Genomic DNA, 144,179 nt, shown 5'->3' on the forward strand with positions numbered 1-144,179 from the left:
CAAGAATAGGACCTACCATTGAAGTCCTGTGATTACATTACACAATAAAGCGCACTCGGAAGTCTGTGCTTTGTTCATAACTGAGCGTGCCAAGCAGATGGAGGCGACGTGGCTGCCTTAGCTCACTATGGAACTCACCCATATGCCATTCACAGTACCTGAAATTTTATTGCCACCAGGGTTATCACTGGAGCTCAGTGCCCGTACAACAAACCCACCATTTCCAGTATCGTTTTTCCGTTCTTTCACTTAATAGTACAGAGTAACAGAGAAGGGAGGGGTGGAGAGGAGACCCCTGCAACAATGCTTCGTCCCCACTTACAGGTAAGGACTGTGTGCTTGCTGTGGACCCTTGCACAGGGCAATATGTACGCTACCAGGTGCACCACAGCCCAGCCCCCAGCACTGACAGCAGTTGGGGAAGAAGCTCAACTGGCAGAGCATCAGACTTGCCTACCTGAGGTTCCCGACTTGATTCCATGGGATCCATATACCAAAGTGGTGCTCTCACGTGAAACTCTTCTATGCGATAAGCCTTTCATAAAAACCATGTCCTGCATTCCACTGTGGTTCCTGTTGAACACCACAGTGGTAACAGGTGAAATACCAGCTGAAATTTATCGGGCTCCTATATATCCAGAATTTACATCGATAATAATAGCACTACAGAAAAACACAGGTCATGAAGCAAAGACAGATTTCAAATTCAGATGTGACTATTTTTACCCTACCACAGGTTAGACATTAGAATCATTTTAAGTTCTTCAGTGATGCTAATGTGTGGACACTTTTGGGAACCCAAACCACATGGGTTTATATACATACCAGGAACAAGGACACTACTGCACTGAATATACAAGAATGCCTTGGCAGACCCATTGACCTGACACACTATGAATGACAATCATTGTGCCAGATTACTTTTCTTAAAAAAAAAAAAGAAGAAGAAGAAGAAGAAGAAGAAGAAGAAGAAAGAATTTACAAGGTGGACTAAATTTATGGAAAGGAAAATCACAAGAACTTTACAGTTAGGTTCCCAAATTTTTTACTAAAGCTTTCAGATCCATGAATCCCACCGTGCACATATTATATACTAAAACAAGTTCTTTGGTATCCCATCATTTTGAGATGGTAGCATTCAACCTTGTGTAAGGCAAAGAAATAGCATTAAGTAACAAGCAGAAAAACCAAAGCTTCTCTGAAGCACCTGAAGTCTTTAAATGTTTTACTCTTGCTTGAGATGACTTGTACAGACCCTCACAAACAGCCAAACAGCCATCATAATCTTCAACTAAACATTGTAATCAATCAAAACATATCTGTTCAAAAGAATTTGTATCCTATATTCTATATTTAATGCTTTAATGGTGTATGACCATGTTTATATCATGTAAGTCAAAATGAACACTGAAAACTTGTCTTAAGGAATTTCCACAACTGTGTGCCTTTTCTAATCTAACAGAACAACTTTCACAAATTTGAGTACATTAGGACACATCCAAGTAGAATCTGGTGCCGGATTGTTTTCGCCCAAAAGCATGTTCTTTGTGAAATAGCCAAATGTACTTCCTTACATAACAATATTATAACAGCAACGTACGTAGACAAACACAAAGCAGATCAGAAATACTTCAAGTGCCAGGTACTTCAACATATAAACTCTTAATGTAAATCTAATGGTCCTTAATTCAGTCTGATTATTTTTAGCACACCTATGTTTCAACTTCAATAAAAACATTGAAATAAAATTATCATCCATACCTTAATATAAAACAAAAATACTATTTTGTAATACTATTTTGATCATCAATAACATTTCATATAAAAAAGAAGCTGGAAAGAATGCTTACAAAGGAGTACCACAAAATCTTAGAGGTTGATATAGTTACACTCACTAACATGTTTGCAGCAATGGTTTCACGAGTTAAAACTTAATCACATTATTTAAGTGTGTATTTTAAGTCTAAACCCCAACAAAGCAGCTTTTTGGAAAAAATTGGAGGCTGTCAAAATTCACTGAGATCTCCATGACCTATCTTGATTTTGGCAATTACACACTAGATGTAGTTTAGTTTCTCTACCTGTAGGCTCCTTTTCAAACAATATGGCCCAAACTCTCAACCAGCTGCCCATTATCTAAACAGCAAGTTAAAGCCTATGCTTTAGCATATTTGAATGAAGCGTTCCACTTCTTCAGTAACCAAACTTGTCGATGCTGACGTTCAATACACAACCACACATCTTGCCATGGAAAAAAACTACCACATTCCAGACAGCATTCATAAATAAGAAAAAAAAAAAAAAAAGCAAAGGATATGTGTGTGTGTGTGTGTGTATATATATAAAATATAGTAGGGTTTCAAATGTAAACCACATTTCTCTGGTCCCATCTAGCTTGTACTAGCAGAACAGTTTGCATCTCAAAGTTTTCATTAATTAACCAATGAAATCTAGGTCCCAAAGACATTTCACTATGTGATACAAAGCTTTGCCAAGCTTATTTTAGATTCTCTTCCAGCTAAAACAATATATATTGACTGAATTGACTTGTGATTTTTTAATACAATATTATAATAGCTTTTCTTACCATGCCAACTCACCCACAGTTTTGCAGGAGTAAAACAGTCTTGCTTTTAATTTCCCCATTACTATGTCACAATGTGAAAAAATGCAGTGTGGGGGCCGGGTGGTGGCACACCTGTTACCATGTGCAAGGACCAGGGTTCGAGTCCCCAGACCCTATCTGCAGGGGGAAAGCTTCATGAGTGGTGAAGCAGTGTGGCAGGTGTCTCTCTCTTCCTTTCTATCCCCCCCCCCCTTCCCTCTTGATTTCTGGCTGTCTCTATCCAATAAATATAATTTAAAAAAATTAAAAAAGAAAAAAAATGCAGTGTATATTTATTTGCTTCTAGTGAAAGTTGGGGCAACTGGGCAGGACATATTGATAGTAACAGAAAAAGGACTGGAGTATTTTGAGAATATATAATTTGTAAAAGGAAGAATTCTGAAGAGTGATCCGGGAGGTGGCGCAATGGACTCTCAAACATAAGGTCCCGAGTTCAATCCCTGGCAGCACATGTACCAGAGTGATATCCGGTTCTTTCTCTCTATTCCTATCTTTCTCATTAATAAATAAAAACTTAAAAAAAAATAAATTCTGAAGATTAGTTTACTCTGAATAAAATCTAAACCATCTTTGCAATTAATATTATGCTCTTTACAATTATAGTAGTTAAACATGGGACGGTAGGGAAATTCAAAGGCAAATGAGGGTAACATAAGATAAAATGTAAATATACAGTCAAATTCTTCTAGACAGCAGCAAAATATGCAAATTAAGTATAGTGGTTGCTTAGTGTTCATTCAATAAGTTTGTTAGGCAACTGATAAGGCTTTTTCATAGTTCTCTTTACCTAAAATCAAAAACCCTCTTAATGAAGCACATCTTTGTTTTAGTAAGTGACTAGGGTAAAGCACATTGTGTTTTAGAGACCAATACCTTCAACACTACAGAGAACAACAGTATTCTGAAAATCCAGTTTATTTTCCATGTTGCGGACAGATCCAGTTAAATGTGATCATTTTTCTGCATGTGTAATAATTTACCAAAATAAATTTTCCCACAAGACTCTTTTTCCATCAGCTCAGAGAATCTTGGTCTGACACCCAAATAAAGCTCGTAGAAGTTACCTCTTAAAATTTGGAAGAAAGTGTGGTCAGGGGCTCCAGCGGCGCAATCGGTCAGCACGTGGTACTTAGACAGAAAAGTGTGGCCAGTCCTTCCTGTTAACATTTACCAAACTACAAATGGCTAAGAGCAATTTATGTTTTAAGAGGTGACTAGTAAAACAGTTGGATTCAGGAAATTAATGTTTTAGTGCACTTTGCTCCAGTTTTAGCCAACATGCTACATTGTCCTTTAGGGGGAGAGTTGGGGATGCACAAAGTGGTCTTGAGGATTTCCACTGTACGAAAAAGATGACTCTGCAAGCAAACAGTGTAAGCTGCCTTTTTTCTTAAGACCTGGAAATTTTAAGACAGAAGCTTTGCAAAACATTACACAATTTTTTATTATTAAATGAGAAAATCTCATTTGTTACATCGTCACATTGCTAGTCAGAGAAATGCTGCAGTGATGAAGAAAGTCAATGTTGGATCAACCAAAGTCCTCATTTCTACAACATTCGTTTACAAAGAAATAATGTTCAACACAGCCCAAAACAACATTCTTGGTTTTCTTCATATTGAAGTCCCCCCAAAAATCATCTTCTAATGGGGCATTTTACTACATAAATTATAGTTCTTCATTTTTACAATTCACCCCAAACTGTATGAGAGATGTATCACACTACAATTTCTAAGCTGTTGGGAAATCCTTCACACATCATCGTCATCTGATGTGTCACTGCTGCTTGTTTCTGTGTCATCATTCTCAATAGTGGGTTTGAAAGTGCTGTTTTTCCAGGGTCCAAACTTGAAGTCACAGATTTGGCCATTTTTCAAAATACCATTTTTCCTCAGGCCATTCTTCTGTAACTAAAATGACAAAAATAAACATAGTTAATAAACTCCCCTCCAAGAGTCATTTACAGCCTAGTAATTAAATATAGCCATGCATAAAAGTTAATAAAAATCTGGAAAAAATAGCTTGGACTAGGTAACTGATAGAACTGATCTAGTGAGATCTCCAAATAACTACTAACTATACTTAAGTTTACCAAAACACTAAACAAAACTAAATTAAATATTATACATACAAACACACACATACACACATTTATGTATCTCTCTTCCAGGATATTTTTCTATGTTATTCTATGCAAAAATGCACCACGACTCTTCCAACAACCCAATACTGTGAGTGGAGGGGAAAAGAGCGCAGAATTCCAGTTCCAAACAGGATTTATGTGAATTTAACACTGCCAATAAGTATCATGCTTTAACAAATTTTCATTCCCTTTGGTGAAAACTTAATACTTTCAGGTGCTGGCTAGAAATAATCAGGAAATATTAAATTACAGGCTGTTCTTTTTACTGTTTTGAACCGAGTTTAAATAAAACACTTCCTTGTGTAGAAATAAGGATCACTTTACATACTTGAAAAATATAAGTTGCCAACCATAGAACACAATCTACACTCCTGAGAAGATATACAATGCTCTTTAGGATATGCCCAGTAGCTTGCCAGTCCTGAGTGATATTAAAGGCACTGGTTACAATGTTAGCCAAATTTGAACTCCGCCAGATTAGCTGTATGACTCAAAGACAAGCAGCACAACTTGTATGAGCCTTAGTTCTCACTACCTGTCTCAGGACTAACAGTAGATGCCTAGATGCCTCTATGCTGCTAGAGTGCTCTCAGCACAAAGTACAAAAGACAGAAGAGCCTGCATTGTTACTTAACTATCAGGGGAGTCACGCAACTATCATATAAAGGACTATTTTTTTTTTATTTTGTTTTATTATCTTTATTTTTGGGATAGAAAAAGCCAGAAACCCAGAAGGAAGGGGGAGATAGAGAGACACCTGCAGCACTGTTCCACCACTTGTGAAGCTCTCCCCCTGCAGGTGGGGACCGAGGGCTTGAACCTGGGTCCTTGAGCATTGTAACATGTGCACTCAACCAGGTGCGCCACCACTCAGCCCATAAATGACACTTTTAAAAATGAAATCACCATACTTCCAGAGGGGGAGAAATCGTGGGGGAAGATGATTAGAGGGCTCTGAAACCCAACTGCATCAGGACCCAGAGAGAGAAGAGAGGAAAAAAGTTATGCATTAGAAAGTATAATAGGCGTAGCTGTGACTTAAAATGGAGAAGCAAGGACCACAGGGAAAAAATGGGAGATACAGTTATAGAAAGATATATAATAGTCATTATCTGTGACCATGAGAGAATCACTGCAGTTTCTAATGGAGGAAATGGGGGCCAAGAACTCTGGTGGTGGGAAGCAAGAATTCTGGTGTGGAATTTTTCAAGTCATTTAAAACACTATCAACAGTTTTTTTTTTAATCATATGCTGATTTATTGTTTTTAAGAAAGGGCTTTAACCTGTTTTCTTTTTTACATAAGGAGTACAATTTTGCATTCCTGTCACTGATGTTCAAGCATTCCTTTCTAAAGTAAGAATGTATAGATGGTGTACCGCACCAAAGTCAGACTGGAGTGGGGGGGCCCAGGTTTTGGACGCGATGGCAGAGGACCTAGTGGGGGTTGTATTGTTGTATGGAAAACTGGGAAATGCCATGCATGTATAGACTACCGTTATTTACTGTCGACTGTAAAACATTAATCCCCCAATAAAGATTTAAAAAAAAAAAAAAGAATACTAAGCGAGTATGTTCCCTGTCCGTGTCCCGGCAGAGCTGAGTTCCTGATCACGCAATATCAGAAACTGAACCTGATACCTTACACTCTTATCTGTGTATTTCCTTTTCTATGCTCTCTTTTCAAATTTTTCCTGATTTAACATGGGTTTATAGAATTAAACGGTTTTAGGATTAAGTGTCTACAACTCACTGAGCCCACCATCAAAGTTATTGTACATTTATACAAGAATAAATGCCCTACACGTACTCTCCCATCCTTTGTTCTATTACCATCGTAATTTTCAGTTTAAATCAGTTTACTGATTTTTTTTTATTTTTGCAGACATCTTAATTACCTATATATGAGCTAAACCAATCCATTGTTGTTATTCAGTTCTTTACTTATTACATTCAATCACCTCCAATTCCATCCATTTGTCCTTAACAATCATATGATCTGTTGGGTCTCCCCCCCACCCACGTGCATATTCAATATAATTTTCATTTAAAAAGGAATTCTTGAGCATCAATGTCAGGAATGCAAAACTGCATTGCTACTATTAAAAAAAAAAAGAAGGCCCTTACTCAAGAACTTAAAAACAAATTACAGGGAGTCAGGCGGTAGTGCAGCGGGTTAAACACACGTGGCGCAAAGCGCAAGGACCAGAGGAAGGATCCAAGTTTGAGCCCCCGGCTCCCCACCTGTAAGGGAGTTATTTCACAGGCAGTGAAGCAGATCTGCAGGTGTCTTTCTCTCCCCCTGTCTTCTCCTCCTCTCTCCATTTCTCTCTGTCCTGTCCAACAACACGGACATCAATAACAACAACAATGAAAAACAACAAGGGCAACAAAAGGGAAAAATAAGTAAATATTTTTTTTAAAAAATTACAAAGGACCCAGCACTTCTCAGTAGCACAGGGAAGGAAAAGAGGAACTCCCAACAGACATTTGTACAACCATCCTTACAGCACCACTAATCGTAATAGCCAAAAAAGTAGAAATGACTACGTGTTCATGACTGAAGAATGCAAGATGTACATAAAATGGAATATAATTCGTCCATAAAAAGGAAACTAATACGTTACATGGCTGAACCTTGAGAATATTAAGCTAAATCTAAAAAAAACCAAACCGCTAATAATTTCACTGTGAGCAAAAGTAATTTGGTGATTTCCAAGGACTCAGGAAAGCAAGGACTGAAGAATGACAGGGTTTAACGCACAGTTTGTTTCATAAAATAAAAAGAACTCTGAAGGAGACAGTGGGATGGCTAAACACCAGTGTGAACACATGTGATGCCACTGAGCTGTGCACTAAGAGTTTGTTACGGTGGTAGATTTTACTTTGCGTATTTTACCAGAAGTAAAAATGCCATGAAAAATATATATTGAATTCGGTTTTTTTTTTAAATATTTATTTATTTTCCCCTTTGTTGCCCTTGTTGTTTTTCATTGTTGTTGTAGTTATTATTGTTGTTATTGATGTCTGATGTCGTCGTTGTTGGATAGGACAGAGAGAAATGGAGAGAGGAGGGGAAGACAGAGAGGGGGAGAGAAAGACAGACACCTGCAGACCTGCTTCACCGCCTGTGAAGCGACTCCCCTGCAGGTGGGGAGCTGGGGGCTCGAACCGGGATCCTTACAAAGGTCCTTGCGCTTTGCGCCACCTGCGCTTAACCCACTGCGCTACCACCCGACTCCCTTGAATTCGTTTTTTAAAAAAATTGAATTAGAGTAAGTAGCAAAGTATGTTTAAGTACCAACTTGCAGGCCTGAGGCCTGGGAAGCCTATTCAATCATTACTTAGCACTATATACTCACAGATTTAAAGAAATCTTGTCTGAAGTTTTTTTATAATTTTTATTCATAAAATGGAAACACTGACAAAACCATAGGATAAGATTTTTATAAAACAAATGTAAACATGACCTAGTGTTGTGTTTAATAAATTTCTAAATAAATAAAACTATAAACATAACTCAAAAGGCATCTCACCTGTTCACTTATAACTTGGAATTCTCTCATTTCATCCTCAGTTAAGGGAGCACATGTCTCATCATTTTCACTGTCTTCTTGCCAGCCCATCTCCTTTAACAATCTGAAACAGGAGAAAAATGGACAAGTTCACTACTTTTTAAACTATGTACAAGAAAACATAGTCTGATCCATTATGCAAAGTCCCCAAGATACACTAAGATTTTTTAGACCATGAATATCTTTCTGAAAATGAACACATAAAAAGATCAACTGTCTGTCCTATCCAACAATGATGACATCAATAATAACTACAACAATAAAACAACAAGGACAACAAAAGGGAATAAATAAATATTAAAAAATAAATAAATAAATAAATAAAATTTAAAAAAAGATCAACTGTCTTTTGTTGATCCAGTTGTCTTCAATAATTACATCAAAACTTCTCTAGGGCCAGGGTGATGGTGATCACTGGTAGGGTGTGTCCCCTGCTGTTTGAGGTCCAGGTTCAAGTCCTGAATTTACTGAAGTAAATGCTAGTGCTGTGTGTGATATTTTATCCTACTCTCTACTGAGGGGAAGTGGGGTTCAACTATAAATAGCAAAAGCAAACAAGGGAGGGGAAAAAAAAGTATTCAAACTGTCTTAAGACTCTATAAGAGATATCATGGTCTTGGGGGGGTGGATAGAGAAAAGGAAGGCACAGGACCTCTGGTGTTGGGCGAGGTGCACCTTACACGCACATGTGGGTGTGAAACTATTCCCCTGAACTCTAATGATCTGGTGAAACATGATTAAATCAATGACAATAAAAATTGCAAACAGTGTTATCTGGGTTAGGAACAGTTGCCAATTGTCTCTGTATGCTAGAAACCAGAAAACCCGATGAATTCTTACTCGCAAATTAAAAAGCAGCACCCGTCCCCATTTCCTTCACTACCACCAAATACAGCACGATCTCAGCAAGCCATTAGATTTTCTACTTTGCAACAGTCGGGCCATCCCATATTTATAATTATGGATGTTTTCAAAATGAATAGCACTACACCATTTAATAAACCTTCTTCCATATGGTCCCAACCAGCCAGTCTCTCATTCTCCCCTCCACCATCACCATGTCTTTCTTTCTCAGATCTTTTTTTTTTTGCTTACGTTTGGCCTTCAAGATAACAGGCTGTTGCTTTAAAAGCCTTCCCTTCCTTCCCCCACAATTGTGTCCCAACTGTCACCTTATCAACAACTGAAATAGCACCAGTGTTATTTTTAGCTATTCACTGACAAAGCTATTCACTTATCAAAGCCAACAACAGGGCAGAAGCACCAAATTCCTCACACCACCTTTCCCAAAGTTATCAGTGTGATATCTGTTGAAGCTAGCCCAGTGGTTAATTCCTGCCACCAGCATTACCTTGGTCTCCTGAGCTGAGCACTTTACCAATAAGCATTAGGCTCACATAGCCCCAAAGTTTCTAAATCTGGACATGCTGATGGCCATGGTAAGACAGAAAGGGGGGGCAGAGGAGACAGTGTGTGTGGGGGGTGGGGAGGAAGCTGGCTTGTGACAACACTGTAAAGCTACAAGGCACCAAACCCTATTTATTATTCAATACAAGCTCTTCCGCGCATGCCAGGAATCATCTCCAATACATAATTAGGTATGAAAAAATCATTATCTCCTACAGTAACAAGATGATGCTTTTAAATGATCTTAACCAAAATCTAAGTATGTAAAAGGATTAATATGATCTTTTTTCCTTCCAATTTTTAAAGAGAATACATTCAACTCCAGCAAACAACCCCCCCCCCAAAAAAAAAAAAATTCCAGTTACTTTTTGGGCAAACATCACCTATTATACTCATTTTCCAGCCTGACCTTTTAAAAATTATCTCAGAGACCAAATTAAAATGATAATCACATTTTAGATGAAGACTCAAGATCACTTAAGTAAAATAAATTGCCTGCTTGGCAGCAAAAAAGGAAATTAAGAGTTGTCTACCTCCCAAGTTAGTATATATAATCACTAATCCTCTGTCTCTGGATCAAAAGGTCAAAGTAAATTTTTTTCTCTTTCCTTTTAATCAATTAACATTACTTTTCTAATGTTCTGTCTTCACTCTTTAAGTTGATCTTATAAAAATGACATTCACATTCCTAATACCACCTAGTCCAGTCTAAAAATCTAAATTAGTAAAACAATCTGAAATATCCATTAAGTCATCTTACTTGTTTTACAATAATGTAGATGATATAATTATACGAAATACTATGATTACCCCAAGTGCATTCTCTTCTCTATCCCCTTCCCTCTGGAGGCTATAGCTAAGCTATTAACTGTTCCTCTAATGGCTTTCAAAACAATTTATAACTACACTGTAACAATGACCCAACTCAAGTTTTTTTTTGAATATTTCTTCCCTTCTCTTTCAAACTCAGTCCCTGCCATTTCAAAATCATCTATAAATGAGATCTTCCACTGGTTGGTCAGAAAACGCATTATGTACTCAGCTCTACATTTTTTATTCTCCAGCTCCACATACTGTTCACACCTCTTATTACAAAATGACTGCTGAGTACCCTACCCCTTATTAATCTTACCCATCAAGATTTAGTTTAGGTTCTAATCAGCACATTCTGCCCACTGATCAAATCACAATGATAGTAACTCAGCAAAACCTGCTGTATTTTTCTCTGGGGCTCGTTTCTACTAATTAATTTGTTACTTAAAGTGGTTAACAATTACCCCTTTTGATGCTATAGCTATCCTTAATAACACCTCCACAGTAAACACATTAAAATTTGAAGGGAGACTAACATTTCCTCTCCACTATTCCAAGCTTGGGATCCATGATTGCTCAACAATTTGTTTGGCTTTGTATGTTAACTCTCTTTTCAATCACCAGGTTCCAGATGCCACCAGGATGCTGGCCAGGCTTCCCTGGATTGAAGACCCCACCAATATGTCCTGGAGCTCAGCTTCCCCAGAGACACACCTTACTAGGGAAAGAGAGAGGCAGACTGGGAGTATGGACTGACCAGTCAACGCCCATGTTCAGCGGGGAAGCAATTACAGAAGCCAGACCTTCTACCTTCTGCAACCCTCAATGACCCTGGGTCCATGCTCCCAGAGGGCTAGAGAATGGGAAAGCTATCATGGGAGGGGGTGGGTTAAGGAGATTGGGTGATGGGAATTGTGTGGAGTTGTACCCCTCCTACCTTATGGTTTTGTTCGTTAATCCTTTCTTAAATAAAAAATTTAAAAGAAAAAATTTTTGAAGGAAGATAGTGTAATGGTTATGCAAAAGGACTTTTATGTCCCAGGTTTAATCCCCAGCACCAAAGCTGGAGCTGAACAGTGCTCTTTACCAGAATAACTTATAATGAAGATAATGCATATACCTGTTTATATTTTATACTCTATACATTTTAAACAAACAAAAACAATTATCTTGAGATAATTGCATCAATGACACCTGATTTATTCAAGCATTTATTGTGTATATAACTTAAGAATCAGAATTTATGGCGGACCTGGTTGAGCACACATCATGATGCTCAAGGACCTGGGTTCCAGTCCCATCCCCGCCTACGGGGAGCTTTGTGAGTAATGAAGGTCTGCAGGTGTCTATCTACCCTATCATCCCCTTCCCTCTTGTATTCAAACAGTAAATAAAGATAATAAAAAAATTTAAAGGATTTATAAAAAAATAGTAATAATTTGACTAGAGCCAGAAAGACAGAAACTTAAAGCACTCCTTAACACTAAAGTATTATGAATAGAAGAACTGTAGGCTAGAAATTGAGTTTGAAAACAAATAAATACTCCCTTTATCCAGTAGGAAGAAGAACAATGAAATTAATGGTACATTCTTTTAATAAATTTAAACACGTTAATTAACTGATAAAAAGTAAAATACACACAATTTCTATCCTCATGAAGCTTTGATTCTAAAAGGAAAAACTAAAATTATAAATTATTAAAATGTAGATATAACCCACTTCTCTCTCTCAAAATTAAATGGAAGCTCTAAAAAAACTGGCATGAATAATCAGAATGTTAGGTCAATAATTGGCATAAAGCTGGATAAATTGAAAATGCAGACAAGATCACAAAGTGAGAATTTTTGGAAATTAATTTGGCAGCTTCACAAAATCTTTCAGGTCACTACCCTAAATAAAAACACATCCACACAAAAATGGATACTGACCAATTCTACTACAGTAGAATCATACAGAATATTCAACTAGCATAAATAACCCGATATCCATTCATTAAACTATTTAAACGTGGTGCAAAGCACAATGACTAACGTAGAGATCCCGGTTTGAGTCCCCGGCTCCCCACCTGCAGGAGAGTCGCTTCACAGGCGGGGAAGCGGGTCTGCAGGTGTCTATCTTTCTCTCCTCCTCTCTATCTTTCCCTCCTCTTCCCATTTCTTCCTGTCCTATCCAACAACAATAATTACAACAATAAAACAAGGGCAACAAAAGGGAATAAATATTTTAAAAAACTATTTAGTAATAAAAAGGAGAAAGTTATTTTGCTAGATGAACAAAGTTACTTTCTTTTTTTTCTACCAGTGTACTGGCTCAGTGCTATCTTATGGTGGGTCAGGGCATTGAACCTGGGACTTAGGAGCCTTAGATATCAGTCTCTTTGCATAATTATTATGCTATCTCCGCTGCCCCTACGAAGTCTTTCCCACATGCTACCGAGGTGAATCTTAAAAAACATATTGCTGGGGGCCTGGTGGTGGTAAGCACAAGAAGCTGGGTCCAAGCCCCAGCTCTCCATCTACAGCAGTGAAGCAGGTTAGAAAACAAAACAAAACAAATGGGAAAAACATCTGCTGAGAGCAATGGACTTGTAGTTCTGGCAGCCAGCCCCAGCGACAACACTGGTGGATAAAGAAAAGGGTGGGGGAGGTAGGGTGTGTGTGTGTGTGTGTGTGTGTGTGTGTGTGTGTGTGTGTCCGCACACATGTACACGTATATACTGCTAAGTGAAAGAAATCAGATATAAGATCAAGTATTTTTATGATCTTACATGTATGGGTTGAGGAGATAGCATAATGGTAGTCTCTTATGCCTGAGGATTCTAAGTCCCGTGTTTAGTTCTCCATCCCAACATAAACCAGTGCTCAGTATTGCTCTGGTAAAAAAAAAAAATTCTATATGTATATAAAATATTTATGGTAGGCAAATCTATAGACTAGGTAGAACTGTATAGATTTTATGTCTATAGCAAATCTACAAAAAGTATAGTTGGGGCTGCTTAGGATAGAGTAAAAAACAAGGTGATTATACTCGAGTCAGTTTCGTCTGGAGATGCTGGGAATATCTGAAAGTTTGATTGTGATGGCAGTTGCACAAATATGAATAGCATAAAACTCACTGAATTCTAATCTTTTATGTACAAAACTATTGTTCAACCATCCAAATTAAGGCATACTATCATCATTTCAACAAAGCTGTTAAAAATGGAGAGTAATAAAAAATCTTAGATGTGGAAAATGACAGAAAAGCTTACCTGTGTTCTGCCTCAAGTGAACTTGAAAGAACATCAGTCTGTGGGAAGGTTGAAGATCGAATGATCTGTTGGGAGATCACTGAAGCATTGCCATTCTCTTGTGGAATTTCATTTTCATCGAAGTTTCGATTTATATCCCTTTCTTGGTGAGTACTATTGCTGTTATGCATATTAAATGAGTCCTCATCCTGGTTTTTAGGAAGTTAAAGAATGAGTTATAGAGCATAACAATTAAAAAAAAACTTTCATAGACTGTGGCTAGAATTTTGTAATACGTAAATGTAGTATTTAAACAATAACTGCCCAAGTATTTCAAAGATATGTGGATATTTAGCCAAGACTTAAGTTCAATTACCTTCTCAGAGCCAGCATGGCTTTCATTTTCATGCTCTTCCTCAACTCTATCCCTTTTCAAGGCTTTCAAAAATTCACTCTTCTTATCAGTGCGCATACGAGTCAGTTTGGTTAGACGAGGCTGCTGATTAAGTTTGTCAACAGGTGAAGAGGAATTTGAGCGATTACACTAAGAAAAAAAAAAAATCAGGTAGAAAGAAAACTAGTCAATAAAGTTCACAATTACCACAACTTCCTATCTTACCATATGCTCAAAGCAAAACTGGCTTGGAAGTTTATCTCTATCCCTATGTCATATTCCCCTGAACGAGCAGATTTTTCTTACTCCAGATACCACTATGCCAACTAATGCTAGTAACTACTATTCTAAAGTAAGATTTTAAACACAGCTTTACAAAATGGATCCTAAAGTTGTTTAAATATTTCTATGAGAACATTTTTTTTTCAAACTGTGTTTCACAGAATTCTAGGTTAGAAAAACAGAACCAGAAAGATCTATTTTATAATTATTTACACACAGATACAGGGTTTTTTCAGGTAGCACTGTGCAGAGAGGAAAAGCAACAGAGAAACAGCATGAACTGGAGTTCTTGCTGTCTGTGTGTTTCTGCTTTGCTGTTACTGGGGGGTGGGGGGTTTCCACAGAGGAACTCTCCACAGCACCAAAGCTTCCTCCAGTGAAGTAGGGGCTGAACTCAAGCCAGGGTTGTACACATGGAAAGCAGTGCATTATCCCAGTGAGCTGTTTGTTTCCCTCTTTTTCTGGGCCATAGTAGCAAGTCATACTTATGTTGATAATTATGTGTGCATACTAAAATTAAAGTCACAGTTGGGGCTGGGTGGTGGTGCACCTGGTTAAGTGCATGTATTATATGCGCAACGACCCAGGTTCGAGCCTCTGGTCCCCACCTGCAGGGGGAAAGCTTTATGAGTGGTAAAGCAGGGCTTCAAGTGTCTGTCTCTCTCCCTCTCTATCACCCCCTTCCCTCTTGATTTCTGGTTGTCTCTATCCAATAAATAGATAATACAAAAAAAAAAATTTTTAATAAATAAAGTCAGTTAACCAACAGAAAAATGCAGTTCCTTCTATGACAGCAAGCAAAGCAAATTAGAAGGAAATCTGTCTGAATCAAAATCAGAAGTAATCCATACTTTCTGTTCACTATTAATTACCACAATCAGGACATACTAGCTTCTTTGGAAATAATTTGAAGTGGCATACCTCTTTCACTGAAGTTGTCGATGGACTAAAATTCTTGGCAGGTGATTTAAAAGCATTAAAGTTACCAACACCATAAGTAGACTCATGAGGGAAAGAAGTCCCAACTTTATTTTCTTTAGTTTGGCTTTTCCACTGTGTAGGCTAAAGAAGAAAAGGTGAACATTGTAAAATAAAAATGACTGCATACAACACATCGATATTATCTTTATTTATTGGATAGAGACAGCCAGAAATCAAGAGGGAAGGGGGTGATAGAGAGGGAGAGAGACACCTGCAGCCCTGCTTCACCACTCGCAAAGCTTTCCCCCTGCAGGTGGGGACCGGGGGCTCGAACCTCAGTCCTTGTACCTGGTAATACGTGTGCTCAATTAGGTGTGCCACCACCCAGCCCCCCTGTCTTTTTCTACAAATATATATACATATATATCAAAGCATAGTATTCAGTTAAAGTCACCTAAAGGCATTGTTATTCTTCAAAATTTTATAAAACAATATGCTTTGTCTAATATCAAGAAAACAAAGGGAGCTATTTCAAAAACCAAAAACTGAGTACCAGGAAATAGCATCATATATTAAGTAAATATATTACAGATGCACCTAGCAAAACAAAACCCTTATAGATTTCATTCACCATTATTGAAAGAAGAAAATACATATATGTCCACACACTCACACAACATAACTGAAACTGATGACACCAAAGGGCCACAACTGTTTCAGCTCAGAAAGCAACAGACTACCGATGCTTTAACATTCTTTGCCATAGTAACTAATTTGACATCAACTCGAAATTTACATTCTTGAAGACTCAGAACTTACTTTTGTAGGTGGAGCCGCAGGCTTAGGGACCAAGCCTTTATAAACACTTGGACCAGTCCCATTCTTAACTGGTTGTGACTGCAGATTTCCTACTACTGGGAATCCTGAGAGCTGTAAGTCTTTTGTGTTACCTTTCTTTATAACAAGCATCCTTGGAGCTCTAGATTTAGGGTTCGGAGGATATTCTGCATAAATAAAGCACAAATAAGAGTTACAAACGGTGTTACAATACCCACAGGTTTTAGCCACCAAAAGAATATATATTCCGCCCCTGGATTACATAAAAAACTAACTTACTCTTGTGTAAAATAAGCTAAGTACAAACTATATGCCTACTTAAGAAATAAAACAAAAACATAGTTCCACAGATCATAGCAAAAATTCAGTAAAGTCAACGATTAATTTAGCTTGATAGTGGCCTAGAAAGAAAACCATCATCAAACCCAAATTAACTGTGTTCTAAACATACTTTTTCACTAATTATAAATTTCAAACCTATCATGCTGGCTCTCAGCACTTAGAAAATGAAATTTATCTTTTCTTCCCTCTACTCTGAAAAGAACTGCTAGTTCCTCTTCATTCTTTTAGCCAAAATTACAGTAGTATTACCAATAAGCAAGACACTACAGTTCCTATATCTTTAAATTTTTTCTAAGTTATGACTAAAGAAAGTATATACCATTGTATATACCAATTCATTCAAGTTGTGCAAGTTACCAGGCAATAACTCAACTCTTGTTTCTAAAGACAGCACTAGCTGCAAACTGGAAGTTTTTCTGAGAACCACCGAAGCTGCTAGGGCACATGGCACACACACTCAGTAAAGCGTAGGTTCCACAACAATGCTCAAGGAACTGGATTCAAGCCCCAGTCCTCACCTACAGGAGGAAAGCTTCACGTGTGGTGAAGTAGTGCTACTACAGATGTATGCCTCTCTCCTTCCTTTCCCTCTCAGTTTCTCTGCTTCTATCCAATAAATAAAGTATTCAAGCATTAAAAAGGGGCGGGTTAAGCGCATATGGCGCAAAGCACAAGGACCGGCGTAAGGATCCTGGTTCGAACTCCCGGCTCCCCACCTGCAGGGGAGTCACTTCACAGGCGGTGAAGCAGATCTGTAGGTGTCTATCTTTCTCTCCTCCTCTCTGTCTTCCTCTCCCCTCTCTATTTCTCTCTGTCCTCTCTAATAACAATAATTATAACAATAATGAAAAATAACAAGGGCAACAAAAGGGAAAAATTAATAAAAACATTTTTTAAAAAAACCTGTTCCCAGAACTTAATCAATGTGTGTGTATTCAAACAAGTTTATCAGGTTAAGTATTTTTCCACCAAAATTTCTGAAAATATCGTTTTAACAGCTAGGTAGAATTTAGAATGAAAAGAATCAGCGCAAAGAAAGAAATCTCAGAAAACCTATTTTGAAGTTAGCTTTGTTTTTTTTTTTTTAAGTATTTATTTATTTATTCCCTTTTGTTGCCCTTGTTGTAGCTTTAAGTATTAAGTAAGACATGATACTAAGGATGGGAAAGACAGGTGAGTAAAGTGCCTACAGGGAACCATATGGGAGGTGTCACAGCAACAGAGGAAACTTTAGTGTTATGGTCAGTCAAATGGTCTGAGAGTAAAAGGTGGGCTGGAATGGCAAAATTATCCTTGGGAAAGAGAGATGGGGAGGAGAGGGCATGATTCTGTGAAATAGCTGTACAGTGATTACTTGTGACCATACTCTGCCTCAGACACACAAAACCAAAACCAAGCTTTCTACCAGGTCATCTAAAGGACTCCCAGGCACGCATGAAGAGATTACTCTCAACATTCAACTGGAGCTTTAAGCTCTTCTTGTATGATCCTTCATTTGTAATCATGAAGAACAAAGACCAAAAAGCATCAAAAGATGCTTTGTTCATCAAAAGAACAAAGACCAAGAGCAAAGAGAAAACATTCATCTAAATGTTACCTAGTCTGTATGTAAACATTCCAACTGCAAGTTACCTAAAAAGGTCTAAGATATGAAGACTTTTTTTCAACCAGAGCACCACTCAGCTCTGGTTTATGGTGGTGCAGGGGATTGAACCTGGGACTCCAGAACCTCAGTAAGTGTCATACCAGTTCACAATAATTATATCACCAATGCATCTTTTAAATAATTTATTTATTTATTAATGAGAAAGACAGGAAGAGAAAAAGAATCACATATCACTCTGGTACATGTGCTTCCGGGGATCAAACTTGGGATCTCATGGTTGAGCATCCAATGCTTCAACCACTGCACCATCTCCCAGACCGCTGACTAATGCATTTTTTAATGCACATAAGAAAGTGATTAAATGAAAAATTCAAACCAAAGATCAGAAATGTATCACTAGAGCACTGCTTTTCTTTTTCCTTACACAAGGAAACTATTACAAATTAAAACTAAAGACTTGAGAAATCAAACGAAAGACACCAGAAATAGAAATAAATTTTCCAAGTATTACTTTCTGTAAACAGATGAGATGGCAGCACGAATGAGGGAGTAATGTAAAAATTTCTTGAAATCACTAATTTTTTAAGTCAAAATATTCATATAGGAAAGTAATAATGCCTGGGTACTTAAAAGCTAAATAAACTCAGTAATCTGCACAATAACTGGTAAGACCAAAGGGCATTAAGAATCCCCAAGATCTTGTATCTCAAGGAAATTCAAGTGTTCAAAGGAGACTAGTGAAGATGTCTAGTTCCATGTGGCCATAACCACTATCTTATCTACCCCTGCCCTCAAGATTGTTTTATAAAGACGGATGCTGTTTGAGTTTTGGTAAGCTTTAGTTTCGTTGAGTTTTACCAGCTGTTCAGTCAGCTTTGTTTTATAGTAGCAATGAGTTTCACTAATTCGTAATTTACGTCAATGTCAAGAGTAGGAATGTTTGGTATTTTTCTTTGAAGCTATTCCCTTACATTACTCATATAAAAATACACACACTTATACAGACCAAGTAGAGGTTGTGGCCCAGGAGGTGGTGCAGTGGATAAAGCACAGGACTCTCTAGCATGAGGTCCTGAATTCAATCCCTGGCAGCACGGGTACCAGAGTTATGTCTGGTTCTGTCTGTCTGTCTGTTTCTTTCTCTCTCTCTCTCATCTTCATAAATCAACAAATATATTAAAATAAAATAAAAAGACCAGGTAGAGCACAGCCTTGTGCATGAGATCCTGGTTTGAACCCCTGCACCACACAGGAAACCATGAACAGCACTGGGAGAACTCCATGGCTGACAGAGCAATGCTGAGCTCTCTCTCCTCTGTTCCTTTTGACTCTACCTCCACCCCAAAATAAATATAAGGGGGGGAACACAGCCAGCCTGAAGTACCCCAAATACTTGTTTTAGTTTTAAATTATTAAGGACATTAAGACCGTAAGTATTAATGGTAAGCACTAAATAATAATCTTGAGATTAAGATCAAAACACTTAAAAAAAATCAGATAAATTGCATGAAGGTGCTACCAACACAGTTAACAGAATTTTATATAGTAGAATTAAATTTTAAATAACTTGATCAAGGTATTTTTAAAAACTAGAATATTATACTTAGACTCTTCACCACAAAAGGACAGTTTCAGGGACAGACTTGTTGCTGTTTAATACATGTTATGTTCCTGTTATTAATCTGTTACTTACCTGGAAGTAACACTAGTAGTGCTGTAACAAAGTCTGTTCTAAAATTCTATCCTGTCTTTCTCAGGAATGTAGCTCTTTTAAATATTGCAAAGGGGAAGGCAGTATTTGGGAACTCAGGAGTCAAGTGAAAAGGGATAGTGATAGGTAACACAATGAAAATCTCACTGCATTCAAGGGAAGTATTAAGAACTGAACAAAGAACTGAGGCAAAATTAAATCATTTTCTTTTTCCCTAATGCAGACACACTTATTTCACCTAAGCCACAATAAAGAGTAGATCTTTCTTCTTTTCCATTAGTACTCAAAATCTTTAAGACCAACTCTGAAAACAGTAGAATCAAAAGTTTATATTCATACATCTTACTCTATTTTCAAAAATGTATTTGCCCTTCAATCATTTCTAAAATTATAAAATGAACCAAAAATCAGTACCAATCACATCTTTAGGTAGTTTTATGACAAACGCTCACTGACATTCTTGATTTTTTTTTTTACTCTCATTCTAATCAAATCCAAAATATTCCTTATTTCTTAAGGAACTTTATCACCTCCAAGGTGCTTCTACATTTGCAATCATATGCAATCAGCTGTTCCCAGAAAAACTGAATAATAAGGAAACATACCTAAGAGAGGAGCTTGGGAGATTTTTTTGGTTGGGTATGTGTGTGTCTGGGCGTGTAGGCCTGAGGAGAGTGGTAGAAATACTAATTTGCAATACAGAAAAAACAATGCCATTCACATGGTTCTAACAAAAGTGTATGACCACCCCCACCCCCACCCTCAAAAAGCCCATAAATTGGGAGATCCAAAGAAAACAAAATAATCCCCCAAAGTATCACCCCCATAAGTACAATAAAGAACAGCACAGGAAGTGGCAAAGTTTAAAATAATGCCTTTATTGTTAGTACTAATATGCTGTCATGAGCCACAATCCTTTTTGTTTTTGACTAAGTTGTTGGTTTTCAATAGAAAAATGCAAATGAATCTGTGTACAAGTTCCAAAGTGGAAACAGCACCTTTGAATTTGGCATCAAGTAATTAAATTTTTTAGATATCACATCTTACTATTTTTCATTATTTTAAACTTCACTTTAACCTTTAAAAAACTAATTTGTACCATAAGGTCAGTTTAATCCTCTAACAAGCTATCAAACATTCAGCAATTTTAAAGAAATGGGAGTTTTTACCAGAAAAACTGTCATTAAGCTTTAATGATAAAAAGGCAAATAATTTCAAATAGGCTAATTTCATAGGCAAATATATACCATTATTTAATATTCTCTCTATATATCAGTTCCATAGGGAGGAATTTTATGCCACACTGTGTTAGTACTTGTCTTTGCAATGAACTAAGCCTTCAACTTTGAGGAACTAAAAATTAATTTAACCTATTTTTTTTTCTTTTGGTTATCAGGCTTGCTCTCAAAATGACACTGATTATATTTCCACTATCTGAATCTTCATAGTTAAGTATATTTAATGGTACTAGCATGTGCAAATAAACCATTTCAAATCAAATCCTTCTTCCACCCCTAATATCTTTTGTTTTTAAAAAATTTTTGTGCCACCCTTTTTGTAGCTTAGCAGGCAGAAACAGACATTTAAGAGAAAAAGTTAATATCGAGCCTAATAAAAAAAAAAGCATAAATAGTACTTTATGTGCCCCAAAAGTAGGTTAAAAAAAAATTACTTACCCCATACACCTGCAGCTAAAGATTTATTTTGATTTGGTTCTCTCTCATATTCAGGATTTAAAGAAGGCTGGAAGAAATTTTTAATAAAGAGAATAAAACAAAAATGTTTAAGCTGCTCATTATCTTATTCTTACTCTTGTTTCCACACTCCAAACTACTTTCAAACCAAAACCAGCTCAAGTAATCTTTTCCCTCGCTATAGACTACTGCCAATACTTTCTAACTGGTCCAACCACTAGAATAGTCCTTTTTAAAATCAATAAATTAATTAAACAAACAGATTACATAATCTTCCCTACAGTCAGTCTTCCCACTACATAGGAAATTAGAATTCCTCACTTTTACTGGCAGAAGTCCTACACTCAAGTAAAACCTTTCTTTACCACTTCTCTGGCCCATTATAATACAACTCTTTACCATACTGGCCCCTGTATCCCTGAAGCCAAAGACTTTCATTTCTTGGTTTGGTGTTTACTACTTTTCCACAACTCCCAGTTTTAACATAGCCAACTGCTTCTTAAGTAGATCCAGATTAAACGTCCTTTGAAAAACCTCACCTGAACTCCCAAACCAAAGTGGTCATTCATCAGTTACATCCAGTCTAAATCCTCTTAACAAGGGTTACAGATAATGGAATAAAGGTTATGCAAAAGACTTTCATGTCTGAGGATCCAAAGTCTCACATTCAATCTCAAGACAGCACCAAAACCCAGAACTTAGCTTTCTGTTTTAAAGCAGTGCAAGTATTTTAACATTCCTAACTGTATCTTACCTAAGCTAACAATTAGCTTGCATTCTCGGACCATAAAGACAAACACAATTTGGAGGGGTCACCTGGTGGCTGGTTAAGCACTCACATTGCAGTGTGTGAGGACCCAGGGTCAAACCCTTGGTCTCCACCTGCAGGGGTGAAGTAGGCCTGCAGGTCTCTCTCCCTCTCTATCTCCCCTCCCCTCTCATTGTCTCTCAGTCTCTATCAAATAATAAATTAAAATAATAACACAATTTGAACATAAGACATAGCATAATAACTATGCAAAGAGACTCTCATGCTAAGACTCCAAAGTCCCAGGTTGAATGCCCCACACCACACCATACACCACACCACACCACACCATACACCACACCACACCACACCACACCACACACACCACACCACACCACACCCCACCCACCACACCACACCACACCACACCACACCACACCACACCACACCACACCACACCACACCACACCACACCACACCACACCACACCACACCACACCACACCACAATAAACCAGAGCTAAGCAGCGCTCTGGTAAAAATAAGCATTTACCTTGCATCCCCAATAAATGACAGTAAAGACAAAAAGAGCAACACTCATACCCCATGAATATTGCAGGGTAAGCTTAGGGGGTTTTGTTTGTTTTTCCTCTTTTTTTAACCAGAGCACAGCTCAGCTCTGGCTTATGGTGGTAAAGGGGACTGAACTTTGGAACCTCAGTCATGAGTTTCTGCGTGACCACAATGTTATCTACCACTACCCGGCTTTGTTTTACTTGCACTCCTGTTCTCTTAAAAAAAATTCTTTTTCTTTAGCTGGGCCAGAGAATTTAACAAGCAGTAGAGAACAAGTGTGAGGCCCAGACCCAGAGTTCAGCCTCCACGCTTTTTTTTGGAGGGGGGTGGGAGGAGATGCAGCAGGGCAGCAGCAAATGGTTTCTATTACAGTCTTTGGCACACATCGTCTCCCTCTGAGGTGTCTGAGAAACACCCCCCCCCCTTTTTAACCTGGATCATTCAATAGTGACGCCTGGACAAAGCGAGCTGTGCTGCTGAAATGTCACTACAGCCAAGATGCTAAATGGAACCAGAGACAGACTTCTTTGTATTGGAATTATAAGATACTCACAAAATCCTCAGCCTCAAACTGTTTACGTTCTCTCTTGTCGTCTTTTCGTCCTGTTTCATTGTCAGGTATGTTGTTTTCATGCAGTCCTTGGCTTTTTCCAGGATGGAAAATACCGCTACGAGAACGGGAGCTTCCACCATGGTAACCCCCTCGGTGATTTATGTTCTCAGTACCATTTCTACCATGTGTACGCCATCCATTTTTTTCTTTTCTTCCAAAGTTACCTTTATTTGATAATGGCAAAGTATTATCAATTCAAAGCATTGTTTAAAAGTTGATTCACAACAAGACAGTCTCAAAAGAATATGGAGAAAATTACACTTGAACTCTATCACTCCTGAGCAATCTGTACCTCCATTAGGGCGTCCAATACCAGAGTCAAAGCCATCTGAAGAGTTGTGTCTTCGACGATTAATATCATAACGATTTTCTGTCCATGAAAAGTTCTCAGAATGCTTTTCAAAATTCAATGATGACTGAAACAAATTTTAAGTATGTAGGTAAACATATGCATAAACTCTTAAGTATAACTTTACACTAACAATATCAACTTTATGTCAAGAAATATTAAATGGGGAGTCGGGCAGTAGCGCATCGGGTTAAACACACGTGGCACAAAGCGCAAGGACCAGGCAGAAGGATACTGGTTCCAGCCCACGGCTCCCCACCTGCAGGGGAGTCGCTTCACAAGCGGTGAAGCAGGTCTACAGGTGTCTGTCTTTCCCCCTCTGTCTTCCCCTCCTCTCTCTATTTCTCTCTGTCCTCTCCAACGACTACAACAATAAAACAAGGGCAACAAAAGGAAATAAATATTAAAAAAAGAAATAGTAAATGGTAAAAAACATTTTGTCAATTATTTTTAAGGTGTTTAGTAACTAGTAACTGCATATGTAACATGAACCCCATTGTTGGTCTATGTTCTTCTCTTAGGAAGTAAGCGCACCATTTAACAAATAAATTTACTTACCCCAAAACTTTATAAGTAAAATTCCATTGTAAGGAAACAAAGTAAAATATAGTATATTTTTCATAACATGTAATTTTGTTTGTAAAAACTATTTAAAATTAAAAATGTACAAAACCCATAAAATTCACAACTCTATATAAAAGCTGCTGTTTGTTTCCAATATTAACCCATTAACCTGATAAAATCATAATCAAAACTCCAGGCTTGTTTTTACACCCGAACCATTTCTCTGGGTTGTATTTGCCATAATTCTCTCCAGGAAAAAGAAGAGAGTTCCTCAGTTTCACTGCAGACCTACTAAAATACCTACATCATCCAAATGGGCCCCTTCATAGTTCCCCTGTGGGACTGAGAGATGCTGGTTCCCCTACCCCCGCCCCAATCCTCATTCTCACACTCTGGGTGTACTGTCAAAGTATGTCCTTAATCATCCTACGTCTCCTGTCAGTATCTATGAAAACATTAAGGGACTACCTTGTTAAAGCTTACAGCTTGAGTAAAATCAAACCCCTTATGGAACCAAACAGTTTTTATGCTGAGGATCAGATGTAAAGGCTTTCTGTAGGACAAGGACCACCTGGGTCAGATGAGAGAATAAGAAACTCTGCAGGATGTGCGCTCACTCTCATGCCAAGGTGACAGTAAGTAAGGTCAGACCTGAAGAACAAACTGAAATCAGGTAGCTAGTCAAGTCTGTGACAGTCTGCATGGATTCATCATCACACCAGACACAGAACATATCAATGAGTACTTTCAAAGAATGGCCTGAAAAGGACTTTGTCTTTCAGATGCAGAAGTGAATATTCATGACAATTTGCACTCTTGCTCCAAAGCTGGCTTATGATACATGATGCATAGGGGACTAGGCTACACAATACAGGTGGGACACTACCTAAACCTTTCAGCCATTCTCAGGCTACTGATGGGTGTCTTTCTTGTCAAAGCATTTCCATGTTCCATTTCAGTGTTGCTGAGGAGATCAGACTACCACAACTCTGGTGACACTTAAAACTGATCCATAACGTGTTTTCAGCACTCTAGTCTAGTAATACTATATAGTTTTTGTCAAAAAGTCAGTCTATGTATGCCATTATCTAGGTACTGAAAGGACTACTCCCTACCATTCACAAACACCGGGTTATAATCAGGCAATAGAACTATCCACTCTAAACACAACCCCAAACAGTCAACACATCCCTCACCTCAGACGCCACAGCAAGACAATTTGGTCAATGATTATCGCACTGCCAGAGATCATTTTCCCTGAACTCTCCCTTGGGTAATAAATAAGATCCAAGTTGTGAAGAATTTTAAGATTGTATAGACCAAGTTTCAGACTTCAGGATCAGCAAAGATCAACCCTGGACATGTCTCTTTTCCCTAAAAGTAGCTACAGGCCAGGTTCCCCTACTCAGAGTGATAATTTGTTCATAAAGGAAGCTAAAGAATCCAGGCAATCTGATTTGATCATTTCAATCCGCATGTAAAGCACTGACAAAACCTCCTTTCTTTCTGACTGATAAAAAAAAAAAAGTGGGTCTTTAGGTGTTCGTGTGTGGCATCTGAGGTAGTTAGTAAAAACTGTTCGTTTCTTAACTTATAGTAATAGTGATCCAAATCAATTTTCAAAAAATCAAAATTAGAGTGTTATGTCCCCTCCGGATGCTTGTACATGAAGAAAAGTCCACACAGTCTATCTCTATTTGGGATGAGGGTTGCCTTTTTGACTCACCCACTGCCCCTATAACTAACTGTTTTACACTAAAAATCAGGTTAATTTAAACTCATTTGATTTTACTGGATAATAATAAATGGCCTTATATCAGATACCAGCTGGATGAAAAAGAATCTCCTGGTTGCCTCAATTATTTATTCACAGTTGATTGAATCCTCGAACCTCATCCTGTTGCTTAGGATGTTAACAACCACCTTGATTGTTGTGTAAGACAAACCAATGAATCTGGTTTTATCTTCTCCTTCTTTAATAAGAATGACTGTTAGGACTTGCACACTTGTGTTAAAATTCAAGAGGGGAGGGGATGGGCGGTTGGTAGCACAGCAGGTTAAGTGCACATAGAGCAAAGCCAAAGCGCAAGGACCAGCATAAGGATCTCGGTTCGAGTCCGGCTCCCCATCTGCGGGGGGTGGGGGGGGGTCCTACTTCACAAGCAGTGAAACGGATCTGCAGATGTTTATCTTTCTCTCTCCCCCTCTGTCTTCCCTCCTCTAGATTTCTGTCTGTCCAATTCAACAAAGCAATAACAACAACAATAAGTACAACAAGGGCAACAAAATGGGGGGTGGGGGGAATGGCCTCCAGAAGCAGTGGATTCATAGTGCAGGCACTGGGCCCCAGCAATAACCCTGGAAGCAAAAGAAAAAAAATTCAAGTTGGGGCGAAAACACATAGGGTTAATGAGTACCCCACGGGTCCTGAGCAATGCCTGGCACAATCTAACCAAGGAGGTAAGCCTCTATGGATGGTCCATTTCTAAGGTTATAAGCTTACAATTATAGAGACTATACTGATCTAGTGATAGAGTTCAAGTGTAAAAGGAGTTACCAGTGGGGGTAGATAGCATAATGGTTATGCAGAGAGACTCATGTCTGAGGCATAAACCAGAGCTGAGAGCAGTGCTCTGGTAAAAAAGAAAAAGGGAAAGGAGTTACTATAAATGTGGTAAATTACCCACACCCAGTATCAGGGTAACATCCAGAAGGGGCTCCTCCACACCAACCTCCAAAGGTTTTAAGGGGCACAAGACACAAGTGTCAACACCACACTTATGCTTCTTGCTGCAACAGATTCTCTGACCACAGAGCCTTGTGTTTTCTGCCAGCATCCACAAAGCAGTAACAGACTGCTGGCTTATTAGCTTGCAAGCAGGATAAAATCACAATTCTTCACAGACTTTGACACAGCAGCATAGTAAAATGTGACTAAGCAATATAACTAGTAGGGCTGAAAAAGTAGACAGAAAACATGAGTTTATAAATGAATACAGACCACAAAAAAGCGAGGCCCAGCCATGGACAGAGCACTGGAATCTCAAACATAGGGTTCTAACATCAATCACCAGCATCATGTATGGCACAGTTATGCTCTTACTATCTGCCTGGAACAATCTCTCTTATTAATACTTAAATTAAAGGTAGTTATAAATAATACAAATACAGAATATATATTTCCACAAAGATTTAACAGCTTTTAAAAATAGCAACAAGACTATATCCCCAACAACAAAGAAAATAAAAATAATAGACAAAATAACTGAAACTAAAAACTTCTGTATAGCAGTACAAAAAGGGGAGGGGGGACTTTTACACTGCATACATCCAATAAGGAGTTAATATTCAGAGATTATCATATAAAACCATACACTTAAGACTTAGTTTTCAACATACCAGTTCAATCAGTGAGTTAAGAAATTAATTCAGGGAGTCGAGCAGTAGCACAGCAAGTTAAGTGCAGGCGGCGCAAAGCACAAGTACCGGTGTTTAAGGATCCTGGTTCAAGCCCCCAGCTCCCCACTGGCAGGGGAGTCACTTCACAAGCAGTGAAGCAGATCTATAGGTGTCTATCTTTCTCTCTCCCCGTCTTCCCCTCCTCTCTCCATTTCTCTCTGTCCTATCCAACAACGACATCAACAACAACAATAACTACAAACAATAAAAACAACAAGGGCAACAAAAGGGAATAAATAAATATATTTTAAAAAGAAATTAATGCAGTGACACACCAGATAAAGCTTACATGTTACCCTGACTATGTCTCCACGTGCAGGGGTGCTCTCACAAACAGTGAAAAAGGCTGCAGGTGTCTGTCTCCCCATACCCCTAATTTGTCTCTAAGGTAAAATTAAAATAAAATAGTGATAAAGTAAAAATATGTCAGGGGCACAACACAATAATTTTGCAAAAGACTTTCATGTCTAAGGCTCCCAAAGTCCCAAGTTCAATCCCCTGAACCACTGTAAACTGGAGCTGAGCAGTGCTCTGGTAATAAATAAATACTTCAATCTGAGATCAGTGAAATCATGTGAGCATGAGGTTGTGGCTTAATGATAAATATAGCAAGAATTTTCATTAATACTTCCAATATTTTTAAGTAATTACAAAGCCAATTATGGGAAAATATTCTAACAATGATACACACATATAAACAAGTAGACCTCAGAAACAGTCCCTAACAAAAACACATACACACACACAACTAAATCACAACAATGAAGTACATTTTCTTTTCAATTTCATAATGGTAAAGAAATGTGAAAACAGGGGAGGGGTAGATAGCATAACAGTTATGCAAAGAGACTCTCGTGGCTGAAGCTCCAAAGTTCCAGGTTCAATCCCCTCCACCACCATAAGCCAGAGCTGAGCAGTGCTCTGGTAAAAGTGAAAACAACTAGTGTTACCAAAACTGAAAAACCATTCCCCTCATAAATTACCTAGATTATGAATAGGCACCTTTTTTTTTTTAAGAGAATAAGGCACTGTCTACCAAAATGTGTGTACCTGTTTCTCTGAAATGCCCTAACATTCCCAAATCTAGATCATTAGTAACTGAATAATTCATATAGGTCTACTCTATAAAAGATCATTCAGACAACAGAAGGAGGGCACAAGTCAACCACAAAAAAATACTGGAGATAATTTCTTTGAAGAAAAAATTAACTGGGTAGTCCGAGAGGTGGCCCAGTGGATAAAGTGCTGAACTTTCAAGTATAAGGTCCTGAATTCAATCCCCAGCAGCACATGTACCAAAGTGATACCTGATTCTTTCTCTCTCCTCCTACACCTCTCATTAATTACTAAATAAATCAAATATTTTTTTAAAAAAAGGAGAAGAGAAAAAGTAAATTGGTGGCACAAGAGATTACGCTGTGGATAAAGCATTGGACTCTCAAGCATGAGGTCCTGAGTTCAATCCCTGGCGGCACGTGCCAGAGTGACTGACATCTGGCTCTTTTTCTTTCTTCTGCATAGATAAATAAATTAATTAATTAAAAAAAATAAAAAAGAAAAGAAATGGTTTGCTTACCTATACTAACATTTTAAAGCTTATCTAAATATCTAAAATATTCTGGTGAATGGTTGCCAGCATCCCAGTATTTTATTACTTAGTGCACCACCTACCTAACCACCAATAAAGATAGCAAACTGATGGAACTTTTAAAAATTGATCTAAAAAAAATCAAAAATAATTAACTTGATCATATATATATATATATATATATACTTTTAAATATCTTTATTTTTTGGAAAGAGACAGCCAGAAAATAAGCATGCACACTTTGGTTCTTTCTTTGGGGTCCCAATCAACAATTCAAGAGCAAATGCAATGCCTTATGCCAGAGATCCACTATCAACCACATGCAGTTTAAAAGTTCACCACATGATGGGGCTGACAATCTACAAACCTCACAAAACTGTATTAAGAGTAGATCTGCAAACACTTTTACCCATAAAATTCTTGCAAATGACAAATGGCAAGAGTTCCACTATGTTGAAATAGGAAACTCAATAATCATTCATTTGGGATAAGATTAAAGGCATCCAGGCAAGTTAACGGGAAGTTAGTTAAAAACTCAATTTCATAAATGGTGATTTGAAGATTAAAAAAAAGTCATTACTAAAAGGTGTGTGTGTGTGTGTGTGTGTGTGTGTGTGTGTGTGTGTGTGTGAGTTAATCAAGAAACATCTTGGATGAAGTCTAAGGAAAAAAACTCCAAATACTGCTAGCCAACAGTATGAACTGATACTAATTTGTGGAGATAATTTTCAATAGAATTAAGACAGAGTTTAGAATGGGTAATTCCAATTCATCATTATTATTCAAGAGGATCATTATCTGAAGGAAGAGTTGGGTTCTAGATTTCAACAAAGAACAATTGCCAACCTTAACCTCAAATTAACATCTGAATGAAGAGAAGATTTTTTTTCTCAATGTCAAATAACTTTCTAGGTGCTACAGATGCTGGTAATTTTTATCAATATGCTTAAAAGTAGAAGCAAATCTTACACTACTAAAGAGAAGAAAAAGGGGAAACAAGAAACTTTTAAGTGCTTGTTAGAGTTGGGAATGAAAATAAGCCCACTAAAAGGCCAGGAGAAACAAAGAGAAATAAGATATTATACAGAGGACAGGGAGAGAAAGAACAAATGTTGGAATAAAGACAAAGCAAGATAATAAACCCCAGAGAATCCAAGTGATTTCAGGAGTGCTGTTACGGGGAAAGGTGAGGTCTCCAAGTACTCCTTGTCCCTCTACAGTCCCATCAATAGCACTGGTCTCTGTTTCTTAATTTCAAATCGCATTTCAGTGTTTGCTAAATGATGTATTTTAACATTTTAGAATCAGTAATCATGTTGAAGGAGTCCTTTGTCACAGAAAAGGAAAAGCATCCTAAAATCTACAGCATATACAATACTAGTTATCTATGTGAGAAAAGTTTAGTCAATTAACTCCCCGAAAAATCCAACTTTATAAAAATGAGACTAGTTTATGATATATTTTTAAACAGTAAGAGTATGTTATACAGGAGAGTTTGATCGCTACAATGCAGCTTTTACAACAAACTATGGCTAAAATTATTATCATTTCCCAAGTCCTTATTGGGAACAAAAGAGCTGCTTTTAATAAACTACTTTTACAAGAACTATCCTCCACCAAAAATGCCTCTGAATGTCTGAGCACGGTAGGTCTTGATTAATTGGCATGGCTTTCTTTGCAGGATGGAAATACCAAAGTGAAAACAAATATTAAGCCACTAACAGTCCTAACAATTCCTAAGTCCCTGTTGGGATATTTTGTAAGTGGGTCATCTTTCCAAACTACTCCATGTGGTTGGTACTTAATGTGACAGGCAAAGTCGTATTTCAAAGTCTTCCAGTTTATACGAAAAAAGTGTTTGAACTCATCAATATTAAAGCATAAGAAAGCAAGTTAAAAGATTATACAAAAAGAAAGTATTATTCACTGCATCTAACCGATGTACTTATGCTAGACACTATGTACTTATGCTAGACACTACAAAAGACAACTTTGATTTATGTTAATGGCATACTGAAAACTGACTCTTTAAATAATACAGACAGAACAAATACAAAGTAATTCAGATGGTATTGAAAACGTTTCCTCTGTGAAAATGCTAGGCTTCCCCTTTTTGACTATGTCTGAGTAGCAGAATAAAGGAAACAAAACAAAAAAGAAGGAATACCTTTGTTGATGATGGTGGAGTAGGAAAATTAAGCCAGGCTGGAGCAAAGTCATGCTGCGCCATTTAGGTCCAGTCTCTCCAGTTCAGTGAAACAAGGCTTCAACACCTCATGGCAAGTCCCTGTCACAGTCAAAAAGAATGAATCAGACCTACAGCTCCTGGTCAAAAAAAAGTACTTTACTTACACTATCCGGTTTTAAATCACTATGTCCTTACTGCTCTTAAGATTTCACTTATAATGAAATGCTAAATCATTTTAAATTTTAGTGACAGAAACCAGATTGGTGGCATTGAGAAAGAAGGACAACTGCAAAGAGAAAATTTCAGGTGGCGGTTGCATGGAATTTACAGGTATCAGAATTCAGAAAACTACATTAAACAAACCGTGTTAATAGCTGAAGCACAGCTCAGTAAAGCTGACTGTAAAGTCACTGTGCTTCATCACAAGCAGACCACATCAAGTATGACAAAATTCAAAGTCCGGACTATCGTTTATGTAGTCTTGCCGCCACCACACGTGGAGTATGAAATCAAACCTAACCACCAGTGTACAAGAAATTCAACAAAGAACAAGTGCGACACAAAAAAATCAGATTACAGAGTAAATTTCGGGTCTCACTTGGAAAGAAGCCCTTTGCAAAAGTTATTCCTCCAAGCAGTGTAAGGCTAATTAAAAAACAACCCCTGCTATGACAAAGGTTGAAAACTGAGTAATCAGCACATCCAAAGTCTAGGAGAAAAGGCTGGAAAGAGTTTCTTTGGGATGTTATAGCCCTGAAAATAACTACTTTATACCACAGATCTTAGAATAACAGGCAAATGCTGGGGTTGGGGATGGAGGGAGTCCTTTCATCTGTGGGACATCTTTTGGTAAGTAAAAACAAGATTTGAAGGCAAAGTGAGAATCATAAATGACTGGCTAAATACTGAAGAAACACCCCTACATAGAATATAAAGAATAAGACTCCCTTCCTCTCTTTTATAATTCCTTTCTTGGATTAAGTTTTGCATGTGCAACAAACATACTAGTTACATGCTGGAGAGATAGTTCCTGTGTAAAGAGAAAACCAGTATCCATGGACAACAAACTAAATATTGTACTGCACTAAAACTATTCTCTGTAAAACCACTGAACCTTCAGCTAAGTCTTTTCAAAGGTTACAACCTGTCTCAGCTGTTTAGTGAGCAATAGTTCCCTGTTAGATCCATGTGTATATGATCTCTAATCAAGGTAACATACCTCTCTTCACAGTATTTAAACTATGATATTTTAGTTGTCATAGATCTTAGTCTTAGTAAGGTTTAAAATATTTCATTAAAATATCATCTGAAAGTTAACCCTATTGCCAAATAATTTGGTTATAGTGATAACTATCTATTGCCTTCTTAAACCCTAAGACAGCAGGAATCTTCCCCATTCTCTACAAAACCTGTATTTCTCCCAGTCCTGAAACCTCTGGGGTGGGGCTCACTTTCCTGCATGCTTTTCTCAATTCATGCCTATTGATACCAATTGATCCCAACCTGATCAGTGCAAGCAGTACCACCTTGGCATGATTCACTTCGAACTGTGTCCAGAGACATCAGGCTTGGAATGTCAGCCCTCCAGCTTCATGACTCAGCCACCAGGTTCTAGATGCTACAATGATGCCAACCTGACTTCCCTGGGTAGATGACCCCACCATGGGTCCTGGAGCCCCGCATCCCCAGGCCCCTGCCCCACAGGGAAAGAGAGAGACAAGCTGGGAGTATGGATCGACCTACCAATCCCCATGCTCAGCAGAGAAGCAGTTACAAGGGCCAGGCCTTCCACCTTCTGCACCCCAAAATGATCCATCCTGGGTACATGTTCCCAGAGGGAACAAGAACAGGAAAGCTTTCAAGGGAGGGGATGGGGGTGGGAATTGAGTGGAATTGTATCCCTCTTATCCTATGGTCTTGTCAGTGTTTCCATTTTATAAATAAAAATCTTTTAAAATCAACTGAAAAGACACTAGGAGGGCTAGGGGCATACCTGGGTAGAGCACATATGTGTACAACACTAGGGAGAGGCGCATTTGATTCCCAGAGCTCCCATATCACAATATTCAAACTATGCAAATTTTATACAAAAAAAGTCTACAAAGCAAGCCAAGAAAATATCAGGGCAGGTGGCTTAGAGGTACAACAAATGTCTGCATGCATGACATCCCAGGCACTACATAATAAACAAAGGCAAAAACAAGCAGAACATCGTAAGTGGTAAACTAATGCTCTGTTGTCTTCTCACTAAAATTACACTTTTATAAAAATTAAAAACTTGGGCAGGGGAGAAATCATAATGGTTCTGCAAAAAGACATGTTACATGCCTGAGGTTTCAAAGTCCCAGGTTCAATCCTCCACACTACTGTAAGCCAGAGCTGAGCAGCGCTCTGTTAAAAACAAATATATAAATACATAAACAAGCAAATAAAAGCAGATTTGTTCTACTACATAGACAAATTTTAAATTAAAACTTAAAAAAAAAAAATCTGGCCCATTTCAGGACAAATGTTAAGCAGGTGAGAGACAGGATGAGAGACAGGAGATACCATCTAGGGAGGGCCTTAAAAGAAACCAGGAGGAGGGGAGTTGGGCGGTAGCACAGCAGGTTAAGCACACCTGGAGCAAAACACAAGGACGGGAGTAAGGATCCGGGTTCTAACCCCCCAGTTCCCCACCTGCAGGGGGTGTCGCCTCACAAGTGGTGAAGCCAGCCGGTCTGTAGGTGTCTTTCTCTTCCCCTCTCTGTCTTCCCCTCCTCTCTCCATTTCTCTCTGTACTATCCAACAATGACATCAATAACAACAATAATAACCACAACAATGATAAAACAACAAGGGCAACAAAACAGGAAGAAAAAGGAGGGGAAAAAAAAAAACAGGAGGAAGGTCACGAACAAGTCACTTTGAATAGCACCTGGTCTACAATCACAGCGCATTTAAGACACCATGAATCAGTACATGAGGGAATGATATGAGACTTAAGCCCCATCCCCCTTGTAGAGTTCCTGAATAAACACTTTCCCTCTACATAGTCTTTTTTAACTTGCTGCATCAGGCAGATGAGCCAACAGGTCTCCAAAAACAGAAACTATCCCTGTCCCTGATGAATCACCAGCACTAAATATGAACACTCAAGAGCTAAAGGAAACCAGAAGAACAATGTTAGCAAAGTGAATACCAATAAAGAGGTAGGGAAAACAGAAAGGCGTCCAACAATATAGTATCTGACATGAGCATTTCACTACACATTTACAGCAGCAGATATCAACCAGTAGCTGGTCAGTAACAAATGAGTGACAATTAAGTGGAAGTGAATGGGAGCGTGAATCTGGGGTAATCATTGTGGGAAACAATTCAGTGATTCCTTAAAGAAGTGAAGCATATAATATATAACTCACTAAGGAAAGATGAGAGAAATCAGTCTAAGGATATAAAATACGCATAAGAACAAGACACCAATCAAACCAGTATGTAGTTTATCCGAGTTCCAAAAGTCGAGGAAAGGAATAGGAGAGACAAGAATGACTATAAACAGCTACCAAATTAAACACAAGTACACATATCCAAGTAGTTAAAAGATCTTTAGAGAAAGCTAAACACAAAGAATTCAGTCCTGGTAGTCCAGGAGGTGGCACAGTGGATAAAGTATCAGACGCTGAAGCATGAAGTCCCAAATTCAACCCGTGGCAGCACTTGTAACAGAGTGATGTCTAGTTCTTTCTCTCTTCCCTCCTATATTTCTCATTAATAAATAAAATCACTATAAACAATGAAATTACACCACTGTAATTAAACTGTAGGAAAAAAGACAATTTCCAAAGCATCAAAAGAAGAGTATATTTATAAACATCTAAATTGTTCTAGAAAAGGTACTTGACAAAATTCAACCCCCTTTGAGAATAAAAATACTGGACAGAAAATAACTAGGAATAGAAGCTAATGTAATCTGATTAAGAAGATCTATTTTTAAAAAATTATAGCTAGCACAAATCATAATGAACCAAGATGAAGATAATTATTTCCACCAGTACTATTTAATACTATATCGCAAGTTTTTTGACAAAACAGTTAGACAAAGAGTTGAAGGTAGGGGCTGGGTGATGGCACACCTGAATGCACATGGACCTTGTGCAAGGATGCAGGTTCAATCCTCTGGTTTCCACCTGCAGGAGGGAAGCTTTAGGAGCAGCAAAGCAGTGCTGCAGGTGTCTCTATTTCCCCCTTCCTTCTCAGTTTCTATCTAAAACATACATATGCATATGCATGCATAAAATATTTGTTAAACTAGAAGGCATCAAACTGGGAAGATGAGGCAAAAAACACACTTAACTCAACTTAGACAATTATAAAGAATGTAGAAAAAGCAATTAAAGTTAATGAGTTCTGCAACATTCCAAGCTCAACATGGAAAACACAATTATATTATTTAGCTATGACAATCCTAGAAAGGAGATGAAAAAGATCATTCTATCCTTGTCAGCATCCAAAAAGCAAACTATCCCTGCAGATGGGAACTAGGACTTCACACGCAGGTCCTGGTGCATGTGTGTAACCTCCAGGCCCCTTATAAGGATTCACTGGTCAGTATAGTCTCCAGTGGACCTTGGAGTTCTCTCTATGGAGTAGCTTCCTATCATTTTTGACCTCCAAGTTTTACCTATTTTGACATCAAAATTTCAATGACTCCCCTCTCCCCTACTTTGGCGAAAACGAGATTATGTTTATATTTATCTTTTTGTGCTATGACTTATTGATTTTCTCCAAGCAATAAACTGGCACCTCTACAGCTTAGTTCTTGTTATCCACTGTCTGTGGATCTTCTGGATACTTTACCAGATTTTTTAGATTCCTACGCTTATGCCAAGTCTGGTTAGTCTCCAATTTACTCATCATAACCAAAACTCAAAATCTGTTTGCCAGCTCAATGTTAACATTATATGAGTATCACTATATTAAATGTTGGACATATATTTTTGCTCATCAAATCTGTATTAAGAGAATACAATTTATTCAAGTAATTCACTTCCCAAACTATGTCAGCAATAGCTCCCCACCTGCAGGGAAGTCCCTTCAGAAGCAGTGAAGCAGGTCTGCAGGTGTCTATATTTCTCTCCTCCTGTCTCCCCTCCTTCATTTCTCTCTGTCCTATCTAGCAATGATGACATCAAAAACAACTACAACAATAAAACAGCAAGGGCAACAAAAGGGAATAAATATTAAAAATGACTTTTTAGAGTGACTTCTCAAAGTGATAGATCTGTTGGAATAAGCAGAGGACAATAAGTAACTATCGTAAATATGTAAGAAAAAAAAAGTGTAAAGAAACAGAAGCTGTAAGACCCAAAGGGAACTTCTATGACTACATCTCTCTCTGTCATGTTTCTAAAATTCAAAAAGAAAAGACTCCACAGGAGTGGCAAAACAGTTTAGGCACAAGGTTCTACAGGAAACTACCCCCATCCCCACCCCAAAATAAAATGCAGTATGAAAAATACTCTGGATGAGAGATAAATGGCAAACAGCCAGTCTTAAATCTAACAGACTAAGAAGCCTGGGTAACAAACTACTTAAGCATCTTCTAATAAGAAATCAACAGGGCTATAAATTACCCCTTAACAAATTCTACTCGGTCTCCAAAGCAGTGAACAGCAAGAAAATATAATCAGTAAACAAATAAGTATGGTGAGTGTGTGTGTGTGTGTGTGTGTGTACACACAAAGTTAAAATGTGTCATTAATACATTTCATTCTACAAGTAATTTCATTGAGACCACTAATTACAAGCTAAGACTCCTGTCCTCAGAGTTTATATAATCAAGATAGATGAGATCAAAGTATTCACTTAGGTGAAAGAAGCAATAAGAAAAACCAAAGGACACAGAAGGAGGGTTGCTGATTTATAAATAGTAATGAAATACAGTGTTTTGCAATTTTGTGCCTCTTCTTTTCTCTAGTAACGAGGAGGAGGTAGGCTCTCTTGGGTTAAGAAATTCAAAAATAGGGAGCTTTTATGGGGGAGACACCATAATGGTTATGCAAAAGACAAATCATGCTGGGTGCTCCAAATGCCAGGTTCAATCCCCAGCATGACCATAGCAGTGTTGGAGAGGAGGGGGGGGGGGTAGGTGCATCTGTGTCCATCTATCTCTAAGTAAAAAATTAACTATTAAAATATAAATAAATTCAAAGTAAACTGGCATACAGCTTGAGTTTGGAGGGTATACTGACTGACCACAGAGGAGCCATAATGCCATTCTTCTGAGTTTTCACTGGACCAAGACAAAGCTTGACAAAAACTTTGTACAGGTAAGGATCCCCGACTCCTGGTTAGACAAAGCTGGTTGGATCAATGGAGGCTGTGAGAGGCCACAGCCACACCACCCATAATCTCCTTCCTCGTCATCACACTAAACAAGGTCCTGAGGAGCCTTTGCTGCCATTTTTCTATTCATGAAAGTATATGCATGCAGTGTTACACGATGCAGATGTCAGCTTTCCCCTTCATAAATATGCATAGTTTTTCCTGGAAAATGCAAACATTTTGACTATTCTATCACCCAAACTACTCACCATAGACCAAACCCCCACTTCCTCTTTTTGAAGTATGCTCTACAGACATGCTTCCCAATTTAAGTTTTAGAAGTCACGTAAGAATCTGATTTGCTACTGAGGTGACAAAGGATGGTTGACAGGCAAATTCAGTAGCAGTTGGATAAAAATGGATTTTACTGGGAAATTTTAGAGGCAGAGCAAATAGATTTGCTGATTAGAAAAGAGGAAAGTTTGCATAAGTAAACAGCATAGTCATTTAAGATAGGAAAAGACAAAAAGAATATGGCAATGGAAAAGACTCAGGGTCCACTTTCAGGCTTGTTAACATTTGTAAACTAAGTGGAGGTCAGACTTACAAAGAGTTAAAATCGCACAAAATGTCACTTTAAATCAGAGCAGCATATCAAGTTCCACAGAACCACCTCAGAAAGCTACAATACATGTTTCAACAATTTTAAACATGTTACCAAATGCTATCTAAATATAGCCGGTTTCTGCTTAGATTGGTCTTTTCCAACTTATTTGTTTCCCCATCAATTTCTCCCTCCTGGTTGATCATAGGTTCCTCTGCCACTACTACCTATGTGGCCCCATCATTGCAATATTGTGAGTGTTTGCATCATCTTCTAATTTCTAAAGAAGCCCTGTTACAGAGCGATAAGAATCCTACTAAAGTTAACATGGTCTACAGCATAATGGTTATGCAGAATGACTCTCATGCCTGAGACACCAAAATTCCTAGGTTCAATCCCCAGAACCAAATAAACCAGAGCTGAGAAGCATGTTGGTAAGAATAAATAAATAAAAGGGCAGGCGTAGATAGCATGATGGTTATGCAAAGAGACTCTCATGCCTGAGGCTCTGAGGTCCCAGGTTCAATCCCATTGGCCAGAGCTGAGCAGTGCTCTGGTAAAACAAAAATAAAAAAATTAAAAATTAAATTAAATTAAAAGGTTTCCAGAAGCAGCAGATTCATCTTTTAAGCACTGAGCCCCACCGATGAAACCTTGTGGCAAAATAACAATTATTACTACTACTGATAATAATAAAAAAATCCAAGCCACTAACTTCCCCAATAAAATGGTTTTTAACATTCAAGGATTATCTTCACTCTTCATGAGTTCAGGGATCTTAAATTTCTTTTTACTTGTTATTTTACTTATTCAATTTTAAATTTTCAATACTAATAAAGTAAGGTCAGTCATATACTAGGTACTCAAAGATCCACCAAGACACTGAATATTGTCTCTAACATACACTAGCTGGTACTATCCCAGAACCACTGCCTAGACAATCCTATTCTCTCAATTTCAATATATAGTCATTTAATTTCCAAGTATGAATATTTCAAGCCACTGACAAAGACAGCTAGCTGTATTCAAGAAGGCATTATTTTTGCAACAGCTTTTTGCACATGCCCATAGCAATATTCCCCTTTAACCTTTGTTCCTACAAAATATCTTTAGAAAAAAATGATACATCAAGTTTTTATTAGACAAAGTCAAAAGCTATCAGCTGTACTCATCAACTACTGTTGCATGCACTGAAATAGGTAACTATAAAGACCAGAAATTGATTCACACATATGGCCAGAGGCATTCCAAAGTTTCTGCAACAAATGAAGCTAAGAAGAGCTGAATAGCTATATTCTCCCCAGAAAATATTTTTCAGGTTCCCTCACATTACATGCAAATAACTCAAATTTCGAGAATTGAGAGAAACTACATGGGTTAGGCACAATTCTTAGGACACACACAAAAAGGAACAAATCTAGGAAGAAAATTTAAAACTTTTAACTTCACAATTTAAAGTGTTTATTCTGCAGATACATTGTTTTAACAAAAATTAAGACAAATTTCTAAGTGGGAGAAATCTGCAAAACATACATCTGATATACTTGCATCCAAAATACATAAAGAATTCTTAAAAACGGTTCAGGGTAGATAGTGTAACGCTCATGCCTGAGGTTCCAAAGTCCCAGGTTCAATCCCCCCACACAAGCCAGAGCTGAGCAGTGCACTGGTGTATTACAAAGAAAAACAAAATCTTAAAACCCAGTAATACAGGTTTATGTAAGATGTATTCATTTCATCAAAGAGATCAAAGCACTACTTCTGATGTGTGGTGTCAAAGACTGAACTTGGGGACTGGACCACGAGCATCCAAATCTAGCATCGTACCACTAAAGCAGCTACCTCTGCAACCCAAACATTAGAGATCTGAAAAGCTTCTCCAAAGCACACACAAAGCTATTCAACATCATTGACTATAAACCTACAAGAATGTATAACATTCATTGGCCAACAGCAGCCCAACCCACTGCACTGAAGGAAGTTTCAGTGCTGTGGTCTCTTTTCACTCCAGGCTCTGCTTCTCTACCAAGAAGGAAAGGAAGGAAAGCAAGAAAGACAGAGAGAGAGAGAGAGAGAGGAAGAAGGGAAATATCTTAATGGTTATGCAAAGAGAATCTCACACTTGAGCCTCCAAAGCCCCAGGTTTAATCCCCTGTAGCACCATAAACCAAAGCTATGTTGTGCTCAGAGTAAGACAGAGCCCAACTATGGGCAGGGGTAGATAGCATATGGCTATGCAAACAGACTGCCATGCCTGAGCTCAGCTCCAAAATGTCCCAGGTTCAATCCCCCCACACAACTGGTAAAGTGTCAGACTTGTATATGTAAGGTTCCTGGTTCAATTTCCAATGCTACATATCCCAGAGCAGTGTTCTGTCTTGCTCTTTCTGTCTCTGTGAAGTTCTCATATGCAAGATCCCAAAACTGAGTTGTGCTTATGGTTTCAAAAAGTGAGTTTACATATGTAAATTACACCTCAATAAATCTGTTATAAAAAGGACCCACCCTGTTAAAAAAAAATTAAGATACTAATTTGTAATGACCAACCATTAAAATGTTAATTCTTAGTGTAAAACACAGGATTAGTAGTTCTTCCCATATACTGCTTGCACCACAAAATTTTCTCCATTCTTAAAATTCCATTTTCTCCTTTAAATCAGTGACTAAATCTACTAACCCAATCAAGATATTGACTTTTACCTTTAATAGTTAGCTGACAGCTGTCTTTTCTTTGGATCATTTCTAGGAATACTATGCACCACGTCATAGGATAACTTTAATAACATTGGCTTATTGCCCAATTACACTGGCAGTAAATATTAGGGGCCAGGTGGTGGTGCACCTGGTTCAGTACATGTTACAATGCAAAAGGATGCAGGTTCAATCCTTCAGTCCCCACTTGCTCAACTTGGAATTATAGTGGTTGGGACTTTAAACCAGGGACCTAGAAACCTCAAGCATTAAAAAAAAAAAAAAAAAAAGAAACCTCAAGCATGAATGTCTTTTTGTCTGTGGAGGACTGAATAATAATTACGCAAAAAGAAGTTCATGTCAGAGGTTCCAACTTCCATGTACAATCCCCAGCACCACAAGTCAGATCAGAGGTAAGAAAGAACAAAGAATATATGCACACTGGGGGTTGTATTGTTAAATGGGAAACTGGGGAATGTTATGCATGTACAAACTATTGTATTTACTGTTGAATGTAAAACATTAATTCCCCAATAAAGAAATAAATTAAAAAAAAAAAAAAGAATATATGCACACACCATTATGCTAGCTCCTTGGGCCCTAAATTGTTCAGGGTGGTCTGGCCATAGACTATTTTGTCTTTTTTTCTTTTTGTCTCTATTTTTTTTATCTCCAGGGTTATTGCTGGGGCTTGGCGCTGTACTATAAATCCACTGCTCCTGGAGGCTATTTTTCCCCTTGTTGCCCTTGTTGTTTTATTGTTGTTGTTATTATTACTGTTGTTGTTGCTGTCATTGTTGTTGGCTAGGACAGAGAAATCAAGAGAGGACAAGAAAACAGAGAAAGGGGAGAGAAAGATAGGCACCTGCAGACCTGTTTCACACTTGTGAAGCAACTCCTCCACTTGTGAAGCAAGTGGGGAGCCAGGAACTCGAATGGGGATCCTTAACAAGGGTCCTTGCACCTTGCGCCACGTGCACTAGAACTGCTGCACTACCACCCGAAATTATTTGTTACAAAAGTTGAAAGGATCTGACTGTCTGGTATGTACCATTGCTCTAGAGTTCTGTTGTTCAACATGGCAACTAGGAGCTCAAGTTAAATCTAAATAAAACTTAAAATTCAGGAGCCAGTGAGGCCAGGTGGTGGTGCACCTGGTTAAGTGCACACACTACAGCACATAAGGACCCAGGTTCAAGCCCCCACCCCCACCTCCAGGTGGAAAGCTTCACAAGCAGTAGAGCAAGGCTGCAGGTGTTTCTGTTTTCCTTCCTCTCTAGCATCCCCTTCCCTCTCAATTTCTGGCAGTCTATCCAATAAGTAAGTAAAGATAATGAAAAAATATAAAAAGAAAAGTTCAGGAGCCAGGATATAACTCACCCAGGAGAGTACACACCTTTACACTCAATAGTGTGTCCTGGTCTCTAGCCCTAGGGCCATTTAGGCAAACCATGGACAGCACCAAGAAAACTCTGGATTATGCAGGTTATTACCAGGTGCATGACTGAGGCTCAAGCCCTGACCCCTCAATACTGGGGTGACTTCATGGCTGTTGTGTCTTTCCTTCTTTCCATCCTTCTATCTGAAACACTAGGCATGGAGTGCTAAAGTCCCAAGAATGACCAAAATATAAACAAAAATTTAAAAAATTCAGTTCATCTGCACTATTTGCACTTCAATAATTACCATATCCAAGTGTGTAGTCACAGAACACTGTCGTCATCTCAAAACTATTAGACAGCAATGCTCTAGAAAAAGATACCCTTCTCAGTTCACTTAAGGAGGCTAATAACTGCAACAGATGAACATAACATATCCAATTCATGGCTCTTATCACTTACAAAGAAAACTTTTAGTACATTTTTAATCACAGAATGACTATAAGAGTAAAAGCAGAGAGAAAATACTGAGTTAGTAGGTTATTTCCTTAGTCAAGAACCAAGTCAGGATAATAAGTGAAACTGGGAAAGAACAGGGTGAAAAAAAAAGGCAATAAACAGCATTAACAGAAACAAGATATATAAAGAAACTGCTTCAGAAGCCTGAATTTTAATACCTACATCTACATTATACTTCAAATTAACAAGAAATGTTCATATATATTATTTTCACCAGTTTTCTATAGAAATGAAGACCAGTAAAAGTCAAGTGAATATACAAGATCAAATAGGCACTTTGCTAGGTAGTCCAAACCCTAAATTAAAAGCATACTTTCAAATTCCCAATCACCCTTTTTCTGTATTGGTAACTTCCCTAGATATAAACTGTTACCTAAAAATTTTTATTAAAAATAGTTGGGAGGGGGGAATAAAGGTTATGCATAAAGGTTATGCAAAGAGACTTTCATGCCTTGGTCTGAAAGGTGGCGCAGTGGATAAGCTTTGGACTCTTAAGCATGAGGTCCTGAGTTCAAACACCGGCAGCACGTGTACCAGAGTAATGTCTGGTTCTCTCTCTCTCACTCCCTCTCTCTCTCCTAATATTTCTCATGAATAAATACAATCTTTAAAAAAAAAAAAAAAAGAGAGAGACTTTCATGCCTGAGGCTTCAATACCCCTCCACCCCACTACCAAAGCCAGAGCTGAACAGTACTATGGAAAAAGAAAAAAGCAAGACAACTAAGTAATATACCATGTGTTAATTTTTTTTATTAGTACTTTAACAGTTTTACAAAATTATGGGCTTTAAGGGGGCAGTCCATGAGGTGGTACAGTAGACAAAATGTTGGACTCTTAAGGATTAAGATCTCAGATTCAATCCCAGTGTTCCATGTGCCTGAGTGACACTCTTATTTCTCTGAATCTATCTCTGAATCTCAATACATAAATATTAAAAAAAAAAAAGGGGGTCAGGCAGTCGGGCAGTAGCACAGCAGCTTAAGCGCAGTGGTGCAAAGCACAAGGTCAGGGGTAAGAACCCCATTTCAAACCCCCAGTCCCCAGCTGCAGGGGAGTCACTTCACAGGTGGTGAAGCAGGTCTAAAGGAGTCTATCTTTCTCTCCCTGTCTTCCCTCCCTCTCTCCATTTCTCTGTCCCATACAAAGATGACGACATCAATAACAATAACTACAACAAGGGCAACAAATGGGAATAAATAAATATATAAAAAGGAGGGGAGGAGTTAAATTTCACAACCATTCATGGTTAGTCTGAGTCACAAGTTTGGTGGAGGGTGTGGTGACATGCATTTATTCAGTTTCTATCCTCACCTGTTATTATCAGACCAGACACTCCCATTTTTTTCTTTTAAAAATTTATTTATTCATTAATTAATAAGACAGAGAACCAGAGCATCACTCTGGCAATGCAATGTCAGGATCCAACTTGGGACCTCTTGTTTTCTAGTCTGATACTTAGCCACTACCATCACTACACAGGACACTACACAGGTTCCATCTTTAGTGCCTTCTGCAACGCTTCTCTTTTTTTAAAACACTTATTTCTTTAGTTAATTATTAATGAGAAGGGGAAGTGAAAAAGTTCCATTGCTCTCACCTGCAGGAGAGGAAGCTTCACAAGCAGCCAAGCAAGTCTGCAGGTATCTTTCTCTCTCCCTGCCCTCTCTCAATTCTGTCTGTCCTATTCAATAAAATGGAAAAAATGGCTGCCAGGAGCAGTGGATTCAATGTGCAGGCACCAAGCCTCAGTAATAACCCTGGTGGCAGTGAAAAAAGAAAGAAAGAAAGAACATAAAAATAATAAGTAAATAAAATTTAGAGTAGGACACTGGGCCAGGGAAGTTGCCTGGTGGTGTCACACATGTATAAGGCCCTATCTCTCACACACACACACACACACACACACACACACACACACACACACACACACACACACACACAAGGACCTGTTAACTAGAGTCGACAACTTGACCATGTCTAAGACCCTGGCCCCCACCCGTAGTGGGGGAAGCTTCACAAGTGATGATGCAGTGCTCCGTATCCATTTTTCTCTTTCTCCCTCTACCATCCCTTTTCCCTCTCAATTTCTCTCTGTCCTATCAAATTAAAAAAAAAAAAAGTTTCATTCAAAAAAATAGGAGGGAGATGATCTTACTCTGAACTGGAATTGGCGTATTGCACCAAAGTAAAAGACTCTGGGGTGGGGAGAATACAGGTCCAAATAGGATGACAGAGGACCTAGTGGGGGTTGTATTGTTATGTGGAAAACTGGGAAATGTTATACAATGTACAAACTACTGTATTTACTGCTGACTGCAAAAAATTAATCCCCCAATAAGGAAATTTAAAAATAATAATAAAATACAAAAAAAAGAAAAAAAAAAAAAAGTTCCATTGCTCTGGTACATGTAATGTCAGGGATAGAAGAAGACAGGATACCTTGCTTGAGTCCCATCCCTAATCTGGTGTCCCGACGCCCCCAACCTGCAACTCATTTCTATTTTCTTCTTTCCTCACAGCAGTTCTTCACCTATGGTGTCATTTCCCACTGCGGTTATTACCCCTAGGTTCTAAAGTGTCACCAACTTTAACAAAACTCCACTTGTAATCTCTACTAGATTTTTTAAACTTTACCTAACAGGACAGAGAAATTGAAAGGGAGTGGGGAGGGAGGGGGAAGAGCGACAGGGAAGAATTGAGGCACACCTGCAGCACTGCTTCAGATAGCTCAGTCAACTTTCCCCTGAAGGTGGGGCCCAGGGGCTTGAGCCCAGGTCCTTGCACAAGGTGACGTGTGCACTCAACCATGTGAGCCGCTGCACAGCCTCCATTTGTAACCTCAATGGAAAAAAAGAAAAGTGACAGCCCAGGAGCATAAATTCCTGAGCTCAATTCTGACATGTGCCAAACTGATGCTCTGGTTCTCTCTCTCCCTTCTCTCTGCTGCTTAAATATTAAAGTTGGAGGGGAAGGGGGGAGGGACCAGGCGATGGCACGCCCAGTACTGCACACGTTACTGTACACAAGGACCCTGGTTCTAGCTCCCAGTCCCCACCTACAAGGGGAGGCTTCTGAACAGTGAAGGAGTGTTACAGACCTTCTCCTCCCCTCCTCTCTCTCTCCCTCCATCACCACCCCACCCCACCCCCCCATCTCCTCTTTCCCTCTCAATTTCACTATCGCTATCCAAAGTAAATATTTCAAAAGATACAAATAAAACAGAAGTTACTGATATACATTTAGCTTCATGCCTGTGAGGAGGCTTCTATGCCTGCGTAAGGCAACTATGGAGGAATGAGATCTAAATACAACCATGTTTTAATTTTCAGACAATCAAAGGTACCACTCAAATAGCTACTAAAGCAAAAGTAACTGGAGTTCCTCTCTATCCTATCTATATCTTGTTTCCAAATTCTAAAAGTAATCAGTGTTAAAATCAAAAACAAACCATACGTGAGAGGAAAAGAACCCAGACTAACGCTCAAGTAGAATGAATTAAAGTAAAATCCACAACACAAAAGTGTAAATATGACAAAGAAAGAGTATAGAGCTTTCAGTCAGACTAAAAATTTGTTGAGAATTTAGTCTAGCCTTGGTCCTAAGTAACTTTCCCTCTGCAAGTAATTACATGGAAATTAACAACTATTAAACCAAGCCTAAGTCATCATTTTTTCATTAACTTTAATATTACATTTCCTCAGAGCATTATAAATATTAAGATACACCACATAAATTGCAAAGCACATGACACATCCCACAACTATAAAAGTTAATCATTATAATTTTATTATACTGATAGCTTAGGATAGTGAAAAGGAGATAGGATAGATAGCAGGGGCAACTGAAGGGAAAAAAGGGTGTTTATGGGACAGCAGCAGCATCCTGGCAACTGGTCCAATTTTGCTATTTTTCAATGTCAAGAATATAAAATATTTACCAAAATGGATCAAGTAAATCTGTTCTTGAACAACTGCAGTAAGCTAAGTTTACAAGTGTTAGCCAATTCAGTGACTAAAGCTGTCAAAAAAAAAAAAAATCTCTGAATAACTAACATATTTGGGAAATCCAACATAGAGATTACAAGTAATAAATATTGTATAGTCCTATGAATAAAGGCCATTCAATTTCTTAATTAATTTGACTTTGTCATCCAATATGCATATTCCTAGGCAAATAAGTTGAAAATCTATTACACTGAGAAGTACAAATTAAGGGTGGGGCTAGACAGCATAATGGTTATACAGACTCTTGTGCCGGAAGCTCTAGAGGTCCCAGATTCAACCCCACAAGCCAGAGCTGATCCATGCTCTGGTTTAAAAAAAAAAAGAGAGAGAGATAGTAGTACAATCTCTCAAGTGAGGAAAGAATGTTCTCACTATAATCTAGGTGAGGTGGTAGCTCAGTAAGAATACAAAAATCGGGAGTCGGGCTGTAGCGCAGCGGGTTAAGCGCAGGTGGCACAAAGCACAAGGACCAGCATAAGGATCCCGGTTCGAACCCGGCTCCCCACCTGCAGGGGAGTCGCTTCACAGGCGGTGAAGCAGGTCTGCAGATGTCTATCTTTCTCTCCCCCTCTGTCTTCCCCTCCTCTCTCTGTTTCTCTCTGTCCTATCCAACAATGACGACAACAACAATAATAACTACAACAATAAAACAAGGGCAACAAAAGGGAATAAATAAATAAATAAAATATTTTTTAAAAAAACTTCAAAAAAAAAGAATACAAAAATCTCTGAAAAACAAAACACAAATAACACGGTCTATCTTTCCAATCTCAACTTTAGATCAGAAAAATAAATGTCATATATATGTATACTTTTAGACTCTAACATCTTTTCAGTTAAAGGGAACTAACTGGATGACAGTGTAGCCCAAAAAAGGTCTGTTTCAATATAAAGGAGCACTTGACAAGTGTTATCATCTAAATGAAGTATTCAGAAAGGTTTAAAAAAAAAAGCTGGGTGGGGGAGATAGCATGAGGCTCCAAAGTCCCAGGTTCAATCTCCCACTCCACAATGAGCCAGAGTTGAGCAGTGCTCTGGTGTTTCTCTCTGTGTGTATATTTTTCTCTCAAAAATAAAATAAACAAAATATTTAAAAAAAAACATCTTTGAGATTTTATTTTCTTCATGAGACAGTTACATGAGAGGAAAAGTAAATAGGCAGTGTAGAACTGTGCTAGGGTCTTACCCACTCAAGTCCTGCCTCACGCCAGTCGTGTTCTGTCTCTAGCAGCTGAGCCACCTCGCTGACTGCAGAAACTACCTTTCACCTCAGAAAGATAATTAAGCAAGCTAACTTTAGCTATGGTCATCTGGTCTGTAATATAAACTGCTTAAAGATATTAGTGATTTTTTTTTAATGCTTCTACTGAAAGTCTCCGATTCACAGGAAACTTAGTATGTACTTTAAAAAAAAAAAAACTTCAACTTTCAGCCCTGAGGCCCTCAAGTCCAGGTTCAATCCCAGTCACCCTTTTTCTGTACTGCTGACTTCCTTAGATCTAAACTGTTATCTAAACATCTTTATTAAAAAACAGCAGGATGGGGAAGATAGCATAATGGTTATGCAGAGACTCTCCTGCCATAGGTTTCAACTCCCCACCCCACCCCACCCCAAGTCAGAGTTGAGTAGTACTCTGGAAAAAGAAAAAATATATTTAAAAGGGGTGGGGGAGATAGCATAATGGTATGCAAACACTCATGCCTGAGGATTCAAAGTCCCAGGTTAAATCCCTTGCACCACCATAAACCATAGCTAAGCAGTGCTCTTGTAAAAATACATTGGGAGTTGGGGGGTAGCGCAGCAGCTTAAGCACAAGGACCAGCAAGAGGATCCCAGTTCAAGCCCCCCCCCCACCTGCAGGGGGAGTGGCTTCACAAGCCCTGAAGTAGGTCTGCAGGTGTCTGTCTTTCTCTCCCCCTCTGTCTTCCCTTCCTCTGTCCATTTCTCTCTGTCCTATCCAATAAGGACATCAATATCAACAATAACTACAACAAGGGCACCAAAAGGGAATAAATATTTTTTAAAATCTTAAAAAAATAAATACATTTTTTAAAAAAAACTGGTCCGGGAGGTGGCACAGCAGTTAAGGTACTAGACTCTCAAGCATGAGGTCCTGAGTTCAATCCCCGGCAGCACATGTACCAGAGTGATGTCTGGCTCTTTCCTCCTCCTATCTTTCTCATTAATAAAATAAATAAAATCTTAAAAAAAAAAAAAAACCAATAAGCAACAACCAATTATATATAGCATGTGTTAATATTTTCCTTTTTTTTATTTATTAGTAGTTTAACAGTTTTATGGGATTTAAAAGGGTGGCACATTAATCCAGAACGTGGGGCAGGTGGTGGGCAAACAGCACAAAGCACAGCACAGGTAACCTCCTAACTGGACCAGGCTGAGGTGCCTGGCCCTCATCTGTGTGTTTGGGGGGGGGGGGGGGGCGGCTACTACACCAGCAAGGGACCAGTACTGTGGGTGCTCCTCCTCTCCCCCCTCCACCTCTCTTATCTCTATCAGAAAAAGAAATTGGGGGGTGGGGTAAGATAGGATAATGGTTATACAGAGACTCTCACAGGCCTGTGGCTCCAGAAAGGGAGGGGTGGAGGGAGGGAACAGGACCCAAGCAGCCAAAGGCACTAAGCCCCAACAAAAACTCTAATGGCAAAATAAATAAATAAATAAATAAACAAACCCAGAGTTGAGCAATGCTCTGGTGTCTACCCATCTTACTTAATAAGTCATTTCAAAAAAGGCCCAAGAGGCAGCACAGCTGCTAGAGCACTTGACTGAAAAAGCCCGAGGTCCCCAGTGTGATCAGCAGCAGTGCATTCTCACTAATAAAAAATAAAAAGAATAATCATTTTGGGGCTGGGGAGATAGCATGATGGCTATGCAAAAAAAGATTTAAAAAGATTTTCCTGAGGAGTCGGGCTGTAGCGCAGCGGGTTAAGCGCAGGTGGCGCTAAGCTCAAGGACCGGCATCAGGATCTCGGTTCGAGCCCCCAGCTCCCCACCTGCAGGCAGGTCCCTTCACAGGTGGTGAAGCATGTCTGCAGGTGTCTGTCTTTCTCTCCCCCTCTGTCTTCCCCTCCTCTCTCCATTTCTCTCTGTCCTATCCAACAACAACGACATCAATAATAACTACAACAATAAAACAAGGGCAACAAAAGGGAATAAATAAATAAAATAAAATTAATTTAAAAAAATTTTTAAAACAAACAAACAAAAAAAAAAAGGATTTTCCTGACCGAGGCACCAAAAGTCCCAAATTCATTCCCCAGCACCACCAAGCAGCCACAGCAGTGTACTGGTAAAAACAACAGTAAGATCAAATAAAAAGCATTCTTAAAGGTAATTTCCTCAACTGTCAAAAAAAACCCCTCAGGGTGGCTGTCTGCCGGTGGGTGTGGGAGAAGATGCCCACACCCGAGGATGGGCCGCTGGGTGCGGGCGGAGGTCAAGGAGCAAGAAGTGGTAACTGGACTCAGCCCCTCACTCTTCAGGAAGTCAGTAACCCTGACATGTGCCCATCTACTGCAGAAGCTCAGCTTCCACATCCACTGGGTCAGAAGCCTGGCTAGTTGTCAGGCAAACAGCTTCTCCCCACAGCCCTCTGCCAGGGGCACACGGTGTGGGCAGGTGACTCCCAGTGGTCCGGAGCCCAGGGCCCGAGCCCACCTGCACCTTCCCGCCCTGCCGGCTGGTGCCCAGGTGCTCGCTCTAGTCACCCTACCTTCCAGTGGAGCCTGAACCTGGGACTGAGTCTATGTGCATAACCACCCTGTGGTCTCCCCCGTCCTTCGTGAGTGCTTTTGATCTTGTGATTTTCCCAAACCTATCTCAGAGCTTGAGTACACTAAATGATTACTGTACTAGGGGGAAAAAAACAAAACTTCATTTCTATAGAGGATTAAAATGCTAGAAGTAATTATGTTCTAAAACAAGCTACTTCATTACATAGAAGATTAGAACCCAAGACTGGTGGCCCAGTGGCTGAAGCACCAGACCCCCAAATTCAATCCTTGTGCATTCCATGTGCCAGAGATGCTTTCTGCTCCCCCATAAATAAATCTGGAGGGAAAAAAAAGCAAAACATCTATGCTTTCATATTACCTAACTCAACTAGAACACCAAACTTTACATTTAGAGTGAAAGTCTACATTAATTTCCATCATAAATGCATAAAACGAAGGAGAGTAATAAGCATATATGGGTCTAGTTTCCCTACGTTAGCACAAAACTTAAAACCCAGGCTATTTGGGGGTAGGGATGGAGCTGGGCAGTGGGGTGTATTTAGCCTGTAAGAGGTCCAGCACCTCCTCCCCAATCTGGGACTGGCTGGACTGGCTCATGTGACATATTCTTACATCTCACATTTGTCTTCATCGCGATTTACTAAATACTTTTTAGTAGCTGTTACCAGACTGTCCAAGAAAGTGCAGCCAAGCAGTATTATTCTAAGAAACTGAAAGCTGTCCAAGGGTAACAGGATCAATCCCTCACTGAAGTTTACAGACATTTGATTTGCTTACCGCACAGTACTTACAAATTCCAACAGGACTGCACAAGAAGGTGTTGGCTTTTTCTCCGTAATCTTTATGTTTTCCAGTTTGGTTTTTTATCTTGTATCCTCTGAAACAATACCCAAGTTCTTTGAAGACACTTAACCTATGACTATTTGACATAGAGTTACTTCAAGTCAGCTGCCCATACTTCTGTCTTCAAGTTTTCATATGGCTACCTGCAGAATTAGCCAAGTTCCTTGGATTTAAGATTATAAAGTCTTCTTTACTATTCCATGTACTTTTCAATGTTATATTTATCCACTCCAGATAAAATATCCAATTTATGAGCCAAAAAGCAAAAACAAAAAGAAAAGTTCACATCTGAAAGGCATTCCTAAACACCAAAATATAGACACATAGCTATCTCAAGGCTGCCATGCTGCTTGGCAACTGGAGGGAGCATCTTAAACGTCCGCTTAAATAAAAGATAACTGGGAAAAAATTCTGTAGTCTTTCAATGTCTTCATTTAGAAAAGCTGTCCCATTATGACACGAAAAAAGCTGAGGCCAAAAATCCCTACAGTGTTGAGTGAAGGTAAAAAGAAACCGCCACAAAACTTCGGCAATATTTAAACAGTAATCTGAAACTGCCGAAACTATTCAGTAAACAAATCAAACATATTTCACAGTTTGGGCCGGAGAACTGTAACAGGGAAAGGATGGGGGTTGGGGGGGGGGGTAAAAAAAAAAGTATACCGGCTGAAATATGCGTTTGAACCGAAACACTGAAGAACTGCTTGGGTCTCTTCAAGTCACTTGTAGAACTGCTCACTACCGTCGTCAATTAGCTTCAGAGATGATTCTTGGCAGTTTTGACAAAAACTTCAGGGGCGAAATGATCCAAAAACATTGTAATTCCAAAATGGCCACTTGAGAGATCCGGGGCCCTTTTCACGTAACCTAGATGCTCTTCGTATCTGGGCAATTCAAGCACCTGTAAAAGTTACGGGGAAGGGGAGGGGGGCTTGAATGGCCGGCTTGAGTTTCAACGCAGCTACAAGTTAATCCGCATCTCAGAGTCTCTCTGGCGAAAAACTCCCCTTCTACACTTCCACTGGGGGTGGAAGAGTCTAGACAGAGGCGAACACCCACAACACGGAGACGACAGGGCGAAAAGAACTTGGGGGTGAGCGAGGAGTGCGGTGGCACTCAATCCAGCCAGGAATAAAAAAAAAAAAAAAAGAGAAAGAGAGAGAGAGAGAGAGAGAAATGTTGGGAATTATATAAGCAAGTCTGCTTATGCTTTCTGAGTAAATATTAAAAAAAAAAAAAAAAGTGCAACGGGCGCACGCACACACTCTCTCCGGTCCAAGACCTCCGCTCTCTTAGTTCTAGTTCGCGCACCTAAAAGGGGTGAAGAAAAAAAAAAAATCAAGGTGTGGTGCCTCTGAGCACTCGCAAGTACTTGCAACTTCAGAGATGGAGGAGGAGGAGGAGAAGGTGGAGGAGGAGGAGAGATGTAAACAGACCGGCCGCCCGCGGTGGAGTCTCGTTGCGCGGGGGGCGACTCCCCGGGTTCCTCTGGGCAGCGACGGGGTCAGGGTGTCGCCTCCCATTTCCCCGACTTTAGAAATGGAGGTTTTTGTTGGTTTGCTTTTTCTCCCAACACGGACGGGCTGCAAGGCACCCTTCTGGGAAGCCGCTGTAAGAGCGGCTGCTCTCCCCCCTTGCCGCCTCCCCCACAAAAAACAACAACAAGAACAGGTGCTTTGAAAGCCCCGCCAGGAACCCAACGGACTCCGGGCACTCGGCTCGCGCCGCGCAGCTCGGGAAGCCGCCGAGGCCGCGCAGCCCGGCCTGGACTCCCGGAGCCCGAAGGGGCTGCGGCGCGAAGGCGGCGGGCGGCCGGGCGTCAGAGGCCGGGGCTCGGGGACACCGCACCCCGGGGCGCCGCGCCCGCGCCCAGCCTCCGCCGAACGCCACGGCACCCCCGCCCGGCCGGCCGCCGAGGCTCAGCCGCCCCCCTCCCCACAAAACCGCCACCTCCGCTCCGCCGGGGCTGAGTCAATACCTCCCGGGGCCTCCCCGCGCCGCCCGCCCCGCACTCGCCCAGCCCGGTGCCCCCCGCCCCCCGCCCCCAGCCCGGGCCGCGGGGCCGGCTCACACCCCGCGCGGCCAACGCCGCTCCCGACCCCTCCAACCCCAACGCGGAGCCGGAGTCCCCTCTCCGCTCCCCCCCCTCCGGTCCCAGACCCCCGGCACGCGGCACGGAGGACAGCGTTACCTTCAGCCACACCAGCGGTGCCCCTGGCCTGGGGATGCCGCCGCGCTCGATCCCGGGAGGAGGTTTTCGGTACTTTGAATAATCCCCTTTTGCCGCTTTTCCCTCCCCCACAACCAGTCTCGGTCCCAAAATGGCGCCGACCCGATCCGCAATGTTCTGGGCCAAGTCTCGCGAGATCGTGGAAGGTGGCGAGGCGGGGAAGGAACTACAGGGGTTGGGTGAGGGGGTGGGGGTGGGCCAAGGCGGGGCGAGGAGCCAGAGGACGGTTGAAAGGGTGTGGAAGAAACGGTGCGAACGAACCTACTGGGCGGAGCAGCAGGAGGAGCGCTTCTACCCGAGAACCTTCTGGCCCAAGCAACCGCTCACAAGAAGCTCCGCCCTCTACGTCGGGCGGCAGGGGGAAGGGGCGGGGCTATTATTAGTGGGCGGGGCTTTCGAGAGGGCCCGCCCCCGGCAGCGGGGGGCGGGGGCTCCGAGCGGTGACGTCAGCAGCAGCTGGAGTCGGGGATTACCCCCTGCTGCTGACGTGAGGACTGTGAACAATCGGGAAGGTTCGGGGGAAGGGGGAATTCCCCGTGGCTCCTAGAGGAGCCTCCTCCTCCACCCCCGCCGCCCCGCAGGGTCCCAGCCCGGAAGCCTGAGCTGGTGGGGCCCCGGGCAGGGCCAGAGCGGCGACCGGAGCGGTGTCTTCGCCACCGGAGGCGGCGGCGACTCGGACCCCGAGCCGGGCCCCGCGCATCCCGGGCTCGGCGCCCACCCTCCCGGGCAAAGACTCAGAGGCTTCGGCTTCCAGGAGCTCAGCACAGATTCTCAGACATCCCAGGCTGTAATCTTACTCGTTTTTTTTTTTCTTTTTCACTCTTCCCGCTAAAGCTGCAGAAAGTGCACAATGTTTTCAGCCGCGTCCCAGCGGCCCTACACAGCTCGCAAACATAAGATTTTCTCCAGGGGAGCTGGTGGCACCCACAGTTCACCACCCTTTGTGCCTAAAAACCAACTCGAGTAAATAAATTTTAAAAAAAAAATCCGAGGCCGACAGGAAGTGACCACGTGTGCAGGGGCGGGGGGGGGGCGGTTCTGCACAAGGGAAAATTCAAGAAATAAGACCTGTAAGGTATTTGGCCCTTCAGCAAGCCACACAGTCTTGAGACACAGAAGTTTTGTAGTTTTTGTTTGGTTTGGGTGCTGGGTTTTTTGTTTGTTTGCTTGCCTGTTTTTCCCTTGCACATTATGGCGTTCGTTAGCTTTTTTTTTTCCTCTAAAAAGTTCCCTGTACAAATACCTCCCTCTGTCTTATTTCCGTCTTCACCGTGGAGATGTGTCCCTTTGTCAATTAATAATGCCTGGCTGAGTGCAAAGAAAAGAGAATCCACTTGCTGGATACCTTTCAAGTGGGGGGGGGGGGCACTTTGATCCTTGTTCAACCTCCGAAATGGGTGTTATATTTTTCCTCTTCCAAACTGAGGCCAGGACTGGGGAGACGGTAATGGTTATGCAAAAAGATCTTCATGCTTGAGTCTCCAAAAGCCCAGGGCTCAACCACCAACAACAACAACCAGAGCTGAGCAATGCTCTGGTTAAGGACCACAGTGATGACAAAATGCTGATTGAAGCCAAGAGAGGTGTTTTGAGGTCAGGTGACACCGAGGGTTGAGCTCCACGACTTAGTGCGCCAGACTATAACACAAGTCTTAATTCACATTCCTTCTACACAGCACATTGCTTCCTTAGAAGTCACGTGGTGGGGGGCTAGCAGAGTTACAGGATCATGCTAGAATCCAAGGTCCAGTCCCCAGCCTCACCCTTAACCAGTATTATGGATAGTGATAGATGGTGGGACAGAACCCGCTTCTGTTAATCTGTTAATTAAGAGAGAAAAACGGGGCTGGGTGGGGAGAATACAGGTCCAAGAAGGGTGACAGAGGACCTAGTGGGGGTTGTATTGTTATATGGAAAACTGGGAAATGTTATGCATGTACAAACTATTGTATTTACTGTTGAATGTAAAACATTAATTCCTCAATAAATAAAATAAAAAAAATAAAAATTAAAAAAAATGTACACAATGGGGGGGTGGTAGATGGCATAATGGTTATGCAAAGAGATTCTCTAGTCCGAGGCTCTCAAGTCCCACGTTCAATGTCTACACCACCACAAGCCAGAGCTGAGCAGTGCTCTGGGGAAAAAAGAAAAAAAGTACTTTCTTGGTGGGTGTAGATAGCATAATGGGTATGCAAAGAGACTCTCATGCCTGAGGCTCCACAAGTCCAAGGTTCAACCCCCCACGCACCACAATAAACCAGAACTGAGGAGTGCTCTCGTTAAAAAAAATTAAAGAAAAAGAAGAAAATACACAGTGTTGAAGGACCTGGGTTCAAGCCACTGGATCCCACAGGGGACAGGAGAGAAAGCTTCACAAGCAGGGAAACAGCGCTGCAGTACAGTCTCTCTCCTCTCCCTCTCAATTTCTCTGTCCCAAAAAAAATTTTAATAAAAGGGAAAAAGATGGGAGTCAGGCGGTAGCGCAGTGGGTTAAGCGCACGTAGCGCAAAGCGCAAGGACCTGTGTAAGGGTCCCGGTTGGAGTGGGCTCCACACCTGCAGGGGAGTCGCTTCACAGGTGGTGACGCAGGTCTGCAGGTGTCTGTCATTCTCTCCCCCTCTCTGTCTTCACCTCCTCTCTCCATTTCTCTCTGTCCTATCCAACAACGACATTAATAACTACAACAATAAAATTTTTTTTTATTTAAATTTTTAATTTAAGAAAGGATTAGTGAACAAAAGCATAAGGTAGGAGGGGTACAACTCCACACAATTCCCACCACCCAATCCCCATAACCAACCCTCTCCCATGATAGCCTTCCCATTCTCTAGCCCTCTGGGAGCATGGACCCAGGGTCGTTGAGGGTTGCAGAAGGTAGAGGGTCTGGCTTCTGTAATTGCTTCCCCGCTGAACATGGGCGTTGACTGGTCGGTCCATACTCCCAGTCTGCCTCTCTCTTTCCCTAGTAAGGTGTGTCTCTGGGGAAGCTGAGCTCCAGGACACATTGGTGGGGTCTTCAATCCAGGGAAGCCTAGCCAGCATCCTGGTGGCATCTGGAACCTGGTGATTGAAAAGAGAGTTAACATACAAAGCCAAACAATTTGTTGAGCAAACATGGATCCCAAGATTGGAATAGTGGAGAGGAAGTGTTGGGGAGGTACTCACTGCAAACTCTAGTGTAATCCTGCTTTCAGGTATATATTTTGCAGTAGTTTATGGATACGTGTGCGCATACGCTCTCTCTCACAGAAACTGGTGTATGTCTAGGTTATGGGACTTTGTTAGAAAGTGAACTACCTGAGATGAAATTAGAGTGTACTATAAAAGGAAAGGTCTCACCCGAGTAATGAAGCTGAAGGGTTGTCATTCCACACGTGAAGTCTCTGGATACACTCTGAGGTGAAGCATGTTGAGATGGCAATCGTTGCTTTGGTTAGGTTGTGATCGGCGGATGCAATATTATTTGGTATGGATTGGGAGAAGCATACGGGAAAGTGAGCCCTATCCATGGGTGCCAGGACTGGGGGAAGTAGGGGCTCTATAATGAAGATGTGAGGTTCCTGCTGTCTTAGGGTTCAAAAAGACAATCAATAGTTAATATTATCATCACATTATTTGTTAATTGGGTTAACTTTGAAAAGTCCCTTTGTTATGGTTTGCTGTACAGTACCCAGTATCTTGTATATAGCTGTGCTATTGGAAGCCTCCAATCTACTTGGTCTAGGCTTTTGAGAGAGTCCGCATATCAAATACGTAGCCTATCTATTAAAAAGATTCAGTTTGTCTCCTGAGAACCTTTGAGACATACAATTGATTTCCCCCTCTCATATTAATTAACTACTGATTTATATGTCTACATTTTGCTAGGAGTGTACATAAACACCATTCCCATCACCAAAGGACCGTGACCCATCCCTCCCGCCCATTCCCACCCCCCACTGGCCCAGAAAGCTACATGTCTACCCCTCACCACTGGGTTTTTTCTTTGGTGCCCTACTTACAATTTGATCAGGTCCTGCTTTTAGTTTCCCTTTCAGATCTTCTAAGTCAGCTTCTGTTGATGAGTGGGATCATCCCATACTCATCTTTAACTTTCTGACTCAGTTCACTTAACATAATTCCTTCTAGCTCTGTCCAAGATGGGTCAGAGAAGGTGGGTTCATTGTTCTTCATAGCTGCATAGTATTCCATTGTGTATATATACCACAGCTTTCTCAGCCACTCATCTGGTGTTGGGCACAACAATAAAATTTTTTAAAAAGAAAATAAAATAGGGCTAGGGAGATAGCATAATACTTATGCAAGAAGATGTCTGAGTAACCAAAAGTCCCAGGTTAAATCCCCCAAGCTGTCATAAACCAGAGCTGAACTGTGCTATGTCAAAAAAAAAAAAAAAAACATCGGGACACTCTTAACGGGCCCCCTCATGTGGCAAAAGGCATTGTAAGGTCGAGCAACAAGCAGTTGGGGGGTGGGGAGGAGAGTGCGGAATTTACATGAAGATGAAGAAGACCACAGATTTGATATTTCTTAGCACTGCATGTGGCAGAGCAGTGCTGAAGGTTCTCTCACATTCTAGGAAGGCAGGGAGAGAGGGAAAGAAGGAAGAAAAGGAGAAAAGAGTGAGGTGAAGATCCAGGAAATGGCTCCCCGAGTGAAGTGCACACTTCACTATGCCTCAGAATGACATTCAGCCCTCAATCTACCATGTGGGAGTACAGTGCACAAAGGAAAGTCTTAAAAGCAATAGAGCAGTGCTGTGGGTCTCACCCCAACCCCAACCAAGACCACCTTCTATCTAAAGGGGAAATAAAAGCGTACTGAGAATAATGGGCTTGAGTTGGCAAGGAGCTCCATAAAAGGAGAGGGTGTTGAAAACCAATAATAAAATGGAGGGAAAAAAATCTTTTTCAGTTGTAATGAGAATTTAGGAATTTATAAAGCCTTTTTTTAATTAGTGATTTAATACTGATTTACAAAATCATAAGATAACAAGGGTATAATTGCATACCTATCCCACCACCAGACTTCTGTGTCCACATTCCTTGCATTGGAAACTGCATTAGTTAAAAAAAAAAAATCAGAAAAACAAACAAACAAAAAGTGGGTGTGGTTGTGGTGAGGGGTGGGGATGCTGAATATCTCCTTGGTCAGTGCACTTGATTTGTCAAGGGCATGACTCAAGTTTGAGTCTGGCACTCACTGCACTCATGGAAGCTTTGTTGGTGTTGTGCTTTTATTTTTATTTTTCCTAACATCTCTTTACTCCCCGTATCTAGTTCTTTTGCAGTGACTATCTCTGAACTTCTTAGAATGCTCACAAAAACAATAGCAACAAATTCCCTTGATTGCTTCACAAGTTTTTGTTGGGTCTCTATCATTTTCAGTCTGAGAAGTTCCAAAGATTTCAGGGGTTTTGTCCTGTAAGGGGCTGAAATTTTTTCTTTCATCTCTGATAGCCAAGGTCAACTGTAAAAGACTTTTGATTTCTGGTAAAGGAACCAGCCATCTGAAACCACCAATGGGAGTAAATATAACAGTTCTGGTGTTTCTCTTTATTTTTTATCAATACTATGGCTAGCCTAAAGAAGAATCAACTTCATTTATTCTATCTATAAATAACTTTCCCATTAAAATGGGATTTCTCTTGTGGAAAATAAATTGAAAAAGAAGCAATTTATCCTTTCCAATTTTCCTCTATCATCCCAGGAAAGAACTCTTTTGAGCACAATGAAAAGGGAATCTGAGAGAGAGACTCTGAGAAGATTCCATACAGTTTGCATTCTACTGCAAAGGATGATTTCTAGAAGGGTAAAATGAGTAGGTATAGGAAGGCAATCATTCTGGGGGGAAATGTTGATAGCTCAAAGAGTGAGATAAAAGTACATGTGGGAGGAGAAAAAGCAAAATGAGAGAGAAAACTAAAACAGGAAAATAAACTTAGATTTTTCTTAGGTCTTTGCTTTAGTTTAGAAGTAGATTTACTTTCAATGACATTATCCTTCATTCATCAAACAAACAACCATATACAACCCCCTCTGACCTAAGCACAGAGATAAATGCTGAGGGTGTGATGAGGAGTACAAAACTTATGAATACATTTATATTTCTTTCTTTTATTATTATTTTTTTTGCCTCCAGGGTTATTGCTGGGGCTTGGGAATTCACTGCTCCTGAAGGCTTATTTTGTTCCCTTTTGTTGCCATGTTTTATTGTTGTGGTGGTTATTACTATTGTCATTGATGTCATTGTTGTTGGATAGAACAGAAAAATTGAGAAAGGTGGGGAAGCCAGAGAGGGGGAGAGAAAGATAGACACCTGCAACCCTGCTTCACCGCCTGTGAAGGGACCCCCCCTTGCATTTGGAGAGCCAGGGCTAGAACCGGGATCCTTACTTGGGTCCTTGCACTTTGCGCCTTGTGCAGCGCTTAACCCGCTGTGCTACTGCCTGACCCCTTACATTTATATTTCTATCAGTCACATTTTTTTAATTCTAAGAAGAAAAATGAATATGAACACCTAGGATATTACTGTCATGATGTTTTCCCCACTACTCAAATGTTCTGGGCAGTGGGCAGAGAAGGAAGGTGCTTAACGCTACTTTACTTCAACTCATGCGGAGGGAGGTCTTGGGACATCTGACTCAGGTTCTGGAGGACTCAGGGCTTTTCTGAAGGCAGAGTTAAGCAAGAGAACCAATTTGGGGACAGAAGTTTGGTGGGGGTAGAGGATGCATGATCTCAGTGTCAGATATATACTCAGTGAAGGAGCCAGACTTGGCCCAAGAACACCTAGTGGGTTCCTGAAAAAAGTGTCACAAATGAACACAGCAGGATGCTAATGGAAATGACAAGTCTGTGGTCCAGGAGATGGCACAGTGGATAAAGCACTGGACTCTCAAGTGTGAGGTCCCAAGTTCAATCCCTGGCAGCACATGTACCAGTGTGATATCTAGTTCTTTCTTGCTCTCCTCCTATCTTCCTCATGAATAAATAAATAAAACATTTAAATAAAAAGACATGACAAATTATATATATATAATACATATATATAAAGACAGAGAGGCAAAGAGAGAGAGAGAAAGAAACCACAGCACTGAAACTTGAATGTGGTAGGGCCTGTATTAGAGCCTGGGGCATGCACATGGCAAAGTAGCACACTAACCAAGAGAACACTCTCCCTGGCCTTATTTGTTTTTAACTTTCTTTGTTTCTTTTTCTGTTCTTTCTTCCTTCCACGTTTTTTCTTTTTTACAGAGCATTTCTCTGTCTTATGATGATGACGGAATTGAATCCAGTACCATTAAACCTCAGGTATGAAAGTATTTTGCATAACCACTATGTCATCTCGCCAGCCCAATAAGAACAAGTATTATCATTGTTGTCATCATTGTTTATTTTTTAATTTTGAAATCAACAGGATGTTTATTTTTTAAAAATTAGCAACAGTTAGAGGGGTATCTTCTTTAACTTGATCTTTTCTTCTACATTTGCAAAGTATTTCATCTTTGTTAAAACTGTCTTGGCTTTTTCAAAATCACCTTGTTCGAAAGCTCTGCTCACACTGTCGGTCAATTTTTTCTATTTATATCTGACAGCAGATTCAGTCTCTTCCATGCCAACTACACTTGGAGCTTCCTCAAGCTTCTCACTGATTTCCATTATCTCCATGAGGAATTGTTGGTCAACCTCATGATCTGTGCCTTCTGGAATCTCTACTCCATGGAGTTTTAGCTTACAAAGTAAAGTCCCCTGCTCAGGGGGGCCAGGAGGGTCTTATAGGCATCATACAACAAGGTCGAATGCTTCTCTGAGAAGTCCTTTTCAGTCAGTCCAGGAGGCTGAAATAGTCCCGCTCAGGGTCAGGAGGCTGCAGCGCGCAGCACTGCGGGCAGAAGAGCCAGTCCCTCCCCTTGGGGGTTCCGGGGGTCCCGCAGCTCCAGCACCAGGGCCCTCGCAGACCAACAGCCTCGGCCCAGGACCCCAGCAAGGCAGCGCCCCTGCCCCAGGAGCAGGGTCCCGGCCCAGCAGCTCCACCGTGATCATTATTTATTTTTTAATTTGATAGGACAGAGAGAAATTGAGAGGGGAGAGAGGTAGAGAGGAAGTGAGACAACTGCAGCCTTGCTTCACCATTCATGTAGCTCTTCTTCTTCCTGAGGTGGGCATTGGGGGCTTGAACCAGGGTCTTTGTGCCCAAGTGACATGTGCTCAACCAGGAGTGCCATCACTGGTCCCTGTTATTATTTAGCTAGACCAATGCTCAGTTCATACTTATTGTGATGTTGGGGATTGAACCTGGAACCCTAGAGTTTCATTTGCATAATGAGTATATTATCTCTCCAGCCCAGGGTAAGTTTTAGTTAGTAATAAACTATTGCAACATGGAAAAAGATCCACTGTAGAGGCAGAGGGTAGATAGCATAATGGTTATGAAAACAGACTCTGATGCCTGGGACCCCAATGTCCCAGGTTCAATCCCCCGCACCACCATAAGCCAGAAATAAACCGTGTTCTGGTAAAAAAAAAAAAAAAAATCCACTGTAGATGGGGCTACGGACTGACTTGCTAATGCCATGTCCAATGGAGAAGCAATCACAGAAGCCAAAACCTTCTGCATCCCAGAAAATAATTCTGGTCCATACCCCCAAAAAAGGAGAAATGATAGTGGAAGATGACTTGAGGGCTCTGAACTCTAATTCTATCAGGACCAGGAGAGAGAAGAGGTTAAAGAGGAAGGACATTTGGAAGTACTAATAGGTGTGGGTGTGACTTGGAAGAGAGATCAGGACCATGGGGGTGGTGGGGGTGGGAAGGACAAATATATATAAATATAGACAGATAGTTATAGAAGCAATAGTCAAGGGTCTGGCGGTAGCGAAGCTGGTTATGTGGTTATGTGGTTAAGAGCACACCTGGCACAAAGCACAAGGACCGGCATAAGGATCCCAGTTTGAGTCCCCAGCTCCCCACCTGCAGGGGAGTCGCTTCACAGGTGGTGAAGCAGGTCTGCAGGTGTCTATCTTTCTCTCCCCCTCTCTGTCTTCCCTTCCTCACTCAATTTCTTTCTGTCCTATCCAACAACAATGACAGCAGTAACAACAATAATAACCACAACAAGGATGAAACAACAAGGGCATCAAAAGTGGGGGGGGGGGAGCCTCCATAGGCAGTAATTCATGATGCAGGTACTGAGTCACAGCAATAACCCTGGAGGCAAAAAAGAAAAAAAAAAAAAGAATAAGCAATAGTCAACCCATATCTCTGGTCTTGGAGAACTACTGTAGCTTCCAGTGGAAGGAATGGGAATGGGAATACCAAACTGGTGGTGGGAACAGTGCAGAATTATACCCCTGTTATCTTATTTCTAAATTTTGTAAATCAGTATTAAGTCACTAATAAAACTAAAAACCAAAAAAGAATCCATTGTAAACTTATATTTGTATAGAAATGAAAGGACAAAAAAAAGAAAAGAAATGAAAATATATTTTAAAGAGAGAATAATGGGATTAGGAAGAGAGTGGAAAGGGGCTGCACAGAGTCAGGGAAAGAAAAATTGCAAAAAAAAAAAAAAAGGTGGGGTGGGATGGAGGTGGGGAGGTCATGCCCTATATGTATCTCACTGATCCTCCCACTTGAGGCAGGGAGTCAGGATGGTTGAAACAAGTTACAAATTCTGTGGGTAACCTTGAGTTTTATCACTCAGGAACTTCAAGGGAGGAGGGATGGGATAGTGTCATTTTAGAGATGCAGCCTTGAGTTTTAGAAACTATGCCAGGGGACTGGAGAAGTAGCATAGTGATTATGCAAATAGACTCTCCTGCCTGAGGCTCCAAAGTCACAGGTTCAATCCCTAGCACCATCAAAAGCCAGAGCTGAGCAGTGCTCTGGTATTTCTCTCTCTGTGTGTCTCTTTAAAAAAAAAATAAAATAAAGGAGTCGGGCAGTAGCGCAGCAGGTTAAGCACATGTGGCACAAAGTGCAAGGACCAGAGTAAGGATCCCAGTTAGAGTCCCTGGTTCCCCACCTGCAGAGGAGTCGCTTCACAGGCAGTGAAGCAGATCTGGAGGTATCTTTCTCTCCCCTTCTCTGTCTTCCCCTCCTCTCTCCATTTCTCTCTGTCCTATCCAACAACAACGACATCAATAGTAACTACAACAATAAAACAAGGGCAGCAAAAGGGAATAACTAAGTATTAAAAAAAATACATTAAAAAAAAAGAAATTCTCTAAGTGGGAAAGGTCTACTTATTATGTAGAAAAATACTATGTCATCGTCTGTAAGGTGGTGCAATGGTTTAAGTGTTGGACTCTCAAGCATGAGGTCCTGAGTTCGATCCTGGGCATCACATGTACCAGAGTGGTGCCTGGTTCTCTCTCTCCTCCTCTCTTTCTCATTAATAAATAACTAAAATCTTGAGAGAGAGAGAGAAGGAATTACTGTTTGAAAGGGAATCTGCATTTGGAGTCTGTACAGTCTAGAAAGCACTAATCCCAGATGACAGCTGTTTAAGACATTTCATGTCCTTTCCCTGCATGTTTGTTTTTTTATAGTTCACCCTTCCTGTAGTAAAACATAGAGTTGAGGCAGACTTGAAATTCAGGGCAGAGAAATAGTGTTAGCGAGCAAAATCAAACCACCATCCACTGCAAGGAAGCAAAAGATGTTTATTTACGAATTCAAATCTGGGCTGAGAGGTGACTGACAGCAGTCCACCAGCTCGACCCTGAACAAGGCTCAAACCACACAATTTATAGTATTCTAGAGTACATTCTGGGTGAGGAATATGCAAAACTAGAATTCTATCACACACTCAATAGCATTTTACAGAAAACGCAGGATCCAATCATTTCAGACATTGCAATACCCTAAGCAGCCTATAAGAATTGTCTAATTTCAAGAGTTTATGCAAAATAGGGTCACCACACTTGCTCATTGTCAGCCAAGACCACCTGGCTATCAGTTCCCTCGTCCTTGAGCAAGTGGTTGGGTTTCAAGGACTTGGTTAAGCTAGCTGTTCTCTTTAAGACAAACAACAGGTGGCTTACATCTTGGTGTGTGGGTTTTGTCTAGCCCCCCCTTTTTTACAGGAATTTTCAACTGCAGGCAGAAAAGCAACTATACTTATAACTTATGCTTAAAATTTTACTTAAAAAAATTCTAGAGTTACCGCTTCTAACAAATAGAAAGTACTAAGAAACTAACTATGTCCTCTCCCCATCTAAGGTGGAAAATCTGGGAAAAATTACATTAGAAGGACTCAAGAGAGGAGGGGACAGGCAGCAGTGCACCTGGTAGAGTGCACATGTTACAGTGCACAAGGGCCTGGGTTCAAGCCTGGGTCCCTGCCTGAAGGGGGAAGCTTCATAAGTGGTGAAATAGGTCTGCAGGTTTTTTTCTCTCTCTTCTTCTCTATCTTTCCCTCCCTTTGAATTTCCTCTGTCCTGTTGAATAAAATAAATAAATATTAAAAACTCAATTATCATCCATAATCTTAAAATAAAAAGAACCATAGAGAGTGCTTCAATGCATTAGGTGAGGGAGGAATAAAGTTGTTTTCAGTTTGTACCCCTACCACATCCGGCTTATTTATTAAACTATTCATAACCCTCTCCATTACCTCATCTACTAAATATCCCCCTGGTGATTACATTTGCATATATTAAAGCACAAGGTGCTTATGCATAGATAGTAGGTTTTCTAGTTTTCATCATATTCTGAAAGGGATCAATGTATCCCAAAGTGAAATACCTCTCACACTAGCTAGTCCAGAAGGTCTCAGTTCTACGCAAATACATCCATCTCCCATTTTTTCAATAACAAGCATTTTGGGTTGTCCTCCTTTATTACTTATTTATTATTCAATAGAGACAGAGGAATTGAGAGGGGAGAGGGAGATAGAGAGGAAGAGAGAGACATAAAGACACCTGCAGTTCAACTTCTCCCTGCAGGTGGGGACCAGGGGCTTGAACCCAGGCCTTTGTGCTCTGTAGTGTGTGTGCTTAACCAGGTGCACCAATGCCTGGCCCTGGGTCGCCCTTCTTTACTGTCAGAAGCGAGGGAGTAAACTCTAGAAAAGCACAGGGTTCAGTGTGTGTGTGTGTGTGTGCTTACCACAGTTTCAATAGAAAGTGCAATGGCAGAGTCATATTTACACAGTTTAAAAACAAGACAATCATTAATCCCCCCAATAAAAAGGAAATAAAAGGAGAGACAAATGTCTCAAAGTTTCTCAAAAGACAAACTGAATCTTTTTAATAAATAGGCTATGTATTTGATATGCGGACTCTCTCAAAAGCCTAGACCAAGTACATTAGAAGCTTCCAATAGCACAGCTATATACAAGATACTGGGTACTGTCCAGCAAACCATAACAAAGGGACTTTTCAAAGTTAACCCAATTAACAAATAATGTGATGATAATATTAACTATCGATTGTCTTTTTGAACCCTAAGACAGCAGGAACCTCACATCTTCACTATAGAGCCCCTACTTCCCCCCAGTCCTGGAACCCTTGGATAGGGCCCACTTTCCCGTATGCATCTCCCAATCCAAACCAAATAACATTGCATCTGCCGATCACAACCTAACCAAAGCAACGATTGCTACCTCAACATGCTTCACCTCAGAATGTATCCAGAGACTTCACGTGTGGAATGACAACCCTTCAGCTTCATTACTCGGGTGAGACCTTTCCTTTTATAGTACACTCTAATTTCATCTCAGGTAGTTCACTTTCTAACAAAGTCCCATAACCTAGATATACACCAGTTTCTATGAGAGAGAGCTTATGTGCACACGTATCCATAAACTACTGCAAAATATATACCTGAAAGCAGGACTACACTAGACTTTGCAGTGAGTACCTCCCTAACACTTCCTCTCCACTATTCCAAGCTTGGGATCCATGATTGCTCAACAAATTGTTTGGCTTCATATGTTAACTCTCTTTTCAATCACCAGGTTCCAGATGCCACCAGGATGCTGGCTAGGCTTCCCTGGATTGAAGACCCCACCAATGTGTCCTGGAGCTCAGCTTCCCCAGAGTCACACCCTACTAGGGAAAGAGAGAGGCAGACTGGGGGTATGGACCGACCAGTCAACGCCCATGTTCAGCGGGGAAGCAATTACAGAAGCCAGACCTTCTACCTTCTGCAACCCTCAACGACCCTGGGTCCATGCTCCCAGAGGGATAGAGAATGGGAAGGCTACCATGGGAGGGGGTGGGTTATGGGGATTGGGTGTTGGGAATTGTGTGGAGTTGTACCCCTCCTACCTTATGCTTTTGTTCACTAATCCTTTCTTAAATAAAAAATTTAAAAAAAAAAAAAGGAGAGACAAGAAAACACACTCAGAAATTATAATGGGTATAGGTGTAGCTTAGTGAATGTGGGGCCTTAGAAGTAAATAAAAATGGGCATCAGCTACCACATTCCTCTTGACCCAAATGGCCCACATGCTTTTCTGGTTTGTGCCTTTTCATTTTCCTAATTAGAAGTTTAAAATGTGAATGAGCGGGGAGTCGGGCTGTAGTGCAGTGGGTTAAGCGCAGGTGGCGCAAAGCACAAGGACCGGCATAAGGATCCCGGTTCGAACCCCGGCTCCCCACCTGCAGGGGAGTCGCTTCACAGGCGGTGAAGCGGGTCTGCAAGTGTCTATCTTTCTCTCCTCCTCTCTGTCTTCCCCTCCTCTCTCCATTTCTCTCTGTCCTATCCAACAACGACAACAACAATAATAACTACAACAATAAAACAACAAGGGCAACAAAAGGGAATAAATAAATAAAATAAAATAAAAATGTGAATGAGCCCCCACACCTATTGACATCTAATCTTTGACAAAGGGGCCCAGACTATTAAATGGGGAAAGCAGAGTCTCTTCAACAAATGGTTTTGGAAACAATGACTTGAAACATGCAGAAGAATGAAACTGAATCACTGTATTTCACCAAATACAAAAATAAATTCCAAGTGGATCAAGGACTTGGATGTTAGACCACAAACTATCAGATACTTAGAAGAAAATATTGGCAGAACTCTTTTCTGCATAAATTTCAAAGACATCTTCAATGAAACGAATCCAATTACAAAGAAGGCTAAGGCAAGTATAAACCTATGGGACTACATCAAATTAAAAAGCTTCTTCACAGCAAAAGAAACCACTACCCAAACCAAGAGACCCCTCACAGAATGGGAGAAGATCTTTACATGCCATATATCAGACAAGAGGTTAATAACCAACATATATAAAGAGCTTGCCAAACTCAACAACAAGACAACAAATAACCCCATCCAAAAATGGGGGGAGGACATGGACAGAATATTCACCACAGAAGAGATCCAAAAGGCTGAGAAACACATGAAAAAATGCTCCAAATCTCTGATTGTCAGAGAAATGCAAATAAAGACAACAATGAGATACCACTTCACTCCTGTGAGAATGTCATACATCAGAAAAGGTAACAGCAGAAAATGCTGGAGAGGGTGTGGGGTCAAAGGAACCCTCCTACACTGCTGGTGGGAATGTCAATTGATCCAACCTCTGTGGAGAACAGTCTGGAGAGCTCTCAGAAGGCTAGAAATGGACCTACCCTACGACCCTGCAATTCCTCTCCTGGGGATATATCCTAAGGAACCCAACATATCCATCCAAAAAGATCTGTGTACACATATGTTCTTGGCAGCACAATTTGTAATAGCCAAAACCTGGAAGCAACCCAGGTGTCCAACAACAGATGAGTGGCTGAGCAAGTGGTGGTATATATACACAATGGAATACTACTCAGCTGTAAAAAATGGTGACTTCACCGTTTTCAGCCGATCTTGGATGGACCTTGAAAAAATCCTGTTGAGTGAAATAAGTCAGAAACAGAAGGATGAATATGGGATGATCTCACTCTCAGGCAGAAGTTGAAAAACAAGATTAGAAAAGAAAACAGAAGTAGAACCTGAAATGGAATTGGGATATCTCACCAAAGTAAAAGACTCTGGGGTGGGTGGGTGGGGAGAATACAGGTCCAAGAAGGATTCAGAAGACCTAGTGGGGGTTGTATTGTTATATGGGAATCTGGGGAATGTTATGCATGTACAAACTATTGTACTTACTGTTGAATGTAAAACATTAATTCCCCAATAAAAAAATAGTAAAATAAAAAAAAAAGAAAACAAAAAGAAGTTTAAAATGTGGGGTACCAGGCATCAATGGACCTCCCTAGTTAACATATGGTATTAACATATTGCCGTAGTTAAGGACCTGGGTTCAAGCCGTTGTTCCCCACCTGAAAGAGAGGATGTTTGACAACCAGTAAAGCAGATCTGTAGGTGTCTGTCTTTCTCCCTCCCTCTACCCTCATTTCCCAACCCCCATTTCCTATCAAATAAAATAAAAAGGAAAAAGGGGGTGAGGTAGGTGTTGGCACACCGGGTTAAGCGCACATAGTACAAAGCTCAAGGATCTCAGTTCAAGCCCCAGGCTTCCCACCTGCAGGAGGGAAGACTCATAATCAGTGCTTCAGGTCTCTCTGTCTCTCTGTCTCTCTCTATCTCCCTTCATCTTTACCTCTTGTGACATCCCCCTTCCCTCTCCATTTCTGTTTCCCAAGAGCTTCTCCCTAGCCAACTTGTAGAAACAATGAGACTGGGGGCTGGGTGGTAGAATGGTAGAGTGCACACGCTGCCAAGCCTATGGAACTAGGTTCCTGGCCCTGGTCTTCATCTGAAGGGGGGAAACATTCATTTTAGTTAATATGTTTTTATTAGGGCAACTTATAGTTTATAATAAATGCAGTTGTTGGTACATGTATAACACCTCCCAGTCCTTCTTCCCTTCCTTCCTCTCTTTCTTTCCTTCTTTTTTCCCATTAGGAATATAGTTTCAAACCACTCCCATCACTAAAGACCTGTGTCCCCACCCCCACCCCCACCCCCACCCCCTAAGATGATCACTATAGTTCTCAAAGGGGAAAACTTTACAAGTAACTGAAGTGGTATTATAGGTGCTTCTTTCCCCTTCTTTTATTTATTTATTTATTTATTTTAACCAGATCACTGCTCAGCTTTGGTTTATGGAAGTGCAGAGGATTGATCCTAGGACTTCGGAGCCTCAGGCATGAGGTCTCTTTGCATAACCATTCTTTTTTTTTTTTAATTTTATTTATAAAAAGGAAACATTGACAAAACCATAGGAAAAGAGGAGTACAGCTCCACACACTCCATATCCCACTCCTGTTTACAGACACACCTGCAAGGTTACCCTCAGAAAAGGAGGAGGGAACTATTTTCCCCCAGTCTGTCCCTTACACTGGGACCTCTTGCAAGCAAGCCCTGTGTATGCTGCTGTCATGCGCTTCCACTCAGTGATTATTTTCAGAAAATTCTGCCCCCCCCCAGGTTACTGCTCAGTTCTGTCTTATGTAATGCTGGGGACTTAACCCAGGACCCTTTTGTGTGTGTTAATTTTTTTATTATTATTTATATGGGGACAGAAGCAGGGAGGAAGGATGAAAGAGATAGCAGCACCAAACCTTCCTTCAGTGTAGTGGGGGCTGGATGTAACTTGGGCAGCACGCATGGCAAATAGCACACCACCCACTATCCAACTGAGCTACTTTGGTGTCTTTTTTTTTTTTTAATATTTATTTGTCATTGGGGGCTCTTTGTGCTCCTATGAATCTGCTGGGCCTGCTAGCCTTTTGTTTGTTTGTTTGTTTGTTTGTTTATCATCGTTGGGGCTTCACTACTCCAAACTGACTTTTTTCGGATAGAAAGTGAGAGATAGGGTGACCAGGTGGTGGGACACTTGGTTGAACGCACATGTCACAATGCGTAAGGACCCAGGTTCAAGTCCCAGCCCCCACCTGCAAGGGGAAAGCTTCACAAGTGGTGAAGCAGTGCTGCAAGTGTCTCTCTGTCTCTCTCCCTCTCTATCTCCCCCCTTCTTCTCAATTTCTTCCTGTCTCTACCCAATATATAAATAAGTAAGTAAATAAAAGCTAATTAGCAAGTGAGAGACAGGGACAGAGGCAAAGACACTGCAGCAGCAAAGTTCCAGTGCAGTGGAGGCCAGAGTGGACAATGACAACATCAATCACAGCAATAATAACTACAACAATGAAAAACAACAGGGCAGCAAAAGGGAAAATCAATCAATCAATCAATATAAAAAACCCTGATTCCTCTATTTATATTGTTTTTAATGGCACACAGAACATTCAGTTTCATAATACACCAGGAATTTCAATTTTTATGATGTGCCACTGGCAAGTGGAAATTTTAGAAGGGATGCTGTTACTTATTATTTATTTATTTTTATCTTATTTGCTTATTAGAAAGACAGGGAGTCAGAGTATCACTCTGGGAACATGCGATACTGTGGATCGAACTTGGGACTTAATGCTTGAGAGATTAGGGCTTTCTCTACTGTGCTACCTCCTGGGCCATAGGAGCAAACATTTAACAGATACTACCAGATGTTACGCTGTCACTGACTCCTGTTGGTATGCTTCTAAAAACCTCTTCTGTTTCATTTGGTTTAATCCCCCCTACTTAACACTATTCTATTTACATAACCACTTCATTCTATTTACGTAACAGCTATTAACAAGCACCACCCTCCCTCCAGGGCATTGGTGGTTCAGTTCTTCTTCTTCTAGCGTTTGCCCTTCTTCCATAGCCAGTCAACAGCGTCAGGTTGAAAGCTGTCAGGAGCTGCTTGTTGCTGGCTTTGAAAGTGACTGGGATCCATGTGGATTCAGTCAGCTAGGAAGGATCGTCAGTTTCCCCAATGAATGGGTACTCACGGGATGCACCACAAGGAGGTGGATAGAATTCTTGCCTGCTCCGCCCCCTCTCCTTGTCATTCCCTGATTTTCACCAGTCACTTTTCTCTCTACGTCGCATCCTGTTCCCACCCTACTGGGATAGTATATTTATAAGGACAAGATTGTTTGTAGTTTTTAGGTTTAGTCTAGCTTGGTATAGATTGTGCTGCATCCTGCATGAATAAAGAGATACTGCGTACAGCTCAACCATGAGTCCCTGGTTGTTTGTTACCCGCCTGTGAAGCCAGCCCGGTGAAAACAACAGGCTCCACATGATGTTTTCTTATTAGAGGTGTCTTAAAATTTTTATTTATTTATTATTACCAGATAGAGACAGAGAGAAATTGAGAGGGGAGGGGAGATGGAGAAAGACAGAGAGACACCTGCAGCCCTGCTTTATCACTCATGAAGTTTTCCCCCTGCAGGTGGGGACCAGAGGCTTGAAACCAGGTCCTTGAACCCAGGTCCTTGTGCACTGTAATGCATATGCTTAAAGCAGGCGTGCTACCACCTGGCCCTTGGTTTATTTTTCTTTTTCCCCTCAAAAGACCTTTCTTGTTGGTTAAAATAGTAGTCTCCAGATGCTAGCATGTTGCCAACATCCCTGGACAGATGACCCCACCAATATGTCCTGGAGCTCCAGTTCCCTAGAACCCCACCCTACTAGGGAAAGAGAGAGACAGGTGGGGTGTATGGATTGACCTGTCTATGCCCATGTTCAGCCAGGAAGCAATTACAGAAGCCAGACCTTCCACCTCTGCAACCCACAATAACTTGGGTCCGTGCTCCTAGAGGGATAAAGAATAGGAAAGCTATCAAGGGAGGGGATGGGATACGGAGTTCTGGTGGTGAGAATTGTGTGGAGTTGGACCCCTCTTATCCTACGGTTTTGTCAGTGTTTCCTTTTTATAAATAAATTTTAAAAAATAGTTGTCTCTTTCATTCTGCCTCTATTTCTATCTAAATATGAAAATTAAAAAAAATTGTACTTGGCCCTCCTATGCCTGCTGTAGGATATGGCAAAAAAAGTCTAAAAATAACTATAAATAAATAAATAAATATATATATATATGTAATTTTTCAGTTCTTGATACAGTGTGGTGGGCTCAGACCTGAACCTGAGTGGCATTACCCCTTCTTGGCTCAGCTCACAGGGAAGTTGGGACTTAAGGAAATTGCTGGTCAGCAGCAATGGATGGCTTGAGGACCTGGTCCCAGAAGAGGGCAGCCAAGAGCTTCCTTAATGATTGCATAATCAGTCCAGAATGATGGGTGTTTTTTAGATTTTTTTTTTTTTTGTCCATTGTAGTAAGTCCTGGAGTGATAGAAGATCAGTTTGAGGCATAATGAAACCTGACTGGAAACTGAGAACAGCTGTAAAGATAGACACACCCCAACGCAGCAATCTTTGAGTGAGAAAGACAAAAAGTTACTGACCTATATCAACATCATGGACACTGTGAGGGGACACAAGATCAAGATTTACCAAATATTATTTATTTATTTATTTTTACCAGAGCACTGTTCATCTCTGGCTTATGGTTGTGGTGGGGGGATTGAATCTGGGACTCTGGAGACTTAGGCATGAGAGTCTCTTTGCACAACCATTATGCTATCTACCCCCACTGTTTATTTTTTTATTAGTGATTTAATATTGTGCCGGGCTAGTGTGGGGGTACCTCTTCCCCGGGTGCATACTCTCTGGGTTGGGGAGAACTCGACTGGAGCCAGCCTGGGCTGTTACTCACTCAGCGACGTAGGAGAGACAGTTTTGAACTTGTGGTGGAGTGGTAATGCAATGTCTTTATTGATCAGATAGACAACGCTTTTATAGGATAGAACTGGAAGTGGCAAGTGGGAAACAGAAATGGCTAGGAAAGGGGGGTGGAGAAAGGCAAAAGCGGGCTGGGAAGGTAGAAACTTCCTTAGTAACTGTGGCGAAGGTTTTTACTGGTGGGATTAATGTGACCCTACAGGCAGGGAGGGTCTCAAGGTAGAAAGAAGATAGATCAAAGGAATGGAATGGGTGGGGATCTTTCAGGCAAAACAATGATTATGTAAATAGGCCACAGTATCACCAATGCAGGGGGAGCTGGCTTAATGCCTGATAATATTGGTTTACAAAATTAAAGACAACAGGGATACAACTGTACACTGCTCTCATTATCAGAGTTCTGTGTCCTCATTTCCTGCACTGGAAACTGCAGTAGTTCTCCCAAGGTCACAGATATGGATTGACTATTATTCCTACAATAATCTGTCTGTATCTATCTATCTATCCATCCATCCATCCATCCATCCATCCATCCATCCATCTATCTATCTATCTATCTATCTATCTATCTATCTATCTATATTTCTATCTATCTTTTGCCCAGTTTTTTTCAATGGTCCTGCCCTCTCTTCCCTTCTAAGTCACACCTGCATCTATTACTACTTCCCAGTGTTTTTCCTTTCTTCCTCTTCTGTCTCTGAGTCTTGATGGAATTGAGTTTCAGAAGCCCTCTAGTCATCTTCCCCTAACATTTTTCCACATCTGGGGGCATGGACCAAAATTCTTTTTGGGATGCAGAAGGTGGGAGTTTTCTGGTTTCTGTAATTGCTTCTCTGCTGAACATGGGCTTTGGCAGGTCAATCCATACCCCCTAGCCTATTTCTATTTTCCCTTGTCAGGTAGGACTATGGAGAGATGAGGTTCTGGGTTACATTGGTGAAGTCATCCGCCCAGGGAGTTCATGCTAGAATCACAGCAGCATCTGCAACTTAGTGTCTGAAAAGCAGTTAAGATATGAAGCAGGACAAAATGATTACTAAACAGGGACCAGAAAATAGGAATAGTGCAGGTAAGAATAAGGATTTTAAGGTGGTAAGAAACTAGGAAGTATTTTTTAGGTGTGTTCCAATGGGCCCATGACTTTAGTAAATTTTGCTTGAACTTGACATTTAAAATTGAGGTGGACTGGGGGAGGGGAAGGTAGCTAGCATAATGGCTATGCAAACAGACTCTCGTGCCTGAGTCTCGGAAGTCTCAGGTTCAATCCCCTGAACCACCGTAATCCTGAGCTGAGCAGTGCTCTGATAAAATGAAAAGAAAAAAAAACAATGAGGTGGACTAAAAATATTGTTGGGGCCAGGTTGTGGCACACCTGGTTGAGCACACATTTTATAATGTGCAAGGTCCCAGGTTTGAGCCCCCAGTCCTCACCTGCAAGGGGAAAGCTTTGCAAGTGGTAAAGAAGTGCTAGAGGTGTCTTTCTGTCTCTCTTCCTCTCTATCTCCCCTTCTCTCTCAGTTTCTCTCTCTCTATCCAATAAATAAGATAAAAATAATACCAAAAAAAATTTAAAAAAAGAAATGAAAAAAAAATGTCTGGTAAGATGTAGTCAGAGTTGAGAATAGGGGTTAAGCTAGATCAGGGCAGAGATTAGCTCTCAAACTTGAAGAATATATATAAACAGAGTTAACTCTTAGCCCCCATTTACCTGACTCAGGGCCAGTATATATTCATATTTAAAGTAGGAGCCTGTATAACCTCTGAGTCCTTGTCAGTCAGCTCTCAGCCCATGGCCACATCTGGGAACATTCTAGGCCTAGACTGCACTCATTTCAGGACCAGTCTCCCTGGAGTGGCAGAACAGGGTGACCCATTCTCCCTTCAGAAGGTGGGGTAGTCCCTACCATTGCTGCTTTATAGTGAAGTCAAGGTCCTTAAGAGACCCTCAAAAGGGCTTATGATGAAGTTCCTGATGGAGGTGACCAGAGATGGTGAAGAGAGGGGTCTATTAGAGTTCTATGCCCATCATTTCTTTTATTTATTTATTTATTTATTTAATTTTTTATTTAAGAAAGGATTAATGAACAAAAACATAAGGTAGGAGGGGTACAACTCCACACAATTCCCAACACCCAATCCCCATAACCCACCCCCTCCCATGATAGCTTTCCCATTCTCTAGCCCTCTGGGAGCATGGACCCAGGGTCGTTGAGGGTTGCAGAAGGTAGAAGGTCTGGCTTCTGTAATTGCTTCCCCGCTGAACATGGGCGTTGACTGGTGGGTCCATACTCCCAGTCTGCCTCTCTCTTTCCCTAGTAGGGTGGGTCTCTGGGGAAGCTGAGCTCCAGGACATATTGGTGGGGTCTTCAATCCAGGGAAGTCTGGCCGGCATCCTGATGACACCTGGAACCTGGTGACTGAAAAGAGAGTTAACATATGAAGCCAAACAATTTGTTGAGCAATCATGGATCCCAAGCTTGGAATAGTGGAGAGGAAGTGTTAGGGAGGTACTCACTGCAAAGTCTAGTGTACTTCTGCTTTCAGGTATATATTTTGCAGTAGTTTATGGATATGTGTGCACATAAGCTCTCTCTCACAGAAACTGGTGTATATCTAGGTTATGGGACTTTGTTAGAAAGTGAACTACCTGAGATGAAATTAGAGTGTACTATAAAAGGAAAGGTCTCACCCGAGTAATGAAGTTGAAGGGTTGTCATTCCACACGTGAAGTCTCTGGATAAAGCCTGAGGTGAAGCATGTTGAGGTGGCAATCGTTGCTTTGGTTAGGTTGTGATCGGAGGATGCAATATTATTTGGTTTGGATTGGGAGATGCATACAGGAAAGTGGGCCCTATCCAAGGGTTCCAGGACTGGAGGAAGTAGGGGCTCTACAGTGAAGATGTGAGGTTCCTGCTGTCTTAGGGTTCAAAAAGACAATCGATAGTTAATATTATCATCACATTATTTGTTAATTGGGTTAACTTTAAAAAGTCCCTTTTTTATGGTTTGCTGTACAGTATCCAGTATCTTGTATATAGCTGTGCTATTGGATGCTTCCAATCTACTTGGTCTAGGCTTTTGAGAGAGTCCGCATATCAAATACATAGCCTATATATTAAAAAGATTTAGTTTGTCTTTTGAGAAACTTTGAGACATACAATTGATTTCCCCCTCTCATATTAATTAACTACTGATTTATATGTCTACATTTTGCTAGGAGTGTACATAAACACCATTCCCACCACCAAAGGACTGTGACCCATCCCTCCCGCCCACTCCCACCCCCCACTGGCCCAGGAAGCTACATGTCTACCCCTCACCACTGGGTTTTTACTTTGGTGCCCTACTTACAATTTGATCAGGTCCTGCTTTTAGTTTCCCTTTCAGATCTTCTTAGTCAGCTTCTGTTGATGAGTGGGATCATCCCATACTCATCTTTATCTTTCTGACTTAGTTCACTTAACATAATTCCTTCTAGCTCTGTCCAAGATGGGTCAGAGAAGGTGGGTTCATTGTTTTTGATAGCTGCATTATGCCCATCATTTCTATGGGGGGAATCAGGTTTCCCTAACTAGGGCCCCATATGATGAGGTGGGCAGGTAGTGACCAAAAAGGCCACCATGAAGTGAGCCAGTCTCACTTTTCTTTTTTTTTTTTTTTATTTAAGAAAGGATTAATTAACAAAACCATAGGGTAGGAGGGGTACAACTCCACACAATTCCCACCGCCCAATCTCCATATCCCACCCCCTCCCCCGATAGCTTTCCCATTCTCTATCCCTCTGGGAGCATGGACCCAGGGTCATTGTGGGTTGCAGAAGGTAGAAGGTCTGGCTTCTGTAATTGCTTCCCCGCTGAACATGGGCGTTGACTGGTCAGTCCATACTCCAAGTCTGCCTCTCTCTTTCCCTAGTAGGGTGGGTCTCTGGGGAAGCTGAGCTCCAGGACATATTGGTGGGGTCTTCAATCCAGGGAAGTCTGGCCGGCATCCTGATGACACCTGGAACCTGGTGACTGAAAAGAGAGTTAACATACAAAGCCAAACAAATTGTTGAGCAATCATGGACCCAAAGCTTGGAAAAGTGGAGAGGAAGTATTAGGGAGATACTCACTGCAAACTCTAGTGTACTTCTGCTTTCTTACTTTGGTGCCATACTCCAAACTCAGTCAATTTCTGCTTTGCGTTTCTACTTCTTTTTTTTTTTTTTTTTACATGCATAACATTCCCCAGATTCCCATTTAACAATACAACCCCCACTATTTCATTAATCATTTTTCATGGACCTGTATTCTCCCCACCCAACCACCCACCCCAGAGTCTTTTACTTTGGTGTAATACTCCAATTCCATTTCAGGTTCGACTTGTGTTTTCTTTTCTAATCTTGTTTTTCAACTTCTGCCTGAGAGTGAGATCATCCCGTATTCATCCTTCTGTTTCTGACTTATTTCACTCAACAGGATTTTTTCAAGGTCCATCCAAGATCGGCTGAAAACGGTGAAGTCACCATTTTTTACAGCTGAGTAGTATTCCATTGTGTATATATACCACAACTTGCTCAGCCACTCATCTGTTGTTGGACACCTGGGTTGCTTCCAGGTTTTGGCTATTACAAATTGTGCTGCCAAGAACATATGTGTACACAGATCTTTTTGGATGGATGTGTTGGGTTCCTTAGGATATATCCCCAGGAGGGGAATTGCAGGATCATAGGGTAGGTCCATTTCTAGCCTTCTGAGAGTTCTCCAGACTGTTCTCCACAGAGGTTGGATCAATTGACATTCCCACCAGCAGTGCAGGAGGGTTCCTTTGACCCCACACCCTTTCCAGAATTTGCTGCTGTTACCTTTTCTGATGTGTGACATTCTCACAGGAGTGAAGTGATATCTCATTGTTGTCTTGATTTGCATTTCTCTGACAATCAGAGACTTGGAGCATTTTTTCATGTGTTTCTCGGCCTTTTGGATCTCTTCTGTGGTGAATATTCTGTCCAAGTCCTCCCCCCATTTTTGGATGGGGTTATTTGTTGTCTTGTTGTTGAGTTTGGCAAGCTCTTTATATATGTTGGTTATTAAACTCTTATCTGATGTATGGCATGTAAAGATCTTCTCCCATTCTGTGAGGGGTCTCTTGATTTGGGTAGTGGTTTCTTTTGCTGTGAAGAAGCTTTTTAATTTGATGTAGTCCCACAGGTTTATACTTGCCTTAGTCTTCCTTGTAATTGGATTCGTTTCATTGAAAATGTCTTTAAAATTTATGCGGAAAAAGTTCTTCCAATATTTTCCTCTAAGTATCTGATAGTTTCTGGTCTAACATCCAAGTCCTTGATCCACTTGGAATTTACTTTTGTATTTGGTGAAATACAGTGATTCAGTTTCATTCTTCTGCATGTTTCAAGTCATTGTTTCCAACACCATTTGTTGAAGAGACTCTGCTTCCCCCATATAATAGTCTGGGCCCCTTTGTCAAAGATTAGATGTCCATAGGTGTGGGGCCTCATTTCTGGGCTCTCAATTCTATTCCACTTGTCAGTGTGTCTGTTCATGTTCCAGTACCAAGCAGTTTTGATGACAATGGCCCTATAATACAGTTTGAGATCTGGCAGTGTGATGCCTCCGGTTCTGTTCTTTTTTTCTCAAGATTGTTTTGGCAATTCTAGGTCTTTTCTGGTTCCAGATAAACATTTGTAGCATTTTTTCTATTCTCCTAAAAAATGTGCTTGGGATCTTGATGGGGATAGCATTAAATTTGTAGATGGCTCTGGGTAATATATTCATTTTCATGATGTTAATTCTTCCAACCCATGAACATGGAATATCTTTCCACTTCTTTGTGTCTTTTTCAATTTCTTTGAGTAGTGACTCATAATTTTCAGTATACAAGTCTTTCACTTCTTTGGTTAGGTTTATTCCTAGATATTTTATTGTTTTTGTTGCTATAGAAAAAGGAACTGATTTCTGGATTTCGATTTCTTCTAACTTAGTGTTTGCATAGAGGAATGCCACTGACTTTTGGATGTTAATTTTATAGCCTGACACATTACTGTATTGCCTGATGATTTCCAAAAGCTTCTTGCTGGATTCCTTAGGTTTTTCCATGTATACTATCATGTCATCTGCAAATAAGGAGAGTTTGACTTCTTCTCTTCCAATCTGTATGCCTTTCATTCCTTGCTCCTGCCTGATTGCTATGGCAAGAACTTCCAACACTATGTTGAATAGTAATGGTGATAGTGGGCATCCCTGTCTAGTACCTGATCTGAGGGGAAATGCTTCCAGTTTTTCACCATTGAGTATGATGTTGGCTGTAGGTTTGCTATATATAGCCTCCACTATCTTCAGGAATTTTCCATCTATTCCCATTTTTTATAGTGTTTTGATCATAAAGGGATGTTGGATTTTGTCAAAGGCTTTCTCTGCATCTATTGATATGACCATGTGGTTTTTGGTCTTGCTTTTGTTGATGTGGTGGATCACATTGAGTGATTTATGTATATTAAACCAACCTTGCATGCCTGGGATAAACCCCACTTGGTCATGATGAACAATCTTTTTGATATACTGCTGTATCCGGTTGGCTAGAATTTTGTTCAATATTGTCACATCTATGTTCATCAGAGATATTGGTCTGTAGTTTTCTTTTTTGGTTGTGTCCCTGTCTGCTTTTGGTATCAGAGTGATGGATGTTGGCTTCATAGAAGCTGGCAGGGAGTATTCCAGTGTCTTCAATCTTCTGGAAGACTTTTAAAAGTAGAGGTATTAGTTCTTCTTTGAAAGTTTTGTAGAATTCATTTGTAAAACCATCTGGTCCAGGACTTTTATTTTTGGGAAGATTTTTGATAACTGTTTCAATTTCATTAGCTGTGATGGGCCTGTTCATGTTATCCACTTCCTCTTTACTTAGTTTTGGAAGTTGGTAGGTATCTAGGAAATCATTCATTTCTTCCAGGTTCTCTAGCTTGGTGGCATATAGTTGTTCATAGAAGCCTCGCATGATATGTTGAATTTCTGCAGTGTCTGTTGTGATTTCTCCTCTTTCATTTACTATCCAATTTATTTGGGTCTTCTCCCTTTTTTGTTTTGTGAGTCTGGCTAAAGGTTTGTCGATTTTGTTTACTCTTTCGAAGAACCAACATTTACTTTCATTGATCTTTTGTATGGTTTTCCTATTCTCAATGTTATTTATTTCTGCCCTAACTTTAGTAATTTCTGTCCTTCTGGTTGCTTTAGGATTCCTTTGTTGTTCTTCTTCTAGGTCTTTGAGATGTGCAATCAGGCTGTTTATTTGTGCCTTTTCTTGTTTCCTAATGTGTGCTTGTATAGCTATGAACTTCCCTCTTAGGACTGCTTTAACTGTGTCCCAAATATTTTGATAGCTTGTGTCTTCATTTTCATTGAACTCTCGAAACATTTTGATTTCTTCCTTGATTTCCTCTTTGACCCAGAAGTTGTTAAGAAGTGTACTGTTGAGCTTCTACATTTTGGCACTGTTACTAATCTTTTGTTGATTGTTAAGTGTTAGTTTAATTCCACTGTGGTCTGAGAAGATGCTTGGGATGACTTCAGTGCTCTTGAATAGGCTGATGCTGTCTTTGTGGCCTAACATATGGTCTATCCTTGAGAATGATCCATGTGGATTTGAGTAAAATGTGTATTCCAGTTTCTTGGGATGAATGACTCTGAAAATGTCCAATAGTTCTAGTTTATCTATCTCTTCATTTAGCTCCCTTATGTCTTTACTGATTTTCTTCCTGGATGATCTGTCAAGTTGAGATAGTGGGGTGTTGAAGTCCCCTACTATGATTGTGTTACTGTTAATATATTGCTGTAGCTCTTTCAGTAGAAGTTTGATGTATTTAGATGGCTTCTCATTGGGTGCATAGATATTAATAATTGTTAAGTCATCTTGATTGACTGATCCTCTGAGCATTAAGTAGTGTCCATTCCTATCTTTTTTAATCTTATCTATTTTAAAGTCTATCATGTCAGATATGAGAATAGCTGTTCCTGCCCTTTTTTGTGGGCCATTGTCTTGAATGATAGTTTTCCATCCTTTCACTTTAAGTCTGTGTTTGTCTTGTTGCGTTAGGTGAGTTTCCTGTAGACAACGTATTGTTGGGTTGTGTTTTCTGATCCATCTTCCTACTCTGTGTCTTTTAATAGGTGAATTCAGGCCATTGACATTTATTGATATCAAAGATTGAAGATATTTTAACGCCATTCTTGTAGAGTTTTAGAGTGTTTTGATATATGTCCTATTTGTGGTGGTCTGGTTGTTTATAGGAGACCTTTCAGAACTTCTTTCAGGGCAGGCTTGGTGATGGTTGCTTCCTTCAACTGTTGCTTGTCTGAGAAGGTTTTGATGCTTCCATCTAGTCTGAATGACAATCTAGCAGGATATAGTATTCTTGGCTGAAAGCCTTTCTTATTGAGTACTCGATAGATATCTTGCCATTCTCTTCTGGCCTGTGTGTTTGTATGGAGAAGTCTGCTGCTAATCTTATGGGTTTTCCTTTGTAGGTGACTCTTTGTTTTTCTCTTGCAGCCTTGAGGATCCTTTCTTTATCCTTATTCCTTTCCAATCTAAGTATGACATGTCTTGGTGTCTTTAGGTCTGGGTTAATTCTGTTTGGGACCCTCTGGGCTTCTTGAATCTTTATGTCTTTGGTGTTGTCTAGACTAGAGAAATTTTCAGCTATTATGGCCTGGAGAACGCTTTCTTCCTCCCCTTCTCTTTCTTCCTCTGGTAAGCCAATAATGTGTATATTGTTTCTTTTGAAGTCATCCCATAGGACTCTGTTGTTGTTTTCAGCATCTCTAAATCTCTTTTAGAGATCTCTTACTTCTTTTTTAGTTGTCTCTAATTCATCCTCAATCTTGCTAATTCTGTCTTCAGCCTCATTGATTCTATTCTCTCTGCCCTCTACTGCTTTCTGGAGTTCATCTATTTTGTTTCCCTGTTCTGATACTGTTTTAGCTTGTTCAGCTAGTTGCCTTCTTAGCTCAGCGATTTCAGCTTTCAGCTCTCTAATAACCATGAGATAATTAGAATTTTCTTCCATATTCTCATTTGTTGTTCCTGCAGTTCTGATTACAATTTTTTCAAATTCTTTACTCACTCCTGTTATTATTTCCTTAGCTAATGTTTGGATGTTGAATTCGTTGTTTTGTGCTTCACCCTCTGGAGGACTTTTAGCTGGACTCTTGTCCTGGTTCGAGTCTCCAATATTTTTTCTTGTTGTTTTAACCATTTTATATAAGTTAACAGTTTTTTCAATCCCTGAGTTGGAGTTCAGTGGTGTAAAAGCCCTTTTTTTTTTTTCCCCCTGTAGGCTATGGGAGCCTGAGGGCTTTTAAATTATCAATAGGCTTCTTAGCTTAATCACTGACTCCTGACCAAGAGATAAAGCAGGGTGTGGCAGAGATAATCCAGTGGTTATGCAAAGAGACTTTCACAGCCCCTCAGCTATGCCACCGAGGTATAGGTCTTCTCCTGAGTTTCCCAGTTAGATCTCTGTCCCCTGGTGTCCCTCCCTGTTGCTGCTCCAGATTCTGAGGGTAGTAGCAATGGAGACTCAGAGTTGCACTTGGTGAGTCTCTGGGGAGTCCTTTCCTCCCTTCAGCTGTCCCCTTGTTGGTGGAGCAGACTGGAGGTGGTGTCTCCACTGACAAACTGTCGAACTGTTAGCAGTCACTTAATCTCTCCTTAGGCCCCTCTCTCCTCTCTGTCACCAGCCACGCGTGTTTGTACTCACGGGTGATTTACTGGGTTTCTGTGGTCATTCTAGTCCTGTCTTGTTTCGGTCCGGGTGGTTTCCTTTGGTATTCCTAGTTGATCCGGGAGAGGAGAGGAGAGGAGAGAAAGAGATCTGCTGCTCGTAGCTCCGCCTCCGGAAGTCGAATCTCCAGTCTCACTTTTCTGTTTTCTAAAAGTAATTTCCTTTTGGGCTGGGATAAATAGCATAATGGTTATGCAAACAGATTTTCATGCCTGAGGCTCCAAAGTCCCAGGTTCAATCCCCTGCACCACCATAAGCCAGAGCTGAGCAGTGCTCTGGTAAAAATAAATAATAATAATAAATAAATAATATATATATGTATATATATTAATATATATCTTAAAAGTCATTTCCTTTTTAAAAGGTCTAAAATCATTAAGAGATGTTTTGGCATTTACTTTGTTGGTTTATTTGTTTGTTTGTTACCAGCACTGCTCATCTTTGGTTTATGGTGGTGTAGGGAATGAAACCTGGAATTTTGGCATAAAAGTTTGTTCTATTAATAATTTGAGAACACTTCTAGAACTAGGAACAATAAAGAAGTGGTAAGGGAGTCGGACGGTAGCGCAGCAGGTTAGCACACGTGGAGTGAAGTGCAAGGACTAGCAGAAGGATCCCGGTTCAAGCCCTGGCTCCCCACCTGTAAGGTGTCGCTTCACAGGCAGTGAAGCAGGTCTGCAGGTGTCTATATTTCTCTCCCCCTCTCTGTCTTCCCCTCCTCTCTCCATTTCTCTCTGTCCTATCTAACAACGATGACACCAATAACAACAACAATAATAACTACAACAATAAAAAAGGGTGACAAAAGGGAAAATAAATAAATATAAAAAATATAAGAAGTGGCATATTGGGGGTGGAAAGATAGCATAATATTTATGTAAAAACATGTTCATGCTTAAAGCACCACAGGCTTGGTCATTAAATATTGTCTTTTGAGACAAAATGATGGAACTGCAAGTGATTATGCTTAATAAATCAACTAAGGAAGTAGAGAAAACAACCATACAGTTTTGCTCATATGGAGAAAATAGGGGATTAAACAGACAAACAAATAGAATATAGAGGATTGAAACACATGGCATTTTTTTAAAAAGTGACAAATTGACTCTAAGACTTTATGAAAACTATGATGGTTATGGGGATTCACAGAAATTTGGTGATGAGTGTGGTATAAAGTTATAACCCTATAATCTTATAAATCATTATTAAGTCACTACTGATAATCTAAAAAAATTAAAGGCACTGCTTCCCAGAAGCTATCCTTTTGTGGCCAACTTGTTGAAACAAAAAATTTCTGCTTTCAGTCAGGGCACTAATGATTATAAGGACTGGCTTGACCTCAAGGGAAAATTAACTGGAGACTTAAAGTAAGATCTTTGGGGGCTTGCAGACCTCCATTTTAATCTAGTCTTAAACAATGCAAGAATATGCAGAGTGTTTTCTAAGGCTTTTCCCAGTAGAAAAATGGAAATGAGATTTTGTTCTGAAGACTGACTTTGGTAACTGGAGAGCTTTGTGTGCCTCTTGTGACAATTAAAGCAGCCAATGTTATCATCCCTCATGAGATCTGAGAACAATGTTCCTTTAATTTCATTGCTTTGTTTGATTGTCTTTCTAAATTGTTCTTGGATTCCCTGTTGTGTTTTAAATCTATCTTTTTGACTTGGTGCTGTATGAGTTGCATTTGTATCTTTCACAGAGAAAAAAATACCATAGAACAGTTTTAAAAAAGATTTAAAAATCTTTATTTGATGACAGATAGGAGAGATGGAGAAAGAAAGAGGCCAGAGAACTTATCCACTCTGATGTATCTGGTCCTGGGGCTCGAGCTTAGGTCATTATACAAGCAAGCCTGTAAGCCTGTAAGTCTGTAAGCCTCTGTGCCACTGCTGCTAGAAATATATATGTAAAGCCTGGGACTCTCAAGCGTGAGATCTTGAGTTCAATCCCCGGCAGCACATGTACCAGAGCTATGTCTGGTTCTTTCTCTCTCCTCCTATCTTTCTCATCAATAAACCATAAAAATCTTTACAAAAAAGAAAAAAGTAAGTAAGAAATATATATATGACAGAAATATGGAGAGAGAGAGAGAGAGAGAGAAAGAGTGAGAGACCATAACAGCACTGAAGCTTCCTTCAATGTGATGTGAGCTGGGCTTGAACCTGGGCTGTACACATGGCAAATCAGCGTACTGTGCAAATGAGCTATTTTATTGTCCCTAGAATAAACTGGAGCTTCAGTGGCGCAATTGGTTAGCGTGCGGTACGTGTATGTTCTTTTCTCTTTATATTTATTATCATTATTTTAATTTTTTTTTTTTTTTTTTTTTTTGTACTAGAGCACTGCTCAACTCTGGCTTATGGTGGTGCAGGGCATTGAACCTGGGACATTGGAGCCTCAGGTATGAGAGTCTCTTTGCATAACCACTATGCTGTCTGCTCCTGTCCTTCTTCTTTCTATTGTTGTTGTTATTGTTATTATTATTATTTTCAACCAGAGCACTACTCAGCTCTGATTTACTGTTGTGTGGGGGGACTGAGTCTGATGTTGGGGCCTCAGATATGTCTTTTGCATCACCGGTTATGTTATGTTATGTTATGTTATGTTATGTTATGTTATGTTATGTTATGTTATGTTATGTTATGTTTTTCCCTAACAGAAATATTTTTTAAAAATATTTATTTATTTATTTATTTCCTTTTTGTTGCCCTTGTTTTTTTTTATTGTTGTTGTAGTTGTTGTTGATGTCATCTTTGTTGGATAGGACAGAGAGAAATGGAGAGAGGAGGGGAGAGAAAGATAGACACCTGCAGACCTGCTTCACCACCTGTGAAGCAACTCCCCTGCAGGTGGGGAGCCGGGGACTCTAACAATTATTTGAATATTTTCAAAGGAAAAATGACAGCATCAAAAGCACAACACAGTTTTCTTAGTTCATAATCTGTTTTCTCATTGTGCCAGAAAACCTTTGTTTTCAGAAGTAGCTCCTTCTAGTTTTATGTAAAAGTAGTACATTTAACTAAGCAGATATCGTGAACTATTGAGTTTACACAACTTGAGTATGGAGTTGAAAGTTGTCTTTCTCTTAGGAGAAAAAGACTAAAATGGTAGCATTGTGTTTAAAAAATGAGAATATAAACAAGCAAACAAAAAAACTTACAGAGGGGGCTGGGCAGTAGTGTAGTGGGTTAAGCTCATATGGCATGAAGCCCAAGGACAGGGGCGTAAGGATCCCTGTTGGAGCCCCTGGCCCCCCATCTGCAGGGGTGTCGCTTCACAGGTGGTGAAGCAGGTCTGCAGGTGTCTAGCTTTCTTTCTCCCTCTCTGTCTTCCCCTCTTCTCTCCATTTCTTTCTGTCCTATCCAAGAATGAAGACATCAATAACAATAACAATAATAACTACAACAAATAAAAACAAGGGGGGGAGGAAGCAAAACAAAACTTACAGAATAAGATCAATGAAGTTATAATCACATATTCCTGGGGATATAGAAAGGTGCTTACACCAAGTCAAAGTTAATGAGAAGTGAAATTAGGTAGATTCGAAATGAAGTGGATGAATCCAACCACTTATGCAAATGATGCAACAAAAATAATAGTCTTCAAATATTAACTGAAGAATTTGGGAAATATCCAAAATCTAATCAGGTAGGCTTGTGTTAAATTTAGAGAAACATATTAAATGTTACAACCAGGAAATATCAGCTAGAGACCAGAAATTCAAATGCCCAAAGGGATCAGTCAGATTATAAATCTCTCTCTCCCTATGTATACATATACATACACATACACATACACATATACATATATATATATATATGAAGTAGGGCCAGGAAGACAGCATAATGGTAATGCAAAGAAAACTTTCATGCCTGAAGTTCCAAAGTTTGATTCTCCCAATATTATAATCTAGAGCTGAATAAGTCTGATAATAAATAAACAAATAAATAATAAAAACAGTGTCTTCTAGTTCCCTATAAGCTCATCAAATCAGCAAACTATTGGTAGTTATAGTAATTGGACTATGGACATGCCATGGTTTATTATACACTTCTCCTTTACTGTGTATTTAAAACTTCTATAAATAAAAAAAAATTACCTACAGTCATAAAAAACAGTCAACAGATTGTTCACTACACTTAGTAATGCAAGTCTCATGAGAGCAACACTTTTTCTACAGTGACTAAAATCATGTTAAGAAGATTTGAAGGCACTGAGTACAGATTTGTGGGGTGAGTGAAGAAAGGAAAAGTAGCCTTAGTACATATCCATGCCTTGTATAGGCACTAATACTATTGTTGTTTAAGTGTGCCTTAGTAGTATTCTTATTTGTTTAATGTGGTGCAAGGAAATGAACCCAGGGATTTGCTTGTGTGTGATATCACTGAGTCCCTTTGATCCCAATTTTATTCTATATCTTTTGAGACAGACAGAGAGAGAGAGAGAGAGAAGTTATAGGAGGGAGAAATGGAGAGAGAGAGAAGGTATAGGAGGGAAAAGGAGAGAGAGAGAGAGAAGGTATAGGAGTAGAAAAGAAGAGAGAGAGAGAGATAAGGTATAGGAGGGATAAAAGGAGACATAGAGAGTTTAGGTGGGAGAAAAGGAGATAGATGATAGACAGATAGATAGATAGATAGATAGATAGATAGATAGATAGATAGATAGATAAAAACCCCATTCCTTAGAGTTCCCTTCATGTTATTTGTGGCACTCCCATGGTGGTGACAGGGACTGAATCAAGGGCTTCATCCTTGGTAAAGCATACACCCTATCTGTTGAGTTAATTCCTGTTTGTTTGTTTGTTTTTTCTGGGCCAAAAAAAAATTACAGGTACAAAATGATTTGTGTTGTCTTTTCAAAAGGAAATTCATAGAAACTATATTTTTTTCCCCTTTATATTTATTTTTGAAACCAGAGCACTGCTCAGCTCCGGCTTATGGTGGTGCTGGGAATTGAACATGGGGCCTTAGAGCCTCAGGTATGATAATTGCCTGAAAGACCATTATGCTATCTCCCCAGCCTCTGTGTAATTTTTCTCTTGCTGCTATGACAAATTGCTATAAGCCTTCTTAGAACAATACACATGTGGTAGCCGGGCCGGTTAAGCGCAAATAGCGGAAAGCTCAAGGACAGCATCAGGATCTTGGTTTGAGCTCCCGGCTCCCCACCAGCAGGGGAGTCGCTTCACAGGCGGTGAAGCAGGTCTGCAGGTGTCTTGCTTTCTCTCCCCCTCTCTGTCTTCCCCTCCTCTCTCCATTTCTCTCTGTCCTATCCAACAACAATGATAGCAATAACAGCAACAACGATGACAATAAACAACATGGGCAACAAAAGGGAAAAAATATAAAAAGAAAAATACACATGCATTATCTTGCTGTTCTGGAGATGGGAAGTTCAAAATGGGTTCCACTGTGATAAAAGTCTGGGTATTGATTCTGGCTACATTCCTTCTGCAGACTTTAGGAGAGAAGCAATTCCCTGGGCAGTTTCTGGAGGCTGCCTATGTTTCCTGGCTTGTTGTATCCTTACTTCACCTTCATAGCCAACCTTTGGCATATGACATCATTTTGAAACAGACATTTTTTTTCTTATTTTTTTAAAAAACTTTCCTCTTCCATATTAAAGAACTTTTGATTACATTGGATCCATCTAGATAATCTAGAACAATCTAATTTAAGGTCAGTTAATTAGCAATATTGATTTCATCTGTTTTTAAAAATTCCTTTCTATCAAAACTGACCTAGTGATAGGTCCCAGGGAATAACAGTACATGGGCCTCTTGGAAGGTGTCTTATTGTGGCTTCCTAGGGGTTGATGTTGGTATAATGCCTCCATATCTGGATGGCAAAAAGAGCACATGAATTAACCACAGGGATTATCTCATAGTGCAGAAAGGTGGAATTATCAGTCTCACACACATGGGTGTCTGTCTTCCACAGATACATGTGTTTTTCATTTTATACCTGACAGGAAATATTAAAACCATCTAAAGAAACTTGTTCTAATTCCATGATCAGTCAGTCAATTTCTAATTATATACATATATGTGCGTTTTGCTTTTGGAGGGGATGGAAATATAGACTTATTTAGAAAAGACACTCACTAAAAATGGAGTGTAGTGGGTGAGGGAGATAGTGCAATGATTATGCAAAAGGACACTTCAATAAGTCTGAGGCTCTGAGGTTCAACCACTCTGCACCACAATAAACTGGAGTTGAGTAGTGTGTTCTGGAAAGAAAGGAATGGAGTGTAGGCTTAATCTCAGGGGATAAGAAAAAAGCCTGACTCCAAGTTTTGTAAAGGATAGAGCTTTTATTATTTTTTTTTTATTTAGTATATCTAGGATGCTCTCCATTTTGTTCATAGAGGTTCTTGATTAAGAAATAAGGCAATCTTTCTCCTTCCCTCCCTCTCTTCCTTCTTTACTTCCTTTCTTTTCTACTTTGCTTCCATATTTTTCCACTTTATTTGATAGGATAGAGGGAACTGAGAGGGGTGGGGGAGATAGAGAGGAGAGAAACAGAGAGACACCTTCAGACTTCTGCAGGTGGGGGAGTGGAGGCTTGAACCCAGGTGCTTGAGCATAGTACTATGTGCGCTTAACCAGGTGTGCCACTGTCTAGCCCACTTGCCTTCTTTTCTTCTCCTTTTTCTCCTTCTCTTTCTTCTTTTTTTAACCAGAGCACTGTTCAGGTCTGGCTTATGGTGGCACAGGGGATTGACTGTTCAGGTCTGGCTTATGGTGGCACAGGACTTTGGAGCCTTGGGCATGGGAGTCTTGTATAACCATTATGCTATCTACCCCTTCCTTTATTTTTATTTTTTTTTATCAACAGGGTTATCACTGTGGCTTGGATGACTCCACCGAACTTCTGGTGGATTCCCCCCCATCTTACCCCCCAAAAAAGAAAGACTGACACAGAAGGAGAGAAAAGGGATGGGGAGAGAAGAGAGAGGAAGAGAGAGAGAGAGTGAGAAAGAGGGGTAGAGAGAAGGTGAGACACATGCAGCACAACTTTATCATTTGTGAAGCTTCTCCTCTGCAGATGGGGACCAGGGCCTTTCTGAACCCAGGTCTTTGCACATAGTAACATATGCACTCTACAGAGTGTGCCACTGTCTGGCAATATGTCTGAAGTGAGCCTGTTTATATATATATATTTTGTCATTTTACTAAGAGGTTAATGGTTTACAGTACAGTTGTTGACATATGGGCACAATTTCTCATCTCATCTTGATAGGTGTCTACAAAACACTCATTTCCACTTGTCATTTCTTCCATCATACAGAAGGACCCCAAAGCCCCCCCAACACCCCCACACCTCTCCAAACCCCCTCCCAGTCCCCTCTCTGTCCCTACTTGCCCATAGTCCTTTGCTTTGGCACAATATTTAAGAGAAGAAGGAAAGATACAGAATAAGGGCTTGAGTAGAAATCTTGGTTAAAAAGAAGGGCAGAGGGGTTGGGTGGTAGTGCAGCGGATTAAGCACACATGGCTCAAAGCACAAGGACCAGCTCACAGATCCTGGTTTTAGCTCCAGGTTCTTCACCGACAGGGGGGTCACTTCACAGGCAGTGAAGCAGGTCTTTCTCTCCCCCTCTCTGTCTTCCCCTCCTCTCTTAATTTCTCTTTGTTCTATCCAACAACAACAATGACAACAATAATAATCACAACAACAATGATAAACAACAAGGGCAACAGAAGGGAAAAAAAACAGCCTCCAGGAGCAGTGGATACATAGTGCAGGCACTGAGCCACTGCAATAACCCTGGAGGCAAGAAGAAGAAGAAGAAGAAGAAGAAGAAGAAGAAGAAGAAGAAGAAGAAGAATTTGGCAGTAATATCTCTCATTGTAAATTAAATCTCTTGGGATACTGGTTTCACTTTTTCACACATTTCCTGGACAATAAGAAGCTGATGGGACTTGGACGGTAGTTCAGTTGGTTTTAACGCAGGTGGCGCAAAGTGCAAGGACCGGCGTAAGGATCCCGGTTTGAGCCCCAGACTCCCAACATGCAGGGGAGTTGCTTCACAAGCATTGAAGTAGGTCTGCAGGTGTCTATCTTTCTATCCTCCTCTCTGTCTTCTCCTCCTCTCTCCATTTCTCTCTGTCCTATCCAACAACAGTGACATAAACAACAGCAATGAAACAACAAGAGCAACAGAGGGGAAAATTAATTAATTAATTACAAAAAAAGCAAGAGCAACAAAAGAGAATAAATAAATATTTTTAAAAAATAAGCTGATTCACTTGGTACATCAAAAAATGTTGAGTTTTTAGACTTTGGATTTTTAAAGAAAATATTTATTTATTCCCTTTTGTTGCCCTTGTTGTTTTATTGTTGTAGTTATTATTGTTGCTGTTATTGATGTAGTCATTGTTGAATAGTTCAGAGAGAAATGGGGAGATGAGGGGAAGACAGAGGGGGGAGAGAAAGATAGACACCTGTAGACCTGCTTCACCACCTGTGAAGTGACTTCCCTGCAGGTGGGGAGCCGGGGCCTCGAACCTGGACTTTGGCTATAACTCTAGTATAGAAAATCTCATTAAAATTTTTTTCTATCATCTTTATTTATTTATTGGATAGAGATAGAAATCAAGAGGGAAAGTGTGATAGAGAGGGAGAGAGATATCTGTAACACTGCTTCACCACTTGCAAAGCATTCCCCCTGCAGGTGGGGACCAGGGGCTCGAACCTGGGTCCTTGCACATTATAATATGTGCGCTTAACCAAGTGCACCACCACTTGGCCCCCTCACCTAGGCACTTTTAATAAACATAGAAAGGAGTATCAGTCATCAGAAACCTAAGTTAAAATGAGATATAACCTATGTACAAAGAGGTATTATAGAGAGGAGAACTGTCTCTCACCAATTCAAAGCAAAGACACTGAAGGCTCAGAGGCCATGTTGAAAGGCAGCTTCCACCTTCAGAAGGTCCAATAGTCAGTCACCTGCCTTCCCATGGTGTAATCCACTGGTACTCCAAAGGCAGCCCAAGAGCTGAAGAGTCAACCAGACCACAATACCATCATCAAGTTCTTTCAGACCACAAACAAGATGGAATCTCACACATGGGTTTTTGTTGTAGATATGAACGACAGCAAACCTCAGGTCAATCACTTTGGAAACCTTACAGGATATGAGCAGGTCTGGATGAAATTCCCTGACTAAGTCTGGTGGAATGCCAGAGGCATATACTGTAGTGGCTTCTGACTATGGAGTTTGTTGGTGCTATCAACTAACGTAAGATCATCTGCATGGTGCTGGACATGTCCATCATTTGAAAAAAGCTGGCAGGGGGTACACAAACATGCCTAGACTCATAATATGTGGAGCTCACATATTTTAAGATTGTTATTATTATTATCAGTGATTTGATAATGATTAACAAGATTGTAAGATAACAGGAGTACAATCCATACAGTTCTCACCACCAGAGTTCCATATCCTATCTCATCTACTGGAAGCTTCCCTATTCTTTATCCCTTTGAGACTATGGACCAAGATTTTTATGGGGTGCAGAAGGTGGGAGGTCTGGCTTCTGTAGCTGCTTCTCTGCTAAACATGGACGTTCACAGATTGATCCATACCCTCAGCCTGTCCCTATCTTTCCCTAGTGGGGCAGGGATCTGGGAGGTGAGGTTTCCGGACACATTTGTGAGACACAGAGAAAAGGAGAGATGCCTGAAGCCCACTTTACCACTCATGAAGATTTCTCCATGCAGTTGGGGTTGGGGGCTTGAACCTAGGTCCTCATGCTTGATAATGTTTACACCCTACCAGGTGAGTTACTACTTGGCCTCCAGATTATTGTTTTTTTCTTTAATTTGGAGATATAGTAACTCTGGTTCCACACTCTTTTCTGATATTAGAGTGGAACTGAGTAGTGACTTCAGCCTTGAGAATCCTTTCCTTGATTAGTATTAGCTGCCCATCTCTGGAGGTATACACTCAAATTTTCTTTTTTTTTAATTTAATTTTTTATTTGTAAAAAGGAAACATTGACTAAACCATAGGATAAGAGGGGTACAGCTTCACACAATTCCTACCACCAGAACTCTGTGTCCCATCCCCTCCCCTTATTGCTTCCCTATTTTTTTGTAATTTATTTCTTTATTGGGGAATTAATGTTTTACATTCAACAGTAAATACAATAGTTTGTACATGCATAACATTCCCCAGTTTCCCATTTAACAATACAACCCCCACTATGTCATTTATCGTCCTTCATGGACCTATATTCTCCCCACCCATCCACCCCAGAGTCTTTTACTTGGGGGCAATATGCCAATTCCATTTCAGATTCTACTTGTGTTTTCTTTTCTGATATTGTTTTTCAACTTCTGCCTGAGAGTGAGATCATCCCATATTCATCCTTCTGTTTCTGACTTATTTCACTCAACAGGATTTTTTCAAGGTCCATCCAAGATTGGCTGAAAATGATGAAGTCACCATTTTTTACAGCTGAGTAGTATTCCATTGTGTATACATACCACAACTTGCTCAGCCACTCATCTGTTGTTGGACACCTGGGTTGCTTCCAGGTTTTGGCTATTACAAATTGTGCTGCCGAGAACATATGTGTACACAGATCTTTTTGGATGGATGTGTTGAGTTCCTTAGGATATATCCCCAGGAGAGGAATTGCAGGGTCGTAGGGTAGGTCCATTTCTAGCCTTCTGAGAGTTCTCCAGACTGTTCTCCACAGAGGTTGGACCAATTGACATTCCTACCGGCAGTGCAGGAAGGTTCCTTTGACCCCACACCCTCTCCAGCATTTGCTGCTGTTACCTTTTCTGATGTATGACATTCTCACAGGAGTGAAGAGATATCTCATTGTTGTCTTGATTTGCATTTCTCTGACAATCAGAGACTTGGAGCATTTTTTCATGTGTTTCTCAGCCTTTTGGATCTTTTCTGTGGTGAATATTCTGTCCAAGTCCTCCCCCCATTTTTGGATGGGGTTATTTGTTGTCTTGTTGTTGAGTCTGGCAAGCTCTTTATATATGTTGGTTATTAAACTCTTATCTGATGTATGGCATGTAAAGATCTTCTCCCATTCTGTGAGGGGTGTCTTGGTTTGGGTAGTAGTTTCTTTTGCTGTGAAGAAGCTTTTTAATTTGATGTAGTCCCATAGGTTTATACTTGCCTTAGTCTTCTTTGTAATTGGATTCGTTTCATTGAAAATGTCTTTAAAATTTATGCATAAAAGAGTTCTGCCAATATTTTCCTCTAAGTATTTGATAGTTTGTGGTCTAACATCCAAGTCCTTGATCCACTTGGAATTTACTTTTGTATTTGGTGAAACAGAGTGATTCAGTTTCATTCTTCTGCATGTTTCAAGTCATTGTTTCCAACACCATTTGTTGAAGAGACTCTGCTTCCCCCATATAATAGTCTGGGCCCCTTTGTCAAAGATTAGATGTCCATAGGTGTGGGGCCTCATTTCTGGGCTCTCAATTCTATTCCACTGGTCAGTGTGTCTATTCATGTTCCAGTACCAAGCAGTTTTGATGACAATGGCCCTATAATACAGTTTGAGATCTGGGAGTGTGATGCCTCCAGTTCTGTTCTTTTTTTCTCAAGATTGTTTTGGCAATTCTAGGTCTTTTCTGGTTCCAGATAAACATTCGTAGCATTTTTTCTATTCTCCTAAAAAATGTGTTTGGGATCTGAGACTGCTTGAGTTTCTTGGATGAAGCAGAGCAATGAGTGCTCTACACAGGGCTGATGGTGTTTTCCAATCTCATAGGTGAAGAACTCACCTAGTTGGTGATTTCAGGTTTGGTTTCCATCTGGTTGGGTGTCATGCTGACCATCATCTCCTGCAGGATGATCTTATCCCACAGAGGCCTCTTTCCCTCAAGGCTTGCTGCTCAGCTTTGTGCTCAAGCACACTGGCCTTCTTCAGTCACTGCCGTCCTGTGCTTTATAGTTACACTGGCTGCTCATGGTATTTTCAGCAGCTAGACAAGAGCCACACCCTGGTGGGTCCCTCATCTTGTGAAGAATACCAGAATTTCATCAGAATCCATCTTCCGCTATCAGGAGTGCATTGCCTTACCTGTGCTGTGACTTTATGGAGAGGCGTTATGCTACAATGAGTCCTGAATGCAGCCCCCTGCTTTTTGGAAATGTGTTTTTACTTCTCCCCCATATCAGAATAGGGTTGAGAAAATGACATCTGACAGACTTAAATGATAAAATATATTGTCACTTAAAATATGCAGTGATGTGACTTTGCCCTCCCTCCCCCCCCCTCTCCTTTTTAATCAGAGCAATGTTCAGCTCTGCTTTATGATGGTGTGTGGAATTGAAGCTGGGGACTTCGGAACCTCAAGCATGACAGCCTGTTTGCATAACCATTATGCTATCTATCTCTGTCCCCTTCCTTCTTTCCTTCCTTTCTTTATTTCCTCTTTTTTTTTTCTTCTTTTAATTTGTTTTATTAGTATCTATGGAGATAGAAATGGACAGAGGACGATAGAGATGGAGAGAGACCTGCATCACTGCTCATGACTTGTGCAGGTTCCTCCCTGTAGGTGTGGATTTAGAGGTTGAACCCAGACTTGAGCATGGTAGTACATGCTCTCTACCAGATGCACCACCACCCAGCCCCTTTGGAGACCTACCTTCCTTCCTTCCTTCCTTCCTTCCTTCCTTCCTTCCTTCCTTCCTTCCTTTCTCCCTTCCCTTCCCTTCCCTTCCCTTCCCTTCCCTTCCCTTCCCTTCCCTTCCCTCCCCTTCCCTTCCCTTCCCTTCCCTTCCTGTCATTTCTGGGGCTTCATCACTAAGGGCAGAGAGAGAGAGAGAGAGACCACAGTATTGAAATGGGGTCAGGTTCAAATGTGGGTCATGCACATGCCAGAACAGTACACTAACCAGTGAGTTATTTTGCCAGCCCATTAATTGGGTTTGTAGGAAAACTGCTTCAGGCCAGGAGATAGCTTACCCGGAAGAGTACAACGCTCTGGGTTGAACTCCCTCCAGTCATCATAGGGACATCACAGCTAACACTAGAATTGCACAGGTGACTGAGTAGTGTTGACTGAGTGGTGACTGAGTAGTGTTGTGGCATCTCTCCCTCTTTCCACCTTGTTCTCCTTCCTGTCTTTCTCTTTCTCTCCAAAAACAAAGCATACACAGACAAAAGAAGATCAGAAAAAGAGGACTGAGGAGATAGCATAATGGCTATGCAAGAAGACTTTCATAACTATGCTTCTAAAGTCCCAGGTTCAGTCCTCTGCACTACCAGAAGCTAGAATTGAGCAGTGTTCAATAAAAGGTTCTAGATGAATCAAGTAACTAATAAATAAATAACAAATTTTAACTTCATTAAAGATGAGTACCGGGTGGGAGTATATAGCATAATAGTTATGCAAACAGACTGTCATGTTTGAGGCTCCAAAGTCCCAGGTTCAATCCCCTGCACCACCATAAGCCAGAGCTGAGCAGTGTGCTGGTTAAAAAAATAGAAAGCAAAACAAAACAAAACGAAACAAAAAAGAAAATGAGTACCTAAATCCTTAGCACCACCAAAAGCCAGAGTTAAGCAGTGTTCTGGCAAAAAAATAAATAAAATAACAACAGTGTCGCTGAAATTACCCATACTTTCAGGACTGGGCAGCAGCCTGTGAAGGCCAGATACAGGGGTACAAAGCTGATGCCCCTACAGTCTGGCCCTAACAAGGTTGGTGGATGTTTCTCCAAAGGTCACTGTGGCAGCTTGATTTTTTTTTTTTTTTTTTTTTTTTTTGCCTCCAGGGTTATCGCTGAAGCTCTGTGCCTGCACTATGAAATCCACTGCTCATGGGGCTATTTTTTCCCTTTGTCACCCTTTTTGTTTATCGTCGTTCTTGGACAGGACAGAGAGAAATGGAGAGAGGAGGGGAAGACAGAGGGGTTAGAGAAAGACAGACACCTGCAGATCTGCTTCAACACTTGTGAAGAGACAACCCTGCATGTGGAGAGCCTGGGCTCCAATCGGGATCCTTACACAGGTCCTTGTGCTTCGCGCCATGTGCGCTGGACCCGCTGCTCTAGCACCCAGCCCCCACAGCTTGACTTTCCTCTGTCTTTTCTTCTGCTGCTGATCCTCAGAGCACTCCCTAATAAAGAAGTCGCATGCTAACTTGTGTCAGAGTCTATTTCTGGGAAACTCAACCTGGGACAGGTTTCTCACCATTAACTAGCATTTTTTTTTTTTTTGTAAATGTATGACACTTCATACAGACAACAAAAGGGAAGTGTCAAATTCATATTACTTATGTTTATTTTGTAATAGAAACTCTGTGAAAGAATAAAAGGGAGGGAAAAGATGAATGTGTAGAGTGGGGAAATAGGTAGTAATTACTGTATTGTAAAAGAACATAAATTACCATCGTGAATTTGAAGTCAACTTTATTACCATTTCAGTTACATTAAATAACTTGGTGTCCCAGTAATCATTTCAAGAAAATTAACATTGTGCCCAGCAAAAATTTGCAGATCATTTTAGTTTATGTGCTGTTTGATTCATGGTGCTCTCAATTTTCTTCAATCAACAGCTCTTTAACTGTGAAGGTTTGAGTTTGGTTTGTGACTATGAGCAACCAGACCAAGTATCTTCTGGGAGGAGACAGGGAGGTGGGGAGGGCTGAGCTGAACTCTCTCACTCACTAGCTTCATCTCATAATGTGCTTGACAAAGATAAGGAAGTGAGACTCATCGTATCTGTCAGGCAAAGCTGCCAGTAAGGTACTTTAGAAACCCCCCGTCCCCCGAAGCAAAAGTACACGATAGTCTGCAGTGAGTCAGTATCAAGTTCATAATGAAATAGTATCTACTTAGACTTAGATACCCTCCACTCCTCACCTGCTTCCTATTACACTTCCCTCCCTCACTCCAAGGCTAACCTTATCAAAGCAAGGACTGCAAAAGCTGAATAAGGGCAAGAGATTGGACTCTTTAGTCACTATCTGGCCACCTCATCAGCTGGGGCCCTAGTTGGGGAGTCCTGAGATTCCCAAACAGACATGATGGGCCTAGACCTCCAATAAATCCCTCTCCCCAATGTTACCAGTCATCTCTATCAGGAACAACACAATAGATCCCTTTGTGGGCCCCCATAGGACTTGCTCTCAACTTGGATCAACAACGGTAGAGAATGTTCCATCCTCTGAAGGGAGGCTGAACAACATACTCTATGTTCCACCTGAGGAAGATGGGTCCTGATACTGGGGCAGCTTGGAATGTTCCTACTTATGACCACAGAATGTGAGCTCAGATCTAGAAGGATGAAGAGGTCACATAGGCTCCTAAGCTAAATATGGGCCCCAGATCACATCAAATCAATGGGGTTTACAGTCAACAATATTTATACCCCTTTCCCATATTTGGGAGCTACTCTCTTCCCTGATCCAACTTTCTGGTCCTTTTTCCAGTCATGACATCATCTCCTCAGACAATAACTTGAATCCACCTGCATATCAGATTTCAGGCTCAGGGGAAAAACAAAAAAACAAAAAACAAAAACTACTATAGCCACAGGCCCTTTGGAATGTAACTAAAATATGCCTTATAGCTATCTACAAAACGGAGACCACCACCCCCCAACTCTTCATCTGCATTATTCTAGCCTTTAGTTTCATGATTAGTCAACAACTTGTTTGGCTTTATATGTTAACTCTCTTTTCAGCCACCAGGTTCCAAATGCTACCATGATAACAACCAGACTTCCCTGGACATACAACCCCACCAATGTGTCCCAGAGCTCCGATTCCCCAGAGCCCTTCCTCACTAGGGAAAGAGAGAGGCCCGGTGGGAGTATGGATAAACCTGTCAATGCCCATGTTCAGCGGAGAAGCAATTATAGAAGCCAGACCTTCTACCTTCTGCATCCCATAATGACCCTAGGTCCATACTCCCAGAGGGATAAAGACTAGGAAAGCTATCAGGGGAAAGGATGGGATACAGAGTTCTGGTGGTGGGAATTGTGTGAAGTTGTACCCCTCTTATCCTATGGTTTTGTCAATGTTTTCTTTTCATAAAAAAAAAAAAGAACAAGAAAAAAAAAAAAAGACTGCCCCCTACCCCAAATACTGCTCGCTCTGACTTATTCAGGAGATTGAACCTAGGACTTCAGAATCTCAGACGTGCAAACCTTTTGCATAACCATTATTCTATCTCCCTCACTCCTTGTTTTTTTGAAACTGTGGGCAGTAACAGCAGGGAGGGCCAGTAAATGACTCACATGGATAATACACCTGCTTTACCATGTGCTCAACCCAGATTTGAGCCCAGCTGCGATGCATTGGAGAAAGCTTCAGTGTTACAGCATCCTTCCCCACCACCTGTCAGTATCTTAAAATATTGGCCCTGATAGTTCACTTTCTAACAAAGTCCCATAACCAGATATACACCAGTTTCTGTGAGAGAGAGCTTATGTGCACACGTATCCATAAACTACTGCAAAATATATACCTGAAAGCAGAAGTACACTAGACTTTGCAGTGAGTACCTCCCTAACACTTCCTCTCCACTATTCCAAGCTTGGGATCCATGATTGCTCAACAAATTGTTTGGCTTCATATGTTAACTCTCTTTTCAATCACCAGGTTCCAGATGCCACCAGGATGCTGGCTAGGCTTCCCTGGATTGAAGACCCCACCAATGTGTCCTGGAGCTCAGCTTCCCCAGAGACACACCCTACTAGGGAAAGAGAGAGGCAGACTGGGAGTATGGACTGACCAGTCAACGCCCATGTTCAGCAGGGAAGCAATTACAGAAGCCAGACCTTCTACCTTCTGCAACCCTCAATGACCCTGGGTCCATGCTCCCAGAGGGCTAGAGAATGGGAAAGCTATCATGGGAGGGGGTGGTTTATGGGGATTGGGTGGTGGGAATTGTGTGGAGTTGTACCCCTCCTACCTTATGTTTTTGTTCATTAATCCTTTCTTAAATAAAAAATTTAAAAAAAAAATTGGCCCTGAATAGTGAAGCCCTAGCAATGAATAGCAAACACACACACACAGACACATAACAGCTGAGATAACTTGAAGTTGCCCTTTGGGATAATCATGAGCAGGGAAGCCTGGAAGTCAGGAAAGGAAAGTTGCAAAGGTCCAATAAGCAGAATAGGGTAGTTGGGGGCTGGGCGGTAGCAAACTGAGTTAAGCACATATAGTACCAAGTGCAAGGACTGATAAGGATCCGGGTTTGAGCCCCGGCTCCCCACCTGCAGGACTGTGTCACCTCACAAGTGGTGAGGCAGGTCTGCAGGTGTCTACCTTTCTCTTCCCCTCTCTATCTTCCCCTCCTCTCTCAGCTTCTCTCTCTGTCCTATTCAAAAATAAATAAATAAATAAAAATTTAAGAAATAGCCACAGGAGCAGTGGATTCATAGTGCAGGCACCGAGCCCCAGCACTAACCCTGAAGGATAAAAACAAAAAACAAAATAGAGTAGTCAATTAGGAAGCCGTGAGCTTTTCATTATTAATGTTCAGGGGTACTAGTTCTGGATCAGACTGTCTGAATTCAAAACCCTAGTTCATGCCCGAGCTGTAAGACCTTGGCTGAGTTTACTCAGCTGCTCTCAGCTGCAACTAGGGCCCACGAAGAGTCTTACAGATTGGTCAAGATGAGTGAGTCACTGTCTGGAAAGCACCTAGGACAATGTCTGGCAATACATAATTGCTTAATGAGCATTAGAACTGGAATTTCTAGACTGGGTGCTGGATGCTGAGTTCTCCAGGTCCTCGACAATAGCTGACATGCGCTGGAAGTGACATGAGTAAGAGTAGAAGCCAGTCTGTCTCTCCTTGCATTATTTGAGCCAGCAGACATTAATTAGGATGGAACAATTGAGGTGGTCTCTGGGGGACATAAGATTTAGACAGAGGGGAGAATACAGATGCAAGAAGGATGACAGAGGACCTAGTGGGGGTTGTATTGTTATATGGAAAACTGGGGAATGTTATGCATGTACAAACTATTGTATTTACTGTTGAATGTAAAACATTAATTTCCCAATACAGAAATTAAAAAAAAAAAAAAAAAGCTTTCCCAGGAGCTGGGCAGTAGTGCAGCGGGTTAAGCGCACATGGCACAAAGCGCAAGGGCCGTAAGGATCCCAGTTCCAGCCCCTGGCTCCCCACCTGCAGGGGAGTCGCTTCAAAAAAAAAAAAAAAGCCTCCAGGAGCAGTGGATTCATGGTCTAGGCACTGAGCCACAGCAATAACTCTGGAAGCAAAAAAAAAAAAAAAAGAAGAAGAAGAAGAAATCACAGAATAGCGGTAGCCAGAGTTCACTTGCATAGTGTGCTGCTTTACCAGTGGGCCACTTGGGTTCACGCATGACCCCCTCCACTGTACTGAAGAAAATTGTGCTGTGGTCTCTCTCTCTTTAATATTTATTTATTAATGAAAAATAACAGGAGAGAGAAAGAATCAGACATCATTCTGGCACATGTGCTGCCAGGGATTGAACTCAGGACCTAATGCTTGAGAGTCCAATGTTTTGTCCACTGCACCACCTCCCAGATTACTGGACTCTCTCTCTCTCTCTCTCTCTTCCCTCTCTTCCCTCTCCTTCTCTCTTCCCTCCCTTCACTCTCCCTCTGTCTTCCCTCTCCCTCTGTCTCTATCTGAAGAAAAAATAGTTGAAAAAGCAGAAAATATTTGGAATAAACTTGAACCAAAGTGAAGTTTCTGTCAGAAATTTTATGTAATACCTAATGTGTAAGGGAGATCTGAGAAGAAGCAACACTTAAGCAAAGATATGGAGAAATAGGCAGCATTATGGGCTAAGCAGGTTATCTTAGATATAACTGAATATAAGGTGTGTTTTCAGGAATAGTAAGTATAAAGGTTGGACCCATAACACAAGTACAGGACCACAAGTTCAGGGTCTGGATGTGGTACAGAACATTTAGACTAAAATAAGCAGTATCAGTACTTGCTATTTCATTCCTTCCCTCCTTCCACTCTTTCACCCTCCATCCCTCCTTCTTTTTCTTCTTTGTCATAGTCTCTGGAGCTTTGTAGTTCTGGTCCAACTTTTCCAGATATCTACCTATCTATCTAACTTTTTTTGATGTTATATATTGACTGAAGAGTGAAGTTATAGAATACATGTATGCTCAGTTTTAATAGAGAATGTCAAATTGTTTCCAAATTTATACCAATTTACACTTCTCCTAACAGATGAGCTTTTCTTACCCCCACATTCTTGTCAACACACGTAATATTGTCAGCTATTTCAATTTAAGCTATATTTAAATGTATGATAGTATCTTATTAAGGATTTGATTTGGATGTTAATGAACTTGGACTTATTTTCATGACAATGATCATTTGTACATCTTTGAGTGTGCATAATGTGATTTTGAAGTCTCTTCTTCATTTTCATTACAATATCTTTTAAATTTTATTTTGTGGGGTCTGGGAGGTAGAACAGTGGATAAAGTGTTGGACTCTTAGGCCTGAGGTACCAAGTTCAGTTCCCAGCAACTTAGACACTAGAGTGGTGCTCTGGTTCTCTCTCTCTCTCTTCCTTTCTCTCTCCCCTCTCATTAATAAATACATAAAATCTTTAAAAATAACTTAAATTTCTCTGCTTGAAAAGTATTTATTCTATATGACATAGAGAATTGAACCCAGGACTTCACTCAAAACACAAGAAAGCATGTGCTCTGCCTACTACTGGATAGGCACTGTGAAGATAAATTATTTGTGCTAGCCTAGTAGATGGTGTCATAGGTAAAGCATTGGACTCATAAGCATGAGGTCCTGATTTTAATTCCTTGCATCTTATGTGACAGAGTGATGTTCTTTTTTGTTTGTTTGTTTGTTTGTTTTCTTTTTTTCTTTTTTAATTTATTTCTTTATTGGGGAATTAATGTTTTACATTCAACAGTAAATACAATAGTTTGTACATGCATAACATTCCCCAGTTTCCCATTTAACAATACAACCCCCACTATGTCATTTATCATCCTTCATAGACCTGTATTCTCCCCAACCACCCACCCCAGAGTCTTTTACTTTGGTGCAGTACAGAGTGATGTTCTTATTCTCTCTTTTTCTTTCTCAAATAAATTCCAATTCAAGTTGCCTTAAAGTTACTAAAACCTCTCTTTAAAAAAAAAGGATGGGTGGCTATAGAATAATGGTTATTCAAAAATAATTTTATTGTTCAACAATTTGTTTGGCTTTGTGTGTTAACTCTCTTTTCAGCCACCAGGTTCCAAATGCTACCATGATGCCAACCAGACTTCCCTGGACAGACAACCCCACCAATGTGTCCCAGAGCTCTGCTTCCCCAGTGACCCACTCTACTAGGGAAAGAGAGAAACAGGCTGGGAGTATGGATAGACCAATCAACGCCCATATTCAGCCAGGAAGCAATTACAGAAGCCAGACCTTCCACCTTCTGCAACCCACAATGACCTTGGGTCCATACTCCCAGAGGGATAAAGAATAGGAAAGCTATCAGGGGAAGGGATGGGATACGAAGATCTGGTGGTGGGAATTGTATGGAGTTGTACCCCTCCTATCCTACAAGGTTTTTTGTTAATGTCTCCTTTTTAAAATAAATTAGTTTTAAAAAAAATTTATGCCTGAGTCTTCAAAGGCTGAGATTCAATCCCATGTACCACCATAAGCCAAAGCTGAGCAGTGTTCCAGCAAAATAAACACAAATAACTACCTACAAATAAAATGAAAAGTAGATCTGGGAGGTAGAAAGTGCTGCACCCAGTATAGTACAGCTTTTACCACGCAGGACAACCTGGGTTCAAGTCCCCAGCCCCCACCTACAGTGGGGAAGCTTCATGAGGAGTGGAACAATGTTGCAGGCACTTCTCTCTCTTTCTCTCTCTCCATCTGTCTCTCTCTTTATTCCCCTGTTCCCCCATTTTTCTCTATCTCTATCAGAAAAGAAAGAAATATAAATAAATTAAGTTCTTTAATAAAGAAAAAGAATATTTAAATACTGATTTGTGCGAAGATTTTTTGTTGTTATTGTCACAGAGGCTTCGCCACTCTAGGGCAATTATTTCAGATGGAGAGACAGAGAAAAGACAGACAGAAAAATATCACAGAACTTGAAGCTTCCTTCAGTGCATAGGGGTCTGGTTTCAGTCCCGGTTTGCACATAGGGCAAAGCAGCCCACTATACAGGTGAGCTATTTTGCTGACTCTGGGAAGTTTTTTTTTTTTTTAATTCTGAATATGACCACTTTATTCATTCCAATATGATGCCATATTATCTTCCTATAGATTGTATTTCACTCTATCTTTTTATACAAAAAATATCTATTACAAAATAATTTTTTTAAAGAATTTATTTATTTATTAATGAGAAAGATAGGAGAGAGAGAAAGAACCAGACATTACTCTGGTGCATTTGCTGCCAGGGACTGAACTTGGGACCTCATGCTTGAGAGTCCCGTGCTTTATCTACTGCGCCACCTCCCGGACCACACTACAAAAATATTTTAATATAAAGTATTTATTGAGGGGCAGAGGGTAGATAGTATAATGGTTATACAAATAGATTCTCATGCCTGAGGCTCCAAAGTCCCAGGTTCAGTCCCCTGCACCACCATAAGCCAGAGCTGAACAGTGCTCTAGTTTAAAAAAAAAACAAAAACTAGTAATAATTGGGGACCTGGTGGTGGCATATCAACTAAACACACATAGTACTGAGCCCAAGGATCTGGGTTTGAGCCCCTGCTCCCCAATGCAGTGTGGGGGTGCTTCACAGGCAGCAAAACAGGTCAGCAGGTGTTTATCTTTCTCTCTTCCTTCCTGTCTCCCCTTCCTTTCTCAATTTCTCTCCGTCCTATTAAATAAAATGGAAAAAATGGCTGCCAGAAGCAGTGGGTTCATAGTGCTGGCACTGAACCCCAGGATAACCCTGGAGGCAAAAACAAAAAGCAAAATAAATAAAAATAAATTATTATTATTATTATTATTGTGGAGCAAGGAGAGAGAACCAGAGCCAACACTCTGGTATGTCTTATTCTGAGAATCAACCTTATGACCTCATTCTTGTAAGTTCAATGCTTTATTCATTGTACCATGTCCTGGCCCATGCATAGCTCTCTGCTAATGGTGTTTATGATAGACACATTTCCCTGTCAAATTTATCAACATTTTCCTTAATGATCAGTGATTTTGAATGCTTTATTCAACAAGTCTTTCCCAACCCAAGCTATAAACTCCTAAATTACTGTCCAGAAATTTTATTGCTTTTACGTTTGCATTTAGAATAAAAATTTATCTGGAACAATTTAATATGATAGGTTAATTAGGATTCCATTTTAAATGTTTTCTCAGGATACCCAAGAACGAAATTATGATATTTTCCTCACTTTTCTGTATTTCATAAATAAATAAAATTTTTAAAAAATTGGGGGGAGCGAGATAGGGAGATTGCGTAGTGATTATGAAAAATGTCTTTCATGCCTGAGGCCCCAAAGGTCCCAGACCAGAGCTCAACAGTGCTCTGGTAAACAAACAAACAAATGAAGGAAAGGAGAGGTAGAGAGAGAAAGATAGATAAATACCTGTAGCACTGCTTTGCCATTTATGAGACCCCCCTCCCGCCTGCAGGTGGGGAGGGATTGAACCAGGGCCTTTGAGCTTGGACTGCCTGACCTCCTCAGTTTTTTTCTTTTCTTTTTTCATAGAAATGGAGAAAGAGAAAGAACCAGAGCATCACTCCAGCATATGTGATATCAGAGTGTAGGATCCAATGTTTGAGAGTTTGACACTTTATCTGCGTGGTCTGGGAAGTTTGGCAGTGGATAAAACATTAGACTCTCAGGGTGTGGGGTCAAAGGAACCCTCTTACACTGCTGGTGGGAATGCAAATTGGTCCAACCTCTGTGGAGAACAGTCTGGAGAACTCTCAGAAAGCTAGAAGTGTACCACCCTATGATCCTGCAATTCCTCTCCTGGGGATATATCCTAAGGAACCCAACACATCCATCCAAAAAGATCTGTGTACACATATGTTTTTGGCAGCACAATTTGTAATAGCCAAAACCTGGAAACAACTCAGGTGTCCAACAACAGATGAGTGGCTGAGCAAGTTGTGGTATATATACACAATGGAATACTACTCAGCTGTAAAAAATAGTGACTTCACCGTTTTCAGCCGATCTTGGATGGACCTTGAAAAAAATCCTCTTGAGTGAAATAAGTCAGAAACAGAAGGATGAATACGGGATGATCTCACTCTCAGGCAGAAGTTGAAAAACAAGATCAGAAAAGAAAACACAAGTAGAACCTGAAATGGAATTGGCATATCGCACCAAAGTAAAAGACTCTGGGGTGGGTGGGTGGGGAGAATACAGGTCCATGAAGGATGATAAATGACATAGTGGGGGTTGTATTGTTAAATGGGAAACTGGGGAATGTTATGCATGTACAAACTATTGTATTTACTGTTGAATGTAAAATATTAATTCCCCAATAAAGAAATAAATTAAAAAAAAACATTAGACTCTCAAACATAAGGTCCTGAGTTCGATCCCCGGCAGCACATGTACTGGAGTGATGTCTGGTTCTCTCTCTCTCTCTCTCTCTCTTCCTATCCCTCTCATTGATAAATAAAATGTTAAAAAAAAAACTTTGCTGCACCACCTCTTTCGGTCACTCACACAACTTCTTTTTGTTGCTATGAAGCAACATCCTCAACAGAAGCTTTTCAGACCACAGTGTGAAAACCACTACACTAAAACACCTTGCTTACTTCAAACCATTTCCTTACTTGCCAAATCTCTTATGTATGCAAATCAACAAAAGGCAATATAGCAGCTGAACGATAACTGAGCATGTGTGCTTTACTGTGCGTGAAACCTTGAGTTCAGTCCTTGGCACTCTGGGAGCACCCTGGGTAGCACCAGATGTGAATTCATGGGTGCTGTGACTGTGCTTTGGTTGCTTCTTCCCTCCCTTCCCCTCCTCTCCTCTCCCCTCCCCTCCCCTCCCCTCTTTTCCCCTCTCCTCCCCTCCCCTCCTTTCCCCTCTCCTTCCCTCCCCTCCTTTCCCCTCCCCTCCCCTCCCCTCCCCTCCCCTCCCCTCCCCTCCCCTCCCCTCCTCTCCTCTCCTCTCCTCTCCTCTCAGCTCTCCACTCTCTTCTCTCCTCTCTCTCTCTCTCTCTCTCTCTCTCTCTCTCTCTCTCTCTTTCATATATAAAAGAAGAAAATTGAAATAGGAAAGCTGTTCAGTGGTATTATGCATGGGTGGGACCCTCAGTTCATTTGTCTTAAAAATGAAATAGTGGGTAGTCTAGGAGGTGGTGCAGTGGATAAAGCATTGACTCTCAAGCATGAGATACTGAGTTCAATCCCTGGCAGTACATGTACCAGAGTGATCTCTGGTTCTTTCTCTCTCCTATCTTTTTTTTTTCCTCTCTCCTATCTTAAATGCAGTCTAAAAATAATAATAATAATAAATAGTGGGGGTCGGGCAGTAGTGCAGCGGGTTAAATGCACATGGCATGAAGTACAAGGACCAGAATAAGGATCCTGGTTTGAGCCCCAGCTCCCAACCTGCAGGGGGGTTGCTTCATCAGCTTAGAAGCAAGTCTGCAGGTGTCTATCGTTCTCTGCCCCTTTCTGTTTTCCCCTCCTCTCTCCATGTCTCTCTGTCCTATCCAACAACAAAGACATCAATAATAATAACCACAGTGGTCAGGAGATGGTGCAGTGGATAAAGCATTGGACTCTCAAGTATGAGGTCCTGAGTTCAATCCCTGGCAGCACATGTACCAGAGTGATGTCTGGTTCTTTCTCTGTCTTCCTATCTTTCTCATTAATTAATAAATAAAATATTAAAAAATAAAATAATAATAATCACAACAACGATGAAACAACAAGGACAACACAACAAAAAAATGAAATACTAAATAACAAATAATAGTAATTTTGCCTATACCAAATAACTCACAATTTCATGACTAGCAGGAGATGGATTTTATTCCATTATCCATTACTTTTTTTTTTTTTGCCCCTGGGCTTATCTCTGGGGCTCAGTGTTAGGACTACGAATCCACTGCTCCTGGTAGCCCATTTTTTCCATTCCATTTTATTGGATAAGACAGAAAGAAATTGAGCATAAAGGGGAGATAGCGAGGGAGAGAAAAAGATTAGACACCTGCAGACCTGCTTGTGAAGTAGCCACTGCGCCACCTCCCGGACACCTTCCTTCCTTCCTTCCTTCCTTCCTTCCTTCCTTCCTTCCTTCCTTCCTTCCTTCCTTCCTTCCTTCCTTCCTTCCTTCGTCTCTCTCGATAGGAGAGAAGTTGAGAGGGGAAGGGAAGATAGAGAAGAGGAGAGAAAGATAGACACCTGCAGACCTGCTTCACTGCCTGTGAGATGGACACCCTCCCCCCGCCGCCAGGGTTTGAACCGGGATCTTTGCACTGCCTGCGAAATGGATATATATATCCTCCCGCCCCCGCCAGGGTTCCAACCGGGATCTTTGCTTGGGTCCTTGAGCTTTGTACTATGTAAGCTTAACCCATGTGCTACTGCTGACCGGTAATCTCCTTTCCAGTGCAGACACCTTTCATCCCAACAAATGTAGCTAGTCATGTTTGAAAACACCTTATGCTGTAAGTTCTAGGAACATTTGTTCCATGTTTGTTTTTGCCTACACAGCAGCACAGCTGGCTAGATAGGTGATGAAAGACACATAATGGAAGGTGACAGTAAGAAGTGCTGCTTACTATTTAAAAATTTGTATCCGGGGTAACACATCTCTTCTGAAAATGTATTATCAAGGCTAAATATATTAATTATTCAGATTTCATCTCAGATGTGGTACTTGTCAAAAACAGAGAGAGCTGTTTTCCCAAAACACATCACACTCAATGTGCCTAATATCAGACACTGTTTATGCTCCTTTTAAATCACTTCAGTGCTTTTATTTGGGCCTTTTGTATTAAATATGCATTGCCCTAGGTGAGTCAGTCACTGTGTTAAGATATCTGGGGACTGGGGTACCGACTTATTTTATGTCCCAATATGTTGCAGTATAGATGACATCGAATTGGTTTTTCATTTCATTAACTTTTTTCCCCTGGTAGTTCTTGAATGATTACTCTCTCATTCTCACAGACACAAGTTACTATATCTCCTTTTCCAAGACTTGGTTTTATTATTTATTTATTTCCTTACTTACTTACCAGAGCACTGTTCAGCTCTGGCTTATGGTGGTGCTGGGGACTGAACCTGGGACCATGGAGCCCTAGGCATGAAAATCTTTTTACAGTGGTCCGGGAGGTGGCACAGTGGCTAAGGCACTAGACTCTCAAGCATGAGGTCCTGAGTTTGATCCCTGGCAGCACATGTACCAGAGTGATGGCTGGTTCTTTCTCTCCTATCTTTCTCATGAATAAATAAATAAATAAATTCTTTTAAAAAAACTGATAACAGGGGGCCAGGTGGTGGCGCACCTGGTTAAGTGCTCACATCACAGTGCACAAGGACCCAGGTTCAAGTCCCTGGTCCCCACCTGCAGGGGGAAAGCTTCACGAGTGGTAAAGCAGGGCTGCAGGTGTCTCTCTGTCTCTCTCCCTATCTCCCCCTTCCCTCTCAATGTCTCTCTGTCTCTATCCAATAATAAATAAATAAAAAAAAAACTGATAACAGTTATGTAAAAAGATTTTCTTATTTATTTATTTATTTATTTATTTGTGAGAAAGACTGGAGAAGAGAGAAAGAACCAGACATCACTCTGGTACATGTGCTGCAAGGCATGGAACTCAGGACATCATGCTTGAGAGTCCAATGTTTTATCCACTGATCCACCTCCCAGACCACAATAAATAATGTGTTTTTTTTCTATTTATCTACTTTCATAGTCAACATTGCCCTGCAAGATAAGGTAGACAGCTCTTCCTTCTGAAATATAAGCATAATGATATAAATTCTTTCCCTCCCTAGAAATTCAGTATGATCCCATTCAGAGAGTAAGCTCCATTAACTTGTCTGTAATTCTGTCTGCTTTCTCCTCTTTTGTGGAAGATCTGTGCATTCCTAGTTCTTTTTTTTTAATATTTATTTTATTTATTTATTCCCTTTTGTTGCCCTTGTTGTTTTATTGCTGTAGTTATTGTTGTTGTTATACATGTCGTTGTTGTTGGATAGGACAGAGAGAAATGGAGACAGGAGAGGACAACAGAGAGGGGAAGAGAAAGATAAGACACCTGCAGACCTGCTTCACCACTTGTGAAGCGACTCCCCTATAGGTGAGGAGCCAGGGCTCGAACCGGGATTCTTATGCTGGTCCTTGCACTTTGTGCTGCCTGTGCTTAACCCGCTGCTCTACCAGCCGACTCCCGCATTCCTAGTTCTATCAGTGTTTCTTTTTGTGGCCCTCCCTCTTTCCTTTTGTCTAACAAAGAGTCTCTTGATTCTTCCTCCAGTTTCCACCATAGTATATGTAGGTCAAAGCTAAGAGAAAGTCAACTCTAGGGGAAAATGTATCAATCTATCTCTTGATAGAAATAACCAAGTAAGGAGTATATGAAGAAATATTATCTTGGGTGCAAACATCTCTTCTTTTCTCCTTTGTTATTAGTGATTTAATACTTTTACAAAATTATAAGATTTCCCAGGGTCTAACTTCACAACCATACATGGTTCGTGTCAGTCACCACACCCTCCACGAGAGTTTTCTGCCCAACCTTTCTCTAGCCCCAAAGGCAGTAGTTTTCACAAAGCTCAAGAGAAAGTTTAGTTAGCCTTTCTTTGCATGCAGTTTATTTATTTAATTAATTTATTTTTATCAGAACACTGCTCAACTCTGGTTTATGGTGGTGCTAGGGCTTGTATCTGGAACTTCTGGTGCCTAGAGTAGAAAGCCTTCCACATGATCAGCATACTACCTCTTCTGTCCATGAGCAGGCATTTCTAATCTAGACTAGTCTTTAAAATTATATTCTTTTGTTGGTGAAACAGTTCAGACAGAGGGCAAACTATTATACATACCTGAGATTCATGATTCATGCTTGTGTTTGGAGTGGTACTCTGACCTCTCTCTGAAACTGTCTCTTGTATATTTTAAATAATAAGATAAATATTTTAAAAGATTTATTTATTTATTAGTTGATTAGATAGATAGATAGATAGACAGATAGACAGGCAGAAAAACGTAGAAACAGAGCACCACTCTGTCATTAGCACTACTGGGGATCAAACTCAGTACCTCATGCATGAAAGTCTAATGCTTTATCTACTGAGCCACCTCCTCAGCCACTTATACATATATTTAAATTTTAGATTCTTCAAAGGAATAAAAACTAAACACAATTTTTAAAACAATGAGCAAACAAAATCAGATTTCTCATATCCCTGTCATTCCAATTTTTCTCTACTGTTAGATTAGACTGTCTCTATTCTACTTAGATTCCAGTATGGTTGTGTTTCTAATTTTTTTTTTTTAATTCCCTTTTGTTGCCTAGTTGTTTTTTATTGTTGTTGGATAGGATAGAGAGAAATGGAGAGAAGGGGAAGACAGAGAGGGGGAGAGAAAGGCCTGCAACCCTGCTTCACCACCTGTGAAGCAACTCCCTTGGAGGTGGGGAGCTGGGGGCTCGAACCGGGATGCTTATGCCAGTCCTTGCACTTTGCGCCACGTGCGCTTAACCCGCTGCACTACTGCCTGACTACCATGTTTCTAAGTCTTTTAATGTTTCTTAGGGAAGGGGGCTCCTACATTCATCAGCAATTCATGTCTGAGCCTAATGTTGTTAATGGTTCCACTGCCATCAGAGGCAGTTCTTTTCCTTTCTTTTCTTTTCTTATTTTCCTTTTTTATTTTTTGCCACCATGGTTATCACTGGGACTCAGTGCCTGCACTACAAATCCACTGCTCCTGGGGTCATTCTTTTTTCTTTTTCTTTTTTTGATAGGACAGAGAGAAATTGAGAGAGGAGGGGAAGATAGAAAGGGAGAAAGACAGACACCTGCAGACCTACTTCACTGCTTGTGAAGCAACTCCCCGACAGGTGTGGAGCTGGGACTCAAACTGGAATCTTTGCTCAGGTCCTTGCTTCCTACTATGTGAGCTTAACCTGATGCTCCAGCGCCCGGCTCCCAGAGGAATTAATTTTCATAAAACATCAGGACCTACATTCCAATCTATGCAACATGAGTAAGAGTCCATTTCTTTCAGACAGTTTCCTTCACAGATGCATGTGGAAAGTTAAAAAAAAATACAACAGTGACATCAATAATAACTACAATAATAAAACAACAAGGGCAACAAAAGGGAATAAATATTTTTAAAAAATATTGAGAGAGAGAGAGAGAGAGAAGATGGGAGCAAAAGAACCAGATCATGACCGTGGCACACTCTGGAGATTGAATTCAGGACCTCAGGCTTTATTTATTATTTATTTATTTATTCGTTTCCTTTTGTTGCCCTTGTTGTTTTATTGTTGTAGTTATTATTGTTGTTGTTGCTAGATAAGACAGAGAGAAATGGAGAGAGGAGGGGAAGACAGAGAGGGGAAGAGAAAGACACCTGCAGACCTGCTTCACCGCCTGTGAAGTGACTCCCCTGCAGGTGGGGAGCCCGGGGCTAGAACAGGGATCCTTAAGCTGGTCCTTTCGCTTTGAGCCACGTGCACTTAACCTGCTGTGCTACCACCTGACTCCCCTCAGGCTTATTTTATTTTATTTATTTCATGAGAGATAGGTTATGGGGGAGGGGAAGAAGCCAGAACAATACTCTGGCATATGTGGTACCAGGAGTCAAACTCAGGACCTTAGGTCTTCATGCTTGCATGTTCAGAGCTCTACCACTGTGCCACGCCCCAGGCTGTTTTCCTAGAGCACTGCTCAGCTCTGGCTTATGGTGGTGCCAGGGGTTGAACATAGGACTTTGAAACCTCAGACATGAAAGCCTTTCTGCATAGCGACTATACTATTTCTCCCTGATCATGAGTTGTTTCTCATTTTACACATAAGGAAACTGAGAAATGGGTTATGTGATTTGCTTATGCTCCCATGCCTAGTAAATGGAACCAGAATTTGACTGTGGTCGGTGGGGGTAGAAGTATTACAAGAACCTATGTGATCCCTTAATCCCTACAATATATACATTCTCACAAGTTCATTACCAGAAGGGAGAAAGCATTTGGAAGACCATAATCTATAAAGTTTAAATTTCACAGTGCAGAGCTGGAAATATCCAAATTCTCCCTATGGCAACAGACTGAATTTGAAGCATTTGGCATACCTTTTACTTCAGAATCTCATACTGACATCTGTGGAATTTTCAGATTTCTGGTGTCATGGCAGTAGGAGTTGATTTTTATTGTCTGGTTTGAGTAGATATCAGCACTTGCCGCACACACCCCCACAGTCACTTGGAAGAATGTAAGGGTAATATAAGCAGGATAGGAATCTAACACAAATTTTAATCATGAGTTAAAGGTGCCGACAAGAGATAGCTTTACTACCACCCAGGTCCTACTATTTTGCTACTCTGAATTAAGACCATATTTTAGTGTTTTTTTCTTTTTAAAGAATTTATTTATTCATTAAAGAGAAAGATGGGAGGAGAGAGAGAAAGAACCAGAGATTACTCTGGTACACATGCTGCCGGCTCCTTGCGCATTGTAACGCATGCGCTCAACCAGCTTCATCACCACCCAGCCCCTAATGCACTCTGTTTTTAAAAGCGATTTATCATTTATTACATGTAAAAGAGACGTTCACATAGGCAGAGAGAGAGGGACACCCAAGCATTGCTCCAGCGCTGTGACTCCAACTGGGAACCTCAGTACATAAGGACAGTGCTCTACCAGTGAAGTCAACTCCCTGTCACTAAACACCCTTGAACAGCCATTGAGGCAAAGAAGAAATCGATAGCAAAAGCTGAAACACATTTTAAAAAGAATGTCAAAACAGGGCTAACACTTTGTGAAAATGATGGTGGTTCTCCTTGTGGGAAGAGCCAGGGGAAGAGCCAGGAGTAGGAGGGGAGGCAAAGAACTGTGGTGATGGATATGGTCTGGGACTGTGCCCTTGTAATCTTCTGATCTTACAAACCATTATAAAACAAACAAACAAATAAATAAATAAATAAATAAATTTTAAAAAACAATAGTTAAAAATCTTTTATTTGTTAAAAAAATTCTTTATTTGTTTATTGGATAGAGACAGCCAGAAATTGAGAGAGAAGGGGGTGATACAAAGACGAAGAGACACATGCAGTCCTGCTTTACCATCCGCAAAGCTTTCCCCCTGCAGGTGCAGACCGGGGACCTGAGCCTGGATCCTTGAGCTTGGTAACACATGTGCTCAACCAGGTGCACCACCACCCAACCCACAAATAAGTAAGTAAATAAAGAGTAAAACATTTTGGAAAGAACAAAAATGAAACTGTGACCTACCACAACTTATGGGGCTCAGTACTAAACAGAACAATTATAATACTAAATGTCTATATAAAAGGACAACATAAATGAGTAACTTAACCCTCAAGGAACTCAAACAAGAAAAACAAACTTATCCCAAAGTTAACAGAAGAAAGGAGACAATAAATATTGGCACTGAAATAAAATAGAGAATGAAGCATGGTAGAAAAGCTTATAAAACTAAAAGCTGAAACTTGGTGACTGAAAAAAGAGTTAACATATAGAGTCAAACAAATTGTTGACTAATCATGAACCTAAAGGCTGGAATAGTTTAAAAGAAGAGTGCCGGGATAGCCTGAGGGTACTTCTTCCCGAGCTAGTGCTCTCTGGGTTGGAGAGAACTCAACTGGAGCTGATCTAGGCTGCTGTGTGGGAGAGGGATCAGGAACTCGTGCTGCACCAACTTCCGCAGGAGATACACTCTGGAACTCTCGGAGCCGGAAAGCAATTTCCAAGTGTCTTTAATCAGAAGAGCAGCTGTTTTTATACTCTCCAAGTAGGGTGGAAACAGGATGTGATATAGAGAGGGTGGAGAGAAAAGTGACTGGTGAAAATCAGAGTGTGACAAAGAAGGGATCAGTGTGTGACAAGGAGGGGGTGGAGCAGGAGAGAATCTTATCATAGAACCACCAATGCCCTGGAGTGCTTTATGTAAAAGTGATTTATGTAAATAGACCAAAGCTTTGGATCAGTAAAATCCCTATATAGGCATATGGTTAAGCAGAAACCAGGGGGAGATGGCAACTACCCAACAGAAGAGTTTTTTTTTTGGGGGGGTCTCCATTTTGTAGATAGTTAGTAGTCCAATTTTAGTTATATTCCAAAGAGCCCATGACTATACTAGTTTGTTTTTGTTTTTTTTCCCCTGAGCCTGACATCTGATACGCAGGTGGATCCAAGTTATTGTCTGGAGAGATGATGTCATGGCTGGAAAAAGGACCAGGTTCCAGATGCTAACATGTAACATGATGCCAACTGGACTTCCCTGGGCAGACAACCCCACCAATGTGTCATGGAGCCCTGCTTCCCCAGAACTCCGCCCCACTAGGGAAAGAGAGAGGCAGGCTGGGAGTATGGATCGACCTGTCAACACCCATGTTCAGTGGGGAAGCAATTACAGAAGCCAGACCTTCCACCTTCTGCATCCCATAATGACCTTCTGCATCCCATAATAACCCTGGGTCCATACTCCCAGAGGGATAAAGACTAGGAAAGCTTTCAGGGGAGGGGATGGTGTCGTTAACGTTCGGGGGCTCCAGCAGGCTGGGCTAGCTTTGCGGCGGCAGACAGAGACTCGAGGACACACGGCTGGTCAGTGAGCTGTATTTCTTTATTCACGAACAACGATTCATAAACTAACCCAAACTAATCACCACACAAATCTGTCCTGCATCCTTCTCCCCCGGCCACTCTGCCAAGAACCCCGGGCACTACGTAGCATAGGGAGCGGGGAGAAAGTGAGGCGCGAAACTAGCAGGGGCCAAACCAATTCTCCCAGAGGTGGGGAGAAGGAGACCAAACAAATATGAAACATACCAACAATTCCCCCCCTTTTTTTTAACTAAATGACCACAGTATCAGGGGTGTGGGGTGAACTTCTTATATCATACAGGCATTTTCAAAAAAGAAACTGGCACAAACATGGAGGAACATGTAAGTGAGCAACAAGAAACAGTGTGCTGCCAAGGGAAGGCCTGAGGGGGGTGTTTTTTGTCTCTGTGGGCAAAACTTTATCAGCTAAAAAAAAACATTTCCTGCCTCTGGGGGTTTCTTTTGCCTCTGGGGGGCGTTACTTGCCTCGACGGGCATTTTTTAGCATGGGGGTGGGGAATGGCCTTGAGTTCCAAGGCAGCTGGCTGCAGTCAGTCTTTGAGAAACCCAGCAGCATAAAGGGAAGCTGCAAAGTGTCCAAGAGGTGTACCAGTTGAGTCCGATAGAAATGCCAGTTCAAAGCAGATGTCCACGGAAGAATGCCAGGGGGTGGAACGTTGTATGAGGAAGGTCAGCTGTTGGAATTCCGCTTTTCTGTAGAGAACTTGACAGCTGCAATTTACTTACTATGAAACAAAACTTGTAGCAGGTTAGAAGTTTATCACAATTGATAACTCTATTACAATCATTAGCATAACCATAGCGCAATCTAACGTTTTTAATTGAGAAGGAATTTGAGAATTTTACATATCAATAAGTCTATTTAACCTTTTGTTACACCCATTCAAGATGGAGACACACCCTAGGTGTGTGAAGGTTTTTTTTTTAGACTAACTTAGTTAAAATATATTGATTTTTAACTAATTCTTACCTCAGACTTTGAATGTAAGTTAATTTTATCTCTATGAGAACTATGTTGAAAACCTTTTTCATTTAACTCTGCCTGGTAAGAATATAGCCTTAAAGTTATATTTTTAACCTTAAAGTTAATGTTTACCAAACTTTAAACACACACATTAACATGGTCTTTAATACACAAGGAGAGAAACCTTTGTTACGAAGACATGTCATTTTAAACACGAATTTAGATCTATAGTGTCTTAGTTGTTCAGGGAGTGTGTTGTATAGTGGTGGCCTCTTGAGCAACTTCAGCTTCAGGAATTGTAGGTAGCGATCTATGGACGAATCTCTGCATATTCTAGCTCGTCTGCCTTCAGACCCAACCTGGAGATCTCGGCCAGGGGGCCCAGTTTCGGCAGGGAGCCCGAGGTCTCCAGGTGGTCCAGGATCTGTCCAGACTTCATAGCAGGAGGGCGGACAGGCCAGCCATGCAGAAGGTGCGGGCCGAGGTGCCCCGGGGTGGCAGCCATGATGGGCTGCCATGCCTGCTGCCCTGCTACCGGCAGTCGAGCAGCGTGGAGGGAGCCTGCGCCCAATGCCCTGCGCCACGCAGCGGAAAGCCAGCTCATGCGGGCTGGCGTTGGGCAGAAACCACAGAGTGGTCCAGAGATAAATGTTCCAGAAACAGCGAAACAGTCTCGTGAAGAAAGGGCAGAGGCTTTTGGAGATCTCTTCACAAGCAGAAGAGAAGGCCATAGTGCATAGGTAGCCAAATTGTCTTCACTTATCTGAGAGATGCGCAGGTCAGGTCCACGTGGGCACCATTTGTCATTAGAGTTCGGGGCTCCATATGGCACCAACGTAAGAAAGCAGAAGTATACTAGAGTTTGCAGTGAGTACCTCCCTAATACTTCCTCTCCACTTTTCCAAGCTTTGGGTCCATGATTGCTCAACAATTTGTTTGGCTTTGTATGTTAACTCTCTTTTCAGTCACCAGGTTCCAGGTGTCATCAGGATGCCGGCCAGACTTCCCTGGATTGAAGACACCACCAATGTGTCCTGGAGCTCAGCTTCCCCAGAGACCCATCCTACTAGGGAAAGAGAGAGGCAGACTGGGAGTATGGACCGACCAGTCAACGCCCATGTTCAGCGGGGAAGCAATTACAGAAGCCAGACCTTCTACCTTCTGCAACCCTCAATGACCCTGGGTCCATGCTCCCAGAGAGATAGAGAATGGGAAAGCTATCGGGGGAGGGGGTGGGATATGGAGATTGGGCGGTGGGAATTGTGTGGAGTTGTACCCCTCCTACCCTATGGTTTTGTTAATTAATCCTTTCTTTAATAAAAAAAATAAAAATTAAAAAAAAAAAAGAGTTCGGGGCTCCAGCAGGCAGGGCTAGCTTCGGAGTTCTGGTGGTGGGAGTTCTGGTGGTGGGAGTTGTGTGAAGTTGTACCCCTCTTGTCCTATGGTTTTTGTCAGTGTTTCCTTTTTATAAATAAAAATTAAAATAATAATAAGAAGAAGAAAGTTAAAAAAATAAAACTAAAAACTGGTTCTCTAAAAGATAATTAAGGCTGAGGATATGAATAGTGGTTATGCAAAAGATTTTCATACCTGAGGTCCAAAAATCCCAGGTTCAATCCCCAGCACCACCATAAAGCAGAGATGAGTAGTGAAAGGTATTTACTATTCCCTTCAACTGAGGCTATAACAACTTCCCCATGACTGACTAAGGAAGCCAAGACTAAGGAAGCCAAGATTATCCATGCGCTGTCCTTCCAGACGCTGTCATACCGTTAATGTTATTTATTCTTGCTGATATTCTTCAACCATTGTTAGACTTGCAGCATCTTCTTATCTAGGTAACCAAGCAAGCCTGCTATATTCGGTGGGGGAGATAATATAATGACTATGCAAACAGGCTCTAATGCCTGAGGCTCTGAAGTCCAGGTTCAATTCCCTACATACCTAAGCCAGAGTTGAGCAGTGCTCCCAAAAACAAACAAACAAACAAAACCCAGGCTATTTTGTCAACCAATAAGGAAAACATCCAAGAATCCTGGAAACTTTCATTCCAAAATATGGTTAGCTAAAAGAAATGTGATCTTCCTAACAATATTTCTGTTCTCATTTTTAAAATTTTTATTACTTTTTCTTTATTGGGGGATTAATGGTTTACAGTCAACAGTAAAATACAGTAGTTTGTACAGTATAACATTTCTCAGTTTTCCACGTAACAATTCAAGCCCCTCTGGGTCCTCCTCTGCCATCATGTTCCAGGACCTGAAACCCCCCCCCCCAGAGGCTTTTACTTTGGTGCGATACACCTGTTCTAATTTTGTGCAAGGTGTTTGTATAATTTAAATTCTTTTGGTGATGAGAATGGTTAGTTATCTGAAGATAATCAATACTGACTACTGTTAACTTTTCTTTTTTATTAAGTGCTTATTTCTAGTTTTTCACATATAGGTGTACACATTTTCCAATTTCAATAGAGGCTTTTCTTCCCTTAAAAAAAAAAAACATGCAATTTTCTTTAAAGATAGTATTAATGTGGAATCCAAATCCATTCATATGGTAATGCCATCATTCAAATCTATGATTGCAATTGAGAAACTTACATTATTTGATTTAGGAATAATCAAAATGAACAGGCTACAGTCAGATCAAAGTGGGTTTTCAGCCCATGCCACACCAAATTTAAATGAGGTAATTTAATACCACTTAATATAATATTCAATATTCATGGAGTGATTCTCTCAGTTTCTTCAGATGAAGTTATTATTCTTTCTAAAGGACAAACCTGAATAAAGAAATCACCACAGATGCTATTGCATATCCATCGTAACACCTGGAAATCCATACCAGATGTGAAATATTTCTCAAAGTCATACTCATTGATCCACTCTAAAATCATTTGTAGAATGCTAGGTAGGTACTGTGTTAGGCACTGAGAAAACAAGAAATAAATCAAAATAAAACAGGATGTGATGAGTTCCGTAGTGATTATCTCGGTGGCAGTATGTTGGGGGGGGAAAGACCTAGAGAACAAGGAAGGCAACTATTAACATGACTCAAAAATTGGATATAAGTTCTGATTAAGATCAACAAGGTGCAATGAGGGGTTTGGAGTGAAGGGGGTGTTAAGCCGTGCCTTGGAGAAGAGAGAGAGGAGATCCGGAGCGAAGAGGGAACACAAATCTTTATTTGCGCTGGCACCTCAGAGTTGGGTGAGAGAGAAGCAGCTTGGGCCACATGGAGGTAGCAAAAATAGCCGCCTCACCACAGCAACCTTTCCTGTGTCTAAACACCAAAGTGAAGAAGCCAGCAATAGAGAGAGGTGCGGAAGAAGAAGGGCTTTTATGGGAGTAGCTCTCGCAAGAATGGGAAGGGGGAGGAGTAACCAAAGCACTGCAACTATTGCGGGGAATAGACAATGCCCTGAGGGCACAACATGGCAGAACAGGTGCTCCGAGAATGTCCCAACTCTCGTGGGAACTAGCAATAGCCTGAGGGGACAACATGGCAGATGTGACTGCATCTGCACAATTTCCCAGCAAGGGAACATATAACAGTGATGGACAGTACATGAAAGACCCTCCTAGAGATGGACAGTACATGAAAGATCCTCCTAGAGATGGACAGTACATGAAAGATCCTCCTAGAGCGGCTGAATCTGAAAAGTCACAAGAGAGCACAGAGATATTCCTAGCAGAAGTGGGCAGGAAGTGCAAAGGTTCAGAAGTGAGACAGAACCATGTAAAGTTCCCAGAGTTGCAAGGAGCATATAGTAAGACTAGAGGTTGGACGAAGTGGAGAATGGTTTGAGACTGCAGAGGTGAGTAGATGCTGTATCATAAAAGTTATGTTATGCAGCTATGTTAATAATTTACGGAGCTGGTATATTATGCCAAAATCAAGACTCTGGCTTGGGTGAGGGGGAGGGTTCAGGTTCTGGAACATGATGGCAGAGGAGGACCTAGTGGGGGTATTGTCATGTGGAAATGAAACTATTATATTTTACTGTCGACTATAAAGCATTAATCCCCCAATAAAGAAATTAAAAAAAAAAAACATAGAGGATTGAAAAATACCCTCCTCAAATTCATGTCCACCTGGAAGTTCTCAGAAAGTAGCCCCAAGGTCTTCATAGATCTAGTCAGTTAAGGATCTAAGAGGAAATCAGCTTGGCTTTAGGGCGGACTCTAAATCCAATTACTGACAAGAAGATGTCCTGACAAGAAGACAAAAGGACTGGAAGAGACACAGAGAAAATCCTGTTAAGATGGAGGAAGAGTCATGATGCCAAGGACTCTAGGGCTCACCAGGAGTCACTTCTAAGGAAGGATTTTTGTCTCCCTAGAGTCTCCACAGTGTGAGCTTTTGGCCTTCTAGCTTCCAGAACTGTGAAATAATCATTGTTTTAAGGTACTGAGATTATATTCATCACAAACAATCTAAGAGGGACACGTGAGATAGTACAGCCTGTCAGAGCTCCAGCCTGCATGCCTGGAGCCCCAGAGGTCACTGGCTCAATCTCTGGCAGGCACCACCTTCTGCCCAAAACTGGTATACTGGTGTTTGCTTTCTCTCTCTCTCTCTTTCTCTCCTTCCTCATTCTGACCAATAAAAACAAAGATTAGCAGAGGGCCGAGGGCCGAGCAGCATATACATTACCATGTGTGGGGGCCTGGGTTCAAGCCCCTGCTCTCCTCTTGCGGGGGAGGCTTTATGAGCAATGAAGCAGGTCTGAAGGTGTTTCTCTTTCTCTATTCATGTCTACCTCTCCTTCCCTTCTCAATTTCTGTCTGCTCTATATTAAAAAAAAATAACAAAAAGATAATGTGTGGTAAGGGAGGTGGCACAGTGGATAAAGCATTGGACTCTCAAGCATGAGGTTCTGAGTTCAATCCCCAGCAGCACATGTACCACAGTGATGTCTGGTTCTCTCTTTCTATCCTCCTATCTTTCTCATTAATAAATAAATAAAATCTTTAAAAAAAAAGAGAGAGATAATGCAGGGAGTCGGGCAGTAGAGCAGTGGGTTAAGCACAGGTGGCTCAAAGCTCAAGGATCCTGGTTCAAGCCCCCGGCTCCCCACCTGCAGGAGAGTCACTTCACAGGTGGTGAAGCAGGTCTGCAGGTGTCTATCTTTCTCTCCCCCTCTCTGTCTTCCCCTCCTCTCTCCATTTCTCTCTGTCCTATCCAACAACAATGACATCAATAACAACAATAGTAACTACAACAACAAAACAATAAGGGCAACAAAAGGGAATAAATATTTTTTAAAAGGGAGATATTGTATGTATAAGGATTGAGAATAACAAGATTGCCACTACTTGTAGAGGACAAAATAATTTATTGAACTCCCCCTCCCCAAAACCAATGTGGTTGCCAGATATAAAATCAAGAAAATATCGCAGACAATAAGATACTATTTATAATAGCAATAACAATATATAGTGCTTAGGCTGTAAACTACCAAAAACACACTAGGATTATACAGGAAAAAATGAAAAAAAAACACATACAAGAAACTTTGCGAATCAGTGGGAAGACAGCAAATCAATAAACAGGAAATCTCTTAGAAAATAAATGAGGGACAAGGGCAACAAAAGGGAATAAATAAATAAATATTTTAAAATCTTTAAAAAAACGCATGGGTTTTTATCAACATATCTAAAGTTTTCTATTAAAATATTAAGCAAACATTAATTACTGGATTTCAAGAAAGTCTTTTGTAAATGCCTTGTCTTTACATGTATATTCTGTGCTTTATTCAGTCACATTGTACTACAGAGGTCATAATATATAATGAAACCTAACAATAAAAATATGATACAAAAAAAAAGAAGAAATGTGGGAAGATGTAAGTTGTTAATATGTGTATGAAAGGATATTAAATTTCATAAGTAATCCTATCACATTGGCAAAAAATATGTAACAGTACATGTATCAGAGGATTCAGGGAAATGGGAACTCATAAATATTGCTGTATAAATTGTTACCGTCTTTTTCAAGTATGTATAGACCTGATGTGTAGAGAACAGGTCTACTTCTGGAACTTACTCTGAAATTTCATCACTCACTTTCTCAAGGAAATCCATAAAATAATGTCCTTATGGAAAGAGGATTGCAAAGATATAGCAGAATAGGTACTTATGAGACCAGAAAAGGAGAGAGGGCTGGGAGGTGGCACAGTGGATAAAGCACTGGACTCTTAAACATGTGGTCCTGAGTTCAATCTCTGGCAGCACATGTAATCTAGTTCTTTCGCACTTATCTTTCTCATTAATAAATAAATAAAATATTAACAACAACAAAGAACAGAAAACAACCTAGGAATGACCTACTGGGTGAAGTACAGGACTGGCGTGCCTGGTGCCCTAAGTTCAATCTCTGTGCCACATGTGCTGGGATGGGGCTCTGGCCTCTCCTTTCTCTTTCCTTCTCATCTTTGACCCCTCCTCCTCCTCCTTCCTTTCTCTTTCTTCTCTCTCTCTCTTGCTTCTCTCTCTGTCTCTCTCAATAAAACAATTTCTAAAAAAGAAACAGGACTAATAATGAAAAGAGAAAATACAAAAGAGGGACCTTGAGTGAAATAATAGTGCTACTATATCATTAACCGAGTATGACTAACGCATTCTTGAAACACCATTCATTTATCTTCTGGTTAAAGTCCATGAAAAGAAGAAGTCAAATGTATTTTCCTCAACTCCAAGAAAATCCAATAATTATTTTATACTTCTTGGGTTAATTACAATAAGATCAGTAATAATTTTGATGAACTTTCTATTTATTTATTTATAAAAAGGAAACACTGACAAAACCACAGGATAAGAGGGGTACAAGTCCTGAGCCTAGACTAAGGAAGATGGGAAGAAGACAGCAGGGTATGGAACTGAGGGGAAAGCATAAAAGTCAGGCCTTGTGGTCCAGGAGGTGGCGCAGTGACTAAGGCACTAGACTCTCAAGCATGAGGTCCTGAGTTCAATCCCCGCAGCACATGTACCAGAGTGATGGCTGGTTCTTTCTCTCTCTCTCTCTTCTATCTTTCTCATTAATAAATAAATAAAAATCTTTAAAAATAAAAATAATAAAATTGTATTTTAAAAAGTCAGTCCTTGAGGGATGGGGCTTGAACAGATCAAATGTCAAGTAGAAGAGTAAGATGTAAATGGTGACTTCACCGTTTTCAGCTGATCTTGGATGGACCTTGAAAAAATCCTGTTGAGTGAAATAAGTCAGAAACAGAAGGATGAATATGGGATGATCTTACTCTCAGGCAGAAGTTGAAAAACAAGATCAGAAAAGAAAACACAAGTAGAACCTGAAATGGAATTGGCGTATTGCACCAAAGTAAAAGACTCTGGGGTGTGTGTGTGGGGAGAATACAGGTCCAAGAAGGATGACAGAGGACCTAGTGGGGGTTGTATTGTTATATGGGAATCTGGGGAATGTTATGCATGTACAAACTAATGTATTTACTGTAGAATGTAAAACATTAATTCCCCAATAAAGAAATAAATTTAAAAAAAAAAGAAGAGTAAGATGTGAAAGTTAAAAAGCTGTCAGTGAACAAGTCACTGGAGTCCAATTATCCGAGGTAGTGCCAATAAATGTACAAAGGTCCCTAGGTGTGCTAGGGGAGGAGGTATTTGTTATGGTACAAAGGTCAATGTACTTATCAAGCCACCATGAAGACAGAATGCTGAACAGCTTTCCAATATCGATGTTAACACTGATGACAAGTAGACTCTGTCATGAAGTAAGAATACCAGACAATAGATGACAGACTGCTTTTACGGAAGTAACAGTTCTAGTCTCTATCTACCACATTCTGGATGCTGAAGAGGTTATCTGAGGGTTCTGGTGCCTACTATTTGAATATTCCTCACCTTCTTCTCCTTTTTCAGCTACTCCAGACCCTCCACACACCACACCCCCCAAGACCTCTCCTCATTCTAAATTAGATAAAAGTAAGTAAAAGTTCCTAAACATAAATCTCTTATAATTGAAATAGTGAAAATGACAACAATTTATAAGTAAGATGAATCTTTTATTAAAACACTATGAGTCAAGAAACTGGAATGTTTATTGCAGGTTTACTTTGTTTTCAATATAAGATTTAAGTGTTTGGGTTTGGAATCAATAGTCCAAAGACCAGATGTGCCACTTACCATCTGCATGAGCAGGGCAAATTACTTTACCTCCTGAAACTTCAGTGTTTGAAAATTACAAGAATAGTGTTGGGGTAGGCAGCATAATGGTTATGCAAAGAGACTCTCACGCCTAAGGCTCCATAGTCCCAAATTCAGTCACCCATACCACCATAAGCCAGAGCTGAACAGTGCTCTGGTAAAAAATACAAAATAAAAATAAATAAATAAATAAAATAAAACTTAAAAAAAGAGAAAGCTGGGAGTCAGGCACTAGAGCAGCGGGTTAAACGCACATGGCGCCAAGCGCAAGGACCCGCGTAAGGATCTCCACCTGCAGGGGAGTCGCTTCACAGGTGGTGAAGCAGGTCTGCAGGTGTCTATCTTTTTCTCCCCCTCTGTCTTCCCCTTCTCTCTCCATTTCTCTCTGTCCTAACAACTACGACATCTATAACAACAATAATAATTATAACAACAATAAAAAACAAGGGCAACAAAAGGGGAAATAAATATAAAAAAATAAAATAAATAATTTTTTAATTCTTTTAAAAAAAGAGAGAGAGAAAGCTATAATAATAGTGTTCACTTCACAAAGTAGAATTAAATGGAATGTTCCTTATAAACAGCTTCATTATTATCAGCCATCTTCCTTCTTCCTCACTAGAGGATGAAAAGAAATATATCCATAGTGTTGGCCAGGGAGTGTGTGTGTGAGGTGTGTGCGGGGTGGCATCCAACTTATACCAACTCAGTATTTAATGTTTCTTTTCCCAGCTTGTAAATCTATAATGTTGGTAGCTGAGACCCCCCAAATAGTAAGAACTGACCAATACTATCACCAAAACATAAGCGTCAGGTGAGAGTCAGTTTATCATTCTATCTACACTCCTTTTCTCAGTTCCACAACTAAACAGCAGGATGATGTACAGCTCCTAGTCTGGTCCCCAGTGTTGGCATGCTTTTATCAGTGAGATGGAATCTTCTCCCTCCTCCAGTGTCTCTGTTGCCCCTGACCAGTGAGATACGTAAAACATTTCAGTTACCAGCTTCTAATATACTTATTTCTGTCTTGATGCCTCTACTATATATGCTTAAAGTACCCCTGCTATCTCATAATTTTGTAAGTCAATATTAAATCACTAATACAAACAAACATCAGCACAATAACAACATCTTCAGTATTACTCTAGCTCCTGCCTAGTTTTCCTCAAGGAATAAGGTGCTGAGGGGTGGGGGGGGGGTGTCTTTGAGCTCATAGCCTCAGGCATATGGAATGGGCAGGACTCCTGAGCTGGCTCCTCTGTCTCAACTTTTTTTTTTTTTTAAATCTTTTTAAATTTCCTTAGGAACAAAGCAAGAGCAAGAGCTTTTTGACCTGCAAAATTGACATTTAAGGGGCCAGGGAGTAGTGTGCCTGGTTAACACACATAGTACTAAGCACAAGAACCCTTACAAGAACCCCAGCTCCCCTCCTGCAGGGGGGACACTCCACAAGCAGTGAAGCAGGTCTGCAGGTGGCTGTCTTTCTCTCTCCCTATCTCACCTCCTCTCTCAATTTCTCTCTGTCCTACCCAATAAAATGGGGAAAACAAAGGCAGGGGGAAGGATGCCAGGAGCAGTGGATTCAAACTGCCGTCACCGAGCTCCAGTGATAACCCAGTTATTTTGTTGCTCTTGTTATTATTGCTATTGCTGTCATTGCTGCCATTGTTGTTGTTGGATAGGACAGAGAGAAATCAAGAGAGGAGGGGAAGGCAGAGAGGGAGACAGAGAGACAGACACCTGCAGACCTGCTTCACTGCTTATGAAGTGACCCCCTGAAGGTGGGGAGCCAGGGGCTCAAACTAGGATCCTTAATGCCAGCCCTTGCTCTTGGTGCCAAGCGCTCTTAACCTGCTGCGCTACCACCAGCCCCCCTACTGACAATTTCAATTTTGATTTTGTTAGTCTTCTTCACTCTTCCTGGTATTTCAACTGGAAGCTGGAAAGGCTAAGCTAGGATCTTCTGGCTGAATGCCATGTTATATTAGGACTCATGCCCAGATAAACTAAAATTTACTTATAACCTTTTTTGTTCTGCCTCTTTTCACAACTCCCCTACCCACATTGCTATGGACTATGACTTTTTTTTTTGCTTCAGTTTTATTACAGATAGTGTAGGTAGCAAGAATGGTATTCAATTCAACTGATTTCTAGGAATTTATTGAACTATACAGTAGCAACATTAAAAAACAAAGGTTCTACCAATGGGTACATACTAAGTTTGAATTCTACCTAGAAGGAGAGCTCAAATCCAGGAGATACTCAGTTCTACTAAGCATATCTTCAAAGATTACCTTGTAGCCTGAGCTAAAAAAAAAATCCTATATTCAAATGAAAAAAAAAATTGGGGTTGGGTGGTGGTGCACCCGGTTGAGCGCACATGTTATAAAGTGCAAGGACCTGGTTCAAGCCCCCAGTCCCCACTTGCAGGGCGAAAGCTTTGCCAGTGGTGAAGCAGTACTGCAGGTGTCTCTTTAGCATGCCCTACCCTCTCGATTTCTGTCTGTCTGTATCCAATAAATAAATAAAGATAATAATTAAAAAATTAACTTTCTTCAAAACTAATGAATATAGGTCAAGCAAGAAACAAAAACCCAAAACAAATATATACTGGATACCTACCAAAACAGTTTTCAGGGCCAGAGGTAGATAGCATAATGGTTATGCAAAAGCTTTTTGGCAGAGGACAGATTTTGCCAAAAGCTATGCCAGAAAGACCTATATTTTAGGAACTTTCTCAGAAGTGAATGTTGTGCACTTGACAGTGAATGTTTTCTAAGTAAGAGTAGAGATTAGAAAGTGAAAAGGAAAGGGAACAGGGTATGATCTGTGGACTGTTTAAGGCAGATCTCATGCTCTGGAGCTCTGTGGATTGTGTGGGGGTGCTGGGAACTAGAGGGGGAGGCTGTATCCTGGGTAAAGTCAGCTTGATTTACTTTACCTGTGTGCTGCCAGGTTGTGATTAGCTGTCAAGAGGAGTAACCTCTGTCCAGTAAGTCACCAAGTTGTTTTAAGTCTATGGGAGTAACCCCTTCCCTTCAAATTGGAGAGATCCAGGTGAGTGTGAATGCTAGGCTTTGTTGAACAAATCAGAATCCCTCTATAGGACGGTAGATGCCAGCATGGGTTCATCAGGGCCAAAGCTTGCCAAAAATAACCTCTTTTTTTTTTTTTTTTTTTTTTGTAAGAGATTGGTAGAAGATGGGGGGGGTATTGCTTGGCTTATCAGGATGCCTGAAAAAAGCAATCATTATATCTGTAAGGATGGGTCCAAGAAATGTGATGTAGCAACTAATACAATGAGCTATTTGATTTAATTCTTAGCTAATTTGAGAACTGTGGCCAAACATCTCTGATCAATCATCTCATTTCGCTTACGGGTGGTTTTGGTAGTTTTATGTAAGATTTATGAATTATTCATAGTTTGTTAGCTACCTTGATGAAGAACTAGAGGCTATGCTTACCAAACAGACAGATGACTAAAAACTGGAGGAACAGATTAGGGGTTGGGAGAGAGAATCAAGTTCACCACAGACTACACAACAGATCCTCGAAAGAAAATACGGCCTGGATAATTAGTAAATCTGTTGTTAAAATTTAAAGGTTCGCTTTTTGGCTGGAGCAGCCATCTTCCAGTAAATCTCCAAAATGACTAACACAAAGGGAAAGAGGAGAGGAACCAGCTATATGTTCTCTAGGCCTTTTAGAAAACATGGAGTTGTTCCTTTGGCCACATATATGCGGATCTATAAGAAAGGTGATATTGTAGATATAAAGGGAATGGGCACTGTTCAAAAAGGAATGCCCCACAAATGTTACCATGGCAAAACTGGAGGAGTCTACAATGTTACCCAGCATGCTATAGGTATTGTTGTAAACAAACAAGTCAAGGGCAAGATTCTTGCCAAGAGAATTAATGTTCGTATTGAGCATATTAAGCACTCTCAGAGCAGAGATGGCTTCTTGAAATGTGTGAAAGAAAATGATCAGAAAAAAAAAAAGGAAGCCAAAGAGAAGGAGACTTGGGTTCAACTGAAGCACCAGCCTGCCCCACCCAGAGAAGCACACTTTGTGAGAACCAATGGAAAGGAAACAGAACTGCTATAACCTATTCCCTATGAATTCATGGCATGATCAATATAAAAACTTAATAAAATATCACAACTATAAAAAAATTAAAGATTCACCTTCAAAATAGAAGTTGAAGAAAACCTAAAATAGCAAAAAAGTAATTCTCTAAAAATTAATAATGAAGTTGGGTTGGGGAGATCGTATAATGGTTATATGCAAAAAGACTTTCATGTCTGAGGCAGCAGAGGAACCAAGTTCATTCTGCAGTACAACCATATGCCAAAGTTGAACATAGCTCTGGTTAAAAAAATAAATACAAACTTAACAAACAAATAAACAAAAAAGAGGATTTTGTTGATTGTCAAATTATGTAGTTTGCAGTGAGTCAATAATTGCAGCAAGCAAGTAAAAAGACCTACTAGGGAAAGAGAGAGGCAGACTGGGAGTATGGACCGACCAGTCAACGTCCATGTTCAGCGGGGAAGCAATTACAGAAGCCACACCTTCTACTTTCTGCAACCCACAATGACCCTGGGTCCATGCTCCCAGAGGGATAGAGAGTGGGAAAGCTATCAGGGGAAGGGGTGGGAAATGGAGATTGGGTGGTGGGAATTGTGTGGAATTGTACCCCTCCTACCCTATGGTTTTGTTAATTAATCCTTTCTTAAATTAAAAAAAAAAAAACTAAAAAAGACTCCATAAAATACCTAATCAAATAGTTTCTACCAGAAAACTGGGAACTGTTATGCATGTATAAACTATTGTATTTACTGTGGAATGTAAAACATTAATCCACCAATAAAGAAATTAAAAATAAAAATAAATAGTTCCTACCTAGACCTAGATACCCTCCTCACCTACTTCCTATTTCACTTGCCTCAATCACTCCATCAGGAACAACAAAATGGATCCCTTGTGGGCCCCTATAGGACCTTGCCATCAATGTGTATTAACAATGGTAGGGACTGTTCCATTCTCTGAGGAGAGGTTGGATAGCATACTCTAGCTATCACCCAAGGAAGATGGGTCCTGAAATTAGTGCAGCCTGGAATGTTCCTAGCTGTGACCACAGAATGTGAGCTCAGACCTACAGGGATGCAGAGGTCACACAGGCTCCTGTGCTAAATATGATCAAATTGATGGGGTTTACAGTCAGCAATATTTATACACTTTTCCCATATTTGGGAGCTACTCTATTCCTTGATCCAGCTTTCTAGTCTTTTTCCCAACTATGACACCATCTCCCCAGACAATACCTTTGGTCTACCTGCATGTTAGCTGTCAGACTCAGGCAAAGACTAGTAAAGTCATGGGCCCCTTGGAATATACCCAAAATAGATCTATTAGCTTTTTCCAAAATGGAGGCCTCAAAACTCATCTGCAATATTCCAGCCTTTAGGTTCATGATTAGTCTACAATTCATTCTGCTTTATATCTTACTGCTTTTTAGTCACCAAGTTGCAGATGCCATGATGCCATCCTGACTTCCCTGTGTAGACATGTACCCTAGCAGTGCCCCCCTACCCCCCGAACTAGAGCTCTGCCCCACTAGGGAAAGAGACAGAGAGGCTGGGGGTATGGATCGACCTTCCAATGCCCATGTCCAGCAGAGAAGCAATTACAGAGCCAGACCTCCCACCTTCTGCATCCCATAATGATCCTGGGTCCATGGTCCCAGAGGGATAGAGAATAGGAAAGTTTTCAAGGGAGGGGATGGGATACAGAACTCTGGTGGTAAGAATCGTGTGGATGTACCCCTCTTACCCTATAGTCTTGTCAATATTTCCATTTTATAAATAAATTTTTTAAAAAATTGGGGGCTGGGTAGTAGCTCACCTGGTTGAATGCACAAGGACCAAGGTTAAAGCTCCAAGGTTAAAGCTTTTCCTCCTGCAGGAGGAAAGCTTTGCAAGTGGTGCAGTGCTAGAGGTGTCTCTTTTTCTCTCTCTTAATCTCCTCCCTTCCCTCTCTATTTCTGGCTGTCTCTGTCCAATAAGTAAATGTAATAATGAAAAAATAAAATAAAGTCTTAAAAAATATGTTACTGAATAGTTTACAAATAAGAAAAAGTAAATGCAGGACTAGGGAGATAATGCAATGGTTCTGCAAAAAAACCTTCCATGCCTGAGGCACCAAAGGTTCCAAGTTCAAATTCCAGCACAACCATAAACCAAAGCAATGCTCTGATAAAAATAAATAAACAAATAAATAAAGTGAATAAGTAAGTGGTCTAGGAGGTGGCGCAGTGGATAAGGCATTGGACTCTTAAGCATGAGGTCCCTAGTTCGATCCCCGGCAGCACATGTACCAGAGTGGTGTCTGGTTCTTTCTCTCTCCTCCTATCTTTCTCACAAATAAATAAAATCGTAAAAAAAAAAAATTTAAAAAAGGCAAAGAGTTATAGTGAGAATTTAAATTGGGGAAGTCAAGAAGGACTAAACCAGAAAGAATCATATCTGCTATGTTAAAGTTTCTGGACTTAAGCCCCTAACAAAGGGTTTTACTATAGCTAGTAAGGAGGGGGGCATAGAAAGAGGCTCCTGGCTCCTGATCAGCCAGCTGCATTTGTGTTGGAGAGAGAGGGGAGGCAGCAGGCAGGCGTGGTGAAGGCTAGAACAGTCTTCAAGAGACAGGTGATGAGAGCCTGAACTAGGGAGGCTGGCAGTGGGGATAAAGAGGTGTGAACAAGTTTGAGATATCTTTTTTTTTTTCCTTTTTTACCAGAGTACTGCTCAGTTCTGGTTTATGGTGGTTCAAGGGATTGAACCTGGAACTTCGGAGCCTCAGGCATGAGAGTCTGTTTGCATAAACATTATGCTATCTACCTCTGCCCTGAGATATCTTTTAACTGTGTAAATTCAAAACTTGATTTATTGGCTGTGAAAGGGAGACAGATAGTCAAAGAACAATAACCAGGGAATCATTCTGCAATCGATGCAAAAGCTGAGTCAGTGTGCTGTCCATAGGCAGCTCGTGTACTGTGATATCCAGTTATATCTCAAATTAATGAGCAGGAAGACCGGTAGATGGTGACAATACTATTTATTTCATGAGCATGACTGAACTGGGCAGTCACAAAGGTTCTGTGATCAGAAGAGTCCCGTGAATGGTTTAACACTTTGCTTATGCAGCTCTCAGTCATATTTTATTTTATTTTATCATATTTATAAAAAGGAAACACTGGGGAGCTGGGTGGTAGAGCAGCGGGTTAAGCGTATATGGCGCAAAGCACTAGGGCCGGTGTAAGGATCCCAGTTCGAGCCCCGGACTCCCCACCTGCAGGGGGTCGCTTCACAAGTGGTGAAGCAGGTCTGCAGGTGTCTTTCTCTCCTCTTCTCTGTCTTCCCCTCCACTCTCGATTTCTCTCTGTCCTATCCAACACAACAGTAACAATGACAACAAGAACAACTACAAGCGCAACAACAAGGGCAACAAAATGGGAAAAATGGCCTCCAGGAGCAGTGGATTCATAGTGCAGGCACTGAGCCCCAGACTAACCCTGGAGGCAAAAAAAAAAAAAAAAAAAAAGGAAACACTGACAAAACCACAGGATAAGAGAGGTACAACTCCACACAATTCCCATCAACAGAACTCCGTATCCCATCCTCTCCCCTGATAGCTTTCTTATTCTTTATCCCTCTGGGAGTATGGACCCAAGGTCATTGTGGTATGCAGAAGGTGGAAGGTCTGGCTTTTTTAATTGCTTCCCCGTTGAACATGGGCATTGACAGGTCCGATCCATACTCCCAGCCTGCCTCTCTCTTTCCCTAGTAGGGTGGGGTTCTGGGGAAGTGGTGCTCTAGGACATATTGGTGGGGTTGTCTGTCCAGGGAAGTCTTGTTGTCATCATGGTAGCATCTGGAACCTGGTGGCTGAAAAGAGAGTTAACATACAGAGCCAAACAAACTGTTGATTAATCATGAACCTAAAGGCTGGAATAGTGCAGATGAAAAGTTGGGGGTTAATTCCACTCACTGGTTTTGCAGCAGGCCTTACTGGTCCTGCTAGCAAGTATTTGGGAGCGCAGCACTGGAGGTCTGACCAAGAGGATTTGAGCTAAATATTCCCCACAGGGTGTTTTCCAGGACAACTGACAGATCCTTGTGTGTGGAACAACAGAGTACATCCAAAAGGGATTTCGTGGTCTATTCAAGTGGGAAACTAGTAGGTTGGACCAAGTGGAATTTTTTTTTTTTAATTTTTAAAATTATTTTACTTAACGTGCCCATCTCCAAGATCCTGGGGACCCTGCTGTTCATCGCCATGCCCACGGCGGCTGGCGTGGCCATCAGGTGCACGCTGCCTAGGCTCTCACAGCTGCTGCTGCAGGTCATAAAGCCCTTCAGCTTCCTGCTGCTCCTGGGCGGCCTCCTCCTGGCCTACCTCATGGGTGTCTTCATCCTGGTGGGCGGGGCGTCCAGCTGCCCATTGTGCTGGTGGGTCTCACAGTGCCCCCGGTCGGCCTGCTGGTGGGCTACTGCCTGGCTGTGTGCCTGAAGCGCAGCAGTGGCGGACCATCAGCATGGAGGTGGGGGTGCAGAACAGTCTGCTGGCCTTGGCCTTGCTGCAGCTGTTCCTCTGCCGCCTTCAGGCTGACTACGATTCCCAAGCGCCCTTCATTGTGGTGCTGAGTGGTACCTCGGGGATGCTGGCCTGGATGGTGGGCCATTCTATGTATACCAGCCTGTGCCCAGTCTCCTGAGGGCACGCTTTCCTGTGCCATGCCCCCACCACAGTCCCCACTGCTCAGGTGTACCAAAGTCCTTTAGTTCTCATGCACTATGCACTCAGAAAAACCCAAACTTATTATTATTTTTTTTACTTGTTTTGTATTCTCCAGCTTTCAGTGCCAAAGAGGGCATGCAGACTCAGGCAGGTGGGCCCCGCCCAGAAAGTGTTTGAATAAAAGAGAGAAGCAAAAAAAAATTATATATTTGTGAATGAGAAAGATAGGAGACACACACAGAGAGAAAGAGAGTGAGAGAGAGAAATGACCAGACATCACTCTAGTACATGTGCTGACAGGGATTGAATTTGGGGTTTCATGCTTGAGAGTCCAGTGCTTTATCCTTTGTGCCACCTCCTGGACCACAAAGTGAAATCATTTTTATATTTCTTTATTTGTTTGTTTTTACCAGAGCACTATTCAGCTCTGGCTTATGGTGGTGCATGGGATTGAGACAGGGACTTCGGAGCCTCAGGCATGAAAGTCTCTTTGCATAACCGTTATGCTAGCTACCCCTACCCTGAAATCATTTTTAAAAGAATTATTGCTAACATGTCAATGAACTATGGTGTAGTAAAGACTATCTGGTCTTTGCCTCCAGTTCCTGGCATAGAACTTCACAAACCCTTGGAAGTCCCCAAATAATGGTGGTGTCTTTGTTATGTTAGTGACATAATGTTGGGTGAGGGATGCCTAGATAGCCTTAGGCTAGAGGCTGGCCATCCGAAAGATCAGACATGTAATTTAGAGGCTTGGAAATTTCATCCACCTGACTTCCAAGGAGGAGAAAGGGTGGAGAAAGAGGTCAATCACATGGCTAATGATTTAACCCATCATAAGTGTGTAATGAGATCCCAATAAAAAAAATACTCTGGACTCAGAGGCTCCATGAGCCTCCTGGTTGTTAAACACATTAATCACTGGAAGGCTGACACACCCAGATTTGGATTCCATGATGGGGGGGGTTGGGGGGATGGGAGCTATGTGCCTCTCTCTCCTCCTGCCCCTTCACCCCACCCCACCCCCACTCCCACCAAATTTTAGTTTATCCTATTTCTTTTCCTCTTTCTTTCTCTCTTTCTTATTCTTAATTTCAAATTTTATTCAGGAAAATTGAGAACACCCACATGTGGTGTACACCTGGGCCATGAAACAGAGAGAGTATGTCATTTTCTCACTTGTTGGCAGGCCTACCTAGACAGAGTTTCCTTCTTTGCTTAAAAATTAGTTTTTAATTTTTTTTTACCAGAAGAGGGGGGGGAGATAGCATAATGGTTATGCAAACAGACTCTCATGCCTAACGCTCCTAAATCCCAGGTTCAATCCCCTGTACCATCATAAGCCAGAGCTGAGCAGTGCTCTGGTGTTTCTCTCTGTGTGTGTCACTCTCTCTGGATCTCTCTCAAAATTAAAATAAAATTTTTTTTATTTCTTTATTGGGGAATTAATGTTTTACATTCAACATTAAATACAATAGATTGTACATGCATAACATTCCCCAGTTTCCCATTTAACAATACAACCCCCACTATGTCATTTATCATCCTTCATGGACCTGTATTCTCCCCACCCACCCACTCCCACCCCAGAGTCTTTTACTTTGGTGCAATATGCCAATTACATTTCAGGTTCTACTTGTGTTTTTGTTTATGATCTTGTTTTTCAACTTCTGCCTAAGAGTGAGATCATCCCATATTCATTCTTATGTTTATGACTTAATTTCACATAACATGAATTTTTCAAGGTCCATCCAAGATTGGCTGAAAACGGTGAAGTCACCATTTTTTACAGCTGAGTAGTATTCCATTGTGAATATAGACCACAACTTGCTCAGCCACTCATCTGTTGTCAGACACCTGGGTTGCTTCCAGGTTTTGGCTATTACAAATTGTGCTGCAAAAAACATATGTGTTGTACACAGATCTTTTTGGATGGATGTGTTGGGTTCCTTAGGATCTATCCCCAGGAGAGGAATTGCAGGATCATAGGGTAGGTCCATTTCTAGCCCTCAGAGTTCTCCAAACTGTTCTCCACAGAGGTTGGATCAATTGACATTCCCACCAGCAGTGTAGGAGGGTTCCTTTGACCCCACACCCTCTCCAACATTTGCTGCTGTTACCTTTTCTGATGTATGACATTCTCACAGGAGTGAAGTAATATCTCATTGTTGTCTTGATTTGCATTTCTCTGACAATCAGAGACTTGGAACATTTTTTCATGTGTTTCTCAGCCTTTTGGATCTTTTCTATGGTGAATATTCTGTCCAAGTCCTCCCCCCATTTTTGGATGGGGTTATTTGTTGTCTTGTTGTTGAGTCTGGCAAGCTCTTTATATATGTTGGTTATTAAACTCTTATCTGATGTATGGCATGTAAAGATCTCCCATTCTGTGAGGGGTCTCTTGGTTTGGGTAGTGGTTTCTTTTGCTGTGAAGAAGCTTTTTAATTTGATATAGTCCCATAGGTTTATGCTTGCCTTAGTCTTCTTTGTAATTGGATTCGTTTCATTGAAAATGTCTTTAAAATTTATGCAGAAAAGAGTTCTGCCAATATTTTCCTCTAAGTATCTGATAGTTTGTGGTGTAACATCCAAGTCCTGGATCCACTTGGAATTTATTTTTGTATTCGGTGAAATACAGTGATTCAGTTTCATTCTTCTGCATGTTTTCAACCCATTGTTTCCAACACCATTTGTTGAAGAGACTCTGCTTTCCCCATTTAATAGTCTGGGCCCCTTTGTCAAAGATTAGATGTCCATAGGTGTGGGGCCTCATTTCTGGGCTCTCAATTCTATTCCACTGGTCAGTGTGTCTGTTCATGTTCCAGTACCAAGCAGTTTTGATGACAATGGCCCTATAATACAGTTTGAGATCTGGGAGTGTGATGCCTCTTGTTCTGTTTTTTTTTTTTCTCAAGGTTGTTTTGGCAATTCTAGGTCTTTTCTGGTTCCAGATAAACATTCGTAGCATTTTTTCTATTCTCCTAAAAAATGTGCTTGGGATCTTGATGGGGATAGCATTAAATTTGTAGATGGCTCTGGGTAATTATATTCATTTTGATGATGTTAATTCTTCCAACCCATGAACATGGAATATCTTTCCACTTCTGTTGCATGAGACCCCTTCTGTTTCATTTGGTTTAAATCCCCCCTGATTAATACTATTCTATTTACATAACCACTTCATTCTATTTACATAACTGTTAACAAGCACCACCCTCCCTCCAGGGCATTAGTGGTTCAGTGATAGAATTCTCACCTGCTCCACCCCCTCTCCTTGTCACATCCTGATCCTCTCCTTGTCACACTCTGATTTTCACCAGTCACTTTTCTCTCCACCCTCTCTATGTCACATCCAGTTTCCACCCAACTTGGCAAGTATATATAAAGACAGCATTGTGAGTTTTAGGGTACCTTGAGTTTAGCTTAGCTCGGCTTAGATTGTGCTGAGTCCTGCATGAATAAAGAGATACTGCCTACAGCTCAACCATGAGTCCCTGGTCGTCTGTTACCCGCCCATGAAGCCAGCCCGGCAAAAACAACACACTTCTTTGTGTCTTGTTCAATTTCTTTGAGTAGTGACTCATAATTTCAGTATACAATTCTTTCACTTCTTTGGTTAGAGTTACTCCTAGATATTTTATTGTTTTTGTTGCTATAGTAAAAGGAATTGATTTCTGGATTTCAATTTCTTCTAACTTAGTGTTTGCATAGAGGAATGCCACTGACTTTTGAATGTTAATTTTATAGACTGACACCTTACTGTATTGCCTAATGATTTCCAAAAGCTTCTTGCTGGATTCCTTAGGTTTTTCCATGTATACTATCATGTCATCTACAAATAAGGAGAGTTTGACTTCTTCTCTTCCAATCTGTATCCCTTTAATTCCTTGCTCCTGCCTGATTGCTATGGCAAGAACTTCCAACACTATGTTGAATAGTAATGGTGATAGTGGGCATCTCCATCTGGTACCTGATTAAATATTTTTAAAAATTAAAAAAAAAATTTTTTTTACCAGAGCACTGCTCAGCTCTGGCTTATGGTGGTGTGGGGGATTGAACCTGGGACTTTGGCACCTCAGCTATGAGAGTCTCTTTGCATAACCATTATGCTATCTCCTTTCTTTCTTTCTTTCTTTCTTTTCTTCTATTTTTTTTTTCTTTCTTACTAGAGCACTGCTCAGCCCTGGTTTATGATGGTATGGGGGATTGAACTAGAGACATTGAAGCCCCAATCAACAGAATTTCTTTGCATAACCATGATGCTATCTCCCCTCATGCACCACCTGACTATTGTGGACTTGTATTCTTTTAATAAAACTGAAAATGCCAGGAGATAGCATCATGGTTATGCAAAAAGTCTTTAATGCCTGAGGTGCCAAGGTCCCAAGTGCAGCTCCCAACACTATCATACACCAGAGTTGAGCAATGTCTTTAGCTCTCTCATTAGAAATCAAATGTTAAAAAAAGATGATAAATATGATTTTTGATGAATTCTATGAGTTGTTCCAGTGAATTATTGAAATTGAGGGGCCTGAGGTGGCAAAACTGTTAACTCGCTTGGTGTACTGCTTCACACTATGTTATGTACATAACTCAAGTTTGAGTCTGGTCCTCACCACACTTCAGTGCTGTGGTCTTTTCTCTCTCTCTCTCTCTCCTTCTCTGTTTCTATAAAAACAACAAAAAGAAAAAAGGAAGGGAGAAAGAAAGAACAGCTCAGGTTGTGAGAATCTCCCAATTTATAACTAATTGGTCAGAGCCTAAGACTCACATCTGGTGTCTGACACAGCAACAGCCTAGAGAAAAAGTTTCTGGGTTCTGATTTAGCCCTGTAATTAGAGTCCGAATCACTAGCAGGACTGAGAACTGGTTGCTGACTGCTCACAGTTCCATCCCTCTCTGAGAGATTCTCTGACAGAAGGGACCTGAATTGCCCATGTCCTTCTTGTTATCATGGACATTGCTTCCGTCCAGTGACTACAGAAGTCTGACCCTTCTGGTCACAGTGTGTAGCAACTCTAAAAAGCTATCCCAGGGTGTGGGAGATGACTTAATGGCAGAGTGTTTGCTTACCATGTTTGGGGGCCTTGGGAGAAGTGGGCTGGATCTGTTCCCCTATATTAATGTGCAGCTTGATGATACAAGAATCCGGCATGAAGCCCAGCCAGTCTATCTTGGCGTTACTCTCGATCGCACCCTGTCATTTCACGAACATCTCATAAAAACTGCAGCAAAGGTGGGCGCGAGAAATAACATCATTGCAAGACTGGCCAGCTCCTCATGGGGCGTGAGCGCTTCCACACTATGATCATCATCTCTGGCATTATGCTATTCCACTGCAGAATACTGTGCCCCAGTATTATCCCCAGAGGATAATTTCTGGAACCATCCGTTCCACCCCGGTTCCATGGCTGCCAGTTCTTAGCAACATCACCCTGCCAGATACTTGTCGGGATGCGGCATCGTCTAAGTTCATTTCCCACGTCTATGCTCGACCGGACCTGCCAATATACGTGGATATCTTTGCCCACCCTGTTCAACGCTTGACGTCTCGTCATCCAATCTGGTCCCCTACGCCTACACTGAACTTCTCTGTTCCAGACTCTTGGAAACAGAGTTGGCAGTCAGCTGAGGTAAAGAACAAACACCTCATCACAGAACCCTGCAAGCATCAACCCAGCTTTGACCTAGCACGTTATGATTGGGCCCTCCTCAAACGCTATCGAACAGGCCATGGCCGGTGCGCCGCTATGTTCCATCGCTGGGGAGCCAGAGATGACCCGAACTGCCCCTGTGGCTACAGACAGACTATGACACACATAGTCAATGACTGCCACCTCTCCAGATTCAAAAGAGGTCTCGAAACTTTACATCAGGCTCAACCTGATGCTGTTGACTGGCTACGGAAGAAGGGCAAACGCTAGAAGAAGAACATTAAAACAAAAAAAAGCAAATGGTTGTTCCAAGTCCAGGGTTCCACATGGAACTAGCAGAGATCTCCATGGTCAGTGTACTGTATGGAAAAATCTCCTTCTGCCCAGTCTCTCTTTGAGGAGGTCAGAGAAAAGATCACCATGTTAGGTATGACCTCAGTCCCACCCTGAGTTAACAAAAGTTCTGCCCTGAACTCAACCAATCAGAGACAAGCAGCAAAGTCCCTGAATATTGAGAAAGCACAACAGCTGTTGACCCCAAACCAACTGTTCCTTGTTCCATGTAAACATCCCCACCTGTACCCACCTTGTGCTAACTATAAAAAGCTGAGATGGAAAATGTTCAGGGTCGCAAGACTTCCCCTGCGTGGAGGCTCTTGGAACCGAAGCTTAAGCTTGCTAATAAAGGCTCTTGTACTTGCATGTGACTCTGGACTTCCCTGTGTGTGATTGGGACCGAACTTCTGGGCGCAACATCTTTACATTGAAAAAAAAAGTAGTAAACCATTAATTCCCCAATAAAGAAATTTAAAAAAAAAAAGGTTGATTCCACATTCTGGCTATTGTAATATGTGAATATATATATAATATATGTGAACATATATATAAGATTGTGAGCTCCAATAAGAAATTACTCACTAGCCACTTAGGCAAGCTTGGTTGTAGTTCCTGATATCTCTATGTATATATCTTTTAGAATTTGTATTTTCTTGTAAAAAATAAATTAAAATAAAATGGATAATTTTTTAAAAAGTATACACAGTATTCATTCTTTTATTTGTACAGAGACAGAAAGAAGTCAAGAAGAAAGGGCATATCGAGAGGAAGAGAGCACTACTGCAGCACTACGTCACCACTCATAAAGCTTTCCCCCTGCAGGTAGGAACCAGGTACCATTGCCCTGCTCCTTCTTAAAAAAACAAACAAACAAAAAAAGATTGATTCATTTATATTTATGGGAGGTATAGAGTAAGACTAGAACATTGATCATCTCTGGCATCTAGCTGAAACAGAACATAAAGGGTTAATTTTAAAAATGTCATTTTACTTATTTCTTAAATAGAGACAGAGAGAAGGGGGAGATAGAAAGAGATACCTGCAGCACTGCTTCATCACTTGTGAATCTTCCCTGCTGTAGGTGGAGACCAGGGCTTGAACCCAGGTCCTCAAGCCTTGTAACGTGTTTTCTACCAGTAGCACCACCATCCAGACCCATAATTAGATTTTCTTTAATATTTATTTATTTTCCCTTTTGTTGTCCTTGTTTTTTATTGCTGGAATTATTATTGTTGTTGTTGATGATGTCATTATTAGATAGGACAGAGAGAAATGGAGAGAGGAGGGGAAGACAGAGAGGGGGAGAGAAAGATAGAAACCTGCAGATCTGCTTCACCGCCTTTGAAGCGATTCCCCTGCAGGTGGGGAGCTGGGGACTCCGTATGCCAGGATCCGTATGCCAGTCCTTGCACTTCACACCATGTGCTCTTAACCTGCTACACTACCAACTCCCAACCAAGATTAGATTCTTAGGGAGAATTGGGGGCCCCTTTTCTCCACAATCTCACCATATGTCATTTCCTGATTTGTTGATGTAAAACTATTTTCTTAGGTGTAAGATGAAATCTCAGTTGACTTTTTCTCTTATCAATGAATAATATATATCTTCAATGATTTCAAAATTTGTAATGGAATATGTAAAATTCTTTTTACTTTTCTTTTTGATAAAAAAAGTTGTGTAACTTCTTTATAGAAAAAAAACCTTAAAGCAATTATAGAAGAAAAAAATTGCTTGTGATCTTATGACTCCAATATAGCCATGATTAGCATTTTGATGAATTTTCCTCTAGTTTGTTAATGCATTAAAATTTAATATACTTAAAGCATGCATGTACTTACTGCTTTGGAGTTATTATTTTCACTTATGAGCTTCTCCACCCTGTCTCCTGCCCTATCATCTCATATGGTTTACAGCCTTAAAATAGTCATTCCTAGAAATTGCTTAAAGTTAATAAAATAATTTTATCAAAACTAAACAAAATGTCCCCAAGGACTGAATACTGGTCCCAATTTTCCTTTATTACTACTAACTCCAGAAAGATATTTTCACTTTTCATGTAAAAATTATGAATTGGATTTCTCTCAGTCTCTCTCTCTCTGGATCTCTCTAAAAAATAAAATAAATAAAATTTAAAAATTATGAATTTACATTTAGAACTGCTTGGTCAGGATTTATAAACAGTTGTATGTCTCATGATCTATGTTAGTTTAAATACACACTAGGGGGACTACTACAGCAATAATTTAAAACAAAAGCAAGGTATCATTTTTGGTCTATCAATTTGGTCTCCACCCTGTCTCCTGCCCTATCATCTCATATGGTTTACAGCCTTAAAATAGTCATTCCTAGAAATTGCTTAAAGTTAATAAAATAATTTTATCAAAACTAAACAAAATGTCCCCAAGGATTGAATACTGGTCCCAATTTTCCTTTATTACTACTAACTCCAGAAAGATATTTTCACTTTTCATGTAAAAATTATGAATTGGATTTCTCTCAGTCTCTCTCTCTCTGGATCTCTCTAAAAAATAAAATAAATAAAATTTAAAAATTATGAATTTACATTTAGAACTGCTTGGTCAGGATTTATAAACAGTTGTATGTCTCATGATCTATGTTAGTTTAAATACACACTAGGGGGACTACTACAGCAATAATTTAAAACAAAAGCAAGGTATCATTTTTGGTCTATCAATTTGGTCTCCCAAATTAGTCAAGAAGAAAGGAAGAGAGAGAAAGAAAGAAGAGAAGAAATTATTTACATTAGCAAGTGATATGAGAAAACTAAAAGCAAAGAACATGATCAGTGTTCACCTCCGTATGATCATCGTTTAAGTAAGAAACAGAGTACTACCCTACCTGCTTTATGCTTGACAAAGGTTTCAGTACTCATCAAACACATTAACAAGGAGGCTCAAAATGATTCTCACTGAATATACAACTTGAACAAATAGATGACATTTCTGCAACTCAAAATTGTGTACCAATGGAGATTTTAATTATTCATTAAAAAATTAAAATGTTGGGTGGTCCGGGAGGTGGTGCAGTGGATAAAGCATTGGACTCTCAAGCATGAGGTTCTGAGTTTAATCCCCGGCAGCACAAGTACCAGAGTGATGTCTGGTTCTTTCTCTTTCTTCCTATCTTTCTCAATAAATAAATAAAATGTTAAAAAAAATTAAAAAATAAAAATGTTGGGGGTCAGGCTGTAGTGCAGCGGGTTAGGCACCTGTGGTGCAAAGTGCAAGGACTGGCTCAAGGATCCCGGTTCAAATCCCCAGCTCCCCACTTACAGGGGAGTCACTTCACAAGCGGTGAAGCAGGTCTGCAGGTGTCTTTCTCTCCCCCTTTCTGTCTTCCCCTCCTCTCTCCATTTCTCTCTGTCTTATCCAACAGTGACATCAACAGCAACAGTAATAACCACAACAATAAAACAAGGGCAACAAAAGGGAATAAATAAATAAATATAAAATAAAATTAAAATGTTGGGCAGGGTTAGGTAGCATAATGGTTATGCAAAGAGTTTCTCATGCCTGAGGCCCCAAAGTCCCAGGTTCCATCCCCTGCACCACCTTAAGCCAGAGCTGAGCAGTGCTCTGGTTACAATAAATAAGTAAATAAATAAATAAATTCTGTAACTTTTGCTCCAGTCCTGCAAATCTAAGGGCTGGAGGGGATGTTGCAGGGGAAGTCATTAGCTTGCAGGGCAAAAGTGTTGGTAGTGAGATTCTATTTCCAAATTTTCTAAGATCTACTTTTTTTTCTTCCTATTTTTTATTCAACAGAGAGAAATTGAGCATGGAGAAGGAGATAGAGAGGGAGAGAGAGAGAAAGACCCCTGAAGCACTATTTCACCTTCACAAAGCTTCCCACATGCAAGTGGGGACTAGAAGCTTGAACCTGGATCCTTGCTCATTGCAACAAGTGTGCTCTACCTGGTGTGTCATGGCCTGGCCTTCATCTGTATATTTCTATAAAAAGCAAATGTTATTCTATATTTACTGTAAATTAAATTATATTCTATATATTAAAGTGGCAGCTATTTGTATGTGTCAACTTAGGATCTACTACCTATGTATTTTATCGCACTGATCTTGGGTGTTTCTGTAAAGGTATTTTGTAGGTGTGG

At 40.7% G+C, this 144,179-nt stretch overlaps 2 protein-coding genes and 2 pseudogenes across 8 annotated transcripts; 2 read left to right on the plus strand and 2 right to left on the minus strand.

The window, feature by feature from the left end:
- Positions 1-4,045: 4,045 nt before the first annotated feature.
- On the minus strand, positions 4,046-54,274 carry GPBP1 (GC-rich promoter binding protein 1). Of its 7 annotated transcripts, none has more exons than XM_060191320.1 (13): positions 53,956-54,166; positions 51,699-52,665; positions 31,644-31,763; positions 23,809-23,932; positions 23,457-23,680; positions 21,563-21,629; positions 20,492-20,551; positions 16,210-16,394; positions 15,391-15,531; positions 14,170-14,337; positions 13,815-14,002; positions 8,305-8,407; positions 4,046-4,536 (listed from the first exon to the last, which is right to left on the minus strand). In XM_060191320.1, the coding sequence occupies exons 3-13, from the start codon at positions 31,704-31,706 to the stop codon at positions 4,378-4,380; spliced, it is 1,482 nt and encodes a 493-aa protein (XP_060047303.1). In that variant the 5' UTR covers positions 31,707-31,763; positions 51,699-52,665; positions 53,956-54,166; the 3' UTR covers positions 4,046-4,377. The 7 variants fall into 7 exon arrangements, with proteins under 7 accessions (XP_060047303.1, XP_016040962.1, XP_060047306.1 ...); XM_016185476.2 differs by having other exon boundaries at positions 51,713-52,665; positions 53,956-54,164; XM_060191323.1 differs by lacking the exons at positions 51,699-52,665; positions 53,956-54,166 and adding an exon at positions 54,256-54,274.
- A 7,162-nt stretch (positions 54,275-61,436) lies between these two features.
- LOC132538659 (iron-sulfur cluster co-chaperone protein HscB-like) lies at positions 61,437-95,402 on the minus strand (annotated as a pseudogene).
- Positions 95,403-128,880: 33,478 nt separating this feature from the next.
- Positions 128,881-129,370, plus strand: LOC103108046 (large ribosomal subunit protein eL21-like). Its single transcript, XM_060191885.1, has one exon. It carries the CDS (start codon positions 128,912-128,914, stop codon positions 129,368-129,370), a length of 459 nt encoding a protein of 152 aa, XP_060047868.1. The 5' UTR covers positions 128,881-128,911.
- Positions 129,371-133,375: 4,005 nt separating this feature from the next.
- LOC103108062 (P3 protein-like) lies at positions 133,376-134,036 on the plus strand (annotated as a pseudogene).
- The last annotated feature ends 10,143 nt before the right edge of the window (positions 134,037-144,179 follow it).

This window comes from Erinaceus europaeus, chromosome 5 (genome assembly GCF_950295315.1).
Source record: "Erinaceus europaeus chromosome 5, mEriEur2.1, whole genome shotgun sequence".
Taxonomy (NCBI): Eukaryota; Metazoa; Chordata; class Mammalia; order Eulipotyphla; family Erinaceidae; genus Erinaceus; species Erinaceus europaeus.

Bases quoted from the DNA above. Each gene is read 5' to 3' on its own strand.
- GPBP1 (XM_060191323.1), bottom strand. From the start codon at position 31,706: ATGGCGCAGCATGACTTTGCTCCAGCCTGGCTTAATTTTCCTACTCCA. The intron at 23,681-23,808 runs GTACAGATTGCT...TATCAAATAAAG, and splicing joins TATTGGACGCCCTAATGGAG to GTAACTTTGGAAGAAAAGAA. The intron at 16,395-20,491 runs GTATGTTTCCTT...TTATTTATGCAG, and splicing joins CTCCCAAGCTCCTCTCTTAG to AATATCCTCCGAACCCTAAA.
- LOC103108046 (XM_060191885.1), top strand. From the start codon at position 128,912: ATGACTAACACAAAGGGAAAGAGGAGAGGAACCAGCTATATGTTCTCT.